A 111881-nucleotide genomic window follows, 5' to 3' on the forward strand; every position below is an offset into this window, starting at 1 on the left:
CGCTTACTGTCTGGTTCTCGAGAGAAAGACCGCAACCTTCGCCGCATCACCCGTTTGGTCCTAGTGGTTGTGGCAGCTTTTATAATTTGTTGGACCCCTATTCATATCTTCATTCTCCTGAAAGCTGTAGTAGCCATTCCTGAGACCACACCACTAATGGCTGCCTATTTTCTGTGTGTTGCTCTTGGGTACACCAACAGCAGCCTCAATCCAATTCTCTACGCGTTTCTAGATGAGAATTTTAAGAGGTGCTTTAAGGACTTCTGTTTGCCAGCAAAGCGAAAGGGAGATAGAGGGGTTGGAGCGAGCAGACTTGGGAGAATTGCATCCAGGCAGTCTCCCCAGGCTGCAGAGAGTGCCCCAAGGACAGCAAAGCCAGCATGACTAGCCGTGGAATTGTCCTTCATCACACAATCTGGAAAAGAGGACTCAAACGCAATGGGACTGACGCAGGTCTCTTCTGCACTCTGATCATTATGCAGCCTACAGATGGTGTGAATGTTGCTGTGACTGTGTCACTGGAAGAGATATAGCACTGTGACAAGACTTGCTATATTACACTCTGAATATAGTGCCATGATGTGAGAGTCTAATGAAGCCTGCTGAGAATTCTACCATCAGCTGCCTAAAATGGTTTTTGCTTTGGTGTAATGATCATATATACTTGTAAATAGGATTTAGTTCTGCTGACCCTTTAAAAATGTGCAGCTGAAAACATTTGGTTTATCTTTGATATCCCTTTCTGGCTGCTCTATTTATGTGGTTAAATTCAGAGACTCTAATCTAAAAAATTATATATCTCTGTTTTGAAAATAGTGCAGTTCATTTATTCATTCATTCATTCATTCTTATATTCCAGAGCAATTTAACAAAGCCAGTCCACCTTATGGCATTTAGGGGAGATGGGAAATGGGGGGTAACTGGAGGACCTGAAGGGAAGCCACAAAGACAGAAGAACCATGAGCAGAAACTCTACTGTAATACAGTTGCCAGAAAATGACAGTACCACGATCTCGTACAATAATTACCCATAAGATTCTGGTTGTTATTTTTTAAATGAATACACTTAAAATAATTACAAACTGCATCTGTCCTCATCAATACTGACTGATAATTATTTAAGCATTCACAGAAATAATTTACAGTGTAGGTTTAAATAAAGCTTTTAAAAAATTATGAGACTCTGGGTTAATAACTTCTCCAAAAGCTGAATGTGCTCCAATTACAGTGATAAGAATGGAGGTACAGTATGAGTTGTAGAGGTTCTCGATTAAGTGGGTGTGAGCTGCAGAGATTGATGATATTCAGTTTTAAATAAGAAACTGTCTACAAATAGGAGAAATTCAATAGTGTTGCTACTCTTCTGAGGAATGGCTCCTTAAATTACAGAAAAAGCTCAGTGTGCCTTGCTGAAGAAGGTGAAAAAAACCTAATAGTATCAACAGAAATCTATTCAACTAAAAATGGGGTAATACAATTTGTTCTACCAAAAATACCTTGCTGCACATCCTACGTTTGTAAAAGTGTTTGTATCCATCAGGATGGTTAATGCCAATGAACTTAACCAACATGAGGCACGTGGAAAACAGATAAGATAAAAAGTCGTTGACATTGGTATTTTTGGCTGGTTTTCTGCCTTGTGCACCAAACAGCCTATGATTCTTTTGGAACAATAAATTTAATCCCTTAGGAATCACATAGGACACGGCTATTCTCAGATGTAATATCATGCTTGAAGAAGAATATTAAAGTAGCAGTCCATTATCTTAAGCTGGAGATATTAAAACCAATAATTGAATAATCTGAAGAACAGAAATGTTTCGGATTGCCCAGGTCAGGTGTTAATCCGTTTGGGATGTAATGGTGTGACCTGAAGAGACTGGCTGTTTATGCAAGAAATCTCTGCGGAGGAATCTAAAGGACTTTGTTTAGTTCTGTTCAGCAGCTACAGAATATATTTGGTGGAGGTTATTGCTAGTGTGTGTCATTAAATGCAGGATCGCACATCATTTCTGTAAAGACAACCAAAAGTAGAATTGTGTAGATTGTTTGGTATAATGACTTGGTTTGAGGTCAGATTGCATTTTATAAATAATTATTGCAAGGATCCTTATAAATCCATGCAGATAAAAAAAGGCAACTAAATAAATGTGCTGGATCATTTATCAGGAACACATGTGCACCTGCACATTCAAGCAATTATCCAGTAATGTGATTAGGAGGCAGCAACTAAAAGCATAAAATAAATGGAAATGGGTCAAGAACTGGTGCCAGATGGGATGGTTAAATTTATTAAAGATTTTAATTTCTAGCAGATTATAGAGTTTACCCAGAATGGTATGAAGACAAACATCCTGTGAGTAGAAATTATACAAGTGAAAAGGTCTTGTATACTGTATGTGAGAGACCAGAGGAGAATGGCAAGTTTGGTTTGAGTTGGTTTGTTTCTGGGCAAGTGCAGTAAATATAAAATAAGGACATGATACGCTTATGGGTTTAAATTTTGACATTGTATGTTTCAGGGATTTGGGCAGTCTGCGTTCAATGTCTATTACCCACAGTTGTTATTGTCAACTTGTTTGTCTATAATATTTATTTCTATCTGTTTTTATTTCTGACATTTTTGCATGTTGGTCCTTAATGTTAATTTGTCTTACACCTACATATATATATATATATATATATATATATATATATATATATATATATATATATATATATATATATATATATATTCTTCTGCTATTCAAACTATACTCTATAGTGCACTTTAAAAGGCCATGTCCGTGACAGTATACTTTTATCTAGCTACAAGCACAACTGATGCATATTTGACATATTTTAGCAGTGTATGGGGAAATACTGTAAAACAGTAGGATGTTTGTAATACATTTTTAGAATCTGTTGTCTATTCATTTGGAATATCATTTCACATTTACTTCAGTTCATTCATATGGACTTTGTTCGCTTTGACATTGATACTCAAATAAAATATTTTTATACATTCTTTCTATCATATTATTCTATTCTTTTTGCATCATTTTTGCTCATTGTGTTACATTACATATCATATAGAGACTAAAGACAAAAAAACAGGAGTACTGTTGCACTGTGTGTGTGGGGGTTGGGGTGGGGGAGGATAGGGGTTAGAGGGTGATATTGCTGGTGTGGTTTGAGTCCAGTGCTTCCCTTTAGGGGGAAAGGTCACTGAAAATCGATATGAAGTTATTCTGACTCATCACTTTTACCCTATGATGGAACATCTGTCTTCCACTGAGCACAGGGGGGGATTAGTGAGTAGATTGATGGATATAAAATGATGTAAATTATATGCTCCGGACTTCACAGTCACCACATATGAAGATGTGTTAGACAGCATCTTGAAACCATCCTTAAAAACACCAAATAAGAGGAATATCATTTAGAAAAAAAATCTTTTCCCCTTTGTACATTCCTGCAGTAGAGCTCCAGAGGCTATTTCTTATCAGTGCCATGACACATCGAAGCTGTTCTAATGGCTTGTGGTGGCTCAACACCTTACTGAGTAATTTTGTTCTTTTTTTCTTTGTGATTTCTCTGTGGTACCTGTAATTTATCACCTTTAGGACCACAGTTGAACATTTAACAGTAATAGACATTTTATTTCCTTCTATGAAATGGAAAATCTTAAAACATGATTTGATGAGCTGAACATAATCTGTACAACAAACTCCTAAAAAATCTGCCTAAAAAACTTCCATCGATTCTTCATTCCTGTGCCATCTTTCCATTCTCTAATCCTGGCCAAATCTATGATTGCAGCATGTGTCTATTCAATACAGCACCATAAAAACTGTATATGTTTATCTGATAATAGCTATTTTATCATGCAGCTCATCACAGAAATTATTTGCTCTTACTGTATGTATGCGAGTTTCTATAGAGTATAATGTTTTCTTGTCAATTTTGATCAGAATTGTTTTAACATTGGACATAGGGCTTAACCTTGACATGCTGGAGGTCTCCAGGTCAAGCAACAAACATTGTATCAGCACTGAAATGTGTGAGAATTTGTACAGATACAATTTTACAATATAATGTGCATATAATGTACATTTCTGTCAAGTATATACTACATATAATTGTATATGTTCCTGTATATGTTCCTGTCATTAACCAATATATCAAATGTATGTAATGGTTTACTGTTAGTATTCATCTCTGCTTCTCCTTATAGAGTGTAGTCAGAAACACTGTCATCAGCATGTTAGATAAATAGGATATGTATTGTAATTTAATTTATTTGAATCGACTAATTTTGTACTGTGTGGCTATCTGGGCTGCTGTAAAGTTGTCACCAGGCTGTAAACAAGGCTAAGCACGTCTATAAAATTCATACGTAAACTCAAAGCTTGTACATACATAGCTCTTTGCCATGTTTGCATACATGTTCCAGTATAAACATGTAAATTTGTAAATGTACCCAAAAAAGAAATAGAGCAAAGAAAACTCTAAACCCTAACATGGTGTCCTGGGACTGTGACTGGTCGCAAAAATGTTTACAGATGTTATCTCTGTGCTCGCATGGTATCATCTATAGCCTTAATAAAAATGACTGCTGTAAACAGATTTTTTCTTTTTGGATTTTACTCATCAGGACTTGTTGCCAATTTGCCAAATTATTGATGATGAAATTATGTTTAACCTTTAATGATGTATTTTAACATGTGTACAATTAATTTCTTTTCAATTTTTTTTTGTGCAAATTTTATAAGAGGGAATTCTACATACAGCATGTGTAGTATTATAACACTTAGAATTTGTAGAATACATATGGGAAAGTAAAATTAAATATATGTTGTACAAAGAAAGGCTGTGCAAAGTATGCAATTTTTAATTACTCAGTTGCATTAACCTGTTTAGTTTGGGTCACTAAATATTATCCTTTTTTCCCCATTCAAAGTGACTTACAATTCAGTTCAGTCCAAGCACACAGCTGGGCAATCGATGGCTAAAGCTAACTGATTGTCTTGCTCAAGGTGCCTAATATCTGAACTTTTTCAACATATTAAAGCATGTTAACATTTGAAGAACATCTAATATGATAATGTCTTTTGCTAACTGTAAAAGGTGGTGGAGTATGTGTGGTCAATTTGTTTAACATTCAGTATTAGTCAAAAGTTTAGACACCTTCTAATTCAATTGTTGCTGCTAGTTTAAATTTCATTCTACATTGTAAAATAATGCTGAAGATGCCAAGATATGCAATAATCCCCTTCGATATTGAGATGTGTCTGCTACTTATGCTCTATAAAGCCTTCCCAACATCTTTAATCTGAGGTACTAATTGGTGATTTCTGAGGCTGGTAACTCTAAATGAACTTCTTTTCTGCAGCAGAGGTGCTTCATGTGTTAGGCCAATGCACTTGACAATACTGGTCTTCTGAAAACTGTTTCAGAACAGCTGATCTTGGTGTTTTGAAATAACTAATGACTGTTATTGTAACCTAATTGCCATATTTATTATTTCATAGTTTTGAAATCAAATTCAAAGTTTGTCACATACAAAACAACACAAAGTATGATATGCAGTGAAAGGCTTATATTATCTTTTTGTAACCTAAAATGGAAAAATAGAATAAAATAGGAAGATAGATTTTTTCCCCTTCAATAAAAGAAAAATTACACTAAGAAAAATTTACATTTTTTTTTAAATGTACCTAATCTGCAAATTACATTTACAAGAAATTAACAAGTTTCAATAAAATATAATTAAAATAATTAAAATTATAAAATGTGTAAATTACACAAGATGTGCAGAATGTGCAATATAAAAGGGTATAAGATGGCAAAGATATGGCATGTGTGTATGACAGCAGCAGTATGAGTGTATGAAGTATGAAATGAGATGATGTGCAAGTTAGCCCTCATTTTTATGAGTTAATAGGAACAAGAAATGTGAAATTTATTAGACGTGTGCAAATGTGTGCAAGTAATATGCTCCAACACAGGTGTAAAGGAAACAAAGCAAGTTACATCAGTTTAGTGCTATGTGCTTTTCTGGTAGAGGGCTTGAATAGCCTGCGGGAAGAAAACACTCTTCAGTCTTTTTGTTGTTGGCCTTCAGGGATCTGAAGCACTTTCATGATGGAAAAAGAGAGAACAGTCAATTGTTGGGGTGGCTGAGGTCCTTAGATTGAGTGCACGTCAGGGAACTTAGTGTGGATAATCGTACCACCTTCTATAGAGCTCTTCTGTCCATCACTGTGGTGCTCCTAAATCACGTTGTGATTTTTTTCTCCAGAATTCTAAATAAATATAAAATAGGGGCAGAGCAAACATACTGTAATATGTATATATCCAGAGACAGTAGATTAATAAGAATATTAATAAAATGTGTGTGTGTGTGTGTGTGTGTGTGTGTGTGTGTGTGTGTGTGTGTGTGTGTGTGTGTGTGTGTGTTTGTGCGTGCGTGTGGCCTGCCTACAAGATTATATATTTTTGTGAACAATAAAACCAAACAATGAACCTGTTCTAAGCATAACTGAACTTTAAAGAAAAAGAAGCACAACTTTGAAGTCCACCAAATAGTAGTGATGGTATTGCTACTGTCTTGTTTGATAAATGCCCTCTGGTTGGGTTGTGTGTTATGTATGGCAGCTCCATTACATACTGCAGGATTTATAGCATAGCCCATTGAACTCTGTCATGACCCATCACTGAGCTATCATTCTGTTAGAGATCTCGCAATTCTTCTTACCATCCTTCACTATTATCAGTCTTATCTCCTCATGTTCTTCTGCCCCAAACTGCTGCCACAAAGTTAAACATACACACACACATATATATAGCTCAAAGGGTTAAGGCACTAAGTTACTGATCAGAAGATTGGTGGTTCAAACCCTGGCTCCACCAGGTTGCCACTGTCGTGCCCTTGAGCAAGGTCCTTAACCCTAACTGCTCCAGGGGCGCTGTATCATATATATGATATATATATATAAATGCCCTTCACTGAATCTAAGGGTGGACATGAAGACATGATTTGCCAAGGCCTCAGTCCACTGGACATCTTTTGAAACCCTGACTTGGATTAAAACTATAGCATAAAAACTCACTGACAACAAAACATGTATTATGACTGCATGGAAAACCTAGGGGAAAACCTATGCCAAATCTGCTGTTTTATTTAAGAGGGTCATGTCTCCCTCTAGAGGTGGATGTGTATTTCTGCAGGGTAAAATATTTCAATAGTACAATTTCACTACACATTATTGTTAGGCCACCTGAACAACAGCTGCAGAAGAGCAAATCCAAAATATTTGTGAAAATAGATATGACAATGATAGTGTTATTGTTATATTTTCCCCAGCAGCATTTATTTCCTAAATAGGGCTGTTTTCAGTTTGGCTTATCTGCTTTTGTGTATACATTATGTTGCTTTATAGCTGTAGTATGTTGTGAAATATAACCAAATTACACATTTCTAACCTACTTTTCTTAAATAGCATAGTGGTCATGATTAAAATTACACTCCTGGACCCGTGCTCACAAAGTTTCATAAGATTATCTGAAATAACTTCTATCTTAGTCTAAGTCCTAAATGGGAGTCTTAGACTAAAAGTGTTTTGGGAAACTTCTCAGAGCAACTCTGAGTAAGGAAAGTAATTTTAGTGAGGAGATGTGGTTGACCTGGTTGTTAGGGTTGACACAGCAATTCAAGGACTGTGATTAGTAAAAAAAATAATAATAATTCTTAAAAGCTCTTAAAATGTGTTCTTTGTGAAATATATGATAATATAATAGACTGTGAAATCATAATTTTTGTATAAAAAGAAATTGTATAATAATGAATGCAGGCCATTTCATGCGAAGTTTCTGTTATAGGCTAAATATCTTAAAGTTAAATAAACAGCCAATGTTGAAAATGTGTCTACTTTTATAGCAACCAATTTCCATGCAGTAGTTACTATATTTAAGTTCTTACATTTATTTACCATATTGATTTTTTTTATTGTAATTCATTTCAGATTTATGGGGCGGGGGGGGGGGGGGGATCACTTTTTACCAATTTACATGATTGCAGGACAGTCTGTTTAAGCTGCATTTTTGGAAGGTATGTAGCCAACAATCCAAGAGAGATGGAAGGACGTAAAAGAACGAGAAAACCAAATTGGACAGAAGAGCAGTGTTTACTTTTAGCTTTACATTCAGTAGTTGGGGTATATTTCTTCTTTCCGCCATGTTGTGCTCTGCTATAGAAACAGAATTTTCTTAGAATTTCATCACGAGGACAATTTTTAGGCTTAAGACGCTTTGTAAATATGGGCTCTAATGTTGATCTAAAGAGTGGGCTGGTAAAAACTGTATGCTTGTGACTGAATATCGACTTTAAATTTTGTAGACTGATGCATGTAAAAATCCCAGGAAATCATCATTTTCTGAAAAACTCAAGCCTCCCCATCCATAGTAGCATTAGTAATAGCATAGTAACATTACTTGCTCTTAACCTGTGTCTGCTATTTTATTTTTGCACCGTATTGCTGCTGCTGTGACACAAGCAGCTGATTAGATAACTACATAAATTTACAGGTGTTCCTTATAGACACTTTTTAGAAGAATGACATGTGCAAGAGTTCTGTGGGTGTAATTTTTTTTTGCTGCCCTCCTTCCCTGGGGACTTGGCTTTGGGGATGGGTTTAACTCACATGACAGAAATATGAAGCCTCATGTGTCGAGGCTTCCCAGCCAATAGTTTCACCAAACAGTTCATTTCATGTAGTTTCATTTATGAGCTTGTTGTACTCACATGTAGTGGACAAATTTTGTGTAGAAAACATGGACATCTATTGCCAAGTATTATTGCATTAATCATTAACACCAGTCAGTTGTATATGCTGTAGTGTAAAAATCTACTGTGCAAACTAAATGTACTCTATATATACACATACACACACACTGTACTGTACTGTACAGTATAAGTCAAAAGTGTGGACACAATAAATAAAATTCCACATTCCAGAACAACACTTTTGTTCTGGCCAAGTTACTTTCGTCGCCAGCCAAATACACTCCCTGTTCAGTAATCGGAGAGTGAATTACAGATGTGAAATCGAAAAAGTAGATCAGATAAAGATTATGTTTACATTTAGGCATTTGGCAGACACTCTGGATAAGATCTTATAAAAAAGTTCTTTGAAGTTTCCGTCAGGGACAGATACTTACGCTGGGTTACTAGGCTAGGGCTGGAGGATTGGAGGAAAAGCGGTGCACTGTATGGTGTGATTAGAGGAGAGAGGTAAGTGCTGGGCCATTTTTAGCTTTGTAGGCGAGCATCAGGGTTTTGAATTTGAAGTGGGCAGCTGTGTGGGAGAACTTGGGAAGGTTGAAAACAAGATGTGTCGCTGCATTCTGGATCAGCTGCAGAGGATGAATGGTGGACAGAGGCAGACCTGCCAGGAGTGAGTTGCAGTAGTCCAGTCCATTAAGTTTATGACTCCAGTGCATTAAAATTCACTTATACTTATTTTGTCCTTCTAAAATATGAAATAATCACAGTAAAATTAGTAAATTTAGCTTTTCTAAGTATAATATTTATTGGTGCTGGTGTTTTTTTGCATTGACCAAGTAGTTTATTAGTAGCTTAATTTAAAATAGATTATAAAATCTGGCACATAACTGTTTATAGCTTCACTTCTCCTCAACATTTTTATTTCATTTTGATGCAGATTTAAATTCCAGTAAATACCGAAGGACTAGCAAAGTTTCATTAAATTCTGATCAGCCAGATTTGCGTGATGCTGTGACAAATGTGCCTGGACAGACATACAGCAATCGAGACATACAGACAAACAGAATTATTTACTGCGACTGGTTTCTGGTCGTTTAATATATGTAACAAACATATAATTGAAAGAACGAGTTCTGACTAAAGTACAGACAAAACCTTTCTTTTATTTACACAGCTGATTAAGTGATAACATCACCCATGTGAACGAGCCTTTACTTAGCCATTCACGTGATTAAGGCAAAGGCGAGACCTCGTTTGTCATTTCTCACATGACACTCAGGGAACCGAGACACGCCTCGAAACGAGCCGAGTCGTACCACGCAGTGGAAAAGCGCCATATGTGCCACTGCCCCTTTTTGTCCATTCAAGCTTCAGCGCTTCATACGTAACAGAGCTTGACGCGGGTATGACGTCACTGAAAGGTTACTTCCGGGATTTTGAGGCGGCTCGTGTTGCTGTTACAAGGAAGCAGAGTTATTGACTATTGTTGTTTTTCTTTTTTTTATTTAAAGAGTTAAAATGAACCGCATTTTCGGCAAAGGAAAACCTAAAGCACCCCCTCCCAACCTTACCGACTGTATAGGAAATGTAAGTCCATGTTTACTCAACTTCTACCAACTGTCTAACGAAATAAACAATGAACCTGGTTAGCTCGGCAGTTTCTTACACAATAGAGTCGCTACAGATACTGACTTTAGCTCTGTATATGCTGGGAGAGGACCCTGATTTTAGCTTGGTGATTCTTGTTAGCTAATAGTGGGTGATAGTCATACCGTTGTAAGTGTGTGTGTTTATTGTTTAACTCTAAGATTAGCTTAGCTTGTCAGGAAACAGGATTGTCCTGTTGGTTAGGTAGCACTAACAGCTTAGCTCTTGACAGCTAGCCTGGCTGCTAACGGGTTTTGTCTCGCGGAGAGATTTTGCTGTGTCATGTGGCGGTGTACTGGAGATCCAGACAGAGAAACGGCGCATTTCGTTATTATTTGGTTTACCCCATGGTTAATAACGTGATATTTACAAGGAAAGAGATGCCTTATAACACGGGTTTGGTTTTTTTCTACTCTAACCTTAACTTGGTTGTCTTGAATACTGGCCGTGCTTGAGTTGTTGACATTCCTTCTTAATAATAATAATAATAATAATAAAAAGATAACGACTCAAGTCCGTCATTGTTAATTTATCTCAAGATAAGAATTAATAGAAATTAAAGGGGGGACACTCCATTACAATTATTATTATTATAATTCTGAGGTTTGGTGGTTTGTTGTTTAAACACCTTTTGACACTTTGTACACCAGTTCCCTGTATTATTGTTTATTACAATGTTGTTCCAATACCATCTATACCAATTCAATTTAATTTTATTTGTATAGCGTTTTTAACAATTGTCATTGTCGCAAAACAGCTTTACACAATTAAAAGATTGTGTACGTTTGTATAAAATGTGAATGTGTAGAAAGATTGCATAGAGAATGAATGAAATGACACACACACACACACACACACACACACACACACACACACACACACACACTAATCTTATTAGCCTAAATGCATATACCAGGGATGGGAATCACCACCCGATACGATATTATCACCATACCTAGTAGCCAATTCGATTTATATTTTATTTTATATATTCAATTTATATATTATTTTTTATAAATATCCTGATGCAATATTTTTTTCCAGATTTTGTTACAATTTTAAGAACTCAAACCTTTAAAAAAAATCTCCAATATTTTATATCTTAGCTTTATTTAACACCTTCACAAGGTGAGCAATACAATGTAGTACAGTCCCTAAAACATTAGTTTTCTTACTTAAAAACCAAGGGCAGCATTTAAATAATACAACTTAATTCAATTTTAGGAATAAAATACTGCTGCTTTGCATACAATTAACACAAGTTTATTGATTTGTGTATGAAATGTGTATCCATCAAAATGATCTGATTGTCCCTTACAGTACAAAGTAACTACAAATACAACTGTTTAACTTTAAATTTAACAAAAGTAAATTTTTTGCTAAGCAGCACTTCTGTCATCCCCTTATCTTTTTCTAAAGAAATTTAGCCAATAATTAATTCCTATGACATGGGATGTGGACGCACCTTTTAATACCAGCGTGCGTGGCTTCTAATGTGCTTGTTTCAAGGCTAAATAGTGCTAATGTGTAATGGGTGGGCTTGAGACTAATTCGATTGCTGAATTTGGAGTAGAAGTCTAATTGAAGGCTTTTTAAGGCTTGCAACTTTTAATGATGTAACACAATAAAAATGCGTTTTTGTTGCAGTACCCGGCAACAAAAAAACAACAACAGAATTGGTTAAGTCTAAGGCTAATCAGTCAGGACTGATCTCGCTGAAACACAGCCAACTACAGTAGAGTCATTGGCTGATTGACCGGTGCATTTCTTTTTTTAAATGTAATAAGTCATTTAAAAAAATCTATTTTGGAGTCAGTATAATAACAATAGAAATACATGCATCGGCACACAAAATAACCATTTTTCACCCAAACTCTAATGTCTACTAAAGAGACTGCTGCAACGCTAGTTTATTCAGTGCTGCAGTCTAATTTACTCCTTGACCTCCTGTACATCTGTATGTTCTGCTCAAACGAATAAAATAACTATTCAACCTTGATGGTGTTAATATTTGAGTCCATGTTATTTGTATGACGTGATCGTGCAGATTACAAACAAGATCACAAAATTGGGCAAAAAACTAACTGTTAGGTAGGTGTCTCTAGTTAAATCACAGGCATCAGGGTTTCATCTATGACATGCGATTGACCTGACACGCTGCTTCATGTTAACGCGTTATCTAGTGTTGTTGTTTTTTTAAACTGAAAGTAGAGGTCTACAGTTTGCCAAGAAATTGTTGTTGAATCCAAAAGTCAGAGATTGAATTCAATAAACATATAACAGCGTTTAATACCTTGCTAAGGTCATGCATTAGGAACCTGTTTCTTTCTACACATCATGTCCATGCACAAGCTTCATTAAGAAGGGATGTCACCAGCAGGGTTCTGTAGTTAATAAAAGTACTTTTGTTCAACTTCCTTGAGGGAGAAAGGGTGTGTGCATGGTGTGTGACCAAACCAGTCTCGCGTGTTTTTGTAGATGATTAAATCACAGTGCCATTGTAATGTGCAAATATAACTATGTGACGTCTTGATATTTCATAATTGTATTAAATGTTATCTTTTAATTTAGAGCATTAACTGTAATAATTTTAATTTCCATTATCCTTTAACCCTAGGTTGACTCCCGGGCCGAGTCCATTGATAAGAAGATATCCAGACTTGATGCTGAATTGATGAAATATAAAGATCAGATAAAGAAGATGAGAGATGGGCCATCAAAGGTAAGAATAGTATACAGTACATAACCATCAGTCACACAAGCCTGATAAGTAGCGATGCCAAAAATATAGCAGAATTATATTCTTTAATTCATTCATTGGATATTATCAAAATGTTCAATCTCAGTTAAGAGGATGTAAAGAGTCAAAATTATTCTCGTGTAAACATTTGTGTCTGTTTAATAGACTAATTTACATATTTAAATTAATATTTTGTTTGTATTTATAATGAACTAATCAACAAAGTAATGGTGTTTAAATTATGTTAAATATTTTTGCTTTTATCTGACCCTTTTCTTTGTTTTATTCAGGACACAATTTTTGTAAAAATATTTTCATGAAAATGCAATTAACAGTACAATTATTATGTTTTAATTAAATTTTAGTTAATTTAATACATTTCACATCTGCTACATACCTGTCTGTAAAGTGTATGTCTAATCCTTTAAAGTGTTAACTATTGTCTTTTTCAGAACATGGTAAAGCAGAAGGCCATGCGGGTTCTTAAACAGAAAAGAATGTAAGAAAAATTTGCTTTATTTAAATAAAAAAAAAAACTTGTTTACCATTGTGTGATTGTTACTAATTGTTCAATGTTTGTGTGTGCTGTTGACAGGTATGAAGGCCAAAGAGATCAACTGATGCAGCAGTCGTTTAACATGGAGCAGGCAAACTACACTATTCAGTCACTTAAAGACACCAAAACAACCGTAAGAACACACTTCTCCTATTCCAAACTAAAGCAGTTATACTTTACACACAGCACTTCTTATGGTACAGCTAAATTACTATTTTTACTATTAGAGTTATAAGTAAAGGCTTTATTATGTAATGTGTTTTTGCTATGAGCTAATTTACAGACAACGTGTCTTTATGTTTAACAGGTGGATGCTATGAAGATTGGAGCCAAAGAAATGAAGAAGGCTTACAAGAATGTAAAAATCGATCATATTGAGGTAAACACAAAGTTGTTTCCATTGTTTTTTCCTAGTACTACGTATTGATGCCTGATTAAGTATATAAGTTGAAAAGATTACAAGTGAAAAATTAATTTAATAATGTAGACCTAAAAAAAATATTTATTTCGTACCCTCACGCATCTTAAAGCTGCTCAGTGCACTTTGTCTTTTGCTGGGCAAAATCATTAAATAAAAATTTTGAAGGTTGGCTTTTACTACGAGGTTGAGTCAAAAACGTTCCACCCTCTATTATATTAAAACTTCCATTGCTGTCTTATCAGCGCTTTCCTTTCAAGGCTATTGTCTTCCCAGTCACCACTCTGCAGGTGTGAACGTGTTAGATCAGTACATTTGTAACTCCAGTGCAAGCAAAAATTTTTGATTTGCATGAAAGAAGTGCAGTGTGTTTAATTTTTTTTTGTGGTGTGATGGTGTACCTGGTGCTGAAACAACTGATGGAAGAGCATAAACAGAGATGTTTGAATATTTGCAAAATTTTGACCACTCTAAGGAAAGTTTCTTAAAGAGGATCCTTACTGGTGAGAATACATGGATTCATCACAATGAAAGCCTGAAAGTAAAAAGCAGAGTATAGAATGGAAACATCCTTAAGAAAAGTTCAAAAGTCAACCATCAGCTGGAAAATTAATAAAATAATGCTTACAGTTTTCTGGAATTCTTAAGAGCCAGTATTGGAACATTATCAGAAAAAAGGTTCAACAATCAACAGTGCTCGTTATAATGAAATGCTTACTGAAGAGCTAAAGCCTAAACTTTATATTATTATAACACAGAGGACTGCCATGCAAGTGTGCTGTGATCTTGCTTGACAATGCACATCTGCACACATCTGCCCAAGCTTTCGTTTTTGAGGTGTTAAAGCATCCTCCCTACAGTCCCTATCTTGCTCCATCAGACATTTACCTGTTTTGTCCGCTGAAACCAGCCCCACAAGAATAAAGGTTCATTTCTGAAGCAGTGATAGACAGCAGTGCATTTATGGCTCATGTCAGCTTAAAACCTTTTTTTTTTTTTAAATAAGGGAATACTGAAGCTTGTTGACAGATAGACAAAGTATATTGAAAAGCAATAAGATTATGAATGTATTTGTCTGTTCTTAAAGAGTGTGAATGATTTTTTGACTCACCCTCGTACATTTGTATCACCTTTGCACCATTGTGAAGTCGATCTGCAAATTAAATTTGCCAGTGATGTGATACAATCATGTGTTGTGCGAAATGTGGATGAAGTTTGGTGTGCGTTGTAGGATCTTCAAGACCAGTTGGAGGACATGATGGAGGATGCAAACGAAGTACAGGAGGCTCTGAGCCGTAGCTATGGAACGCCAGATATTGATGAAGATGATCTGGAAGCCGGTTAGTATGTGACGAAGTGTCAAAGAAGTGTCTTAAATGTTTTTTTAAGGTTGTACAACTGTTAGATCTCCCTTTTCTCGTCATCTCAACAACAAGAGGTTAAATGTTTGTTTTTATAGAGAATTTCTATTGTAACCAGCAAATCTATCTAAACAGAGTCAAGATAACAGCAAGGTCAGATGTATGAAATTGTTGTTGCTCAATATCTTAGAGAACAGTTGCTGTCCACTTTAAGAGGAACACTTGCAAACCTGCTGTTCAGTCGATCATGAACATACAGGTCAAGAGCATGAGCTAATATTCACATTAAACATCAGAATGGGTAAAAAGTGTGATCTGTGACTTTAACCATGGCAGGGTTGTTGGGTCCAGATGGACAGGTTAGACTATTTCAGGAACTGCTAGACTGGCTTTCTAGACACAGAATGGATGAGAGGGAGAGGAAAAAACTTTATTAGTTATTACTTTATAGTAGTATGTATATATTTAAAGGTATTTCTGGCATAAAAGTCACTAAGAGGTGGTGGAATTCTCCTGTCACTATTGAGTCACTTTTCGATTTGGCCTTCTTTTAGTTTAAAACAAGTCTACTATCTATTGATGGTTGTGTGGTGTGTTCTATAGAGCTGGATGCACTTGGTGACGAGTTGCTTTTGGATGATGACAGCTCTTACCTTGACGAAGCTTCCACAGCTCCAGCTATACCAGAAGGCACTCCGGGAGACAGGAGCACAAACCGGGTAATGACAAACACCCGAGTTAAATAAATGGCCAAATTCTTGCTCCAGAGGCAGACGTATTTGGTGTATACTTTTAATTTAGCTTGCCAAGTTTAATCAATTTATGATTTTTTTTCTTCCTTTGATACAGGATGGAGTTCTGGTCGATGAATTCGGACTTCCTCAGATTCCAGCATCATAAAAACACTAACTTGTTATATCTCACTTACACTTGCGCATCATGCATCACACTTATGCATCTGACATATAAAAGGCTGCGATCCTTGCATTTACAGTTTTATATGAAGCAGCTTCTTATAAGATGAAGTACCCTGGGGTTAAAGATTTAAAAAAGTATTGACGATAGTAAACACAGCCAGTCTTTATCTCTCTCTCCCTGCTTATTTTCTTGTTTCCTAAGGAATGTGATCACTTTAACTAATTGGCAGGAATAATCATAAAGGTCTGTAGTCTAATAATAATTAGTTAGATTTACTTTTTATCATCGTATACCATTCTTTGTATTATCTTTCTATAGAAAGTACCTCTGACTTGTACAGCAACAATGGGTTTTCAAATACCAATAAATAAATTATTCTATATTTGGCAATGTGAATTCAGGCTTTGATTACCTTACAAACATTCTGCATTTTTTTTTTAAATTATTAACAATAGTGTAGTACTCTTTACGGAGGATCTAGCGATGCTTTTTTTAAAATAAAATTCTCCTGAGAGTTATTTACAGATTCTTTTAATTTTATTTAACGTCATGCCATAGAAGCAAATTATTCCACATATTTAAATGTAAATGGGGTAAAACCAGAACTGAATTTATATTATGTGTTATCTGATAAATGACAAAAAACATTTTAAAAGCACCATGGTCCTTTTCCTTTATTTAAACATAAATTAATAAAGCACAAGGCACACTTCACTTTAAAAAAATTACATTAACTATAAACCAGGTAGGAAAAAGTATTCTGCAGATGTTTGAGGAAGTGAGGCTGGCATGAAACCTGCTGCATGTGGAAAAGTTGTGATCACCAGCTGAGTCGGTACGTGTGAGGGAAAATCTTCTTGTGCAGGTACTCGACTATGTTTGCTTTGTCCTTTAGTTTTTCAAACTCGAAATAGGGAATCTAAAAAGAAATAATTTTAGACATTAGGCACAGATACTTTCTGTTATTTAAAAACTACTATTGTCCCTATATTTTCTGTCCATTATCATCCTAGCCAAAATTATATAAAACAATGCATTGTTGGATTTTAATGAAACTTAAAGAATTTTTTATTTTTTTTAAAATAACTAAACAAACCAACAATGGCTATATAATATGAATAGAATCTGCAATAAATGTAACATGCTAGCCAATACAACTGACCCCATTCTAACACTATATGCTTAATACAGCGAAAGGGGAAATATATACCTGAACAATTTCATATCCCAGAATCTTTAGGTGTCGCTGCTTGATAGCCTCCTTTCCCAGAAGGTGTCTGGCATTAGCAGCAAAGCGCTTTGGTCCATCAATGCATAAAGCAATTCTGAGTTTGTAAACAGAAATATGCTTGTTAATACAGTCCCAAACACCTGCATACCCATAAATATTATATTTTAAACTGTACAACCTTTTATATATTTCCTCAACATGTGTGGCAGGTAAGACGTAGCCATTTTCATCCAGTTTTATCTCCACATCTGAAGAAAAAAAGTTTAGACAATCATCATGTAAACCAGGCTATTTTTTTGATCAAGAAAAACACTAAAACATTAGAAATTTTCTTAAAAGTTCTTTTGAACACACACACACAGACATTTTGCACTTTAACATCAGCCTTTATTTTATGGCAGATCAATCTATTGTGCTGTGGAGTGCACTAATAATTCAAAAATGATCGTTCTTGCTGTACCTGCTGTATACACCAAGCAGCCATAACAATAAAGAAATATTATCCCTAGTGTTGTGTAGGTTTCCTTGTGCCATTAGAGCAGCTCTGGCCCTTTGGCACATTTGCAGAGATCATGACTCCACAAGATCTTTGGGGGCATGCTGTTGTGACTGGCACCGGGAAATTTGCAGCAGATTCTTTGGGTGCTGTGGGTTGAAGAATGGAGACTTCATGGATTGACTATGGATGCTCGATTGGATTGAGATTTATGGAATTTGGAGGCTGGGTCAACCTTGAATTCCTGCTAAGCCCCATACACAGCACCCTATGATGCACTGAGGGTTCTGATACCTTTCTATTAGTAATGTTACTGACACAGAAGCTTTAAAGCTTATATCAAGCAGAAGAAGGGCGTGTCCAAATGAAGCCTCGCTTCAAAGCATGTCACGGTTCCCTGAGAGTCAACGACAAATGAAGCCTTGCGTTTGCCGGAATCACGTGACTGAATCATTATATTGGAGATTATTGCTTTTACATTTACTTCTTATATAAAATATAAAAAGGAAAAAAACAACCTTTTGGCTTGCAATGTTACAATTTAGTTGCTACACAAAACTTCTCCCCTAGATTGCAGTACAGTGAGCCCTTGAATGAAGCTTCACAAAATTAACCTTTTGGTAAAACTATTGGCTGTAAAGCCTCGACACCTAAATGAGTTGGTATCCTTTGCTCCATACAAAGCCTTGGGTGTCCATGATCCTGTCACCAGTTTACTGGTATACAGCAGCTAGTCAATGTGCTCCTGGCTGATCGTTGTATTGGCTGATATTTACTCTTTGTCTCTGGATAAGAGCGTCTGCCAAATGCCTAAATGTAAATGTACTCTTTCAGATAACACAGGGAAAAGTACAATCAACTGCATAAACAAATGCATGTGGTGCAATTAGTTATTTTTGTGGAGGTCTTGATACATTACCAAGTGTGTAACAGTATGGTGTAAGGACTTTGGAGGCAAAGTAAGTTCGACCCCCCAGCAAATCCACCAAGCCGCTCTTCACCCCATTGTAAAGCTGAGGGTCCACCAGGCTCTCCAAAGAAGATCCAGGAGCCAGAAATGACTTCACACGCAGCTTAGGTAAAAATTGTGGACCCTATAAATATATACATAATCATACAAAAAAAGACTAAGAATTTTATCCTGGCATTTTGGTTTAAAAATGTGCAGGATGCATGAATGCACATACCCGATAGAATGGACATTCCAGTTTCATTGTCATGTAGAGCTGTGTAAGCTGAGCCAGCACCGCCTGATCCATCACACTGCCATCTGAGAGAATACAATACAATTGCGGGAAATAAAAAAAATAATCTATTGTACAGGCACACATACTCTACAGTCACACTACAAGCCAGAAACCACATTGTTCAGTTACAATGTTTTTGGTCGGATTGAATTTCCACATCATGAAGGTTCACGTTTATAATTATGGAATCTTAAAATCCCATGAATTCTGATCTGCCTGTTCTTATTCAATTCATGTTGTTGTTGGTCTTTCGGCTGCTCCCATTTAACTCTCCCATTTTATCCAGACTTGGGATCGACACTGCACCCAGTGGCTGGGGTTTGGGCACTGGCTGAGAATCGAACCCGGCCTTCTCACTTACATTAGGGTAAAAAAATCCAAATTAAGTCACTTCAGGCTGGTAGCATAACTGTAGTCATATACTTATCTGCCATTTTATCAAGTACACACATGATGTATATTGTGCTGTGTAGGTAAACACGTAACTGTTCGACATTCTATAAAGTAACTAGTGCTGCGCAATATTAAATCACATAAAAAATTAAATTGCAATATCGACCTGTGCAATTATTTAAAAGTTGTGATTTATTACTGGTAATATACGCGTAGTAGGGACTTCATGCAGACTTTTACAATTATTTTTAAATTTTCCTTTTTAAAACATCCTCTTAATATGATAATTTGTTCCGTCATCTGACATTAGCCTAGTTGACTATAAAATGATGCATTTAATAGATACGCATCACAAAAGTTTAAATCGCTATCAAAATGTGCATTAAAATAATCCCAGACTGCACTAAAACAACTATAAAAGCATGACTGTGTGTGGTGGAGCAAATGAACATGTGTTTTTTGTGATGCTGAATGGAATTGAACAGAGATGTGGTAACTGAATATAATATGGTATGTTTTAATTTAAAGTAGCTCCTTAAGTCTTGTTTGTTGTGTGTGTACAAAGGCACAGTGGTTGTGTCGTGGATTCCTAAATCAAGTGTACTGCACACCTGCTATCCACTTCATTATACTCCTGTAGTTTGTTACAAGTTGTATGTCATCATCAGTGCCTATTCACTGACTAAAGGGCAGCTTTTAGATGGATAATTTTGATCGATTTTACATGTGCACTCATGGGGTTGTTTCACTTGATGAAAATTGTCAAACTGTGGTGTAGGAATAACATAGACCATCTTACCCTGAAGCTCCTGTAGGAAAAATGGGCTGAAGACCTTTGAGACAAAGTTGAGCGGAAATCTCTGTAAAAGCGTACAAGCGTGCAACAGCGCAAGAAGTGTTCGCGGATGAAATTGCGAAAAACGTGCATTCAAGACAGACTCCACCTTCCGGAAAAGCCGTCCAGCCTCCTGAGGTATGTATCCCACTGCTCCCAGCGCCACTATCTGCCTTGACATCTGTTCCGTTGTGTACTCATCAGCCCTGTACACAAAGCTTTCGGCCACTGCATCAAAAACCGGTGGAGAAAAAATGCGCCGTCGCCCAAAATATTGCATTACCCTGGTTACTGTCTCAGGGTGAGCAGTAAAGGCTATTTTTGGTACGTGGCGCTCCAGAGCCTCGACGAGAAAGTGATCGCTATGTCCATAGTGCATGAGTGCAGACAATACAACCGACAGTTCGGTATCCGCAAAGTTCGGCACGTGACGCACAGCCTGTTTGCATAAAGCGATCACCAGCGGGAGTGCCTGCTTTTGGCCCAGCATGACAAGTGCTCCTAATGTTTCGCTGACTGTTACACGGTCCATTTTTGAGGCAAGTCGGAGCGCTCGAGCATTAATTTCGTTCAGCAGTTCCTGGTAACGTCCTCCTAAACCCAAACCTGAAGCTAGCATTTTATAGACAGAGGTGAGTTCACTTGGATTCCATTGAGCTGGATCTTTGTTCTGGATCTGGCACACAGCTTGCTCAAGAATGCAACAGTTCGGCCCATTTAGTGCGAAAAGTGCTTGCACTAAATTACTCAGAGTCTCGATGCTCAAGTGACCCGTGTTTAGCCGTACCTGGGTCTCGGACATCAATCTCGTCACCAAGTGACTGTGTGGGTCTAGATAAAGACGTGTACAGCCCAGCAGAGCTCTAACCACCACCTCATCTTCTAGCTCACCGGCTTCTTGCTGTAACCTTAGACAAATCCTGTTCAAACCCGGATCAGACAGCAGCACCTCTGGCTCTTTAAGTCCTCTACCTCCATTCTGCTCCAGATCAGCCAGTCTGTGCAGAACAGCAACAGCACCTGCATTCGTGAGATGTGGGGTGAGGTGCACAAGGTGCAGCACTTGTTGAGAAGTCATGCAGGAGAAAAGGAGCCCTTTAAACGCACGTTTCTCATCAGCACTCAGGCCATGCAACAGAGAGGTGAGAGCTCCTCCTCTTGAAGCATCACGGGGAAGCCGGATGGATCCGGCCACAAGAAAGAGAGGCTCACGGGTTGTGGTGCTTAGCCGCCTTGTTCTCCGATGATTTCCTTCTTTTGCAGAGAGAGAAGGACGGAAGTCCTGAGATAAGGTAACGGCCGGAGCGCAAACATGTTGTTTAAGACACGCATTCAGAGTGGTTGGACAGACAAGGTGAGGAACAGCCACTTGCTTTAGCACACGCAGCCTGCGTACCACTTTCAGAGCCATGAAAGGGCGTTATGACATTCTGCACCTGCAAAAAAGAAACCAAAGTGGAGAAGCTTAGTTAACACTAGACACTGCCTTCATTTTTGTCCCAATTTGATATTTTGACAATTCTAAATAAACTTAGCAAATAATTTGTGCGGGGGACACAGGATGCTGCGCTGCCTGCTAATATGTAAATAGTTCAAAAGAACTGCAACATTTTACCACCACAAATGCAACCATATATCAATTAAAAATAAAAAATTCTGTGTTAGTGTGCGATTTGTACACTGGCACACAAAGAATCACGATACATAACTGAGTCGATTACGACCCCCCCCCCCCCTTCTCTGGAAAATACTGTGCCTATATGCACTGCATCCTAGTGCTTTAGTGAATAAAAAAAAAAAAAACCTCCATTCTCCATTATTTTTGTATCTGTTTTCTTAAGTGACTAAGTTTAATGTGTTAATGATGTTTATAAGAGATGGCGAGAAAAATCGATTCAGTGGCACAGCAGAAATGCATTTTTATAGTGTTACACTATCAAAAGTTGCATGTGTTAAAATCCACTGATCTGCCTCTTAATCCAAATTAGTCGAAAATCACATGTATTAGAAGCCCTATCTGCCTGCGTAAAAAAAACGCAAATTGCTAAGATTATAATCAATGCATAATTATTATTTATGTGTTTAGAAGTAATTAATGTTTAAAAATAATAATTATGACATAACAGATATGTGTTGCTCAGTTAAATGTTAAACTCTTGTATTTGAAGTCTGAAGTTTATATTGTTGGAATGCGGCACTTTGTTTTTAAGTGAGGAAACGAATGTTATATGGAACAGTCTACATTTAATTAATCATTGAACTTTTTTTAAAGGATCCAAATTGTATCAAAATCGGGGGGAAATGTAATATTGAATTGGAATATTTATAAAATCACGCAATTTATAGAATCTTTATTTCAATCGAATCGCACCAAGGTATCGTGACAATATTGTATCGGGAGATGACTTTACAGTATATTTACAGTACAGTATACCTACAGTTATATGGCCAGGAAACTGACCTGATTTTAAATATTAGAGTAAACGCTGGTAAATAAAGTATACATAATCGGCCAAAACACAGTACCGGTGCTGATTTAATTTTTTATTTATGTTATACATAAAGTACCTCTTAAATTTATGCAACATTTTACATTTACATTTGGGCATTTGGCAGACGCTCTTATCCAGAGCGACTTACAAAAAGTTAATGCTTTAATGTTTACATCATTGGATACATGGACATGACCAATCTTTCCTCCCTATAAAAGTTGCAAACTTCAGTGTTTTTTTTTTTTTGGCTAGTTTTCAGCATTATACAATATTAATTTAAGATGCACATTACTCATAGTATCGATATTTAAATTAGTGTAAGCTTCTAGACACATGTGACCTGTTAAAAGTTGCTTAAATTAAAGCATTCCATGCGAAATTAAGTATCCCCCCACCAAAAAAAAAAATAATACTGTCTGTAACCATGTCAAATTCATGTTCCAATAGCTTAACAATTTTGTATTTTAGAATAATTCACTTTATGAATCTTTTCATCTGAATGACAGTTAAGAGCACTAAAAGATTTAAACTGAAAAGGGTTACAGACACTACACCTACATGAGACTTTTAGCACCAAAATACCAAATACTAGCTGAAGTGATGGAGTGTTTTAATATTGTTGGATAAATGGAATGAAGTCCCTTATAGTGTCTTCTCAACACAAGAGAGGAGATAAAACTGATATTCCTCAAACTGTGAAGCACCAAAAACAAGTTGTTACATGATTATAGTCTAAGCCAGTAAGTGTGTGAAGTGAAAGCAGTCCTGCTGTCTCATTGTAACATTTTTGTCATTTGTCCTTGTACAGTCAGTGCACGCGGAAGTTAATGTGTCTATGGAGCTAAATGCTATCCAATTAGCAGTTACAAACGGAACTGACATCTTATCTGAAACGAGCAGACACATTACATTGCTCTCGAGTTACACGGTAATGACTTCGACATTTTACAGACTTACTTTACCAGAATGATTAGCAGCCGCTGTTGCTGTGTGACCCACACTGTTATCTTGCCATGTTCTGGACGCGCTGTGCAATGTGCGCATGCGCGGACTTTCTATTGGTTCAACTGTACTGTGGTGGGCGGAGCTTACCTCCTAAAAATGAGAAATGGGCCACTCCACTGTAAAAGAGTTGAACCCCTACACAAGTCATGATACACACCTAATTAAAGTGATGTGCAATTGGAACTTTGTATATTTTAAGCAAAATCAACCAAAGAACCCTAATCTCTCAAGAGTTATTGTGCTGTTTTTATTCATTCATTCATTTATTCATCCTTTTATTCTGGGGTCGCAAAGAGCCTATCCCAGGACTCTTCGGGCATGAGGCAGTTTACACCCTGGACATGGTGTCAATCCATTGCAGGGCACATGCATACAATGCCCATGTGGGCAATTTGGGGACACCAGTTAATCTAATCTTTGGATTGTGGAAGGAAACTTATTAATTAATTCAATCACTCATTAATTTTCTATAGTACTTATACTGTACAGGATCCCAGGGGAACCTGCAGCCTAACCCAGTAGTCTCTGGCCACAAGGATGGGTACACTCTGGACAAATTATGCGGATTTTATTGGAAAAGTAAAAATTAATAACTCGTCAGTAAAATAAGTCACAGTATGGGAAGTTTTCTTGTGTAGTTTAGCTATTTTTTTCTTTTTATTTATTATAAGTCAGATATTTGATTACATAGACAGCTATGCAAAAATTAAATAGACACTGCTAGTTTTATGATATTGAATGCATGCACCAAAATGTGCATTATTGTGACTACTATTTGTTTACTTCTTTTTTATTCGAATAAACCTATTTTTAAATATCTATTTTTTATATCTTGAAGTGACAATTTTTCTTCTTAAAATTTCTATTTACAAAAAAGCTGGATTATTGGTCACCCTGAAAGTGGACTGTCAAAGAGACAAAGCTATGAATTTTGAGCAACCTGAAAACAGTAGCACCAAGATTTTACTTAATTTGGAAATTTGCCATAAGGGGTGAAAATATGGTAGACTTAGAGTATTTTATACCAGCATCTAGAACTTAAACAGAGCCCTTTTACCTCCGCACCCGATATATTCGCTTCAAGACAGAGCAAAGGACTATTTTGGACTGGCCAGGAACCACTTTAGCCTTACAGGACTATTTTGGCTGCTTAGACTGGAAAACGGTTAGGGACGTAGCCACCTGTGACCAGCATACCTGCCTGGATGATTATGCAGGCTCTGTGGTATGGTACATAGCGAAGTGTATTTAGAATGTCACCACTGTATGGGTCTTAACAGGAAATAAGGGTATAATGTAAGGACTATAAAGTGAAAACAATAGTGATATCCACCTTCCAGATAAGTTGAATGAATTCCTCACTTGATTTAAAGCTTTAAACAACAAGTCCTCACCCACCCCTAAAGAGGTGTTGCACCTGACCCCTTAAAACCATGCATAGAATTCTGGATGACGTGAGAAGGACTCTATCCAGACTCAACCCATGCAAGGCTACAAGGCTAGACAGCATACCAGGAAGAGTGCTTAGGGATTGTGCCAATCAACTGGCAGATGTCCTCATAGACATCTTTAATATCTGCCTGAGCCAGGCTTCAAAAGACCACCATCATTCCAGTCCCAAAAAGGTCAACAGTAATATGTATGTCTCAGTTGCTACCACCTTGTATCTCTGGCTCTAACTGACTGATCTCAGGGCCCTATCTCACTAGACCCTCTGCAGTTTGTCCCAGATCTACTGATGATGCCATCTCTTACACCATGCACTCCATTCTATTACATTTGGACATAATATTAATTGATTTCAGCTCCTCATTTATACAATAATTTCCACTAGCTGGTTAGGAAACTCTCTCTAAAGGGCCTCAGTACCCTAATTTGTATCCAGATAATTGACATCCTGTTATATAATAATTGCACTGATTGCATAATCAGTGCAAATTGGAAGTGGAACTGCTTATACCATCCTTCTGAGCACAGGTTCCCCCATAGCTGTATTCAGCTCATTGATGTTTACGCTGCTTACCCATGACAGCATTACCAAGTCTGAATCCAACCTCACCATTAAGTTCGCTGATGACACAATAGTGGCCTAATCTGTGGTACCAATTAAAAGCCATACAGAGAGAAGGTGGAACAACTAGTTAACTGGTGTCACAGCAACAGGGTCAAAAGGGTTCTTTTGCCCACCCTTCCCTGTGCATTAGTGGACTTAAATTAGAAAGATTCAAAAGCACTAAAGTTTCTTAGTGTGTACATTTCTGATGACTTCACCTGGTCAATCAAAACCAGTTATTCAGTAAAGAAAGAAATCAATAAATAAAGCATTGTCTTGAGAGTATTTTGTCCTGCTGAATCACTGTGAATACAGGAATGCAGGTCCCTGCATGTAGTGAAGATGCCAGAAAAGATAACAGGTCTCCCTTCCTCTCATTCAGGACATTTTTCAGACACAAGCCATTTTGAAAGACCTCATATAATCCGGTCATCCCTCTGCCATCTGGTAGAATGTTCCATAGCATTAGGACTCTTACACTTTGTAATTTTGTAATATATTATTTTCCCAGACTGTCAAAGCACGAAATGTTCTGGAACCAAATCAATAGGTAGTTTTTGATTCATTTGTCTTTTGCATAGTGTGCACCTTGGTCAGTATGAAATATTTCATTCATCCGTAATACTTAAATGGCAGAAATGGCTTTTTGAAACTTGTTTTTTGAAAATATTCACTCTCCACCCTGTTTAATGTTTCAGTTAATTCCTTACTCATTCCTATACCCATACTTTTGATTACTGCTTAAAGATAACTATCTGTGCTTTATTAATAAGATTTAAGGTATAATCTTCACTCCTGATGTTAGATCCGGCGTTTAAGGTTTAAAGGGGAGCTATTTCAGGTATAGTTGTAGTTTTTGACTGGACATTGAGCACTATTGCCCCACAGACCTGGTGACCATTTAAATACATTTGTGGGTGCTAGACTGTTTTAATTTTAAACACCGATCAACTGTGTCAGTCATAGTTACTTTATTTTGAAAGAATATACATGCTTCATGTCATTAATGCATTTGTAGCTCAAAGTAGATTACACAAAGTTATTTATTTGTAACCCAATATTTAAAAACCTAAAACTTTAGATGCACCGTCCTGTCTTTAGATGCGCTCAAGCAAGCCAAGACATGTTGACTGGTATAAGGGGAAACAGCTTTGGTATGCAGCAAAAAAAAAAAAAAAAAAAAAAAAAAGGCACCCATATCTTTGTATAATCTTTCTGTACACGGAGAACTTCCAGAATACATAACCAGTCTCAAATTGAAATACTACTGCATAAAACTACATAGTTTTAGACTAGTTTGGTTTAGGTATGGCTTCAGACGTTTCACATATCTGTATTCATGCATCTATATCAACAAAATAAATCTTGCTGAATAAATAGAGAGACATTCTACAATTTAGGTCATTTATTGAAAAAGTTCATATTTATTACAAAATGTTAAAATTCAGCTAGATCGGGACAACAGCAAACGTGCATGTAGACCCCACCACCACTTCACATTTCACCACATTTAAAGCACTGAGAAATGGGACCGCCAGGAGATCCTAAACTGTTATGTGCAGTTCTGCTGCATCTAAATTAAGTGTTTGTTGAGTTTACTTGAAGGTATGCTTTAGTGGAATAGATAGATAGGAATCGGCCTAAAATACACAAAATCATATTAATAATGCACAACAAAACCCAATTATGACCTGTATGGTTTCAAAAGAGCCTGAAGTAACCCACTGTTAAACCAACGACAACAAATGACTCGCCGCTAAACAACCGTGCTGTGTACTATACCAAACATACAGTACAAAACATCTTCAGCAAAAGTGATTTAAAAAAAATAATAAACTTATTCCAACAACCTTCAGTGATGTGTCTAGGTTAAGACAATCTTTTCCCCTTAAAGTTTACCTTTAAATAAATCACACAAACAGAGCAGCGTGGCATTTTTTTGTAAGGTTGGCATTTATCTTAGAATTTTTTCCAGAAACATTAGATAAAGCTCCTTTAGCTGAGAATGAAGATTAAAAAGGAAGGATTGATGATGCATGAAGGGTTCTGTATTTAATCATCCTTGTCTTTGGCTCCATGTTTGAGGATACGTGTGAATTCCACATAGTTAAAGTTGTTCTTCTTGTCAATCGGGGCCTCCCTGAAAAGCTCATCGACCTCCTCATCTGTGAAGCGGTCACCCATCGTAGTCAGAAGTTCCCGCAGATAGTCTTCTTGGATAAAGCCTAAATGGAGGAGAGAAGTGACTAGTGTTTAATCAGTCATTCGTTTACAAGATGAGCTAAATCCCAATTCCCCAAATCCCCAGTCAATTAAATCAGTATTAAAGTTACTCCACTAAAACATTTTTAGCCCTTCAGGACATTCTTTTAGCATACAATACATTGTAATCTTGCTTGCCTTTTATTTGTTATAATTAGGCTAAATTAGTGGTTTGTAAGCTTTTGCAGTCTGAAGGTGCTTACCAGTTCCTTCCTCGTCAAAGCAGGCAAAGGCATTGCGGATGACGTCTTCTGGGTCAGTGCCATTCAGCTTCTCTCCAAACATGGTGAGGAACATTGTAAAGTTAATGGGCCCAGGAGCTTCGTTCATCATTGCCTCCAAATATGCATCAGTTGGGTTCTTACCTGAGATTAGATTAGTAAAGCAAAGTGAGAAACAGCATCTACTTTTATAAAGTATAATGAAAGTACAACCCATTACTCCACCAGCTTAAACGGATATACAAATTCTAATGTGTTAACTGTTTAGAGGATTATTTAAATGTTATAATCTACTTTTTAACAGTGCTGCCCATCCATGAGGACAAAAGTGAAAATCTCACTGACATGAAATTCAGTATGCAATGGTGACAGAAATTTGCTTGATGGTTGTTTGCAGAAAAATAATGCTTCACATGAGACATGTCTGGTGTGAATTCAATCGTTTCAGAGTGATAAGGGCTTGGTATCCGTGGCATGCGTTATTGCTTGATTACTCTAGGCTAAAGTCCACTAATAAAAATAATGTAGATACTATTCTGATTTGGCTTTATAAATACCACTGTCAAAAAATCTTTAAGGCAACACTGCACCTATTTAATTTTTTTATATAAAATTTTGATACTGATGTGGTGATATTTTGTTGTTAACTATTCCAGATATGCTGTTATACCAAAACACCCAACCCTAGTCATCAGGTAATCGGCTAGTCAAAGTGACTAAGCACAAACAGTTACACCCTTTTAAAGGATGCCCATAACTTCAGTCCTACCCCACCTACTGCTGTTGAAGTAGGCTTAAAGGCACAAAGAGTTACCAAGAGCCTAATTCCATCATGTGGTGTGAAATAAACAAACCCTTAACAGCTACTTGTTGCCACCTAAAATTTTTGGTCATCAATCAGACAAATGTAAAGCCTAAACTTGCATGCAACAGTGCTAATAAATTTGACAATATCAAAATGCCCCAATTAAAATTATTCACACCACCACCTTGTTCTTTTGTTACATACATATAAATAAACAGTTTGCATGTTAATGGCACCAGGTGAAGAGTTAAAGTTACCCAGAGATGCCAGCATGTCATGCAGATCTTCCTTGTCGACAAATCCGTCACGATTCTGATCAATCATGTTAAAGGCTTCCTTGAACTCCTGGATCTGTGACTGATCGAACATAGCAAAGACATTGGAGGTAGCACGCTGGGGGCGCTTCCTGGCGCCGGTCTTTGCCTTCACACGACTTTTGCTAGACATGTTGCCTCTGGTGTGGTTTTACCTAACAAATTAAGAATATGGAAAAAATATATATTAAAAAAAAAAAAGATTCGATAACAGTTGCGTATCCACTTTTCTTTGGTTGTAAAGTAGCAGCAACTTTTTTTCTTTTTTAAACTACTTAGTCAGTACTTGTCCTGTTTACAATCGTGCAAATCATCATTATGAGAGGGGGAATGGGATTTGTCCAGTCCTGTCTTGAAAAGCAAGTCTAGGAGAAATCCAAGATAACACCCACGCAGCTATTCAGAAAGAAATATACAAAATGCCTAATTACTAGAACTAAATGTCTTCTCACACAGAATTTAACCACAAGAACATAGTTTTAGGAAACCCCCCCCCCCCAAAAAAAAAAAAAAAAAAAAAAAAAAAAACCAGCTAGGTACAATGGCCACAACAGGAAAGCCTACTTCCCTCTTGCATGTACAGTACGTATATGAAATTTAGCCTTACATTAATTAACCCTAGAAAAGCCATACAGCCATACATGTCAATGGCATTGTAAGGATGTGATGATTAATACAGACTGTTTGCCCAGACCAGCTGCCACACTGGTACGAGGGGGGGATAAATTCCTGTTGTCCCAGACGACTCTATTGACTCAGCACGCTGGAATTTAGTCTTTGCTTATAATATGAAACATTCATGGGACAGCAGGAGTCAATTAAACAAAATTGGAAAAAGCAAAAAATATAAGCATTGGGAAAAATAGAAAAGATTTAAATTTAGGCATTTGTCAGACCATACATGATAGATTTAAAGTTGGATAGCTTAACATTTCGTTGAAACAGGACTAAAAATTCTTTAACCTGCTATGCATAGATGCTCACCGCACAAGTCACACTCAAATACTTTTGAGTTTCTTTCACACTTACTCATTTGTTAAGATTGCTAAAAAAAATCTGATATGCTTTAATTAACTAATTATTAATTAAGACTAATAATTTGTCAAGAGACCCATTATACCAAGCAAGTGTAAGTATTCTTTATGATCCATAAATGTAAAAAAAAAAAGAAAACGCCCCCATCATGTTTCAAGAGTCATCCAAAACATTTAAGATGATTTAACTTAATAGAAATTCACAGTTTAAAAAAAAAAAAAAAAAAAAAAAAGTGTTCAATTATCTAGGATCCTTTATTTCGAATCCCAACTACGATTTAAGGCAAATGAGGATTAAAAACATATATTTTACTACATCCCTGTATAAACTCAAAATGATGTCATGGGCCAGGAAGTGACATAACATTTCTCTGCAACGAACAGAAGATATGGGTGCTAACTGCCTAAAGCACTGCGTGTTAAAAGTAATTAATATTGTATTTTGTGGAATGATCGCGTCAAAAAATTAATGACCAAATTATACAGAACTCTTGACACGTATTTTGCTGCTTAGCGACATTTCTATATGGACACGGCAATGTTGTTTACCAAACGTCAGCGATTAAGTAGCGATAAGAAGCTAAAACCAGTACAATAACCTATTTACTAATGCATCTAACTTAAATTAGTAAACCGCTGCGAGTTTGTTTTTCGCGTTACCTGCCCGGTTCGAAGCTAACGCAGCTAGCAAACTTTGCTAGTCATCGCTACTGCTAGGTAGCTAATTTCTTCGATAATATTTGACGAATATAGCAGAAATAAGTACCTAGGTTTGAGATGTACAATGACAAAACCTGCAACGAAAAGGCAATTAAGACAACTAACAAAACATATATAAGAATATATCAAAACTCATCATACCTGAAACCCAACAAACTGACGGCCTGCTCAACCACCGCCCAAACTTCCTGATGATCCGAGCGGTTACTTCCGGACAGGAAGCTAGATCAGCCCACCGGCAGTTATAGTGGTGTGCGAGTGTACAGTACAAAACGGTGTTTAAGAATAAAATAATAATTTGAAAAATATACTTCAACCGTTACCTTAAATAAAGTATATGTAAGCTTTTTATACATATTTGTGAATGCTGTCACAAAGGTTTTTGCTACTACTAAGATTAGTCTCAATACGCACACACTGCAAACACCCCTGTGTCCCGTGACTTGGTTCATTCCAATATGCTCAGAGTCTGGGCTACGTAGACTCTTCAACATGTCCATATATGGTACTGTGACTCAAAAGTCAGAAAAGAACACAATGAGCGTTTGGAAAAACAGCTGGTACATGTGTTTGATAAACTCTCAATCATCTCTTTTCTATTATTCACATTTATATGCCTTCACCGAAATATTGATCTTGGTTAAAAAAAAAAAAAAGCTAAAATGTTAGCTACATTTTACATTCCATGTTTTTTGTTAGGTTTTTTTTTTGTAAAACATATAATACAATATTAAAATTAAAAATGTCCCTAGTACTGCCTTAAAATATGTGAAAAAATGTATTTGTTAAGAAAATAGCTGGAGAAAGAGCAAACCTAAGTAAAGTAATATTTATTAGCAATTTATTTTCTGCCAAGGGCTGCCCAGGAGACCTTGGGTACTAGACGTTTTACACCCTGGACTGGGTGCCACTCCATCGCAGGGCACACACAGTATAATTTGAAAACGCCAATTAACCTAACCTGCACTCCAGCCCCCAGCCCCCCACCAATTGCTTATAAAAATATTAAGAAGTCTGGATTTTGGTTTAAATCAGGTTCACTTTCATTCATTAAAAAGTAAATGGCAGTATAAAATCTATCTCTGTAAAATGCTCTTACTGTACAACAGATACAAATGGAATACATGTGCTCTTTAAACTTTATATGTTATTAGATCATTATAAAAATGGGAGAAGAACAGTCCAAAACATGTGCTTATTAAAAATACTTAGCAAAATGACATACTGTACAAGCAACATCATTGGTCAAAATGCTAGAGACCAGTAACAAAATGTTTTTAGTTATTCAACAAATGTGAGTATTTGGAGCACAAACTACCTTGTTAGATTTACTTTATACCTGCTAGGTGATGGAAAGTGCATGGTTCATCTATATTGTGACAAAATCAATAGCTTAATTTTTTTTTTATTATGAAATTCAAGATTGATAGATCTTTCTACCCTAGCTGCCTATCTGACCTTACAGCACTGCATCATAGGTACTTTTGTTCATCTTCAGTAACCACTTAGGAGAATTCGCAGCCTATCCCCAAAACACTGTGTGACAAAGAAATGCACCCCTGGATAGGACACCAGGTCTTTGCAGACAATGTGCGTGCATACTTGTTCCCACCAAGAAGCTATTTGCCATGGCTAATCCACTTACTTACACATTTTTGTAAGGCGGGAGAAAACAGGAGAACCCAAAGGAAACCTGCACAGACATACATACAAGCTCTACGCAGACAATAAACCAAGTTCATGACTGAGCTGTAAGGTGCTAAGGTTTTTAGAGTAAACACAAAGACACACTGAAGCATTTTGATTACATTCAAATATCTTAGTAAAATTGCAGAAGTTACTGAGAAATTATGTAGTCAGGTAAAAAAGTTAATACTCTACATGGATAAACCTGATTGGATGCTGAACTAAACCCATCTCATTGATGTCTATTGCCTTGTTAAGAGACAAAAATAACCCTGGAAGCTTTCTCTAAAAATTTAATAATATAAGTGTACAAATGTTCAAGTTTGGTAAGGAAGTAAAATTAGTCAAGCATTAAACAGCCCCGTACCGTACTGGTCTGAGGAACTTCAGAATACACTACATGGCAATAGACTCCACTTCCGAATAGGTGGAAGTGGGAACTGCCAGTAAATGAGTGGTCTTTCCTGCCATTGTCATTGTTTCCCTTTCAGAAATACAAAATCATTGTGTTTTCTAGGATTGCTAGTGTTCTTTATGATAATAAGCATAACTCATTTATTTATTCATTATTTTCCTATATCACTTAACTTGTACTGGGCCGTGAAAAGCCTTAAACTTTTCACTAACTTAAACTTAGACTTCAGGCACAAGGTAGGGTACTTCAGAACAGGGTGCCAATTCATCGCAGGGCACACACACATTCAGGCAGTATTGACTAGCAGGTAGCCTAATCTGTATATCTTTGAACTGTGGATTAAGCATTAGGAGAACATGCAAACTATGCACACAGACCCATGACTTGAACCCATAACCCTAAAGGTGCGAGGCCACAGTGAAAACCACTATGCCACTGTGCCATCCTTAATGAACAAATCTGAAGATTTAAAATATCTTGAATTGCGTGTGTATATACAGTATATTACATCTATTATATGACTTGTGAAGGTCACACCCACCTTAAAAACAAAAAGCAAACAAATATATTGTGAGATCGCATCTCTAGCCCTGTTAATCTCTTCTGGCCAGCTTTCTATAAATACCTTGTCTGTGCACCTACTATTTACCTTATGTCTTAGGCATTTCCAAAAAAGCTGGACATGAACAAAAGCTACAACAGGGCATGCAGCCTGAGAACAATTTAAGGAAAATTGTGGAAATACAATTGTCCTGGTATAAATGATTTGTCAATTCTCCATCACTCCTGCTTAGTAAATCTTTTTAAATTTAGAAGCATTAGACCTTGCCAAACGAATTATGTGTATTTGGCCAAACTAACTTTCAGACTCACCAGTATTTGCTGGTGTTTATACAGTACATTTAGATATCTAACAGTTAAACTATGATTTAGACATGTGTTAGAGAATAGTAAAAGTGTTGAAGGATTTTAGATTTTGTTGTTTATATCTATGCATAAAGCTTATAAACAGGACAATTTATGTGATATTCCACATAAAACAATTGATGTTCAAAGAGTAAGAAAAGCCTCATAGAACTCGTAATGTTGTCTCATTATTTTTAAAGGGAAATACGGAACTGGTGCCAAAATACAATCAAATAGATTTGACAGCAAACTCAACCCCAACCCCCAACCCCCACGTGCCCCCAAACACCCACTTTTACATGGCATCTTTGGTACGTAACAGAGGTAACAATAGCACGTCTATTGTTAGTGCGGAACAAGGCTTTGCTCTCCAGTATGGCCTGCTAGATCCATCAGATGGTTGATAAATTTATAGTTAAGGTCTTAGAAGGCAAAAAAGTTACTCCAGGACTAAAGTAAAGAACCTTTCGGAGAAAATAATTGTGTATCACAGGTACTGAATGAGAGAGAGGTGGTGGGAAACTTGATGTTGATGTGCAGGACATAATGACTCTTTCCATCAGATTTCCATTTAGCATCTGACAAATTGTCAGATTATTCCCATAGATCAGTTAATAAATGATCATAAATGATCTTAACAGATTTTGCTAAGTGCTTCCACATGATCACCTTATCAACCTATACCTTGATAATTAGTAGCCTATCTATGTGACTGGGATAACTGAGCTAGGGCTATATTTAACGCCTCTCTGGCCATAAAAGGTCTCGCGTGGGGCTGAGGCATGTCAGCCCGCCTCAGTATTATTTTGGTTGTTGAAGATTGCCTCTCCACTGCACACTACCTTGGGTGAATTTTGGGCTTTGTTGATTCTCACTCAGACCTGGAAGTCTTGTTTGTACCTCTGTGCTACCTGATTTGATTTTCAGCCCGCAGAGCTTTGGATAAGGTGAGAATGATTGACTGTGTGATGTTACCTGTGGGGTAGAGAGTGTTATTGCTGTGTTTTATATATGTATATAAAGATTAAATGTTTGTTAAGTCAGATGCTCAGGGAAGTATAGTACAATCATTATGATGCATGATTTTGCAAAAAATGTCCTTCAGAGTTTGTTGGTGCATCATGGTCCTTTTGCATGTGCTTCCTGAACTTGTATACCAAAGGTTTGGATTCACAGGCTCTCTGAATGATGAAATGAGTAACTGGACAAATTTTGATACAAATCGCTGATAAGTTAAGCAATACCACATCTCCCAGACACAACTACTTATAAGGGTAAATTCACCTTTTACCCTGGAGAATGTCAGAAATCCATTTGCCATGTTGATAGCTGTATAAATCCAATATTGATTACAGCTAAATTTAATATGACATTTGTAAACAATTTATGAGGGGGATATATTGATATACTGATTAAGTAAAATAATACTCTCCTTATTCAGATATAATCAAACTCACTTAACTTGTGTGTAGAAACTGTTTAGCCCTCAGTGTAAGAGAGCTTCAGAGCAGAACCTAGGCACTGAGCTATAAGGAGAAGGCGATGTCTGGATCGATCCCATTCTACCAGAAGCACCACCGTCACTATGACCGTGCCTACCGTAGCCGGGAGGCGGAGTCTACAGTCAGCCAATACCAGAAGAGCTCCAGCTCTTACTCCGCCCAAAGAACCAGCACGAAAGGGTAAGAGACCAAGGAGACAAATCCACCAACTTAATCACGTGCCATCCTTAAACTCTTGTTTAACATCTCCTTGGTCCAGTTTATCACTGACCCAGCAATTAATTTTAGGTGATCATTCTTTTGCTTTCCTGCATTTCCCTGCATTCTCCATCCCCCTAATATTCATCAAAATTAATGGATATCAAGCAACTTGTCTGTGAATCCTGCATGCCTTACAGAACAGTTTTCTCTTTTGCCTTTGGTGGTGTCTGCTGAGACTGCAGGAATGTTTGTGCACAGATTTCTTTCGGAGCCATGCTCAGGTCTGGCTTGAAATGGGTTCGTGAATGATAGCAGTGATAAATGTTGTGTTTGTGATGTCACGGGTTAGGCTTAAGCTTAATTTTATAGTGTGGTCCATTTATATCTACCTATATGTGGTCACTTTCTTTTATGGTATTTCCTAAAGCCTACCTATTTTAGGTTATTGTTGAAACGTTTTTTGGTAAAACGTTTTTTTATGACTTTGGGTGTATTCATATTTAGGTAGTTCTGACTGACATACAGCATGTATTGTTTATTTTGTACCTATTTATTCTCCATAGTTATGATCGTGAGATTCATAAATGGCTTGGGCTACTAGGGGACTGTATACTTTAGGAAAATACACATAAAACCTTGTTATTCACATAAAAGGTATTCATCTGGAAAGAGGTTTTGGTTTGACAACTTAATTGGTTACAGTTTGATTGTAATTGTCTTGCTGTCTTTTGAATACGTTTTGTATTCGGGGCCTTTATTTTTGTTTAAGTAAAATTAAGAACATGTTTAGCAATCTCTAGACATGGTTAGGCACATGACTTCTTTTCATTAGTTTCCATGTAAGACGCGATTAAGAGCATACTGATGATGCTGGTCTTGATTGTGGCTTTTTTGGTTTTGAGTGTTTTAAATGCAAAGTGACTTAGAGACTGAACCATCCATCATTTCTTTATCCAAAGAGTCAGTTTGTTTTTATGTCATTTTCATTCAAGTCTAAAGAAATAGTTCTCCAATCTTCCTGAAGGTCTTAATTGCCTCTCATTTTCAGTTCCTGTAGCTTACCAGCTTAAGAGGAACGTTTTTTGTTTGTTAAGCTTCTGAATCATTCAAGCATAAAAAGCATCTTACTTAAGGCAGGAACGAGTTAGAAACAGGTGCGGATGATGACAGATGATCAGGCCTGTGATTAGTGTACTTTTGATGCAGAATGCTGAGTGGTTGGAACAGATGAGAGGGGAAATGAGGTTGCTGCTGCGGTTGTTACATAATTAACAAATTGCAGTCCATCGAAGTTTATTCCACAACTTTATACCAATTTCTTTCATCTACATCATTTAATTTAATTATGAAAAAATAAGGGTGGCCCAAGACTTTTGAACAGTACTGTGATTAATAATTTTCTGTTCTCAAAACTATTAAAATAAATAAACCTAAAGCTCAGTTAGACTGCTTATCTGTTCATCGTTTGTAAAAACAAGTTAAAAATATTAATGCCTATGATGCATCCCCATTTACTGATTTATAAAAGAAGTTTCATATGCATTGCTGAATAAGAAAAAAAATTCTTAGAATATTACATCTATTTGCGACATCAAAGATATCTGTAGATGCAGTTTAGTCTTTTATTTGGTCACATTTCTGGAAGCAAGGAAATTAATGTACTTATTCTCTTAACTGATTCATTATTCCGCTATTAATTGTAAAACACATACACTACATGCACTTCCTTAAACTATTTAGTAACTACAGTAAGGCTATTAGGTAAAATATATGAGAATAAGTAATGTAAATCCGGCTCTGTTAACAGATCCTGGAAATTTAAGGGTCTGACTGCATACCCATTATATAGAGAGTCATAGTTTGGTGGCTGAGGTTCTGTGCTTAGTGACTAAAGCCAACTAGAGCTGCCTGAGTGGCAAAGTGGTGTTCTTGTGGAAAAGTACTCAAATGTACAGTGTGCAATGAAAAGCTTTTAACCATAAATTCAATAAATATCTCTTCAAGGTAAACTTCAAAGTGCAACGCAACCACATGATTAACTAAAACAAAATTCTAATGGCAGAAATTGGGACTAAACAAGTTACCACTTCCCACATTCTGTACAAATCTTTCAGGAAGTTAAAAAAAACCTGTAGTGTGTGTCCTTCAGGGTCATAACAATTTTAAAACGCATTTGTACTCTCATGCTTTCTACTCATTTTAAAACTGTTTTAGGGAGACATAGACAAGCCTATGGTAGTAAATAATATGACTCTGTAACTTTTTCATAACTTTAAAATAGTTTTGAAGTATTTTATAAGTATAGTTATCAAAAAAGTATGTGTGGTCATGTGGACCATTCTAGGATACTTTTTCATTGATATTATGACAGACTTGATGGAACAATGAAACAGATTAAAAATACGGTATATCTCACTTTGTAAAGAGTATGTATCGTAGTTAGAGATCAGATGGCATAAGAAGCTTTATTATGAAATCCAGACAGGAATACTCTGTTAAGATCTGAGCGGATAATCTTACTCTCGCTTGTTCTCTTAGCGTCCCCCTTTTACATTCTGTAAATACACCTGCCCCTTGGAGAACTACGCTAGCACTCGATCTGTATGTCAATGTCACAGTGTGCTCTGAGCCAGACACAGAGTGTGCTTGTGTAGAGTTTCTGTAGTACACATCTCTCTAATGTGCTGACTTGTTTGTATTTTCATATATACTGTATACTGTGTGATCACTATAAAACTGTAGTTAGAATTTTTTCTTTCTAATAGAGAATTTTAGACAACAGTACTAAATCAAATTGACTTACTTCCCCTTTCCCATCCATCTAATCCTTAATTTTTGCATTTATTCCTACAAACTTACTTCAAATTATGGTTTCACCTGCTAGACATTTGTTTATATGTCATATTTTTGCTGTGGGCATTTTAGCATTAGAGATGCCACCTTTACCTCTCTGGATGAGACGGGGGTGAGTCCTCAGCTAAAGAGAATCAAACCCAGCTACCTGGCTATGGACAAACAGAACCAGATTATAGGCTATGTGGTGCCCATCTTCAGGGGAAGGTATGAGTCAGGACTTATGAGACAGTGTATAATTTATTAAAATGGAGGAATGGTCATTTTATTGGGCTTCAGGAATCCATGGTATCTGTTGATTGTGGTTTTCCAGGAACAGTTTCAACAATAATTACAGTGCATTTGGTCATGTTCTTTTTACTTGAAAATGATCTTGGAAAACCAGCATCACAAGTCTAATAAGGATTTTTCCAATTTACATGTGTTAAATATAAAAGTATATATGCTTCTGTCGTGATGCTGACATCCCAATCCACATCCAAATCCTTCACCCCCCCACCTTCTACACCCAAGTCAGGAGTTTGCAAGTGGCCTGTCAGACACTGAAGAAGCTCGGGCTAAAGAGGCTGCTGGTTACCTGGCACGTAGGGACCTCTTCACCAGTGGGGTGGAGATGGAGCGCGTGGAACACAAGTCTCGCAGAACCGTCATGAGGGAGTCTGCAGAACGCATTTCCCTCAACAAGAGGGTCAGTGGAGATCAGGATTGTGTTCATGATCGCAATTATTATTTTTTTATCTGTAATACATTAATTGATAACAAAGTGTGATGTAGATAGAAGGACTCTAAAAACTAAAAACAGAAAGGTCTGTATTGTGACTAAAACAATACCATAGCAATAAATGATAGCATATTTGGATAGTCGGGTTGATGCCTAACAACGGAAGTCGTGTTGACTAAGGTCATACCATTTCATTTGATTTAAAACAAGTGTCATATACATGTAAATACAGACGATTTATATATATATTATTATTATTATTTTTTTTTTTTTTACACAAATCACTACTCATTGTGATGTCATGGATCAGTTCCATGAACCAGGTTCAGTGGTACAACTTTTGTCATAAGTTAAAATTTTTGCATTTGTTTCTACTTAAATTTAAAATTATAATGCATGCTATGAGAGACAGACAGACAGAGAGAGACCATACCAGTACACCACAACTCATTCAGATTACCAGGGTCAATAGTCCATGCCACCCTTGTGCCAGATGCCTGAGGTTTCTTGAGACACAGCAGCAGTGATATTTGATGTCTCTAAAGTCTGTGCTAATGATATAAATTATTTAATAAGCTAATGAAAGCTCAAATAAGAATTAGGTTTCACATCATGATGAAAACATTTGTGTCTACAAATCTACTGTAGATAGACAGGCAGTAAGCAAGCATGATGATTGCCAAAGCTTTTGCGCTGTTTACTGTGCCATGTTTGTAAAACATGTGAATATGGGTGGTGCATGCTGAGGAGCACTGGCAGTGAGAGTTTAAAAAGCATGGTATATACGTTAACATTTTGATTTGTTATAAAACACAGTTTTATCAATATATGAAGGCTGTGTGTGACCACATGCTTATAGATCCATGACAACGAAGAGTACCATAAGCGCCTGAACGAGGATAACCTGATGCATTCACCAGAGTTTGTGATCAAGCCCCGCTCACACACTGTGTGGGAAAAACAGTGTGTGCGGCTGCACTGCACAGTCACAGGATGGCCAGAGCCCCGGATTGTGTGGTGAGCACACATACACAGGCACATACATACAGAGGCACACACACAAACCAAAACTAATATGTTTTCACAACTTTTGTTCAAGAATTTGATTTTATGGCACCTTGAAAGCACAAAACATAATGTGCTGTTTGTTTAGGTATGTTCAGTCATAACCTCTGGTGCCTACCAGGAACAGATGGATTTATTTTGAGATCATTTAACTGCAAACAGGTGGACTCCATTCAACTAATTATGTGCCGTCTGGGCATTACACCATAATACTTATGCAATTATACCCGGCATGCAAGGTTATTTGTAAATGCTAAAGAAAAACTCTATTTATCCCTCACACACATGTTAAGTTCATGTGTTATTGTATGCACATTCTATGATATTGTATGCATGTTCTATGATTGAATCTATGAAGCGGCAGGTGTCAAACCAGCACCCCCACCAAGACGAAGTTTAACCCACATGCACATGTCCATTATGGCGCAAGGGCAGGTGGCTCAAATGGCTAGGGCTCTGGGTTACTGCTCAGAAGGTCAGGGCCCGTATTTACAAAGCTTTTTAGAGTTCTCTCAGAGAGCTCCTATATTAGCTTAAAAAGTCCTAGCTGGGAGTCCTGGACTAAAAGTGATTTAGGAAACTTCTCAGAGCAACTCTGAGGAAGGAAAGTACAAAAACCTTTATCTTAATGAAGAGGCGTGGTTGACCCCCATTACTAGGGATGATGCAGCAATTCAAGGACTGTGACTGGTAAATAAAAAATAACCTCTGGCATCTGAAAAGGTGTTGAAATGCGCTCTTTGTAAAAATAGAATATACAGTGGGATCATAATGTTTGTATATAAAGAAATTATATAATCATGACTACAGGCTACTTTATGCAAAGTAATAAATATGCATAGATACTTATAGGCTAAATATCTTAAAGTTATTCAAGACAGCCAAAATGTTACTATGTACTTTTGAAGCAACCAATTTCCATGCAGTAGTTACTATATTTAAGTTCCTACATTAATATACCATACTGATTTTATTATTTGTAATCCATTTTAGATTGATGGAAACAAAATATCTCACCTTACAAATTTACATGATTGCAGGACAGTCTAATTTTAGTTCTACTTTTGGATGGTATGTAGCCAACAATACATGACAGATAAAAGGCAGTAAAACAACAAGAAAACCAAATTGGACAGAAGATCAGTGTTATTACTTTTAGCTTTACTTTTTGTGTTTCGAGAGTATTTTCTTTTTTTTTTTTTACGTCATTTTGTCCTCTGCTGAGCTGTTTTTACAGCTAAGATCTTTTGTGAATCATTTGTATCTTTACTAAGATTTAACAATAAATTTAAGGGGAAATTCTAAGAAAATTTTATCGTTCTAAAATATTTCTTAGAATTTCGTCACCAAGAGCAACTTTTAGGCTTAAGAAGCTTTGTGAATACGGGCCCAGGGGTTCAACCCCTGGACCCTCTAAGCTGCCACATTTGAGCCCTTAATCAAACCCTACCTGCTCCAGGGGAGCTGTATCCTGACTGACCCTGCAAACTGACCTCACCTTCCTAACTAGGATATGTGAGCAAAATCATTTAGCTGTGCTGTAAGGTAGATGTGACAAATAATTAAATCTTAATGTTAACATCGGACAAATCAGGATCGACCTACTCCGGTTTCCCCCCACAGTCCAAAGACAGGCACATTAGGGTAATTGGCATTCCCAAATTGCTCATAGTGTGCTGAGCGTGTATATGTGAGTGTGCCCTGCGATAGATAGGCACCATGTACCATGCCTCGTGCCCTAAGTCTCCTGGGATAGGCTCCTGGACCCCTGCAACCCTGAATGCAGGATAAAAGCGGTATAGACAACAATGCTGATTTATGACCTACTGTATGACCATAATGAGGAAAAAAAGCTTGTAATATTAATCTGTTTAATTACTTTGAGTTCTTAGCTCCCCTGCATTTCAGGGTTTACTTGATCTGCCTATTGATTTCCTTTTTATCACTTTTGTCTATTTAGATTTTTCTTTCTTATCATCCTTGTTAACCAGGTACAAGAACAATGTCAGTATTGACCCTATGTCTCATCCAGGGAAGTACAAAATAGTGAGCAGCTACAATGTCCACTCTTTGGAGATCAACAGGTAATCACACCCATAAACCCATACACACATGTACTAGATTTTCTACACTCGTACTTCTTCATGCTATGTCAAAACTAAAAAACATCTAAAATATTTACAGATCTCATTGGATTATGGTGTCCAGTACATAGCAAACACAAAAGACAGCATGCAACCGGAGCTCACTCTGACAAAAAACAAATCAGCTGAGCTATAGTGGTAAATTGCTGTTGTCCAAACTGTAGCCACAGTCCTGCATAGTTCATAGTTCATGCAAATGCTGATACATGAGCTAAAGCTTCTTCTGCCAGTTGGCCATAACCTAAGGGACACCTAAAAAAAGCCATGCATCATTGGCATTCCTTCCCTCTTACCATTCTTATCTGTCTCTGTCTCACGTCTACACACAGTCTAAAAATACACAAGGAATAATGAGGAGATACATTTACTTACACTATGGTTAAATATTCAGCTTTCACAAGCTCACATTCTAGATAAATTGGGTTCATTGTTCATGAGCTACATGATAAATTACAGTGCTGGTAAAACTATCCAGCCCTGGTGTGGTGATATCACTGCTTGTGATCTATTTTTGTCCTTGAAGTTTCTGGACCTTGTGGAGAAGCATGGCAGACATACAGAGCTCTCATTGATTTACACTGTATTAATTCATGCATACGTGTGTGTATGTGAGACAGTGTAACAGCACTGTGTTCATGTGAATGTCACATGTCATTCTGTCATTTTAGGTGTGACTTTGATGACACTGCGCAGTATCGTGTATCTGCCATGAACAGCAAGGGAGAGCTTTCAGCTTTTGCGTCTGTCGTGGTTAAAAGTATGTCAAACATTATACCTTTGCTATTAAGTTTGTTAGTTGCTGTCATTAATGCACGTAAATAGCTGTAAAATGTCAAACAATCAAATTTAATATACAAATGTATAACAAAGAATGTATATAAAATGTATTACATTTAATACAAAAACACTGGAAATATTTACTTTTGTTTTTATGTACAGCAATTTAATAATCATTATAAAATATTCTATGTAATAAAAAAAATAAAAATAATAATAATAATAATAATAATTTCTTGTAACTGGTTTGATGTTTAGGATTCAAAGGTGATGTTGACGAGTCTCTCCCGGCTCCCAGACTCTGTAAGTTTCCAACGGCTGATTGTCTTTTTTCCTCAAAATTGATTTGGATTATTTTTTAAAGATTTTGTTTATGTGAAGGAGCAGTACAGCGGTCAGTCAAAGTCTAATGCCACTAATGCTAACAGTTGTTTTGTTTCCCATGCATTGGGCGCAGATAAGAAATGGTCCGGCTCTCAAGGTAACCAGGTTTAAGGGGTTTTGTGTTCACTTCTTTAAGCATTGCACGTCCTCACCGGTCACAACTGCATGTTCAACTCTCTCTCAATCCAAGTTTTGTTTTACACTTGGTGTTGTCTGAAACTCCAGGCACTACAGCTGCGGATAGTTTGGGTTCTGTGTCTTTAGAGATCTTCATTTATTTAGACTCCTTTCATTTATTTTATTTATTTATTTTCTTTGGTAGAAAAATGTTATTACAAGGTCCTTGCCTAATCAAATTCTATAATGGTGGTTGTGTGTGTGTCTTGCGGGTGTCCTGGATTTGATCTCAAGGCTGGATGGAGTCGGATCAGTTCCATATTGCACATTATGTAGTAAATGTTGCACGATTCACAAATGTGTTTAATATTTTATATTTGTTCAGCACACAGAATAATATTTCTTAACTTTACATTTATTTATTGACTAATGAACCTGCATTCAAAACCCACTTAACTTCCATGAACCTACCTGCATTTCATGGGGATTTTTGAGACTTCCCTGTCATGCATTCTCTGCAACCTTTCAAATGTCTCCAACAATTTTAACCACTCGTATGGTAATATAGTCAAGGGTATGATTGAAGATAACCACAATGCGTTATATCTGTGCCTTGTGATACCCTTGAATTTACATTTATGTAATTAGATTAGATTAGATTAGACTTTATTGTCATTGTGACGTGGCCAGTGAAATGAATTTAGCCAGAAGTGCATAAGTGGCTTATTTACAATAAATAACAATGTGGTAAGGTGGCAGCGTGGCCTAGTGGTTAGCATTGTGGCCTCGTGGGTTTGATTCCCATCTGTGGAGATTGCATGTTCTCCCTGTGCTTGGTGGGTTTCCTCAGCTTCTCCAGTTTTCTCCCACAATCCAAAGACATGCAGATTAGAATAATTGGTGTTCCCAAAATGTGTGTGTGTAATGGATTGGCACCCTGTCCAGTGTGTAGCCTGCCTTGTGCTCAAAGTTTTCTTCGATAGGCTTCAGGTCACCCATGAGGGTATAAGTTTATATGCACAGGGGTGAGGCTGATTAATGTGCAGAAGGTGCAGAAGGTAATATTTTTTTTTCTAAGGGAATGCTCCTTTGAAGAACAATAGATTTGTGAATCTAACCACTTCAGGGATGCCTGAAGTAAGCATTTTTTGTGAACACAAAAAATATATTTGTGGATAATCATTTACTGTAAATATAGATTACTATATACATTGTAAATAGTGTGACATTTATTTATGAAATATGAAACTGATCTGACTCCATATGGAAGTGCACACACAGATGGAATTTATCCATCATGAATTCTATCCGATAGATATGATCTGTTGCAATGTAATATTAAGATTGACAGCTAAGGAATGCTGATGCTTGAATCTACTCGAGTTCTGGTGTATGCATGCACATTTTCATAGCACTGACTGTGAAATATTACCAAACAGTCAGTGGATTTAAAAAAAAATCATTTTCTAACATATTTTTCTCTCCCTGATAATCATGTTTATTCAATTTTGAACAAATAAAAAAAAAATCATATGCACTGTGCTTTAATGTTATGTCCACTATACAGTATCACTAGAAATGTCCCCACGACAGCTGTCCCTGCATTATTGGATTGTTTTCAATTCTGTTTTCTTGATATCACAAATTCTAATTGTCAGGGGGATTCTTATTGTCAGGGTACATAAGAGCACTCATATCTCCAGGAATCCTTTACTTGCACACCATGTGGCAGTTTTACATATTGTTTGCGATGTGTCCGGAGATCAGTTATTGTTGTGTACATTGGAAGAGCCTTGTGGCTCACGCTGTTAGTCTGCCTGTTGCTCCCTTTTATTCTTTCATGCAGCTTTGGTCAATGCTTTATCCTGGTCAGGGATGGAATGAATCCGTGGCAATGCCAGGAACACTGACTGTAAGGCAGAAACACAGGTCTTCACTCTACTGTGGTATATAAACAGAAGCATTTGTCACACACTCTCTAGGGGAAGCTTAGTGTAGGATATGTTCTTCCCTAGTTGTTTTTGGGAGGTTAAAGGAAACCAGAGAACGAGGAGAAAACCGTTGGCGGGAGGTTTTTCCCCAGATTATTAGTTTTCTATTTTTCTGTATGGAATTTTATCAAACAATTGGAGGATAAATATTTCAATTTGTTTAAATAAACGTTGTATATCCTTAAATTACACTGAATAAATTAAGTGATTTCACTGCAAAGAAATATATTATTTTGTAAAATTTATATAATACAATACAATACAATAAATACTTCAGTGAAACAGTACATAAATCATTGTTATTGGTGGCCAATCTAATGCACTAAAGTCACTTTTCTACATTTTTACAGAATTCATGTAAATATCTTCACATTCATCTTCACTTCCTGGTATTATTACTGTGTACCCTAACCACCACTGTACTATGTCTAACATATTTTTGAAAAGTAATTTTTTTTTTGCCCAGGTAACAATCACCAAGGTTTGATGTGGAACACCTTCTCTCACCTCTTGTTCTAATAATTATGTATCTCAGTCTATTATTTATCCATAGATCTACGTGCACTAATTATTTATTTATTTATGTGTTTAGTGCCATGCCTGGAGTATGGAGTGACCTTCGAAACACATATTGTTGATAAGTTTGGAGTGTCTTTTGGACGTGAGGGTGAGACGATGAGTCTGGGCTGCTCTGTTATCATCTACCCCTCACTGCAACGCTTCCAGCCTGAGATTGAGTGGTACAGAGATGGTAGGTGATGGTACACACTATCACACCAAACTATTATAGCTGTATTAAGTATTTATTTCAAGTGTTTACTTTCAAAAGGTTGTAACTTTTTTGTCTGATTTTATTAGATAAGTTGCTGGTGCCATCTAAGTGGGTTCAGACGCACTGGAGTGGAGACAGGGCTACTCTTACACTCACACACCTCAATAAAGAAGACGAGGGGCTTTACACACTCCGTGTTATCACAAAGTCTGGATATGAGACACACTCAGCCTACATTTTTGTCCAAGGTACGTTTTTGTCCATATGCAATTAGGCAGCCAAGACATCGCTGGTGTCTGAAGTTTTTATTTTTAATTGTACATTAGAGCAGTGAATAGTGTGTGTGTGTGTGTGTGTGTGTGTGTGTGTGTGTGTGTGTGTGTGTGTGTCTCAGTTCCACAGTTAAAGCTTGAATGCTTCAGTACCTTTTGCAGAGAAAACAATCTGATTGTTTGCTAATTGTTGTAGAGTCTTACTCCCTCACCACAATGTGATACAGCTGCTGAGGACAATCTCGATGGTTTCAGTGTAGAAATTACTGACAAGTGTTTCCTTTGAAATTGAGATATTGTTTTGATTTTTGGTCTGGGAAGGCAGTATTGGAGTTCAGCTATGATCAAAATGCAATAGAACAGCTGTGATTATGCAATTATGCTACAATCTGCAGAACCCCATCTGTCATCACCCCCTAAGTCATCAACAATGTAGTGACGTGATCTAAACTGTGCATGCAGGTGTGAAGTGTGAACAGTAGTGGCCTAAATACATAGCCCTGAGGGACTCCTGTGTTTAGTGTGGTGGTATTATAGTCAATGCTGCTAATCCTGATTGACTGAAATCTGAGGTCACGAGGGGTAGATGGGATACCTTGGCATCTACAGTATGCGTATTTGGAGTCTGGTTCGGGGCCATGGATTTTCTATGCATAGGTGTACTTAGCCCTTGTAATAGTTTGGGACAGGTGGTCTTTTCCAGTTCAGGGGGCTGCCAAGATAGCTTAATGGGTTTTCATCATTGTTGAATTAGCTTGTTTCTGTACTTTGGGCGAATAACCAACATGTTGTCCCTTTTTGTGTGTGCATTTTATAATACTTTAGGTGTGTATGTGGAGCATAATGTGATCAATGCTAATGACACTGTATATATGACCATATGATTGTGTCTAAAAGTTGTTAGTTATAACACACCTGCTCTCAATGGACACTTCAAACCCATGCGCGCGCGCACACACACAAACACACACACACACACAATGGCTCACACAGCTGTGGAAAACATGACCTCATATTATTCCAAAATCCAAGGTTAAATGCAGTGTGGTATTTGTACCATATTGCTGTAGGTGTCAAAGTTTTGGTTAAACTCTTAAGTATATCCCAATAAAAATAAAGGTTAACATGAACACATGATTCATGGAAAGGTTCTTCGAATCTGAGCTTCTAAAACCTCATAAAGCTACGAATTAAATAACATGTAGAGTGTTGGACCCAGTGTTTATGAGTGTGGGCTTGAGGCTTGTCTCTCTCTTACTGTAGGTCTCAGGTTTTATTCTAATTTTATACTTATCTGCTGAAAGCATGCTACAGCTCAAGTAGCAATCAGAACCTCAGAGACGAATGTTCTTTTTATTACCTTGTTAATCCTACAGTACAAGGATTTCAGAAGCACATTATTTTGTATAGGGTAATATTATACTGTCTCTCCAACAATAGTATTTAGGTTTATCATGTTGCTTCACAGGACAATGATCAATGTTAACATCTACAGTACAGGGATTATTTACTGTATTCTACTTCTACTTTTCTAGAAAATAGTAGTTTATTATTTTGGCATGAATTTTTATAATCATAAGAATTTCAAAAAAAAAATGTTCAAATTACTAACTCACCTGTGTGTGACTTTTTGTGTTATAGATAGTGATGCAGAGATTGCAGGAGCTCCTGGTGCCCCACTGGATGTGTTTTGTCAAGAAGCAAATAAAGATTATGTCATTGTCACATGGAAACAACCTGCTGTGGATGGAGGTAGCTCCATTCTGGGCTACTTTGTAGACAGGTGAATAAGAAAAATTAACAATAAATAAATGTTTTACCTCTTATGAATTTCCTCAACAGAGGTATATTTTTATTAAATAAATAAAATTTTAAATATTAAATATTGGATAAATAATATAAATATATATTGGCCTTGGCCAGAAGAACGAGATTTTATACAAGGTTCTTTAGATGCACTTTGGCTAACTTTGCACAAGTTTTTTTTCCGGTTTCATCTTGCAGAATAAGTTCTTTAAAGTTTGTTCTGGTAGAAATTGTTTCCTTATGGCATTAAAACTTGGGCAGGTCAAAAGTATATGCTTTATAGTCAGTGCTACAGTGCTGACACTTTGGAGCTTCCTCGCCCTTCGATAAATATGGACGGGTCAAACTCGTATGGCCTTTACGGCATCTTGTATATACAACTTGGTTGGGTCTGGATCTGAAGGGGTGAAAGCATCTTTTTTTCCCCAACTCTGGGCTTATTTTAAATAATTTGTTGTTTTGGCATTCTTCCCATTCTGCTTGCCATTTATTTAATATATACTGATTAATCAATGGTTTGAGGTCCGAGGGTGGGATTTGACATTGTCCAATTGTTTCTGTAAGGGATTGTTTTGCTGCCATGTCAGCTCGTTCATTTCCCATGATTCCACTATGTCCTGGGATCCAGTAGAAGACAATATTATGATTTGCTTTGATTAATATATTAACATCTGATAAAGCAAAGCAGGTTTCCTTCTCAACTGTCTCTCTCTCACCTTTTCCCTTGCTCTGCCTTACAAGGTGTGAAGTCGGCACGTCTCACTGGATTCAGTGCAATGATACTCCTGTCAAGTTTGCCCGTTTTCCGGTTACCGGCCTCGTTGAAGGCCGCAGCTATATTTTCCGTGTGCGTGCTGTGAATAAGTGTGGCATGAGTCATCCTTCTCGAGTGTCTGAACCAGTGGCGGCCATGGACCCTGCTGACCGTGCTCGCAAAGGTGTGGATATACTTGCATGAATAACCCAGAGCTGAGCTTCTTTACAAATAAATATTACTTTAATGGAACTATATAGTGATGACCAAAAGTACTGAGGAAAAACATGAAAAATTGTGAAATGGTTTGATGATGGTCTCAATTTTTTTTTATAATGGCAATCAAAATAATAAGGATATTCTTTTATTTGATGGAATTAAATTATGTTTAGTATGAAGTCATTTATTCTTTAGAACCTGCTGGATCCAGCTGGACATAGAGCCAAAAAGACATCTGCAGTACTCTGGTGTCACTCCATGCCTTCAGAAGTTCCTTAACTGCTACTGCCTTCTTCACCATTGTCCGACAGTTTTCTATTGGGTTTAGGTCTGGAGATGGCCCAGGCCATGGGTCCAGAAGCTCAATACTATTATCAGATAGCCAATTTTTCACTCTCAGTTAATAAGCGCAACTATTCAGCCAAATAGGCTAGAACTAATTAGTTTTGTGCACAGGGAGAACTACAGTATAATACATGCCATATGTCGTCTTAATACTTTTGGCCAAACTTGTATAGTAGTATTTGTTTTAAAATGATGTGTATTTCTATAAAATATACTGTACATTTGATTCTCAAATATATTAATTTTGCTGGAGACATGAACTACAAAGAATCATCAAAAATCGGAAATCATAATTTTCATATTAAACAATATTCAATTGCATATTTTATCTAGTCATGCATAAATCGAAACCCTTGTTTTGTATGTTCATATTAAAATTACAAGAAAAAGTAATAACAACTCTCTCTCTCTCTCTCTCTCTCTCTCATTTTCTGATGAAAGGAGCCTCTGCACCTTGGACTGGTCAAATCATTGTTACTGAGGAGGAGCCTGTAGGTAAGCAGAGCCTTGCTATTCATTTGCATTTTGGAGAGATGCTTCTAAGGACACAGTGTTTAGTGGAATATGGTAGTGCCACTATTACACTTATGTCTTAGCGTGTCATAGCAATATTCTTTCTAAATACGCTATAATTCCATCATACAGCTTGCTGGTGTTGTTTGTTCAAAGTAAACACCTTAGTAAGAGTGAGTGACATTTTCTGACCTTTCTGGCTCTTCTAGAGGGAGTGGTTCCTGGCAAACCTCGTGACCTTGCAGTTATTGAAGCCACCAAGAACTATGTGGTGTTGAGCTGGAAGGCTCCAGGCGACAAGGGATACGAGGGTGTCATGTACTATGTTGAGAAGGTCCAAAAAGCCCTATATAACTATAAAATCACATTTAAGATGTACTATAGTATATGAGTATGCATATGAGTGTTGCAAAAAAAAAAAAAATCTCTATGGAGATCTCTAATGTTTACCCATATACAGTACTCACATTATGAACTATTGTTTGTAAACCCAGTACAATTCTTTTTTACTTTGGCCTTCTTGTCAGCAGGATTAGTTACCTAAAGTAACTAAATGTGTAAATGTGTGTATATTCTAGTGTGTGTCTGGCACAGACAGCTGGCAGCGTGTGAACACAGAGCTTCCAGTAAAGTCTCCACGCTTTGCTCTGTTTGACCTGTCTGAGGGAAAATCTTACAGTTTCCGTGTCCGCTGCTGCAACTCTGCTGGCGTCGGTGAACCTTCAGACCCCACAGAGGCCACTCAAGTGGGAGATAAACTGGGTGAATTAAAAAAAATAAAGCTGTCACATTTCATGCTAACATCCACTGTAACATTGTTCTTAAATTTACAACATGAATACATGAAGATGAATGAGTCCATACTATGGATGAATAGATGGATGGATGGATGGATGGATGGATGGATGGATGGATGGATGGATGGGTAGCTCGTTGGTTGAATGGATTGATGGCTGGTTGGATGAGTGGCTGGTTGGATTGACGGCTGGTTGGCAGTATGGATATTATTAAGGATGGGTGGCTGGATGGATGGATGGATGGATGGATATCAAGCAAATCACTGATCCTAAATTGATTTTAATTGTTTGTATTGTAAAAGTAATTGTAACCTTGATAAATGGGTTTTATTATATATTTTTTATTTTTTTTATTTTAGAAGTTCTGCTACTATTATTATAATCATCATCATCTTCAGTTTAACAATTCCACTTACCCGTTCTCCAGATATTCCATCTTCTCCGGGCCGTGTAGTACCCACCCGAAACACAGACACATCAGTCGTTGTGTCATGGGAGGCATCAAGGGATGCTAAAGAGCTAGTGGGCTACTATATTGAGACTAGTGTTGCTGGAAGCAATGCTTGGGAGCCCTGCAACAATAAGCCTGTCAAAGCCACCAGGTAGTTTTTCCAGACACAGAAAAACGAATATACAGACCGACAGAGAGAGAGAGAGAGAGAGAGAGAGAGAGAGAGACACACACACACACACACACACACACTCCTGCCTTTACAATAGCATGATTCTAGCAACATGTATTTTACCCACAGATTAATAAGGTAAAACATCCTCTGTTTATAGGTTTGTCTGCCATGGCTTGACAACAGGTGGAAAGTATGTTTTCCGTGTGAGAGCGGTTAATGCAGCTGGTATCAGTGAGTTCTCACAGGAGTCTGAGGCCATTGAAGTTAAAGCTGCAATTGGTAAGTTAGCAGTATGTTGTATTATCTAATAAAGAAAATCTTTGTGTTTTTTTAAGAGCAGTATGACATCACAAGTTTCCAACGAGTTTGCTTGTGACCATCTTTTCATAAACATGTTTTCAGCCCTGTACACGCAAGCAATCTATTCTATTTGTGCTCCACACCATTTGCTCCACTCTTTAACTTCTCACGTTTTCAACTGCACTCCGAGGCCACACCCACATTCTCCACGGCTCCACCCATGATTCTGCCAGAAGGTGGGGTTAGGACTTGTAGCTTTCCTCTAGATTGGGTCCTACGGGATTCAAAGTAGCGGTGACTACAAAACCAGTTCACCCGCACTCACACCCTCTATTCAACTATTGCACTCCTACTCTTCAGCATTCTCATCCTTTTGCTTCATTGTAGCACATCCCTTCCTCACTTCCTTAACGCATAATGCTCCTCCGAGCTAAGCCACTCAACAACTTAGCAAGTGTGTTTGTGCTGAGCTGCATGATCAGTGTACCCTTGTGAAACACACATGGCAACATGATTTTTTTGATTGGTTTTGTGTTGTTTTATTTAATAATTAATAACTTCAACCTTTGAATGATCTTTAAATGCAGTCAATAGGTATATGTCTAAAAATGAACGTGCAAATAAAGATTATAAGCAAGTATCAGCTAGGTCACAAAACAGTGCTGTACATTTTCAAAATCTTAATTTTATTATTACTGATCAACATTCTATTTGTTTTATTAAAGTAAACATTGTTTAGTCAAATTAGGGATATTAAAGCAAATCATTCAATTTTGTTGCCAACAACTATGTGCTTTTTTATCAAGGGTTGGCAAAAAGCATTGTATTTACAGTTTCTGCATGAACTCGTTTCACTCCACTTTTCTCTGTCAATACCTCCCCTCTCAGTCTATCATAACTCAAACTTCGCTCATTCTCTGATCATTTAATTCCCTCTGCTTTCTGCTGTTCTCTTCTGGCATGCTGACTTTCAGATGTCACCTCAGCCATCTTGCCTTCATTTTCTTCTGAGAAATGAAGACTTCTTGTTGTTCTGGCTTTGTTTAAATTAACTCTTTGTCTTCTACGTTGTATTTGATTATGTTACATGAGTTGCATTAAACAGTAATATTTACAAAAAATTGCCATGCATGCATGTTGAAAAATGAAAGAATAGTAAAAATAAGACTACATGAAAAGCAAACACACTATGAATGTGTGTGCAGAATTACAGTTTGTGTAAAGCAGCTTGAATTAATAGTGTTGATTTGTGTGACGTCTACTGAGCTCACCTTTTGTTTTTTCTCTTGCTGTTCCTGGCTAACTACTTTAGGGGGCGGTATTCCTCATGGTGTGTTTCTGGAGTCAGGGGGTAACACAATTGGACTAACCCAGCACAGGACAGGCGAGGAGGGCAGGCATGTGCCCCCTTGCTCCCCTGCTACCACGCTGCTAACTACCCTAGCTAGTGTTAGCAAGAGGGCTAATAGTGCAGGCCCTCAAAATCCTACAAGTGCACTAAGTAAAGGCAAAGGAGGGAAGAGAGGCAGTGTAACCTGGGCTCCTGAACCCAGCTGTGAGTTTGATCCTCAATCTGGTGCCAATCCAGACCCTAAAATGGCGACTGAACCTGCCACCAATTTCAACATCAAATTGGCCAACAAATCTTGCAGTAATTTAAACAATAAAACAGACTCTAAACCTGAAACCAATTCAAAAACCAATTTAGGGCTTGAACTTGGCACCAATTTAGACCCTACAGTGGGTACTGCACTTGGAACCAATTTGGAGACCAAATCAAATGCTGAACCTGGTACCAATTCAAATGCTAACACAAACACTTCAAGGCCCCAGGCTGAGCAGATTCCCCATCCCTCCACTGAAAGAGTGATTGAACCTAAAACCAAACCGGCAACTGAAATGCTGGAAAAATGTAAGTCCTCAATAGACTCTTCCTTGGAGCAATTGGAAGAACAAGAAAATGGAAATGGGCCCAGAGTTTCAGGTGAGGAGATGGAGTAAGAGTCAGTTTCTTCCATTCAGTAATGACTGTCTGGATGGCCACATGTCTTTCTTCAAGTTTCCTCAGAGCTGACATATATTTTTTTCTTGTTGTATTTCACGGTTTATCTTTTAAATACAGAAAGTCTTCCCCAGAAAGTCTAGAATGTCTCATGAATTTGAATACTGTTTTTGCTGGTTTAGTTCTGAACACCTTCCGTGTGGGTCATAGGTATAAACGATACATAATCATTTATTTGTCATAAATAAATAAAATAATCATTTGTCATAACCAAAACATTTTCATAAGCTAAATTCAAAGGCTTATTCTAACATAAAAACAGCTATTATTAAACCTGCGTTTGTTCACTTACTATATATCTAGGGCAAGTGATTTTTGTTGACATAAAATGATGCTATAATATATTTCAGGATAGTCACGTTAAAATGCTATTTGCTCACCATTTTTCAAATTTTCCAGTTATTATTGCTTGGAAAGATGTCAAATCATAGCAAAAATATGCTCAGCTACAAAATCTATGGTCATGAAGTTCTAATATATCGCTTCCCAAAATGTCATGAACCAATGTTTGACAATTGCTGAATTTTTTTTTTACAGTATTACCCTTTTATTTTTTTTATTTTTTTGATGGCTTTCAAATCTTTATTTCACCATTTTTTATATTTACTAAAAAAAAAATCAAACACTTTACACTTTATAAGTATTGATGTTTATGAAGGTATTACATGCATTGGTGCATTTTTCCTGACATCATTTAGTCAACAATTTAGGCATGTTGAAAAGGAGTGGAGATTTTATTATTTTTCAAAGGTAAGTTTGATTATGTTTTTTGTAGTTAGAATTTATTGCCAACCCTTTGATTATAACAACAACATTCGTGCACACTTAGAGAGGCTTTTTTGCCGCTTCACCACTGGCCAACCTTACTACTTTCTAAATTGCGCTGTATTTAGTATGGGACACTTACCCTTTTTAGAAATAATACTGTAACAATTTTGTTTGTTGCTTAGGAGTAAAGTCTTTATTATAACACAAGAAGTACAATGAGAAACACAAGTAACAAAACCTCCACACTGTCTATACTGTTTTCTTAAAAGAACTTTACTTCTATCTGCCCAGACTAAGGCTTCAGTCTTTTTCAAGAATAAATCTTGACCATTCTCTCAAATCCTAACTGCAGTCCTTCATTAACACAGCTACCCCTGCTCCGCCCCATGGCATTTCCGTGTTGGAGAGCGTTAGGGATTCTATGGTGCTAGCCTGGAAACAGCCAACATTTATTGGTGGTGCTGACATCACCGGGTACTTTGTGGATTATCGTGAGGTCGTCAGTGGAGTACCTGGAAAATGGCATGAGGCAAACATCAAGTCTGTCACTGAAAGAGCCTACAGGGTAAATCTAAAGATGTTCCTGGGCATTTAACACCCAAGACTTGAATTCTTCCCATTTATGATTCCTTTCTTTTTTCCCCCACAGGTCTCTGATCTGAAGGAGAACAAGTTGTATCAGTTCCAGGTTCGTGCTGCAAACATAGCCGGTGTTGGCATCCCATCTCTGCCCAGTCAGACCTTTAAATGTGAAGAATGGACCATTGCTGTGCCAGGTGAGTGAGTGTGTTTGTATGTGGAAGAATTTAATGACGTTTATGGTTTAATAATCATTCATTATCCTGTATTGGAATGTATTTATTTATCTAAAATGTACTTATACACAGGCCCCCCACATGATCTCCAAGTGCTGGAAGTACGCAAGGACTCTTTAGTGTTGCTTTGGAAACCACCAGTGTACCAGGGTCGTAGTGAGGTCAATGGCTATTACGTTGACATCAAGGAGGCCGATGCAGATTTTGAGAAATGGAGAGGAGTCAATGAGAAAGCTACAAGCAAGACATACATGAAGGTCTGTCTGAGTGTGATAGATGTTAGAGAAATCAGTGTTAACTGAAGTATTATTAGGCTTAAATACATTATATATGGTTAATGGGTAAAAGCCAGGGTGTCCCAAAATTATTTTGGTAAATAACAAATTACAACTACAGCAATGGCAATCTACAAATCTCTGAAACCTTAGCCTTTTTAAATTTCCTATTTTTTTTATTTCTTATATTTACCATTTGAAATAGGATACTGTTGTAATATTTATGTAAACATTTTATTATGTCAGTAACAACAAAAGTCATAAAAAATTTGTTTAAAAAAAAAGTTGAATTATTCCTTAAATTTACATTTCAGTCTAATGGGAAGTGTTTTATTGATATAGGTACATAATCCAAGATAAGTTGGTGGAGTATGGTACAACATTAAGCAAAGGTTTATGCTTGGCACAAGCATTTGCAGAGTAAGGGGCATTGCTCTGCCTAACCTTAGTACACCCAGAAGTGTATTAAAAATAATAATAATAAAAAAGGCATTTAATAGACACCATGACAGTCAAAAAATGTTTTACGTGATTTATTTTATTCAACAATGTTAAACAGACCAGCAACTCTAACTTTCTTTTATTTCACCATTATCATGATTGTTGTAATGAGTTTCTCTTAAATAACAATGAGAGGTTTTTAAAATAAAAGGAAAACCATTCATTGTTGACACTAAGTACCTACTGTATGTACTGTACCTAGAAGACGATATTTCTTCATCTTTAAAGTTAAATTAGGCTTCTCATCTTTTCTAACAAATCCAGCCTATTACCTTATGATTGGTTACAAGAATTCAGTCTATTAAAGCAGTGGTAAACTATGGGCCGACGTCTTTTTGACTCTATGACCAGCTGGATCAAGCAGGTTTTAAAAAATAAAGAAGTTCATACTAAATATTGATTCTTGTATAGCAATTTCAGTGAATAAAATAGCTAATTATATTCATCATGTTTATTGTCATTGTTTTAGAAATGTAAGAATATTGTTAAAAAGTTTGAATTTCAACTTTGTCTCAATACTTTTGGCCGCCACTGCCAAAATATTAGTGGAATATTAGGGTCCATGAAAAACATATGGTATAGAAGAGTACATAACTGTGCAATTTAAAAGACAATCATTGTTTGTTTACTAAAATAAAATAATTAGGAATTATACCAATTTTAATTTTTGTTAGCTGCTGTACTGTGTATTATAGTAAAAATGCTAAAAAAAAAAAAAAAAAAAAATGTCCTGTGATTTATCTCTATGTGATACCTGGTAATATTTCCAAATATGAGTGAAAATCCATTTTTGTGTTTTTAAAATTAATTTGTGCTATAAATGAACAAAACAAGAGAAGAAACACTGAATTAAACAGTGTGTATAAGAACGAATTGATTGATGGTTTCACTTCCTGTGTCCAGATTAAAGATCTGAAAGAGGGAGTGGCATATGTTTTCCGTGTACGGGCTCAGAACAAAGCCGGTGTGGGCAAAGCATCTGAAGACACAGAGCCAGTGCTGGCTGAGACCAAACCAGGTACAAGAACTGTTTTAATACTTACAGTAAATGGTAAACCAAGTATGATTATTAGTACAATATAACAACAAAGCCCAAGCAACAGAACAAAAACATCTAATTAAATCGGTCCTTTTCTCTGTTTGTGCTGTACTAGTAAGGAATCCCTGCCAAATTTTAAACATCCAAAATGTTTAGTAGGAGGAAAACTACAAATATAAATCAGACAGAAAGATCAAAATCACATGAAATAAAATGCAAAATCAAACACAAAGCAAAACGGGTTGCTTTCTCCTTTTTAGGCACTATGGAATTGGTGGTGAACGTTGATGATGAAGGTGTGATTTCACTGAACTTTGAATGTCCTAACCTCAATCCTGAATCCAAGTTCATCTGGTCCAAGAACTATGAGGAGATAGGAGACTCGAACCGCTTGACCATGGAGACCAAGGGCAATAAGTAAGTCTGTATGCAGGGATTTAAAACTGATATCAAAACTGTGCTGTGCTTTTTTATTTACACATAAAGAGGCCAAAATTGCATATGACACAAAAAACATGTTATGTTAATATATTCATACAGTAGCAAAAATGTAAATAACTCAGGTTCAACAAAAAAAAAAATCTGATAAAACCTTATAAATCCAAGGAATCGATTTAAATACTATAGTACAGGACCTTATAATCTTATATTTACCAAGTTAATTAATCTGACCTCTGCAGGTCCAAAGCCATCTTTAAGTGTCCTTCTGAGGATGACCTTGGTATCTACTCCTGTGCTGTTACACACACTGATGGAGCCTCTGCCAGCTACACCTTAACTGAGGAAGGTATGTATAACCTTTCCAACAACATTTAAACCTAATGATAATTAAACTATTTGTATTTGTTTGGAACAACTAAAAAAAAATTTTTTAAATAACTAATTTGAACAATTTAAACCTATATCACTTATTCTGCAACTAGCAAGGTTTTGTAACTGTTGTTTTTTTTGCTGTTTTTTTTAAGGCAAATGATGATTTCCGCATGTCTTACCTCGTTAATTGCAACTATTCTTTAAACCTGGTGTAATGCTATTTGTTTTATTATTATGAGAGTTGAGCTGAAACTGAGATTGTGCTCATATGTTATGACAGGTCTGAAGGAGCTGCTGAAGATCAGTCATGACCACAAATTCCCCAGTAAGTACTGGACTTGATTCTGTAGCCTCCTCTTACAGCAGAACTCCCTAACTGCGCATTTGTCGTTAACTCTTTTTGCTGGCAAATCTGAATTCGATCTTTAGTCTCAAAATTTGGTCTTTTATTTCAAACTGGTTTCTAGTTTTCATCTGTGTTCTTATCTGTAAACCTTATCTTTCCCCTTTTTGTTTATAGTTATTCCCCTGAAATCAGAGTTAGCTGTGCAGTTGTTGGAGAAGGGTAGGGTTCGCTTCTGGCTGCAGGCTGAAAAGATTTCTGCTAATGGCAAAGTTGAATATGTTTTCAATGACAACAACATCGCTCAGGGAGAGGTATGAATGCACTCATGGTTAATTCAATGTACAAGATGTAAGTTTTTCATATTAAGGAAATCAGATTGATTTATTGGGTTGAGACAACCAGGTGGATTTTCTCATTAGTACTGTGGAGGCACACTAAATTTAATGTGTCTAATTGTTTGTTTCAGAAATATAAGATGAACTTTGATAAGAATACTGGAATCATTGAGATGTTTATTGAGTCATTGGAGAAAGAGGATGAAGGAACATATACCTTCCAACTCCAGGATGGAAAAGCCACCAACCAGTCCAGTCTGGTGCTAATAGGAGATGGTATACACTCTCTATACCTATATTACCCCCCTCCACAAACACATGCTCTTAAGCTTGTACAGCAAATAAACAGGATTCACATTGGTGTATCTATCTGTTTATCCAGTTTTCAAACAGCTGCAAAAAGAATCTGAATTCCAGAAGAAAGAATGGCACAGGAAACAAGGTAAGCATTTCATAGAGGAACATGGGGAACAATAACTTCATGGATCAGCATAGGATAAGATTTTTTTTCATTCAAGCCAACAGTACTATCCATGAAATAGGAGTTAGTGAGAGTGCTTATGAGACATGCACTAAACCTTCCCGCGTGGTATAATTAAAAAATAAAAATAAAAATAAACAGAGCTCCGCCCCCCTAAGCGGGGTTCTGAAAACAAAAAATAAAACCTACATCCTCTTGGGTCATTCGCCCTTAAGGATTTATATGAGTGTCTTGTGTTGCAACACAAATTGAGAGTGCTCGCTGGACTGAGGCGTGCCGCGCGCGCGCTCTCTCCCTCTCTTTCTCTCTCTCTCGCGTCTTCGGAAGACTGACGCTGGGTCTTTTACCTTTGTCTTACCTACTTTGTCTTGTCCCTTAGCCCTAATACCTTACCGGTGCTACCTAAATGATCGCACAAAGTGCCGCGGTATCAGGACCCTTAAATAGACACGCCGCCAGGTGCGCTGTGTCCAGGCTGATTGCCTTGCGGCGGCGTTGCCTAGCAACGTCTGAGTAACCGCGCCTCCGCCTGTTTAGAACTTCGCGGGATAGCAGCTAGTGATGGGAAGTTCGTATCATTTTAGTGACTCGGTTGTTTAAATCCCGTTCAACAAAATGAACAAATATTTTTTTAATATATATATATATATATAAATTTAGTTAATTTCGTTCTTTTAATCAGAAATAAAATGTTACATTTTGAATAAACAGACGCCCACACACATTTTGGCTATAGTTCCAGTAATAAAAATACTACAATACAGCTAAGAACATATATATGATAAACTGAATGAACCGTTCATCTCTCATATCTTCTGGTCTGAATTGTCGTTCTTTTGCTATTAGCATCTATGAGAGAAACGTGACATAAGAACGAACGATTCGGACCAGAAGACTCATGGAAAGAACCGCTTAATTCTGCTCCAGTTTAATGCGCTGCATAGCATCTGTGGGAGTTATGTAATAAAAGAACAAACAATTCGGACCTGAAGACTTGGGAGGTAACTACTCATTTCTGTTTTCTGTACATAACCTATGGAGGTTTTGCGATGTTTTGCGCATACACACCCAGTAGAATGACTCACTCTCTGAGACTACTCGTTCTCCTGAGTCACGTTAAAGACTTGTTTAAAAAGAATCACTAATAGCTGCCTCTGGGACTGCTCTTTCTGACCAGTGCATAAATATCTTGCCTGGTTCTGCCCCCCATGAGACCCGCATTGTTACAAAAACAGGAAAATATCAGGTATTGATGGCACTGTACAAGATTTTTTTGCATTTACAGTAAAGCCTTGGATTGTGATCTTGGATTCGCTACGGAAGAATGTTGTATATCAAAACACTCATAAATCAAAATAAATTTTCCCATTAGAAATAATGAAAATTCAGATTATGCGTTCCGCAACACAAAAAAATTAATACATAAAAATAAGTAATACAAAATACAAAGTAGAAATAAAACAAATTAACCTGCACTCTACCTTAAAAAGTTTCTGCGTGTATGCGCTGTGTGTGTGTGCATGTGTGTGAAGCTAAAGTAAGAAGAGAAGAGACATGACACCCTCTCCCTCCTCTTGTCTTACACAGTAACCCTTTTTTCCCTCTTATTTAAGAGGGGGGAGGACTTCTGTGCGGGACATTTTGTCACTTAAAAATAAAACAAATTAACCTGCACTTTACCTTTGAAGAGAATCACGACAGAGTGGTGTTTCCGTTAGAGTGTGTGTGTGTAGAGAGGGAGGAGGAGGGGTGTGTGTGAAGATGAGAGGAGAAGAAAAGAGGCACAGTGTCCAATGACTCGCGTGCACACACACACACTAAATCAGTCCAGGCTGACACAGAGGGGGAGAAAAGTCTTAACTTCTCTAATAAAACTTGTAATAAGGCTTGTTTTTCAAGTTAAAAAATATTTAAAAAATTTTGCTCAAACCTTATAAAAGTGCTTTAAAGTTCCCGGTATTGGATAGAACCTTACACTGGTTACTACGTTACTATATTAGTACCATCAGGCAAACCCTGTTGGGAAGGGTTTTTTTGTGTGTGTGTGTTGGGGATGATTAACCCAGATATTTTTGGAAATAGAGTTTCTAGCTACAGTAGATCACAAGTAGCAGTGGAGAACAGAAGTGGGATGTTCTGAAAACCAATGCGATAATACCAAAAAAATTGCAAATTAATGCTTGACCACTTCCATGTTTAAAGCCTTACAAAGTAAAAAAAAATGAGCACCCATGGGATGTGGTAAGCAAATTATTCCAGAGGTCTTTTAAAGTTATACTTCACGGGGCCAGAGCTGCTCCAGCCTTAAAAGGGCACACAACATTGGACTTGCTATAATATTGTTATGGCTAAATTGTGTATATTTGTTTAATCGCTTGTGCATTTTACTTGCAGGTCCTCACTTTGTGGAGTATCTAAGTTATGAGGTCACACCTGAATGCATTGTAAAACTTAAGTGCAAGGTGAGTGTTTAATTCTGTAATGTCCAGTTCAGTGCATTTCCATGAATTCAATTCAATTAATTATTTGTGTGTGTTTCAAGGTGGGCAACATGAAGAAGGAATCTGTCACATTGTGGTATAAGGATGGAAGAGAGATAAAGGGCAGTGAGAAACTTGACGTCAATGAGGGAGTGCTGTCACTGGAGATTACTAAGGTGAGAAACCTTTAAAAGTCCTGTTTTGATCTATTGCATGTTTTTAACATGTAAATATAATAAATCAAATAAATGTATATTATATATGATTAATAAACATAAAAAACATCAAATATTTATTTCATGACTACATCCTTTAGGTGGGAGAATCTAGAAATTAATTAGATTTTAAATTTTTTTTACTTAAAAACATAAAAAAGTATAATAGAGCATTCATGAATAACTTAATATTTTGATTAATTACTTGGTTGTCTATTTTGTTAGATTATAAATGTGTGTTTATTATAATATAATGCACAGCACTAAACATGATTTGGTTGACACTTGCTTTATTATTATAATTTTTTATCTGTTCCAATGTTTATGTTCCAGTTTTTTTTTTACTGTCATATTACTTTTTTTTTAACTATCTTACATGTTTATTAATATCTTAATCTGTTCTGTAAGTCCCTGTCTCTATATCTAGATCTCAATCCTTTTTGAAGTGATCTCATATAACAGTCTAAATAGTGTATACGTGTGTGTTTGTGTGTGTGCATGTTTATAGATCTCTAAAAAGGATGCAGGTGTGTATGAGGTGATTGTAAAGGATGACAGAGGCCAAGACAAATCTACACTTAACCTGACTGACCAAGGTGATTTTTTTTTTTTTTAAACATATGCTCTTTCTCTCATTTTTTTTTGTCAACATTATATGAAGGATGTAATCAAAGAATTCCTCTACTTTTATTTCTAGGATTTAAGGACTTGATGAACCAAGTTTTCAGTGTTATTGGTGAGATCTTCCTAGAGTTTTTTTCATGAATGGAACTAACGATATTAAGTGTTGTTTAATGTACTTGTATTGAAGGTTAGACTTGAAAACAACCAATCAATTATATTTTCATTAGATGCATGTCTAAAATCAGATAAGTTTTAATTTTAATGTAAATGGGATGAACATAAAAATGTTATATTATACTGTCAGAATTACTGCCTATAATTATAGTAGTGTATAATGGTACATAATATATACAGTGAGGTCAATATATATTTGATCACCCTGTAATTTGGCAAGTTTTTTCAATCATGGAGGGGTAGAATTGTAGAAAATGAAGTAACACAAGTAAGTGAACTTGCAAAATCACAGGGTGATCAAATACTTATTGACCTCACTGTATGTCTAATAGTGTATCATGGTACTATAAAACTAAAACCAGCTTGTTTTTTTACACAACCACACATTAAGTCTTACAATATAATAAAAAAGAAAACTTTGTATGATTTCCTCATAACTTTTTAAGTTCACGCCAACCATATGGTTTGTGTTTGTACAGCAAACTCTTCCACTCCTCTAAAGATCCAGAGCACAGAGGAGGGCATTCGTCTGTACACATTTGTCAACTATTACAATGATGAACTGCTTGTCACCTGGCAACACAAGTATGTGTGTGTGATGTTTTAGACAGGTTACTGTGTGTGGTTATAAACACCAGAAAAAGACAGTAGAAGTTATGGCTTCTGTGTGTGTTTGCTGTCATAATGTAGTCAGTACAGTGAACAAATTCCTAATGTGTGTATTTACATATTTTCTCATCTAGGGATTCTGCTATTGCTTTTACTGATCGAATTAAGAGTGGTGTAGTGGGTGAGCAGTTGTGGCTGCAAATCAGTGAACCAACAGAGAAAGACAAGGGCAAGTATGCCATCGAGTTCTTTGATGGGAAAGGAGGACTGAAGAGGACAATAGAGCTGGCTGGACAAGGTATTCACGCACACACACACGTACAAACTCACACTATAATATTATACTTTAGGCTTTTTTATGTATTACAGTACTCTTGTTTTACAATGCTATTTTTTTTGTTCATAATTACAGCATATGATGATGCTTATGCAGAATTCCAGAGACTAAAGTAAGTCAATTAATATGTCTTGTACTTACAATATGTGTTCAATTTACTTTAAAATGGAACTATATTTGATTAACCTAATTTATTTTTTCATTTCTCCCCTGCTTGTCTGGCATGGTTACAGAGCTGCTGCCATTGCAGAACGAAGTAAGTACATGTACTGTACTGTATATGTGCAAAAGAAAGAGAGAGAGAGAGAGAGGGAGAGAAAGCGCTCTCCTGAAGTATGAATGCATGTCTAATACATTTCTTGTCTCCTTCAGATCGGGCTCGTGTAGCAGGAGGTCTGCCTGATGTGGTGACCATCCAAGAGGGCAAGGTACACAATAATTGCAATCACATGATACATTCAAGTTTTCCTAAAGTCAGCCTTTATTCTAACAAGGATCATTACTGTTATACTGGTTCTAATTCTAAAATTAGGTTAGTGTTTTGATTTTGTGATTATTCTAAAATAAACATTATCTTATATATATACACACTACCGTTCAAAAGTTTAGGGTCACTTGCAAATTTCTTTGTTTTTGTTTAGTGATTTATTTTCTACATTCTACAATACTGGGGATTTCAAAACTATGGAATTGGATAATTACGTAACAACAAGAAAAACAACAGTTAGTTGTTATTTTAAGACATAGAGGTCAGCCTTTCTGTAATAGTTCTTGCAAGAACAGTATTGTCAAGTGCATATCCGTCAAGCACCATAATGAAACTGGCTCTCATGAAGGTCATCCCAGGAGGGCGAGACCAAAACCTACCTCTGCCGCAGACGAGAAGTTCATTTAGAGTTTATTTAATTTAGATTGAGGCGTTATGAAGTCTTTACAGAGCATAAGTAGCAGATACATCTCACAATTAACTGTGCAAAGAAGATTAATGCATTTTTGGATGCCTTCAGTATTCCTTTACAATGTAGAAAGAAATAAAAATCAGGAACCATCATGGAGTTAGAAAGTGACCCCAAACCTTTGAATGGTTGTGTGTGTGTGTGTGTGTGTGTGTGTGTGTGTGTGTCTTCAAATTTATTAATTCTAAAAGCAATGGTTAATTTAAAGTCAGTTGTTATTGAAATTCATATTTAAATTGATTCACACAATTTAGAAATTATTATTAAATGTGTGATTATGTTAAAATAAATTAATATAGATATAGTAATTATTATAAAATGCAGCTCTAAAAAATATTTTAAAATAAGTGATCATTCTAAAATTAATAATCAGTGTAAAATCCATGATTATTGTAAAACCAGAAACTAATAGAGTCATTCATTATTAAAAAATCAGACATTCTAAAATACATTATAAATATTCTACAATTGTGATTATTTTAAAATCAGCTTTAAATAAAATTAATATTGACTATGGGTCAGTGACCCAGTCACTGGAGTTATAAGACACCCCTAGTCCTGCTCCTTAGCTTGTATAAAAATAGTGGAGTTGCAACTGGAATGGTATCCTGCTACAATATGTGCTAAAAACTGAATTTGACATTTTTTTGCTGTATTGATTGGATCAGACCAGACAGGCTGGCCTTTGGTTCCAGCAGGCATGGGTGAGCCTTGGTGATCCATGTTGCTCAGTTCACCTGGTGGTGGTGTTTGATTAGTGCATGTTCCAGGACTTTGTATGATATTTGATATAATAATGTCATCTTGACCTTTCTCCCCCCAGGCCCTGAATCTGACGTGTAATATTTCGGGAGACCCCGTACCTGAGGTGACCTGGCTGAAGAATGAGAGAGAGATGGTATCTGATGATCACTATGTCCTCAAGTTTGAGTCTGGCAAGTTTGCCAGCTTCACCATTACCACCGTGAACACAAATGACTCGGGAAAATACAGCATCTTGGTAAAGAATAAGTATGGCACGGAGAGCGGCGATTTCACTGTAAGTGTCTTCATCCCTGATGAGTTGCCTGTCAAGAGAAAGTAGACAAAAAACGAAAAACACAATGGGGATTGCAATATAAAGCGAGTTAATGTGTAAAATGGTTACGACTAACAGAACCAGTCAATAAAAGCCTTATTTAAAGTTAATTGGAATATTTAAACATTGTACTACCAAGCATACTGTAGGAAAATCCCTTCATTACAGCTATTCGGTCAAATGTCTAGGGGTTTCACTTTGGAGAGTGTTAAAGAATGGTGCTAAAATATGTTCTAGGTTTAAAATGAAAAAAAAAATGTACAACCTCTTGGTCCAATTCTTTCTCCAAACCCCAGTTTGTCACACTAGAATGGCACATAGAAAAACTATAACCACTGCTTTATAATGCTGTCTTATATGTATAGGGTTACAGTAGTAATGCTTAGTCATGCTGTATGGCTGAGGTTCCGTTAATCAGTATGCAGTATTCAGAGGTTTCCATATTCTGTGGTTTACTGTGTCCTATGAGCTTTTACTGCTTATTGACTGATTTTGGAACCCTTCCTAGAAGCATCACTAAACACCTGTCTCAAATTGTTATCTATTGTGTGATATAACTCAGGACTAGAGCAGCACTTTAGTTTTAGTCGATTATTATGTTGTGTGTGAATTGCTTTATTGTAAAAGTATTTCTGTCATATGCCACTGATGTGTCTTGTCATTAATAAATCACTGCATGTTAATTATGGATATAACAGCATTTTCCATGTTTGCATCCCAAACCCCACCTCTTTCTGGACACTGCACTGAAATGATGATATCACATATCACTGTGTTAATGTTTTGGCACCACTTCTTGTGTCACTCCGAGAAACTGACGTTGCTGTCCTGTTTCCAATAAACAGAGTACATATTCCCTCACTTCCCTCTTTGTGTCTGTTATTCACTTTGGCTCTCCTTCACTTTTCTACTCCATTACCTCACTCGTATCCTTCACTGCAACTATAGAGTATAAAGTTTCACCTTACTTATACCTGAGCAGAGCTTTAGCAAGTCCATACAGTCACTCTTTCACACACCCAGAACATTCTAACACTTCTCAACATTATACAAAATACACTACAGGGGTGAAAAAATATTGTTAGTACATTTAAATAATGCCCAACCATCTTATTTAAAACTTGCCATGACTTGGCATCAGGTGCAGAAAAGTACAAAGAAGTAAGTAATTATGGGTACTGTACTATTTACTAGGAGAACCATTGAAACAAGTATCTCCTTGAGTGGAAATGAAACATTTAAACATGTTTTAGTTTTCATTTAGTTTCAACACAGCAATGAAATGCAACCTGTATCATTAACTAGCATTAATAAATGCAATGATCATGACTTGAATGGTATTTGAACACATACAAAAAGAGGAAAGGAAGTAAAAAAATAAGTACATTTTCTAGAAGGTGGCCTTTTTCACAAGATCATTCATTGCATTGTATTCAGTTAATGATGGTGGATCTTTAACACACCAGATTTAAGGTAAGTAAAGTATCTCAGTTTTCGTGGATTTAACATGTTGGTAAATGTTGTAACATGTTGTAGCTGTTACATTTAACATGTTACAACATTTAAGAAGACTGCATTTAATGTCTTGGTTGATTTGCACCTGTATTTTAAAAGCTCTGTCTAAACTCAGGAAAAAAGGCTAGAAGTGAGCTTAGAAAGAGTGCAGTTTTAGACCAAAATGGAGTTGAATTCCATCTGAGGATTTTAAATCCCCTTTTGTGGCTATTGCATCCTACAGCATAGTGCATTAATGTATGATGAAAAATCCTCTTAAACCCCAATCAACACATCAGCTTGCTGACTTATAACTTTCAAATTACTTATGGAAACAGAGATTTTAATTTGTAATGTTTTGCAGATTATATTTTTATAGTATATTTCAAATGTAATTAATCATGGCGGCATGGTGGCTTAGTGGTTAGCAGCGCCGCCTTGCTCCTCCAGGGTCCGGCTTCAATTCCCAGCCAAGTTTGATTCCCGCCTCTGTGTGCATGGAGTTTGCATGTTTTCCCTATATGCTTGGTTGGTTTCGCCCCACAGTCCAAAGACATGCAGGTTAGGCTAATTGGCATTCAAGCTTGTAGTGTGTGTGCCCTGCGATGGATTGGCACCCTGTCTAAGTGTTCTCTGCCTCGTGCCTTAAGTCTCCTGGGATAGTCTCCAGCTCCCCCGCGGCCCTGTATACAGGATAAAGTGGTATAGGAATATATAATATAATATAATATATACGAATATAAAGAAATATTGATTGGTGGACACATTCTAGTTGGGTTTAATGTATGCGAACATTTACACAGGTTTAAATAAGGCCTGATAAACAAGGCCTATTGTGAGAATGTTGCTAATACCACTTGTGTCCTCACATCACCAGTTGGAAGTCACAGAGAACATGGGTGATCTGGGTGTGGTTTCGTATTTGACTGATGAACATTCTAACACTTCTCAACATTATACAAAATACACTACAGGGGTGAAAAAATATTGTTAGTACATTTAAATAATGCCCAACCATCTTATTTAAAACTTGCCATGACTTGGCATCAGGTGCAGAAAAGTACAAAGAAGTAAGTAATTATGGGTACTGTACTATTTACTAGGAGAACCATTGAAACAAGTATCTCCTTGAGTGGAAATGAAACATTTAAACATGTTTTAGTTTTCATTTAGTTTCAACACAGCAATGAAATGCAACCTGTATCATTAACTAGCATTAATAAATGCAATGATCATGACTTGAATAGTATTTGAACACATACAAAAAGAGGAAAGGAAGTAAAAAAATAAGTACATTTTCTAGAAGGTGGCCTTTTTCACAAGATCATTCATTGCATTGTATTCAGTTAATGATGGTGGATCTTTAACACACCAGATTTAAGGTAAGTAAAGTATCTCAGTTTTCGTGGATTTAACATGTTGGTAAATGTTGTAACATGTTGTAGCTGTTACATTTAACATGTTACAACATTTAAGAAGACTGCATTTAATGTCTTGGTTGATTTGCACCTGTATTTTAAAAGCTCTGTCTAAACTCAGGAAAAAAGGCTAGAAGGGAGCTTAGACAGAGTGCAGTTTTAGACTAAAATGGAGTTGAATTCCATCTGAGGATTTTAAATCCCCTTTTGTGGCTATTGCATCCTACAGCATAGTGCATTAATGTATGATGAAAAATCCTCTTAAACCCCAATCAACACATCAGCTTGCTGACTTATAACTTTCAAATTACTTATGGAAACAGAGATTTTAATTTGTAATGTTTTGCAGATTATATTTTTATAGTATATTTCCTTTTCTGAATGGGATATTCTTCAAAAATCTTACCACCAACTTTTAGACTTTGCATTAATTGTCCTTTTTTTTTTTCAGTTTTTTGTCTTGTTGTTTTATAAATTCACACTTGTAAGTTCATAGATCAATTTTATTTCACCTGGAAAACAAACATGCCATTTGAATAAAAGAGCAAATAGTTTTTTTTTATTAAATCACTTACAATCCCTTTAGATTGCTAAAATAATCAGTTGTGTGATACACAATTATTAGTCATCAGGAAACATCACCAACAATGCATTTAAATTTGAATTGGAATGCAGCATATTTTATGCTAAGAGGAGCCGAATATTAATTAGTGTATGTGCGTTACACAACAAAATGGGTATTTCTGTATGCACAGAGATCAAGAATATCTATAGAATATCTGTTTTTTATTTAAACACACATGGCATTTATGTGGCACCAATCTAAGAGGTTTAATACAGTATATGTTTAGGAGTCAAGAAACTAATATTACACCAAACATTGGGTCTTATTGTCCATTATAGATTTATTCATAAATTTTTCATGTGTATTTTAAACAAGACTTTTTCAATAGTCATTAGACCAATTAATATAGACCTTAAAATAATCAACTTAAAATTCTAAAAAAAAATGTCAAGTAACATTACATTATTATAGTACATACAATATTTGGTAAAATCGAGTCTATAAATTTTGGAGTAAAGACACATTTTTGGCACTTGGCCTCTGTACTGTACACCACAATAAAGATCCAAGCAAAGACTAGACTTTCAGCTTTCATTTAACGGGTTTACCAAAAGTGTGGTCTGGAACACATGGACATGACCAAATGTTGACTTCCCTCCCATGAGACGCTTTGCCAGGCTTTACTAAACGCTGCTGCTTGCTAGTTTTTCTGCCTTCTGTCTTTCCTTCAGTAAATGAAGAGTATGCTCTATTGGGTTGAGGTCTGGGATTAAATCTCTTTGCCTTAGTAAACTCTTAAATAACTTTCACTGATGCTCTCACTATTTTGTTTAATTGGCATTAATGAAAAGATATGAAAAATAAAGGAAGTGAGCCTACACAAACCTGTAAATTAAACTCAAATGTAATTAATCATGGCGGCATGGTGGCTTAGTGGTTAGCACCGCCGCCTTGCTCCTCCAGGGTCCGGCTTCAATTCCCAGCCAAGTTTGATTCCCGCCTCTGTGTGCATGGAGTTTGCATGTTTTCCCTATATGCTTGGTTGGTTTCGCCCCACAGTCCAAAGACATGCAGGTTAGGCTAATTGGCATTCAAGCTTGTAGTGTGTGTGCCCTGCGATGGATTGGCACCCTGTCTAAGTGTTCTCTGCCTCGTGCCTTAAGTCTCCTGGGATAGTCTCCAGCTCCCCCGCGGCCCTGTATACAGGATAAAGTGGTATAGGAATATATAATATAATATAATATATACGAATATAAAGAAATATTGATTGGTGGACACATTCTAGTTGGGTTTAATGTATGCGAACATTTACACAGGTTTAAATAAGGCCTGATAAACAAGGCCTATTGTGAGAATGTTGCTAATACCACTTGTGTCCTCACATCACCAGTTGGAAGTCACAGAGAACATGGGTGATCTGGGTGTGGTTTCGTATTTGACTGATGAACATGGCAATGTGGTGATTGGACCCACAGCTTGTTTATCTAAGCCTCCAACACCAAATACATTCAAATCAACCACACTGCCTACAACACCTCTCTCTCCGACCTTAAGTACCCCATCAGAGGAGAAACCCAAGAAGAGGGCAACAGATGAGAAAAAGAGGGAGAAAAAGAAAGTGACAAAGAGGAGAGGTAAGATGTCAAAGTTTATAAATATGCGCACAGCTTATTAGTACAGCATTTTCTATACACTTTCAGCCATAACTTTAAAACAATTAACAATAAATATCACCAAATTTCAAAACATTAAACACAATATTGGGTAGGTTTCCATTTTGCCATGGAGCAGCTTTGGACCCTGAGGGGTGTGGCTCCATGGGACCTGTGGGGGGGGTGCTGTGGTGTCTGGCACCAGAATAATATCAGCACATCCTTTGGGAGCTGTGGGTTGTGGGATGAGTCCTCCATGGGTTGGGTTTGTTTGTCTGGCTCATTCCTTGAGTATTCCATCAGATTGGGATTTGGGCAGTTTGAAGGCCAGGTTGATCGCCTTGGGCTCTTTGCCTGCTGGGCCCCATACAGTACGTGGCAGGTTTTGTTACATTGGGTGTTTTGGTGTCTTTCTGCTAGCATTGGCTTTTCTCTAGGATCAATCATGAATGCTGTACAATTCACTTGTTGGTGGTGTTAATGTTAATGGCTGAACAGTAAATATAGGTGATGTAAATAACCAATTAACATATATAAATCTGTCAAAGTGCTGCATTCTAACCAATTGTTTTCAATCCAGATTCTGTTATTCTGAAACTGCCTATTGGAGAGGCAGAGTCACATGAGCCCCCCCTCCCAACAACACCAGTTACACCTGGAACAGAGGCCATGCCTCTCCCTGATCCAAGACCTGAAGCATCAACAGATGGATGTGACATAGTGGGTGAATTAGAGTAAAAGATAGCCTCAGTATTTAGATATCACTGGCTGGAAGTTTGTCTCACACACTATCAATGATAACCAACAAGTTTGATCAGACTGGAAAAGAAAATAGCTTTGATATTTAGCTGGAGACAGATTTTCTTTCTGCTTGTGCATGTGTTTGAATGGTGTGTGGTGTTAAAGGGCACCATCCTGAATATCTGTTAAGCACTTTTTACTACAGCAGAGGTGAATCCCTGTTTGTTGTAGGTATGTAAATGCATGAGGGAAATTATTTACTTTGTGTTAATTGATTGAGACATTGTGATTCATGGAGAGGAGACTTTATATTTGTTGAATTTGACAGATTTCCTTACATTTCTAAACAAAATAATTAAAGTAGGTTCTTTATATCATGTTACTATATGTGTTTAAATTACTTTCATAAACAGTTACGGTATCTTTATAAGGATGGACTAGCGGCAGATAGGTGGTAAGGAAGACAGTATGTATATACAGTATTTGCTAGAATACATATGTGCTGATAGGAACAAAGAGGGAGAGACATCAAAGAGAAAGAGAGCTACAGGAACTGTAACAGAAAGTTAAATAAATAGGATTTATCATGCATGTGAACACAGCAGGATAATGACATATTACTGACAAGCATGTTTTTTTTTTAAAGTAAATCCAAGAAAGACTGACATAGAAGAACAAGATAAATATTGCAAAATAAATATATAAATAAAAGCAATGTGTTAAATGGTCTGATGTATAAATGGTTGCCTGTGTGCTCAACCCACTGTTGGCATTCAGTTTTTGCTAATGCTAACCATCCTAATAAACCACATAGTACTTTTTAACTTTAAGTATAAAACAGAATTGTACAAGAGTGATTAGTTATATTCCCAATATTTAGGATTATCCAGAATGGGGTGGGTTCCTCTTTGCCTCTGGCACCTCTGGTTTGCACACTAGCTAGAGTGGAAAGCCTTTAAATAACATTATATTTTCTGTCCTCTATAACCAAAAGTTTTAGTTTCTAATGTAGATGGTGTGTGTTCATGAGTTTATTATTAATTCATTTCTGTACAAATAAAAATGCTGAATTGGATCAAACAGCAGCAGTGCTTTGTAATTCTAAATTTTAAACAATATTCTTTTAATATGTTTGCCTGTTTTTTGCCAGCTACCTGGAATAGGTTTATTGCCCAGTGTGAAGCAAACGTGTGAAGTCTCGTATTATTCAGAAGCATATGTGATTTTTATTACCAGGAAATCACACTGATTATAACATTTATCACAGGCATGCCTATCAAAATGAAATTAAAGTGTGGATGATATTATGGTTTAATTTGGTTTAACCTTTTTTATTATGGGCTACTTGTATTTATGCAGATTTATGCAGCCACAATAGAAAAAAAAAACTTTTAGAGGGGCACACACACACACACACACACACACACACACACACACACACACACACACACACACACACATAAATTAAATAATTGAGAATTTTTTTTTTTTTGAAAATAAAATTATTTCATTGAAGAGTGGGTGCACAATAAAAAACATGAATCATAATAATTAAAATCTTTATTTTCATAGTTAAATGTGATAAGTTTTTTTTTTAAATATATAGTTGTTTATTTATTTATTTTATTTGCATGAATCAATGAGCAAAAATGCATGATAAGTTCAGCGACATGTAACAAATTGTTTTTCAATGATAAGACTTTCCAGGAAATTTAAATCAATGTAAAACCCATAGAAAGAGATCTTAGAAGGTGTTTTATCTGCTGGTTTTAACAGATATAATCATTTGGTGGACATCATTTGTTTTAAACCTCTGTCCCACATAACCTGTATGGGTTTGGCACCCAGCATTATATGCTGTGGACAAGAGTCAGACAAGTAACATGAATCTGTCTGAAAGTGGTTTGGAATTGGAGATGGAATTAAACTTTTTATTGTACTTAAGTACATATTTCACGTCTCTGTACATTACTTGACCATATTAATCAGGAAATACATTGTATTTTTATTTAACTACATAGTACAAAAAATATCTTCACTTTTTACTTTTTAACCTCAATACATTTCACGATGGTGTGTATTATTCAAAGAGGGAATGTGCTGCCACCTGCTGACTATTATGCGGCATTGCGTGATTACTCTTCACTCCATCGAAAGCAGGTGCAATCAGATGCTGGAATGGTTGCACAGGTTAATAAAATACAAGCTAACACAAGCTCAGTACTTTTGATAATTAAGTAAATTTGACTGTCAGTGCTTTTTTTTATTTTTACTTAAATAGAAATGTAAACAGATGATTCCTACTTAATATTTGAGTAATAATTACTTATATTTATATTATCTCCCTGCTTTTGGCGGTACAGTGGCCTAGTAGTTAACACTGTCACCTTGCACCTCTAGGATCCGAGTTTGATTCTTACCCCTGGGTCTGTGTGCATAGAGTTTGCATATTCCTCCATCCATGTACTCCAGGTTTTCTCCCACAGTAAAAAAAAAAAACATGCGGATTAGGTTAACTGTATTCCCAAATTATTCGTAGTGTGTGAATATTGACCGGAGGTCCCACCACGGTCATAAGGTACAATGGATAGATGGATCTCTACTTTTACTCATGTACTGGATACTTTGACCTCCACTGGTTTGGACCAAGTTAGCCTTATTTGCAAATGTAACTAATAATCTCACAATAGGAGGTAATTAGACAACTATAAAATGAAGGCTAACAATTTTTGAATTTTTAAATGAAGGCTAAAACTGTTTATTCCAGAAAATGTTGCCAAATGAGTTCAGACAAAAAAGAAAGCTAACTCTAAAAAGTGAGGAAGGAAAGATGCACAAGAAAAAGAGGAATGAAGCATGATTTAGAGAATGAGGAAAAAATGAATGAGAAATACAGCTTTGGACAGGTACCAAAACTTGTGCCTAAACCCACACTGCACAGATGGGTCAAAGGTCTGGTATAAGGATTCTTTTATGCCTCTGAAAGAAAGACTAATTTGCTAGCTGAGCCCGAAAAAGATTTGGCCAACATGCTGTCAGAGAGTGGTTTCACACGTGGCCTTGCAATATAAAGTCACTTGTGCTTGACAGTGCCAAGGCGAATAGCATTAAAGTTTTCAGAGTTTCCAGAAGAAACACACCAAGTTCTCTTCAAGATGATGTATAATGTAGAACTTTTGGATGTTTTTAATTGATTAAGAGATGAACTTAATGGATGGATGGATGGATGGATGGATGACTAATACCCCAACTTTAATGTATTATGTAAGCTTTGTATTAGCTTAGTTAGGGAAGATGAGCACACAATTTAGAATCCGGGGTTCAAACTCAGAGAGAAGGCTCTGTGTGCTCTACTTCCATCCCTCTCTTCTAAAGTCTAAGGCCTATTGGTAGGCAGGGAACAAATTGGAAAATGCACATTTTCTCTCAATGTTGGCACTACAGGAAAGCAAAAAGGTTTTTTTTTTGTTTGTTTTTATTTAACCTTCTTAACTAATATTAATGAAAGAGGTACAATCTTTTTATTGATTATGTAATTATGTATATATTATAGTATATTAAAAGGCGGCATGGTGTCTTATTGGTTAGCACTGTCACCTTGCATCTTCAGGGTCTGGGTTTGATTCCCACCTTGGGTCTGTGTGCATTGAGTTTGCTTGTTCTCCCGGTGCTTGGTGGGTTTCCTCTGGGTACTCCGGTTAACTCCCTTATTCCAAACATATACAGGTCAGGGTGATTGGCGTTCCCAAATTGTCCATAGTGTGTGAATGAGTGAGTGTATGTGTGTGGGCCCTGCGATGAATGGCACCCTGTCCAGGGTGTACCCCGCCTGGGACAGACTCCAGGCTCTACGAAACAGGATAAAGCGGCATATGAGTGAGATAGTGAATGAGTCGATGTAAACTGCTGTTTTGTGGTGGCAACATTAACCTCATAGTGTACACATAACATTGAAGAAGATTTTTCCTTTTTTTGTATTTCACACTTTACTTTCTAAAGGTTTTAGAATTTGCTTAATAGGATCATCTCTGTGTCAAACATGTTTGAACTGCATGTCAATAACAAAATGTTAAATTCGTATTTAAATTATAAGGTTAACCTCTAAGCCAGCCACTGGATGTAAATTCTATCTGAATTATTATGAAATTTTTTTTTTTTGCAATTTTCTTTGATAAGTTTTAAATAAGAAAAAAACATATACATATTTATGCAAACATAATCTCTGCCACTGAATATGATCACGTGATTGGTTGTTTTGAAATATGAATAAAAATAGATATCACAAAACAGGATTAGTAAATGTTCTTGTACTTTTAAATGTTACATCTACAATGAAACCAAAGACAATTTTGAAAATAGAAAATTGACAATAAACCTTGGTTAGTCATGAATGCAAAATGCAAAAAAACAAAAAAAAAAAAAAAAAACAAAGAAAAAGAAATCTTGCTGTAAACACATTTCTGGCAAAAATTCTTGTTATGAAAAATTAACTATGTTGTTTTTGTTTGTTTTATCTGTCCAACATTACCTGGGCATTTACCAAAATAGTGTCCAATACAGAATGTAAGCAATTCACTGGCAGAAAAAAATAATTTATTATTATTATTATTATTATTAATATTAATACTAATAATAATAATAATAATAATAATAATAATAATAATAATAATAAAAGATTATTACCTTGTTCACCTGTCTCTCTGTCACGTGACAGGATTACTAATAATAATCCAAAGCCCCACACACACACACACACACACACACACTACAATGGTAAACAGGCTTGTGCAGCTTGCACTAATACTTGCAGGCTACAGTAGTGTGTGGTTTGGTGCTTACACTCAGAGACAAGTCACATGGTTTACAGTCAGTCCGCGGTGTCTGAGAGTAGTGTGAGAGCTCTGACACAGCTGGTAGGAGATGAACAAGTTCTCAGTAAAATGTAAGCAGTGACAGGCTGTCTGTCACTGTGGTGTGTTCAACTGTTATCCTTAAAGAAGAGGAGAATGTAACGGAAAGAAGAGTCCTGATCCTGGGGTTACGGGAGAAGGGAGAGCAGATCAGCTGGAGGTGAGACTCAAGAGACAGCCTCTTGGGTAGTCTGTGATTTCAGTAGCTTCTAAATTAACAAACTGTTTATTATAAATACATTTATACAGTACAATTTAAATTTTGAATGAATACGTGTGTAGCCTATTCATTATAAGATTCTGTAAAGCATTCATTATTACAGAGGTTTACATTTTGGGACCTAAGATGAAACTTAGGCTACTTATACAGTATATGAACTGTACTGTAACTTTCTATATCAATTTACTGTTAAATGATTGGAATTTTTTCTCTAAAAACTTGGTTGAAATATTATTTATAACTCATAAACAAGTATTTCATAATAAACAATGTCATATAATTGTCTCCTTTAAAAACAACAACATCAGCCAGAAAGAAAGAAAGAGAGAGAGAGAGAGAGAGAGAGAGAGAGAGAGAGAGAGAGAGTTTACTGGTTAATCTGGATCAAATGCTTAATGATTATAAGAATAACATGAAGATTAATGGAAAGTCTTCACTCGCTCACCTGATACTGAATAGCCTATATACCTGAGGTCACCTGTTTAAGGATCTGTATCGCTAATTACACAATTGACACCTCTATCAGTTTTGACTGATCTAATTATTGTGATTAATATTGTGTTTTTTTATTGTTAGATCTAAAATGGCATTTTTATTCAAATCACTTCATCTAGATGAAAGATCTCAATGCATCCAGTTTAGTTTGCTACTGAAAAGAGACATCCACTACAAATTCACAGAACAATACAGGCAGAGACAGGATGTGGTTTTCTCTGTCAGTGAGAACAACCCCTGCTTAGAATGCCATACATACTTTTCACTAGCAGAAGAGTGTGATTTAAGGTGGGGTCAACGTCGTGTGAACCATCAACATCCAACTAGTGAGGCCCACGAGAGTTCGTTCATGATGTCTGGCTTTTGCATGATTATGTATTATAAAGGGAGTGATCCCTGCCAAAATTAGAGTTGAAAACATTTATTAAAGATGCATCAAATAAAAAGCCACTTCACAGAAGAGGGTAAGGATATGGCGTGTAAAATATACAATTAGTTTTCGTCAATGGTAAATGACATACATACACTCGTACTTGAGTAAAAGTAGATACTGTATACCTAGGTAAAATGTAGACATCTAACAGTTTAAAGTCTTCTACTTAAATTACCACTTGAGAAAAAGTACAAAAGTGTAACAACAAATGTTACAGAATGTCATTGACTAAGAAGTACAATATTTAACTTTAAAATGGTTTAAGGACTAAAATACAGTAATGGATTCCATTTTTATTTTACTGCCCACCCCTGACTTTGATAGTCTGTACTTCTACTTCTCGATGCTTTATCTAGGAGAACTTTTACCTGTGAAATAACAAACTTTGGTTTTGTGAGCTGATAGAAACTAAACGATGGTACAATAATCTTTTCATTTTACATTTTAAAACATAATAGTTTTTGTAGTAATTTTTTCCCTTGTTAGCAGTGCTGGCACCATCGCCATCATAATGTTTGTCTGCAATAAACATTTTCTGTTTGTAAGACTGTAAGAAAGAGTCATGAATAGAACTTTTGTAGATGTCTGATACTGGTCAGAGATTAGAGATTAGAGAAGTATGACAAATTTATAACAATTGCTGACATAGACAATACCACAGCACATAAATAACAGTCCATAGTTTATCTTTAATATGAACAGTAGTATCCTAGTAACAGTTTATTAGAATTACTGACATTTTACCAATTAAATTTTTTTCTCGCATATTTCACATTTGTCTACATTTTACTGGACCTTTAGCTACAGTCCACCAGTTTTGAAAATCACTGGAAGCTGCTCACTCACTCACTCACTCGTCATGTATACTGCTTAATGCTGTATACAGGGTCATGGAGGGACTATCCCAGGAAACTAAGGGCACGAGAAGCTGTAAACCCTGGACAGGGTGCTTATCTATCGCCCCATACATTCACACACACTATGGTCAATTTGGGAATGGCAATTAGCCTAATCTACATGTCTTTGTACTGTGGGAGGAAACTGTAGTATCTGGAGGAAACCACGAAGCACTGGGAGAATAAAAAAAACTCCATGCGCATAGAGGAATCGAACCTAGCCGGAAATCGAACCCGGACCCTGGAGTACTAACCACTAAGCCACCGTGCCACCTAGAAGCTGCTTAAAATGTACAAATAGTGCAAATATTGTAATATATATACTGCTTTGTTCCATCTTTATAGGTAATTAGCTAACAGTCCATGTGCAGCAGTTTAAGAAGCTTGTGTCTTGTAGGAAGCACATGACCCTGCATGTTATATTTTATTTGTAAGCTCTGCCCAGTAACCTAGAGAAAGTCTTGTGCAGTTTATGAGAAAATGTGAAAGCTATTTAACAATTGAAGACAATTGAAATCAGTGCATCTCTGTAAAAATGCTTAATCTAAAGATGACATTGACTCCTTGGACCAATTTTATTATTAGAATATTCCTATATAAAGAACATATAACAAATGCAGAATATTTGAGACTCAGGCAAGCTGATATTTTTTAAGATTTTATTGCAGCACAAAAACATGTGGCTGTATTTGTTTATTTTTTATTCATATTGATTGTAAAAGTGAAAAGAACAACCAAAACACTGGTTTGTTTATGGGAGATAATGTATGTGTTTTAGTTAATTTGCACATTAAAAATGATAGTTTATGTTTTTTTTATGGATGAAATGTGTGTGCTGATGGATCTGTCATGACTTTTAGGGAAAACATTTTACTAACAAATATCTGCTAGCAGAGATTTGCATTAAGTCCCTTCTGCTCAACCAGTTTCCATGTTTAAACGTCTTTCTGGCTGTTCCTGTCTCTGTTTCTCAGCTGGTCAGGATGAACTACGTGGGACAGTTGCTAGGGACAGTCAGAGATCTGTATAATGGCTTAAATCAGGCTACTCTTTCTGGCTGTATTGATGTGGTGGTGGTGAAGCAGCCCGATGGATCTTTCCAATGCTCACCATTCCATGTCCGCTTTGGCATGCTGGGAGTGCTCCGCTCCAGAGAGAAAGTGGTGAGTGGATCATGTAACACAACATCAATAGATGTATTAGACCATGTCCATAATGTATGTCTATGGATTAGCCAGTTTATTTAATAACAAATATTGAGGCATTTTTACACTAAAAATTTTTATTTTTATTAATCAAAAAACTTGATTAAAAAACTGGGCTTAAAAACTGGGCTTAAGTTGGTTAAAGCAATCCATAGTTTGCTTATAGATCTTTATTTCCATAACAATTTTTCTTGCTTCCTTCTACAGATTTGGTTCTTATTTAGATCATTTTATAAGATACAGTCCAATAGATTTGAGATTTCAGTTCAACAGTAAACTATCTGCTTATCTTGTACTCATGGTAAATCATTTCTCTATTGATACACAACTTTAAGAACATGCTTAATTAAAATGGTCAAACGAAAGTGCTAACACACAGCGGGGTCACCACTAAAGTGGGTTTCCTCATTTTAATAGCTAACATCTACACAAAAATGTCCCCTATAACACAAAATATGCATGACAAGACAATTATGGATTGAATTGGTTTCTCAATGCAGTCGAACTACACTACAGATAGATTGAAACTGTTGTGCGCTCAGCTTGGATCAGATTTTCACTCCTGATTGCTGTTTTTTTTATTTTTATAAAAGCCTAAAGAGCAGCATTTCCAAAGTTTCCAACCAGAAGACATCTAAAATATCAGACCTCATGATTGTCTGACATAATGTTTTTGACAAGCCCGAAAAAAGCAATCAGTTTCCTCATTCTTTATCAACTTTAGACATTGTACATGGGTGATTCGGGTCTATGTCCGTGGAGTTTGAATGTTCTCTCTGTGCTTGGTGGGTTTCTTCCCACAGTCCATAGACACCCCATCCAGGATGTACATCAACTCTTTCCCTAAGTCTCCAGGCTTATTACTTATTACTAATTACTTATTATTTAAATTAGTTAATTTCCTCTTGCAGGTTGACATTGAGGTTAATGGATCACCAGTGGAGTTGCAGATGAAGCTGGGGGATAACGGGGAGGCTTTCTTTGTCCAGGAGACCCAGCATGCTGATGTGAGTCATCTTGTGTCTATGCACTGCAGGTGCTTTCTATGTGTATGAATAAATAGTAATTGAGTGGAAATTATGATTTTTAGGGCATTTAGAGAAATAAGTGTAGTATTACTTTTAAGTTTAGTTTATTTAGTGCAATATAAAATTGTTAACTGTGTGCGTTTTATAACTGCCTTAAAACTTGTTTTAATGTCTTTAGCAAATTCAAACAGTTTTTGTTCTGCTTACGTTATTACAGAAATTGGTCCCTGCCCGACTTGTTACTTCACCGATCCCAACTGAGGAGCCAGCGTTCTGGGGCAGTGACTCTCATGTGTGTGAATCATGTCATGAGAACGGAGTGACAGAGGATGGAGGGAATACAATCATGAAAAAAAAGAAAAGAAGAAAGAGAAAACATAAAGCAAATGAACAGAGAAAAGAAGAGTCAGAGTTGAGTTATGATAATGATATAATTATAATAATAATTATTATTATCATTAGTAGTAGTAGTAGTAGTACTGTAGTAGTAGTAATCGGTATTGTTATAACTCAGACAGCCACAAATACAGTAACTTGTCTTTGCTTTTTGTACATACAGGGAGACATCAGTTTGTACACAAAGGAATTTAGGAGAACTCAGACAGCATCTTTCTTCTTGCTACTTAGATAACTACCCACTGTCTGATGGAGACTGGACTCCAGATAGGTGCTTGCATTCACACAAACACACACCAACAGACACACACACAATTATAGTAAAGTATCTCATTTACCAGTCTTTTCAGTAGATAGTTTTATTTACAGATGGATGGATGGATGGGCGGGCAGACAGACAGACAGACAGACAGACAGATAAATAGATAGATAGGATTTTGTGACACATGCTAATGTGAGAGCTAACCAAAAGTTGCTAGCGCAATGCTAAGAACAAAAACAACAAGAAGCTAACTAACTATTTAACTAATTAGCTTTGTTACACATTCCCCTTCTCATAATACTATCTTTCCCTCTCCCTTCCTCTTTACTTCACTCTATGCCGTACTTTTACTCTTTTATTACTGCTTTACCCACTAAACCACATGTAGCAGATAGAAGAGTCTCCACAAGGGGGTGCTCTAACCTAACCCGCTTTTATGGATACCACAGATTGCATGCAGAGCCCTAAACAAATACTGGAACTGCAATGCAAATCTTGCTGTTTTTTGCCATACACTGAAGACACTTGAGCTTAATGTGAATAGATCAGATTTTTAGCTTTAATCACCTGCACACATGGCTGCTCCTGGAACGAGCTCATTAATGTAGCAGCAGAATGAATTCAGAAGTCTACAGAAACACTCTGTCTGCCACTTTACATAGAAATGTGTTTAATCTAATTGGGAGGAACTTTCTCGAGGAGCAGGACAATGATCCAAAAAACATTGTCAACACAACAAAGAACTTCCTCAGCGGAAAAGTGGAAGGTTTTAGACTGCTCAAGTCACTTACCAAATGAGGATGCATTTTAACGGCTTTTAAAGAGAAGACTGAAGGGGAAAACTCCCCCAAAACAAACAACAACTGAAATAAGCTGTGGGTCAAGCCTGTAAAAACATCACAAAAGAGGAATGTTACAGTTTGTTAATCTGCACCAAGAGCTTAATGCAAGAGACTAAATGTTCAGGGTTATTCATTTTAAAACTACCTATTTTAGTAGTGTTACTCATCTAAAGATTGTGGGGTCTGCCACCCAACGACACCATGTTTTTAACACATGTGGATGCTTGTTTGGAGAAATAAAGGCTGAAATTTGGACCTACCAGACTCAAAGGTCTTCGGTGTACAGCAAAAGCAAAACATGTGAAATTACTTAACGTTACATTCCATTTGAATTCCACTGCAGTACAGCAGTATAGCGGTAACCATTTTAATTATATGATCAATGGCCAGTCACCTGTAAACATTTACATGTACTTGCCAACTTGTTAATGTATTTGTGCACTACTGGTCAAAAGTCTTGACACACCTTCTAATTCAGTGGTCTTTCCTAATTTTTATTTCTTTCTACATTGGAAAACAATGCTAAAGGCAACCATAATATGCAATAATCTTCCCTCAACAGTTTTTTAGGCACTGTAAAGCCTTTATAACGGCTCCAACCTGAGGTGCTTTTAATTAGTGATTTCTGAAGCTGGTAACTCTAAATTAACTTAAGTTTTGGTCTTAATTACCCAATATCATATGGATTATTTCGTAGGTTTAAAATCTCTAGTATTGTTTTATAATGTAGAAAATAAATCACAAAACAAGATCGTTTAATTAGAAAACGTGTCCTGTACTTTTTGTACTTTATGGTCTTAATGGGATGGTAACACTTCCTGAAACCCATGTCCAGACAAATACACATACAAATATCTCATGTCCACTGTAACCCTTTTGTCTAACTGAAAAATGCTAACGTGTTTCTTATTATTTGTCTATCTCAGGATATGATTTATTCAGTTATTCATTTGAAAGCAGTTTTAAACATATTATTTTAAAGCAATCATAACGCGGTGTCTATTTAAAAACAATACTTAATAAGTACAACGAAAGTGACAGAAATTGCTTTGTAGGTTATAAGAGTGTAAATCTGACAATGTAAATCTGTTACATTGTCCTGATTGTAATCCAGTACTTTCGGAAACACACAAATTCAAAATACCTACAATTATACATCTTTTACTAGGAGGGTGTCAGAGCCCGCCTCGCCTAAGAGTGACTCAGAACTGGTAATAAGGCCATCCGAAAATGTCATCCATCATCATCCCAACAATATGCAGTGGACATGGGGGGAACTTCCAGAAGCCACAAAGGTATAGACTCATTGAATCCCATCAGGTTGCATGTTCTTTTTATAGATATCTTAATTTAGAAATAGTTTTGTCTATTGTGTGTAATGTTATGTATTTCTATCGGCGCCAAGCTACGGTTATTAAGTCAAAGCCTTTTTTTTTTATATATATATATATATATATGCATTTGGGTGTAACTATGATTATGAATGAGCTCACTGGGTGTAGCATGGCATGCTGTCTGTTTTGGAACTTGTTGAAATGATCTGACTTTAAATGAGGAGAACAATTAGTGAATAAATTGCAGAAAAGCTTCTGCCTACACCTATCATGAGAAATAGAACATGGTGTAAAATTGCACAAAACTTGTCTTCATTTGTAGCTAATTTGTATTTTCTATTTTTTTTTACTTTCCTCATTTTTCATAATTTTTTTCTAAAAATATTTATCTTTATTTAATTTACCTTGTGCTGGCACGGTGTTGTAGTGGTTAGCACTGTCCCCTTGCACCTTGAGGGTCCGGGTTCAATTCCCGGCCAGACTCGATTTCGGTCTCTGTGTGCATAGAGTTTGCATGTTCTCCCTGTGCTTGGTGGGTTTCCTCCGGGTACTCCGGTTTCCTCCCATAGTCCAAAGATATGCAGGTTAGGCTAATTAGCGTTTCCAAATTGCCCGTAGTGAGTGTATGTGTGTATGTGTGTGTGCCCTGCGATGGATTGGTACCCTGTCCAGGGTGTACCCTGCCTCGTGCCCTAAGCCTCCTGGAAAAGGTAAGATAGGCCCCAGGTTCCCGCGACCCAGAATACAGGATAAAGCGGTACAGAAGATGAGTGAGTGAGTGAGTAATTTACCTTGTAACCCTTAATCAACCTGCTGCAATCAGCTCCTTAAGCAGGTGTGGGAATAACATGTAGAATTGTGTGTGTGTGTGTGTGTGTGTGTGTGTGTGTGTGTGTGTGTGTGTGTGTGTGTGTGTGTATCCATTTAAACTCAAATAACAATCTGTGTTATTATACTAGTGCGTTTTTAGTTTTTACTGTGAGCTAATTCCGTGTATTCGTACTTGTACTTGACCATTAAACCTAATTCTAATTCTGATTAATATAATGCTTTAGCATAATACACACATTTTAGACAAATGATTACTTTCTGCTTATATATTTTAAAATATAGATTTTTTTAAGGAAGTGAGTGTAGTAATCATTTTCAACTCTTTTATTCCTTTAAAACTACTGTTAGTCAAGTTGTAAAGAATGGGTGGAGCCTTTGAAGACGATCGGCATTACACCAACAGACAGTACTCACTTCCGGGTGATTGACAGCGTTAAAGTCATGGCGACAGAAATGGAGCAGAGAACACAATCTGTCCAAGCACTGATCAAACCTCAACCTCATCCTCCAACCTCCAAACAAAAACTTCAGCTACAAGCACACTCCACAATGAGCCAAGTACATGGTAAAATACCTGAACTAACACCTTTTCTGCATGGATCAAAACCTCATTATACTGAACCTGACTCTGATCCACAAACACATGGCAATCAATCAGAGTCTTGTTCCTACACATCAAAAACTGTGCCCCACATAGATGGTCAGACATCCAGACTGGACCAACCCACACACAAAACTGGAGAATACACCTCTAAGACAGATCCTTCAGGGACAAACAGTGATTTTATTGGTTCAACTGAGGGTGAGGGGTTTTATGTGGGAGTGCCTCAGACTGCTGCCTCTCATCTGCTGAGAAATAAACCAGAAACAACCTGCAAAAAGAAAGGTAAAATTGATTTTAAGTTCTATAGGAAAAAAGAAAAATGCTTTCCAATACTGGGTACAACAGACAACAATCACCACTACAGTTAACTTTTGACTGCTGCTCCATTTCAACTGTATAGATGTTTATTCAACAAAAGTATAATATTCTATACTTTTTCTACACTACTCGGCCAAAAAGTTATAGAAATCTGACTTTTGCGCACATAAAGTGTTTGTATAACATCCCAGTCCAGATAAAGCCTAGTTTGGTATTATAGTAATCTCCACTGTTCTGAAGCCTTCCCATAAGATTTAAGAACAAGGCTGTGGGGATTTGCTCATTCAGTCATAAGTGCATTAATGAGGTCATCACTGATGTTGGGTGAGGAGGGCTGGGCTGCAGACAACATCACAGTTGGGTTGAGGTTATGCTATGTGCAGCCCATTCGAGTTCTTCCACTCCACCCTTGGCACAACATATCTTCATGGATCTTGCAGTAAGCTTTGTGTACTTACTGCATTAGTGCTTAATTAGTGTTTACGTAATGCTATAGCAAACAAATACATTACATACATCTGTGCACTTTCAATTTGATGGCCCCAGTTTACAGAAAACCCAGATATGAGTATGATGGTCAGGTGTCCACAATCTTTCGGCCACATTGTGTAGAGGCATTAGTTTTATTTGTTTGTATGTCATATACCAAATGTGCCTGTGTTTAATAAAGGAATGAGGAAAAGGAGTCAGCATCAGGGTCCAGACGACATCTATCTAGATGACCTCACTGCTTTAGAGCCACATATTGCAGCTCGTTACTTCCCCAAAAGGTACTGATCTCCAGCACTGCCATGGAAATACTGTATATGCTCTCCATTCATTTACATGAGTAATTTGATGATTTTATGAAAACGCTGTTTGTTTGCTATATTTAAAAAAAAAATGACAGCAAAATAAGATATTATTTGCAGTCTCAAGTAAAACATTTATTTACATTTATTTTACGAGACTGCAAATTCGATGAAGGAAATAGTGTTGAGTTTTGTTGCACAGAAAGGATTGTTGATCATGAAAGACATTTAAATCGTTTTTTTTCCCAAAAATTTCAGTATTCTCCTCTACCATTTTCACTCCAGTAGTTAATAATAACACCTTATTATGCACCATATAATGTGTGTTTGTGCATTATTGGTTTCTACATTATGGACTGCATATACATTATAGGTCAGATGTCTGAAAAAGCTGTAGCAAACACAACAGTGTCCCCCCACACAATGCACTTATATTATGGTTATGGTTATATTATAAGTCCACTGCAAGTTTGCATGTCTTTGAAGTGTTGTGATTTTGTGATCTCTTTGCTTTGTTTTATTTTGAAAATATTGTAATTAGTGCTTAATGACTTTTAATTGTAGCAAAGTTAGTGCTAGAGGTATAAAGAGACAAATAGGGAAAATAAAACATATCTTTTTGGAAGTGAAACAAAAGATTGCACTACAACAAAATTTACCATACTAGTTATACTACAGTATCCCAACTTAGATTTGTTGGGTATATACAGTAACAGCATGGTCACATAACATTCAAATTACATAATATCTTGTTTAAGAAAACGTATTGAGGATGTTAAGCACTGCATACCTGTAATTCATTACTGCTGATGTAACTGCAATAACAGTGACAGAGTGTAAATGTCCTTTTTCTTGGCTTCTCCAAAAATCTACTGAATACATTTACTTCATGTATAGCAACCACTGTTTTGCACAGCATATAGTTTGATTTCACTGATCATGTGACAGAAATAAACGGTCAAAGATTTTTTTTTATGATATGTTTACTTTTGCTCTAAAATGCGTCCACTTCGACTTTTGACAAAAATATAGGCCTTTTTAAAGTCCAAAACGTGCCAACAAAAAGCAAATATACTGGTTTTCAAATCAAACATGTTGTTACAGACAACCCTGTCTTTTAGAAGAAAATTATTAGTAAATGGAAGTCGTTTATCATGTTTTGCTGTCAAACTCTTTATCATAGGTGTGTTTAAATGTGTATGTGTGTGTAGTGAGTCAGTGGAGCAGTGGGAGGACGGGTGTGTTCGTTCTGGCTCACCTCAGTCAGTGGGCAGTGCAGCTGCAGACAGTGGGACAGAATGTCTGTCTGATTCGACACTGGACCTGCCAACCGTCTCACTGTCACTCTGTGGAGGTCTTGGAGACAATGCTCATGTTAATAAGGGTACAAAGACATGTACACACTTATACACTCATATACACTCACTAGCATACCTTAAATACCTAACTGCAAAGAAAATCCAAATAACAAATTGCATAAAAGGAGCAAGCTTATTCAAATTTGATTAAATGCGATTAATGTGCTGCATTTAGGGAAAATGTCAAATGTTTAATATCGATATGGCCGAAGTCTAGAAAACAGCCAGAGATGACCATAAAAGGGCATTAGATTGAAGTTTTTTTTGGACAAGAAGCTTATAAACCCAGCTTTGGCTGTATGTATGCAAAGATCATGCTGGGTAAAGAGCCAGTTTGACGAAGAACAAAGAAAAAACACACTGTTTAAAACTTGTGTTTGATATGTGTGAATTTCTTACTCAGTCCTTTGCATGGTTTTGTTTTATTTGTTGGATACTTTTTTGGATAACTATTTGTTGCCATAGCAAAATGTACATAGGCATTATCAGTCTGTGATCAGATACAGTACCTGCTAAAAAAAATCTCTGCAATAGCCATGTGCCTTCAAAATAATGTCATAAATGTAGAGATTTAAGGGGTGTCTTTAACTGAAGCTGGAATTGAAATTTATAAAAAATGCTGTTTTCTCCAATTTTTAGATTTTGGGAACAACCAGATTTTAAACTGATATAAAATAAAAGTAAGGAAAACATAAAGGTTTTGGAACCATAATAGAAAATGACATAATGTAATAATAATGCCACCAAATAAGGAAAAGCAATTCAGTATACCTTTCCACAGAACCATCAGAACATCTGTATTACATTAGAAATTAAAAAAATATTGCTTTTTTTTATTCCCAAATGAAGTTACACCCATGCATGCATTTTCTATTTTAATACATTAGCTGTATCGATGTAAAGTAGTCACTTTCTGTATTATTTCAATAGGTTGCACACTGGTGGGTGTTTGCAGCTATGAGGTTGCTTTATGTTTCTTGTCCAAGCAGAACACAAAACTTAGTTTCCCACATTGCAGGGTGACCTAAGTAGGGTGTATGTGACTAGATCTGTGTGTGATGTATTCAGCAAGCATGCCAGTTGAAACAGAACCATATAACCCAAATGTACAGTATAGCTATTCTGCGTCTCTGTCAGCTGTATTCCAGTTCTCACAAATTAGATGATTATCCTATGTTAATAAATACTTGAATAATATGACTTAACTCTTGTTGAAAAGTAAAAGTAAAACTATTTTAATACTGTATCTGTATATTCTCTATTTTACAGAGAAGTTTTTGGAACATATTGTGACCTACCAGCAGTTTGCTGACAACCCAGGCATCATTGACAACCCAAACCTGGTAGTAAGAATTGACAACAGGTCAGATAACACTATAATAGTTATGATTAAACTTTACCAATTAACATATAATTTTACCACTGATCTCATTCACTTAAACTTTCTGGTTATTTCCACAGATATTATAATTGGACTCTGGCTGCTCCACTCATTCTCAGTATGCAAGCCTTTCACAAAACTCTGCCCAAGGTTTGACTTCAGTGCTCATGATGTAAAAGATTATATAGCACTAGAAACTCAGTAGGAGTTTTTCATTACATATCAAATATAATTGATGTGTTCATGTGTAATGCAGGCAGCTGAGGATACCTGGGTGAAACATAAAATGCCCAAAAAGACAAACCGTTGGTGGTTCTGGAGGAAGAAGAGTGTACAACAGGTATTAGCATACTTATTAAATGTGCCAAATTTACAAAAGTACTTATTTAATTTCTGTGCTTTTTATTTAATATCTGCCTTAATTTCTGCAGTCAGAAACCCAACAGCCAGAACGCAATACACTCAGCGGAAACCTGCACCATTATGACAGCCCTGATCCCCAGTAAGCACAGTTTTATAGGCATAAGCAATAAAATGCATCTGTGTCATTTCCTGTGTAGTTGTAGTACTTCTTTACTGTGCGTTATTTTTGATACATAGCACACATACTGTAGTAGCATGTCAAAAAAGGTTGAAATGTTGGAACATGATAAAACTCACGTATACACTTATAATCAAATCGCCTCCAATATGAGGATGAGATATGCAATGCAGTTGCAAAGAAAAATTATATATTTTTATAACTATATAGGTATACTGTATACAGTACAAATTCCAGTGTATTCCAAACAGCTACGCTATTCAAGATTCAAGATTCAAAGAACTTTATTAATCCCAGAGGGAAGTTGATGTGTACAATGACCTATATTCCAACACCATACTGCATGACTAACTTCGTTTGATGTTTTTCCAGGCAGATGACAGCAGCAGACACATCCACTGATGAAGACTCTAAGGAGCTAAACACAGCTGTGTGTGCCAAGTGCATACAAACAGCAGGCCATACACACACACACTCCTATAAGAAGTCATTACGGCTCTCATCAGAACAGATTGTAAGAGACAAATATGTTATTTTCTTTCCCAGATATGTCAAGTAATTAATGACATATTAACATATTTTGATGTCTGTAAAAGGCGAGTTTAGGCCTTAAAGAGGGACCGAATGATGTGGTGTTTAGTATCACGACGCAGTACCAGGGCACATCTCGCTGTGAGGGCACCATCTATCTGTGGCATTGGAATGACAAGATTGTCATCTCTGACATCGATGGCACCATCACTAAGTATGTTATCTCATTTTTGGACACACTGATTTCAAGGAATATGTCTAGTATAATTGTTTGCATGGCCTTTCATAGACAGGAAACATGTAAAAAACAGCTAAACTGAAGTGTACTGAACGCATAAATATTGTTCTTCCGAAAGATTTTCTTTCAAGCAGTATTTCGATGATGGAGGTACTGTAGAGAGCACTGTCTAAGAAACGAGTCTAAAATCTCTCATACAGTAGGTGTTTTATTATTGGATATCATTTACATCACTTTTACAAAGGCTGATCTGTTCATAATTCATCAGTTCATCAATGGGAGAAGAATCAGGATGGAAATGTTTTATCATAGGATAAGAGTGACCAGTCAGTGTAACTTTGGAATAATTAAAGGTGACTCCTACCTCTAAGAGGACAATGGACAAAACCTGAAATGTCCCAATGCATTTTTCCCCTTCAATTAATCGCCAATGTATGGTATATAGAACATCCTAGTTATAGAACTAGCATAATGGGGTGTTTCTGAATGTGTTCTTTAATAACCAGAGTAGACTTTGTGAGCAAACTGGCAATTCATTGACCTGGAAGTCGCTCTGGATAAGAGCGTCTGCCAAATGCCTAAATGTAAATGTAAATGTAAATGGAATACTGATAAATCTCTCAAAACCCCATGCTGGAGAAAATTCTCAGTATCTTAAGAGAGTTTATCAATTTAGCACCAAAGGGGGAAAAAAGATTAAGTTAATGTGTAATTTGAAAAGTTAAAATGTTATTTATATGTCTGTCTATAGCTACAATAAGTATACTGTCTTAAAGATAATTTAAAATAGCATAAAATAGACCAGAAAATAAATGTGGTGCTGTGGTACCGTGACTGAATTTGACCAATTTTTTTATTTCATGCATTTTTATAGGGTTTAGGTCATGTAGCTCCACTAAAGCCAAGCTGCCTGTTTCCTTAAAAGGCAACTTGAGTTGAAGATTGTGTGTGTTCTGTACAAATTCAGATTAAAAGCTGAAAAGTACTTTTTTTTATTAAACATGAAATGTACCACTATGCCGTCAGAAACGCTGGAACACTGGGAAAAAAATCACAGCTTCAATCATCTCAAGTCTTAACTTCAGATGTGCACAGGACTGTGGGATTTTAATCATTTACCTTAAAAATGTTGATTCAATGCATCACATAAAATGCATTACATATCCAAATGTTGACACCTGACCAGTCACATATTTTTGTTAAACTCATTCCAGTTTTATTCCCTCTTTGCTCTTAGAATAACCTTCACTTTTCTGGAAAGTCTAACCAGATGATTTTTGAAAAGTGCATTAGTGTGAGGATTTGTGCTTACTTGGCCACAAGTCATGCACCGAGTCCTTTCCATCGTATCCCAAATGATCAATTGACCGAATTATTTGGCCATCACAGGCATGGTTGGGTTTACCTCAATCTGTTGTCATGAGTTTAGAAACACACAGATCATTCTAGGATGACTTTATATGCTGTAGCATTACATATTCCCTTACAGGAACTAAGATAACCTGAACCAGTTCCAGCATTCTGGTAATGCCTCTGTGTATAAAATGAGCTCGATAAAGTCACAATATGCCAAGGTTGGAGTTGAAGATGCTAAGGGTCCTGCACAAAGCCCTGACTTCAACCCCACTGAATATCAATGGGTTGAACTGGAAAACAGCCTGTGTTTCTGACCTCACTCATTTAATTAAATCCAGATAGCCATGTTATACAAACTATTGCAAAGCCTTTTTAGAAGAATCTCATTATGACAGCATAGCAGTCTGCAATAGGACGTTGATCAAGCATACAGTAGAGTGAAACCTAGGATTACGAGCATAATTTGTTCCGGAAGCAGGCTCGTATTCCAAAACGCTCAAGAACCAAATAGAATTTTCCCATAAGAAATAATAGAAACTCAAATTATTCGTTCCACAGCCCCCAAAAAAACATATATAAAAATAGTTAATACACAATATGAAGTAAAAATAAAACAAATTAACCTGCACTTTACCTTAAAAAAAAAAGTTAAAATAAATCCCGATAAAAAAGTGTTTTCGTTTATGCGCGCAGGCACTGTGTGTGTTTGGGTCTGTTGTTATGTGTGTGTGTGCGCGTAATTTGACACTGTGCCAGTTCACAAACACACACACAAACACACACACACACACACGCTAAAGGGGAGAGAGAGAGAGAGAGTGTGAACCTACATGGTGTCAATTTACGCGCGCGCACAGACTGAGGGAGAAAATGGATTTTTAACCTTCTAATGAGACTTTCTTTTGCTTTAAACGCGCACACACATGTAAAATATGTTTTACACACATGTGGTCACAGTTTTATAGTAAACAGTATACGCGTGCATGGATGTTGATTAAACCAGTAAGAGACAAAGCATGCAACCCGAGGTTTCACTGTATATAGCTGTGATGGTCAGGTGTCCACATACAGTAAAGTGAAAACGTATTTGATCCCTTCCTGATTTTTGATTTTTTGCATATTTGTCACAATTAAATTATTCAGATCATCGAACACATTTTAATATTACACAAAGATAACCCGAGTAAATGCAAAATGCAGTTTTTAAATGCATTTTGAGATCTTCTAGCATTACTTTTAGCATGCTTTACTTTGTCAGATTTTATTTAAGTGATTTCTTCAATACATCTGGGAGTAATCAGGCATGGGTGTGATTTCTGATTGCTTTTTCACATAAGGCCAGGCATGTTTGGACCTTTTTTCCCATTAATAAAATAAATTTTAAAAACGCATTTTGTATTTACTTGGGTTATGTTTGTGTAATATTAAACTTTGATGATCTGAATTATTTAAGTGTGACTAATGTGCAAAAAACAAACAAACAAACAAACAAAAAATTCTGGAAGGGGGCAAATACTTTTTTCACAGCAGTGTAGGTAACAGTCAGTATGGTTATGTGAATACTGTCTTCTCTTTGTCTGTAAATGCCTTTCTTAGGTCTGACGTTTTAGGACATTTCCTTCCACAGTTTGGAAAAGATTGGACACATCAGGGCATTGCTAAGCTCTACCATACTATACATGAGTAAGATATGACACCAATCATGATATACAAAATATTTAACACATGAACATTCTAATGTTTTTTCGAGTCAAAATATTATATTATAATTAATGTATATTTGACATTTTACTACATGTATTCAGGATAGCAGCCAATAGAAAGCAAACTTTCCTATAGAATTGTGTGTGTGCATGTGTGTGTGTGTGTGTGTGTGTTATTTTACAGAAATGGCTATAAGTTCTTATACTGCTCAGCACGTGCCATTGGGATGGCTGGGATTACTAGAGGATATTTACAAGGAGTTAATGATAGTGGCATCATTTTACCACAAGGGCCTCTCATGCTCTCACCAAGCAGCCTACTTTCAGCTTTTCACAGGTACTCTCTCTCACACACACACACGCACACACACACAACTGCTGATACAAACACATATGATTGTGTGCTCTGTTTTCAGGGAGTTGATCGAGAAGAAACCAGAGAAGTTTAAGATTGAGTGCTTAACTGACATTAGAAATTTGTTCCCATCAAACTCTGAGCCTTTCTATGCAGCCTTTGGCAACCGCAGCAATGTGAGTGCAATTTGCCCGGTTTATTTTTGTAAACTTTTTGATTTGCCTGGTTATTAACAAACCACATAAATCCTGTTAGGCAAGTGATTTTAAGGTCTTGCTTCTTGCTTTGCTGTGTTAATACTACACCCCAGTCAACATAATATACATTATCAGATTTGTAGGCATTAGCCTACTGTACTGTATATATCCTTTTGTGCATTATTTAAATCTACACATTACTGTTTCTTTTTTCTTGCATGTCATGATCATATCATGTCTGTCATATTTGCCAACATGACATAATGTTAAGAGCATATTCTAATCTTTATTGGTCCTCTCTGTATCAAGTAGTCAGTTGCACTTTAATTTAAGTGGATATTTATTTTCTGAAGCGTACATAATAAAGGTCAGATTTATACATGTGCTTTCAGGATGTGTTTGCCTACATGCACGTGCAAGTTCCAACATGCCATATATTCACAGTAAACCCTAAAGGAGAGGTAATTCAGGAGCAGACCAAAGGCAACAAGACATCGTAAGTTTCTGACTTCACATAAAGTGCTTCATCTGGATTTCATCTAGAGCCAGAGCCGATGCAGAGTGAATGAATAAATCATTTAAATTGTAAAGCACTGCTTCTGAGCAAGTCCAAGCATGTAGTACACTCTCCTAAAACAAATTTTATATAAAGTTGTGAAGTTGTTCGAAATCTTCTTGTCCAATTCTGGACGTCTTTACTGTGTAGGTTGGTAATTCTACATTGTAAAGCTGTTTCTGTAAAGTCCTTTAAATTCATCATCGTCTTGATGACACAAAACCAGAGTTTACCACCCTGTGTCATTTTATAGCATGACGATGTCTACCAGTCAGTTTTGTGACCCTGGTGAAGATCTGTTTTCTTTCTATGTTTTTTTTTTTTCAGGTATAGTCGCCTTAATGAGCTGGTGGATCATGTTTTCCCTTTGGTTGGCAAAGAGCAGAGTGCTGCATTGAATTACCCAGAATTTAGTTCCTTCTGCTATTGGAGGCAGCCTGTCGCTGAGATTAGTCAGGAAGACATCCTGCTACTCTGATTGGCAGGGAATAGAACTGATTGAAGCTGAAACACTGGTGCCATTTGTAATGATTGAAACTTTTTTTTTTTATTATAAAACTGCTGCACTGGAAGAAGATTGAGTAGAATTATTTTATATATAGTCAAATGTATTGAATATCCTGTTTATATTGTCACTTTTTTTTGTTATCACTTCAAGTAAGCTACCATTTAAATCTCTGTAAATATCCCTAGAAATAATTTTAATAATCCTGTATTTGTAGGATTAGTTTTGTATTCTCACTTGTACATGATCATAATAAATATTTATTTAGCTTCTTTTTAATCAGCCTTTCTGTGCAGCAGAGAGTAGATTGCTAGTCTAATCTACTCTATAGTATGAACTTAAACTTGAACTCAGTATAAATAAATAAATGGATAAGTAAATAAATTTTCAGACTATAAAAGGCTTTATTTGTAACTCGAAGCTGTTTGCACAATGGTTTTTGCTTGATAAATAAGTACAGTCTATTGTTAGATAGTAGAAAAAAATACTCCGGTTTAAAGAACTCAAGCTTTATTAAAAAAAATTAAAAAAAAGAATTACATTTTTAAACAGTTAAATGACTGTACTGTTTGTATTTGTGTTTCATACTGAAATTGCAATAAAAATAAATAAATGCACCTTTTCAGTAAGATTTTCTATTAAATATACTGTGTGTAAACTTAGTTCATTTTAAAAGTATTCCATCCCATATTGCAAATTCATTGTAATTACAGTAAGGATGAATAGAGATGGTTACATTTTACTTAAAGTCTCATACACAGATTAAGCAAGTTCCACATATGCGCACACAACTATTATCTATAAATGAAATGTACTGAATTTTTATAATCTATTGTTGAGTTTGACAACAACAACAAAAAATCAGGAATGATTTATAGAACAATTGTTTCTCCACACATAAACATTGCATGGGTTATTATCTATAAATATAAACCAGATGTTATCATTGCAAAAAAACAAAAAAAATTTTTAACTACTTTCATTTAAGCTTCTTTCAACCATGTTCAAACATTGCTCCTTCATGGAACAAAGATATATTTTAAGAATTTAGTGGTATTTATTTAAACAACAACAACAAATTTAACATCAATACACTTGGTGAAGAAACAAATTACTTGGAATCCCAAAAACAAAACCCCATAGGAGGACAAAATATTCCAATTCTGTAAAGTCTTGCTTTGTGCTTATTACACCACTTTCATTTTCCCCCTAAAATCTCATGACTACATTCATGCAGTGTTGTTGGCAGCACTACTTGGCATTGTTCCCTGGTACAGTACTCCAAGAATGAAGTCTGACTCATATGATGCATGCTCTTTGCTTTGTGTTATCTTTTAGCCGACAGGGGATAAAGCAGGACGCCACTAAATGTTGAAAGAACCTCAGTGGACGCTGAAATTGCCAGAGTTCCTGATGTCTTAACAACCCCTACCCTCTGACCTTTTGTAAGATCAAGGATGAGGCTGGCAGAGGCAGAGCCTCCACAGAGACACCCTGTAGAAGCCGAACCCTCGGCTCCAGCAGTGTCGAGCTTCTGGATGCTCCGATTTGCCACTGACAAGACTGCCTCCACTCGTGCTGCTTTTTGGGCCATTATTACAACAGTTAACAAGTACCGGCCGTCAATGGGAACAGTGAACACACCTAGAGAACATTAACAGACGTTTATACACTACTGTATTGGATTTATCTGTTAATATTCACAATATTAACATGTACAGAAAGTTCTTTGAAACTGTATGCACCTGTATTTTGGTCATAATGGCCTCCATCGTTCAGCAGCACTCTGTTGAAGCGGATGATGCCGATTTCTTCAGAAAATGGGAACAGGGTCAGACCAGCCGAAAAGGACACAGGAAGACTTAGGCTCGTAGGACCTGTAAAATGAACAAAAAAATGCACTGTTAAACATATGGTATGATCAATATCAGTTAGTGAAAAATGAAATCTGTAAATAAAGTGCCTTCATACACTGCTACTCAAATGCAGTAGGACAGGTATCATGTACAGTGGGTATAGAAAAAAAATCACCCTCTTTAAAATAATCACAGAAAAAAATTGAAAAAAATTCAAAACAGAATCATTGATTTGGAAAAGGATCACCCCCAGCACCCCCAGCCCCCTCCAATTAAAAAGCTAATCACCTTCTGAATGGCACACAAAGCTTCGCACATGTAGATTTTGCAATATTTGCCCACTCTTCTTTGCAGAACTGCTTAAGTGAACTTGTGTGGACTTTTTTGTCTTCAAGTCATTCCACAGATCTTAATGACAACTTTCTGGCAACAGGATATTGTCAAGAAACAGGATATTGCCACCTCCATGCTTTACTGTAGGAATGGTGTTATTTGGATTGTATGCTGTATTGGACTTTTGCCAGACATTTCGTTCATTGTTGTGGTCAAATAATTTGATTCCCCTGATCACCTGCGTTTTTGCAAAGGTCAGTCGTGACTGCATGTGACCATTCTTGAGTTTTCGTTTTTTTTTCCTTTCAACTTTCCAACACTCAAGTTTTCCAACTCTCCAAAAGCCACATTTGAGGAGAATTTGTGATATTGTTGTCACATGCACACAATGACAACTCCTTGTCATAAATTACTGCAACTGCTTCAGAGTTACTGTTGGCCTCTTGGTAGTCTCTCTGACGTGTTTTCTCCTGGCTCTTTTATCCAGTTTTGTAGCGACGTCCTGATCCGGGGAGGGTCAGTGTTGTGCCAAATACCTTCCATTTCTTAATAAAAGACTTCACTGTGCTTTTAGACAGTAACAAAGCCTATCCGATTTATATTTTGCCAGTGCCTTGCCACCCATAGTTGATTGTTGATGTAATTATTTTATACTAGGGTGATTTTTTTTTCTGTACCCACTGTAGGTACAGATGCACATATAAAAAATTCTAATTTGATTCTAGCAACTACTATATCATCATTACCAAACAGTAAAAAAAAAAAAAAAGATCCAGTTTCACATGTAACTATGTCGCAATATGGTATATTTGCATTCATATGCTCATACACAAATCAGCCATAATGTTTACACTACCACCAGGTGAATTAAATAAGATTGATTATCAATTAGGAATTATATTCGTGTCAACTGGTAACAAGACCTCGGGCGCCCACGGCTCATTTATTCATTTAAGGAGCAAATGCTAGTCTGTCTGGCCCAATGCCACAGAAAAACACAATCTTATAAATTTAAATTGTATGATATATTTATTAAATAGGGTTGTAATTATTATTCCTATTATTCTATTGTTTTATATTATTATGAATAGTACTACTTTGTTTTTGTCAGTTAACACTATGATACCATGTACATTTTTAGACTAGGTTATGATTTAAGACATAACATGCCTATTATTTATTTCAGCTTATAATGTCTAAATTAACTTCATTGCTCTGAACACTGCTACTGTACTTCTCCATGGTAATCTTGTAAAAGCGATAAACAAAAGAGTACCTGAAAGAATATGAGCTGTAACAGAGATTGGGGGTGATGGAGGAAGGCCTGAAGCACACAAAAGGAAAACTATAATTATCACTGTTAAGGCAATCTTAAAAGGTACATTACTATGAAGACAAACTGCAGTTAGACATTACGATGAAAACCACAGTAATGAAATGCAAAAGCTACTTACCTGAAGCTGAATCATAGCCCTTAACAGGTGTCTTACTGCCAGCACTGCCCTGAGGGAGACCTGTTGAAGGCTTGGTTCCAGGTGGCCCTGCTTCTCCAGACTCTAAAACTGGAACAGCTTTCTTTGTGAGAATATTAGAGTTCTCCATACCAGAAAGAGCACCTGGACCAAGAGTGGAGAAAGGCAGAAGGAGCAATAAAATTAGGAGAAAACAAGCAGTGAACTGTAATGGAAGTAATAATGGAGTTAACAGAAGTGACCGGGACAAGAGTCTGTTTATTTATAATGGCTCATAAATTATGTGTAAGAAAATGTGTGAGAATTTTATTTTTTTATTGGAAAAGTTTCTCTATATCACGAATGTACAAAATGTATGTTTTCTGACCATGTTTATATAAAAAAAATAAAATTCACATATTAACAGTCTCATTCTCTTAATCCTGTGTTCAGAGTCGCAGGGAGCCTGGACCCTATCCCAGGAGACTAAGGGCACGAGGGTGGGGTACACATCTTGGACATGGTACCAATCCATCAAGCAGGGGGTAAACCCACCAAGCACAGGAAACATGCAAACTCTATGCATACAGAGATAAAAATCAAACCTGGCCAGGAATCGAACCCGGACCCTGGAGGTGCAAGGCGGCAGTGCTACAGTAACTACTACACCACCATGCCACCTCATACTAATAGAATTTTTTTTTTTTTTTTTAATGAAACAAATGTTACTATGCACAAAATTCTTGAAGGCGATTGGACATTTCCTGGGTCCTATTATAAATTCAATCTATTTCAAATCTATTATTTCTATTGATATTAAAAAAATATATTTTAATGCAATTACTGTATAATGTGTCAAAATTTCTACAATATGTAACTGATTTTGTGATCTTTATTGTTCTTTTTAGAAAAATAGTGTGCACTGGCTTACCTAGGATCGATCAATCGATAAATACGTACAGTAGATGCACACAAAATATATCTTTTATGGTCTACTGCTCCGATTATGTTTTAAAACAAACCATGGCGAAACATTCAGTATTGGGAAACCAACAGATTGTAACTCCCTTGTTACAAGCCACAAAAACCCCTAAACCCAACCCTGTTTTTTTTTCTGAATACAAGAAACCTAAAACACATGTTCTGTTTTCCTTGCTGCCATACGTTAACAATACAGCTAAAAACGCCATGCATACACATAAAACTTAAACATATAAACCTTAACCTTAACAACCACAAGAACATTTTGGTCGTTTTTTTTGTTGCTGTAATAATTACAACTTAAAATATATATTTATTTTTTAGTTATTATTGGTTGGGACCTGCCAAAAGTCTCCAAAAGGTCGAAACTCTCAGATATTCCATGGGTTTTGTAGGGACTGTACTGTATATTTGGTTCCCACAATATATAAAAGCATGCCCTTCAACACAAAAGCCTGGGTGTTTTCTAACCGCAGTATTGAACACTTTGTGGTGTGGTGATGATGATGTACACTGCTGCTTGATTTTTGGGCAACACTTACTATGATATAAGACCAATTCAAACAAATGACCACATTTCTGCTTTTTTTTTATGGGTAGTGTCTATATTACCTCTCTAGGGGCTATGACCATACATTTGGCATGGCTATAATGTGAGAGAAGGAGAGGCTCAGAAAAATTAAGTAAAGTAGTTTGAAAAGTAACTTTGTATTTTTGTGTCTGGACTGAATTATCTCCAGACACTTAAACACAAATAAAACATAAAAAAAGTCTCTTCCTTCTTTGCCCCCCTATTGTCTAAAGCAATATACTGTAAGTAAAGATGTTTCTTACAGTATGTTACTACTAAGCAGATGTGGTTTAAGGGCCGTGCCTGTCTCTCTCTCTCTGTCTCATTTGTCCCGTCTCAATCTCTGTCTCCTTTTCTTGTCACCAGGGTTGTAAAACTAGAATGATTTACTATATCCTTCCTGCCAGCTTGAACCATTTTCCCCTGACCTTTCTTATCAACAATGCATTTCCACCCACAGAACTGTCATCCGATTTTTGGTTTGTTTTCTTTTCACGCAAGGTTCATTCTGTGTAAACTCTAGAGACTGTTCCCAGGAGGTCAGCAGTTTCTGAAATACTCCAGCTAAAATCCTCAGGATGCTTGTCCACTGGCTCAGAGTATCTCAACACAGGCCTTATGGGGTGTTACCGTTAAGCAATGGTTAGTACCCACCAAAAGTAGCTTGACTGACTTATTACTGCACCTTGTGGTAAAAAATAGGAAATGCAACATACAGTACACTATATGAATTCAGGTGTTTCAATCAGGCCCCTTATCCCCAGTGATGCTGACCATCTCAATGCTTTAGTATACCAAGACATCTTGAACAATACTATGCTTCCAGCTTTATGGCAACAGTTTGGGGAAGACCCTTTTCTATTCCAACATGACCCGCACGAAGCAAGGACCATAAAAACATAGTGTGATGAGTTTTGTGTGAAAGAATTTGACTAGCCCTGACCTCAACCCTATCGAGCACCTTTGGGATGAACTGGAATGGAGATTGCAAGCCAGGCCTTCTCGTCCAGCACCAGTGCCTGTCCTTACCATTGCTCTACAGAATGAATGGGCACGAATTCCCACAGAAACACTCCAAAATCGTGTGGACAGTCTTGAACTTGTGCAATTCAGCAACACATTCATTAGCTGTCTGTTTGCTGCTCTTCCTCTTTCTTTTTACAGACTGAGCATTGTGGTCCATAGCAAATAATAATAATAATAAAACAAATTGGGTCTATTTTCCAATACCATAATTTTGTGTGGGTTGTGAGATTTGAACATCCCAAAACACACCTTAATATTTTATAAAGAAAAGTATTAATAGAGAATATACCCTTAACAATAAGGCTATTTGGCACTTCAAATGCCATTGTACATATTGTACATAGCTACCATAAATATGCAATGTTTATGAACGCACAAAATGAAATGTCTTACACGCTTTGTCTTTCTCACAAGCTTATATCAGGGCAACACTGATAAGTTAACTATCATTACCTTAAAAATGGAATCCAGTAATCTGGTGACTGCAGTACTTTAGATAAAAACGTCTATAAATATGCAGGTGAGAGAAGATGAAGCAGACAGGACAGAAGAAACACTGCAGTCAGGAATTACAGGTCACTTAGGATCCTGGAAAGACCACAGTCATTATACAACTTCCAGGACTAAGCTTATGCAAAAGAGAATCTGACCGATTCATTTGTTACAACTCTGTAAATAGATTGTTTACACTTGTTAGTGATTACGAACTGTGGCGTTATACAAATTAGATGGGGTACAATGTGCTAGTAAATTTGTTTGGATAAAATCTGGGATAGGGTAACTAAGAGTGAAGTAATTATCTGTAAATGGAAAGGAAACCACAAACAATCTCTAATGCTTCACCATGCTGGAGTGTTTCCGAGATATCGTTAGCTTTTATGTTTTGAAATGGCCACTGGCTAATCCTTACTGTTTTTATAATACAGGTTAAATGAGTAGCAGATTTTTCTCTCACACACACTCTTAAGCTCTCCTTCACAAAACAAGGGCCGTTTTTGCTTCAGCTCTGGGCCTCATCTTATTAAAGTGGGCAACATGTGCGTTTAATCAGGGTGCACAGTAAATGAACTACCTACGTTATAAGTCCACATGTACTCCTGTCTTTCCCATCTTTCTTTATTTCACCCATTTCCAAGATACTTCAAATGAATGCTTAATACGCTAAATAGTACCAGAAGAAAATCCTTTGTTAAGAATGTCCTCACGAATCAGTATGAGAACATTTAGTTCTCACAAAGGGTAAAATACCTTCTCACAAGCATACAGAATGATGCACACGGAAACCCAAGGAAAATCATTCTTCAAACAGTAACTTATAGGGGGAGATTCATAAACAGCATCTATGCATTATTTCCAGGTGGTGCACAGCTGCGCTGCTGTTTAGGGTCTTACGTGTATAGTGAGAGGTGCAGAGCTCAATTATTAGGACTTAAATCATTTAACAATGATTTAGGGCTAATAATCTGAGATTTATTTTACTATACAGGTAGAGAGTATCGGTAGTCAGTGCTTTGTAACAGTCAATCAGTTTGCCGTCACAGGAAAGTCGTCAGTATATGGGAATTTCATTGTTTTCGTCTCTAAAACAATAAGCTGCATTTATTGTCATTAATTAGTTTAATAAAATTTTCATTTAATTTAAGACCTAACATTTTCTACCTTTTAAGTATGTTCCACAATGAAACTTCCATACCAATAATCGTAACTATTAATTATTCTCAAAAAGCATAATATGTCATTAATTAATACAGGAAACATTTGGAATTAATGACAAATTGCTGTGGTATAACAGACGTAATTTACCTATTGGTATACTATAATAAGGATTTTATCAACTTTGTAGCCGATTGAGCAACATCACAATTATGTATTTTCTATAACAGCACAGTCTGGGTTCCCCATACACCAATTGTTTCATGCATACCTGTATATTGGGGCGTCTTGGCGGCTCCCTGCTGCTTGCCCACTGTGGCCTGTGAATTTTCTCTCAATATGATGATGTCTGCAGAGTGAGTTAGGACAGTGCTGTTGAGCTTTTTTACACAGTTCCAGAGGCCGCTGACATGTTTGTTGAGTCCATCTTTAATTCTCGTAAGACTGTCTGACATTGGCTCCAGTCTGCCACAAACCCTTTCCACATTAGCCACTCGTTCGTCCATTCCAGACAACATCTCTTCTACTTTGTTGGCCGATTCTTGGTTCCTTCCACAAGCTTCCTCCAGTTCATCTAGTTTGTTGTTAAGACCATTCATATGACTTTGACGGCTTATGGACTCATTGAGAATTCGTATTAAACTCTCCAACTGTGTAACCTGATGCACGAGGGTATGCACCTCACCCTTCAGGCTCTGCGTCTGTTTTCCCATTTCTAATATATTTTGGCTATCTGTTGGTATGGTGTGCAACTGCATGTCTGCAAAGACCTGCAGAGCTGAACTGATCTTGCTCTCCAGAGTTTTATTCTGTGCCTCCTGTTCCTTTGCCCAATCACGTCTTAGCTTTTCCTCAAGTTCAAGGCACTGCTTTTCTGCAATCTGTTCTGCTAGGCTAAAGCTTGTGCTCAGCACCTCCTCTAAAGCCTTCTGTTCCTTATTTGTTGCATTTACAGCACTTGCCAAGCTTTGATGCACTTTTTTTAGGCTCTGGAGCTCAACTTGAAACTCTGCAACCTCCAGTTGTTTATATGTGCTGTTTGAAACAAGGTGCCTCAGGTCCTGGATTTCCTGACGCAAGTCAGCTTCTTTGGATTCCAGGAGTTCAGTTAGACTTAGGTAGGAGGCCTCTTGTTCCTCACACTGCACTTTGACTGACTCCACTTTGTAGTCACAAGAATTCTTCAAATCAGCCATCTTAATGTCCATTCCTTCCAGAAGCTCCTCACGGAGAGCTTGAAGTTTTTCATCAATGTATGCCTGGCATGGGCACTCAGTGGCCAATGTAGAGGAAGGGAGTGGAACTGCGGCACCACTGGAGACCTCATTTAGCCGGTTCACCTGGATTTCAATCTCGTGGAGCTTAGACTCCATGCCTTGGATGGTGTTGCTGTTGCTATTGATTGTGTTGGAAAGATGGGTAACCTGATTCTGAAGTTCAACAGTACCCGGAGAAATTGTCAGTTCTGGTGGCAGAACAAAGCTCTCAGTTCCTCCACTCAGTGCATGCTGTGGTTGTTGAACATGGCCAAGTAGATTCAGGATTATCTTGCTTGCGTCTTCTTGCAGATCTAGCCGCAATTTAGCATTGGCAGTAGTAATTGCAGCCTGCATGTCAAGAACTGTTTGAGAAAGATTCTGTACTTGCTGTTCTAACTCTCGAACTCGACGACTATCATGTTGACCACTGGTTTGTCCTCCTTCCCAAGGTTTCATCAAGAATGGACACCAGAAGAAAGGGAGAAAATAGAAAGCACATTAACACCATTAAACATCTTACTGTCTCCATCCCACAGTAAGTATATTATAAAAGATTAAAATAAATGAAACTAAAACACTTTAACTGCTCATACAGATCGGATCAAAATTAAACACATCTTGCCCACATTCCCCGACTTTTCCTGAACAGTTACGATAGTGAGATTGAAGTAAAACCCCACTTTCAGCAGGTGAGCTGACATGTCATGAATGAAAAACTCTGAAATCGGAACCATGAAAAAAAAAAAACTCTGTGAGCAAACCGGAGCACAAGGAGGAAACCCACCAAGCACAGGGAGAACATGCAAACTCCATGCACACAGACCCCGAGACGGGAATCAAACACAGTGGAGTCAAAAATACATTGTAAGCTGATTTGTGAGTACATTGTAACATTGTATGGCTAACGAATCACAGGCTTCTCTAGTTCAGGACAAGTCCTACCGATGACCTTCTCTTGTGTCGGGTGGACAGGTGGCAGACTTGGTTGTGGGTTCGGGAGAACCCTTAAAGGTGATTGAGGATCCATGCAGTCATAACCACGGTAGCCTGGACAACACCTCCACTCCAGCTCAGTCACCTGCTTGTAGCCCACCTTGTATGTTGGTCTTCTGTGAACGCGGTATCTAAATACACAAATATGAGTTAAGTCACCAACCAGTCACACTATGATATGCACAAGACACTACATATTACCTAGTACATGGCAATTTAGAGATATTCATGTGACTCAGATGTAGATATAAAAGTATGCCTGTTTACTGTAAATCCTAACATTCCAAAACTCCATAGAGGATAATTATCCGTTTTTAGCCATTGGAGGATTATGAACTGCACCTGATCTGCTGTGCATGATCGCCCTGTCTGTATAGACATTCATGAGCCCTTATGCTTAACATACACAAATAAAAATCCTCAAGAAGGAACAGCGCATGACAGCCAACATGACACATAATTTATTCTGATTTAATTCAAGTCTGACACACATCTGGAGAGCGGCCTCCAAGGCAGGGGGCAGTTATTTGTGTGTGTGTGTGTGTGTGTGTGTGTGTGTGTGTGTGTGTGTGTGTGTGTGTGTGTGTGTGTGTGTGAGAGAGAGAGAGAGAGAGAGAGAATGAGCTCACACACAGCACTTGCGAAACGAATGCCAGAAGTGAACTGTAAAACTCACAGAGGACAAGAAATTTGTGGATGCCTTACATAAGTGCTTCCTATACTTTTCCATCTCGAGGACCATTTAACCAATCAGTTTTGACTTAGATCTCCACCCAGATTTTTTTACTGTTCTATAGAAAAATGTCTATAGACTTATTGATTGTTTTATGTCTATAGACAATTTTTTTTTTATTCCGGCATCACTGCACTAATACCTGGCAGGGTTCTTGACTTCAGCATACATCGGGCTGCTATATTCTTTAGACCTTCTGTACCGTATCCTTTTTATATTGTCATGAACACGCTGACCTCTTAAAGACATCAGAAACCCACCATGTAAAGAGTAATCAATATGAAAGATCTTGCTATGCTGTGTTGTCTATGCCTAATGGAATGCCAATGTGACCTGCCCCGACCTCATCTTAGGTCATTTCCTGCACTGGAAATGAGGAGATCTGTGTTATGTAGGCAAAGACATTTGCTAGGTAAAAAGTCTGTTTCTGTCTTTTGTTATCCGGTTTGTGTTAGCAAGTGTGTCTTTGGAGGAAATATGGGGATGAAACAGTAAGGAATCATTTTTTGTTACTCAAATTTGGACAATTTTCCTCCTTACCTGAAATTAGTAGATAGAATGTTGTCTTATCCTTTAGATTTGTGTACAAGACAGATTTACAAACCTCAATAACACATAACACATTTGTATTCCTGTAACAAATTATTAAATTCTAAATACAAGCATAAGACTCCACTGTCTTTATATAATACCATTACATTTCCTCCCAACTACATTGGGTGTATATTCTTTTAACATCCACACACTTTTGTTTACCTGTTTGAAGACATTGGTTAAGCCATAACATTAAAAACATTAACATTATTACCACCTAGGTTTTGGGTTGCCCTTGATGGCTCTGGCCCCGAGCCTCAGTTTGGAGGGTGGTTTGATGGCATTGGGATCTTTCCCTGATGCCCCATATACAGTAAGTGATGTGCTGTGGTGCACTAGGTGTTCTGTTGCTTTTCTATTGTAGACACTATCAACTTTTCAGTGGGATCATACTGGACAGGCTGGTCTTTGGTCCCTGTGAGCATGGGTGAGCCTTGTGTGTACAACATGTGGCAGATGCCTTTATTTAGAGTGACTAACATAAGTGCTTTGAAGTCTTCATCAATAAATGTATTCTTACACTGGCTACACTAGGTTACTGACCATTTTTTTTTTTGGTGTTAATACAAATACGTAAGAAACAGATCCATAAACTTCAATAAAAGATTACCAGTCACTCAGCTGTACAGCTATCTAGGGGACAGTCATTCTACCACCTACGTGCTTTAACAGGAAACAGTCTAGAAGTATGTTTTCCTCAATCTCAGAGAGATGGTGAGACCAGTCGAGCAGTGCTGGAGAAGAGGAGGGAATATGGTGCGGCGCGGGGTGTGATAAGTGCTTTAAGGCAAGTGGGTGCTGGGCTGTATTTGTCTTTGTAGGCAAGCATCAGGGTTTTGAATCTGATGTGGGCAGCTCCAGGAAACCAGAGGAGGGAGTAGAGTAGTGGGGTGCTAGTTATTATTGATAATCAATGGTCTGTTATGTGATGTTTATGTTACAGTATATATACTGTAGCTGATCGGTGTACACAGAAACTGTGTAACTCACTAAACATTGGAGTTTGGGTCAGAGGAAGTTTATAGAAGATTCTGTGAGTAACATGAATAGTCAAAATATTATACAACAGTTAAAACGGTCCCAGTCTGCCAAGCATTACAGTTCCCACTTTTAGGTATTGGGTATTGAATGCGTATTTGCTGAGAAAAAGTTATACCAAAATTGTTGTGGTTCATTCATTCTCTGTTCGCAATAAAAGTTAAAACCATAGTAAAAAAAATACATACCTTATAAAGAATTTTTGATGTACAATTGAATAAATTATAATCATATCATGTACATGTAGGCTAAAATCTATTTGAAAGCTTTAGCATGCACACAGCAGCTTAACAAAAGAAAATTCAATATACTGTTATCAACTTTAAATAGCTAAGAACGTACCTGGAATATTATTATATGAATAACAATTTCGCCATGCAGGTCAAATTTGATTTCATATTCGAGTCCCATTATTCCCTTGAATTATCCAAATCATTTAATCAGATTTACCCTACAAAGTAGACAGAGATATGACTTACAATTCAGAACCAATAAGAACAGATGACTTCTGCTAAAGCTGCCTGAATTCAGAGTAAAGTATCAGCCAGCACAAACCTCTGGCCTTTTCATTACTTGGGAACCCAGATGGCCAATAAAACTGTGTGTGTACCTACGCATATGTTGTAGGAGAACTTACATTCCAGTTTGAGCACAATGGGGCTGATGTTCAGGACAGGGTGCATTGTCGGATTCCACAGTTTCAGTCACTGCCAGCACAGCGCACGTCACGTTCTTGTGCACTACAAAGGCACACCAGTTTCTGTGCGACAACATGCATAAAAAAAAACAGGTGAGAAATAATTCAATAATGGCATCATGTTCTCATCTGAGCATTAAGGTTGTACAATAAGACAGTAAGAAAAAAAAGCTTACATCAATCTGACTAAAATAAATCAAGCTGAACTAAGTGATGTGTGATCCAATAGTAATAACTATCCAGCAAAATTTAAAAAAAGTACAAGGGGCGTTCAAGTCAAACCAGGACCTGTGATGAAATTTCTCGTGAATAAAAAAGCGATTGACTTTTACAAAAAACATCAAGCACAGTACGGTGATGAGAGTTCTTTAAAAATGGTGCAAATATTTTAAAGAATTCCTGTGAACATACAGCGGGTGGAATGCTTGATCTTTGAAAATTGAGGAATAACTTGTCAGCAAGTTGCAGACAAAGCAGATAAGACGCACCCGTCTGCGGGAACTTTACACAAAATCATTCACAAACACCACTTGCATGTTACTGTCGTATCCCAAGTACAGTCCTGATAACACTCCAAGATATTTCCACATGTTTGGGCCGTTAAAGGAGTTCCTGGGAGGCCAGCTTTTTAGACACAAAGCAAGCAATCTACTCACGGCTTTTGCGTACTGAGAAAACTGCCTACCTTGATGGTATCCAAGCACTATCGAACCCGGACCCTAAAGAGCCAAGATGACAGTGCTAACCACTAAGCCACCATGTCGCCACTTTAGTCATCTTTAAGGTCTTTTTAAGTTGTAAATGTATAAAAGTATGTATTAAAAGGTAGAAATGATACACCCTTGGTGAACATCTTTTAACACTTCTTTCTAGGTAAATTTAAAAGCTTCATGCAGTATGGAAAAAGAGACACTCACTTGCTACGTTGTTTCTGGATCGAGCTGGAGTACGGGGCACCTTGGAATAAACTGTACATCGGCGGAGTCCCAGAGCTTAATGAAAAAGTCAGGATGAAAACAGCTGCAAAAGGCAGCATGTTGTACATACATGCACACTTCATCTTAACTCTGTTATGCTGATATGAGAGGAAACTATCTGAGTAGTGCTCTCTCTCTCTCTCTCTCGTCTCTCCCCGCGTGTGTGCAAGTGTGTGTGTGAGTGACTGGTACAGATGTTCCCCGCCCCTGTGGGTTTTACTATAGCTTTAGGAACACACACAAACACACACACTCAGCTACTCTCCAGCTCCTATAACCTTCAATTCTCCCCTACAACGCCCCCCAAAAAGCTCAGACTTGGTTAATTAGTTTAATCACTCTGTAGCCACTATGAAGTAATTTCTTTCATTCGTATACATGCGAATTACCACATCTTAAAACCCAGCATCGGATAGCAAACCCACAAAAACATCCTGTTTATTCCAAAGTGACAACCAGGAGCCCCACTGATGAAAAACACAAGAGTGACCAGAACTCATTAACACATGGGGGTGAAATCGTTACGTCATGGGAACGTGATAATTAAGTCGAGACCACACACTAGAGAGATACTGGGAATATTATAGTCTACACAAATTAAGAATATACTGTATAATACATTAACTGTTGTTGATGGGGAAAATAGTTTGTAGAAATAGTTGAAAAGTTAAAGCTAAAATAAGCTGATCAGCTTTAATATAACGATATTATTAATATTTTAGTTTGAAGCCCTCATACATGTCTGCCTGTTTTCAGTACAGTAGAACTCTCTATTTATTAACTCTCGATTAATTAACTCTCTATTAAACTCTTTGTTAATACAAGTAAACCTTGTTTTACGCTCAGTTGTACTTCTTTGGTGGTCAGCTAAATACACTCCCTGTACGGTAATCGGAGAGTAAATCACAGATAACTGCTCATAACTGTTCATAACATCCCATTTATTTACCATTTTGATTTTACTATGCTTCATTTGCTCATTAAATTCTGTCCAGCTGTTGATTTAAGACGTGCCCACAGTTGTGTGATGCACGCACAGTACGCTGTCAAAACTTGCGGTTTACACTGTGGCACATAACTGCTCATAACTTCACTTCTACTCAACATCTTGATTTCATTCATGGCACAGGTTTAACTTCAGGCAAATAGCTAAGGACTGGAAACATTTCATTCAATTCTGTCCGGCCAGTTTTGCATGATGCTGTGACCAAATCTGAAAAATGTGGCAGATAGACAGACAAAAATGTTTCTAATTAGAGATGTGGGAGAATATTGATTCTGTTATATATCCTAGTTTTTTTGTATGGAAATGCATACATTACCACACTGACAACAAAAAGGATTTTTTTTTATTTTTTATAGATGTTTCATTGTGATATGTTTCCATTTAAAGTGGTGAATTGTTGCAGTTCCTCTATTATCCTGCAGATGGTGAACTTTGCAGGAATTGGTCATTGGCAGGAAGCACAGGAGCAAATTATTTAGCAAGTTTGTTTATAATTGTAACAAAATACATTTTTTTATTATTATATTGTTTTATTTATAAAATCACAATACAAATCGAATCAGCAGCTAGGTATCGTGATAATATCATATCGGGTGTTTCCTGGTAATTCCCATACTATATTGGATAAGTATATTATAATATTCCCATATTGTATAATATAGCCATATATGGCTGTATATATGTGAATTTATTTATTTTACATTAAACATACATATATTATATATTGTGTATTTGGCCAAGCTTACATGTAGGCTTTGTTTCATCGCAATCAGATGTTTTTGGAATGCAATTAAATTCCACGTGAACAAAGTTGCGGGCCCATCTAATGTGTGTGTGTGTGTGTGTGTATATATATATATGCATATGCGCTGTGGTACTGGTGCTACATGACCACATCATGTCTGCTATTTTATCACTGAAAAATGACAAGAAATCAAGAAGATCTTCAATGAGCTCCAAAAATGTTT

The 111881-nt window shown here is 36.7% G+C and overlaps 8 protein-coding genes across 9 annotated transcripts in view; 5 read left to right on the plus strand and 3 right to left on the minus strand.

Annotated features, from left to right (window-relative positions):
* LOC128524867 (delta-type opioid receptor-like) overlaps positions 1-1196 on the plus strand; it is an 8963-nt gene extending 7767 nt beyond the window's left edge. The window contains exon 4 of the mRNA XM_053497470.1: positions 1-1196. This exon is cut by the window's left edge and continues 149 nt beyond it. Within this exon, the coding sequence (XP_053353445.1) occupies positions 1-384 (384 nt within the window). The 3' untranslated portion in view covers positions 385-1196.
* Positions 1197-10177: 8981 nt separating this feature from the next.
* On the plus strand, positions 10178-16797 carry chmp5b (charged multivesicular body protein 5b). Its single transcript, XM_053497115.1, has 8 exons — positions 10178-10354; positions 13032-13136; positions 13607-13653; positions 13750-13843; positions 14018-14089; positions 15360-15468; positions 16093-16208; positions 16339-16797. Exons 1-8 carry the CDS (start codon positions 10286-10288, stop codon positions 16387-16389), a joined length of 663 nt encoding a protein of 220 aa, XP_053353090.1. The 5' UTR covers positions 10178-10285; the 3' UTR covers positions 16390-16797.
* A 111-nt stretch (positions 16798-16908) lies between these two features.
* On the minus strand, positions 16909-24641 carry fastkd3 (FAST kinase domains 3). 2 transcript variants are annotated; one of them, XM_053497105.1, is made up of 7 exons: positions 24064-24641; positions 20574-22045; positions 19322-19404; positions 19054-19228; positions 17817-17886; positions 17618-17732; positions 16909-17326 (listed from the first exon to the last, which is right to left on the minus strand). In XM_053497105.1, the coding sequence occupies exons 2-7, from the start codon at positions 22018-22020 to the stop codon at positions 17228-17230; spliced, it is 1989 nt and encodes a 662-aa protein (XP_053353080.1). In that variant the 5' UTR covers positions 22021-22045; positions 24064-24641; the 3' UTR covers positions 16909-17227. The 2 variants fall into 2 exon arrangements, with proteins under 2 accessions (XP_053353080.1, XP_053353070.1); XM_053497095.1 differs by having other exon boundaries at positions 24059-24641.
* Positions 24642-27546: 2905 nt separating this feature from the next.
* Positions 27547-31772, minus strand: myl12.1 (myosin, light chain 12, genome duplicate 1). The gene is made up of 4 exons (XM_053495634.1): positions 31657-31772; positions 29705-29916; positions 28625-28786; positions 27547-28384 (listed from the first exon to the last, which is right to left on the minus strand). Exons 2-4 carry the CDS (start codon positions 29892-29894, stop codon positions 28212-28214), a joined length of 525 nt encoding a protein of 174 aa, XP_053351609.1. The 5' UTR covers positions 29895-29916; positions 31657-31772; the 3' UTR covers positions 27547-28211.
* A 3561-nt stretch (positions 31773-35333) lies between these two features.
* myom1b (myomesin 1b) lies at positions 35334-66603 on the plus strand. The gene is made up of 38 exons (XM_053501219.1): positions 35334-35469; positions 35995-36204; positions 39151-39285; positions 39592-39766; positions 40659-40816; positions 42856-42948; positions 43677-43765; positions 44044-44088; positions 44243-44266; positions 46870-47028; positions 47136-47297; positions 48963-49104; positions 49869-50065; positions 50887-50940; positions 51168-51292; positions 51537-51720; positions 52183-52357; positions 52539-52660; positions 55880-56076; positions 56161-56287; positions 56399-56583; positions 58006-58120; positions 58402-58558; positions 58822-58928; positions 59235-59279; positions 59475-59611; positions 59767-59911; positions 60018-60077; positions 62511-62578; positions 62659-62772; positions 63320-63407; positions 63509-63547; positions 64089-64194; positions 64353-64516; positions 64631-64667; positions 64789-64811; positions 64928-64983; positions 66335-66603. The coding sequence occupies exons 2-38, from the start codon at positions 36065-36067 to the stop codon at positions 66593-66595; spliced, it is 4410 nt and encodes a 1469-aa protein (XP_053357194.1). The 5' UTR covers positions 35334-35469; positions 35995-36064; the 3' UTR covers positions 66596-66603.
* Positions 66604-71359: 4756 nt separating this feature from the next.
* On the plus strand, positions 71360-73435 carry LOC128528371 (fibronectin-binding protein A-like). Its single transcript, XM_053501206.1, has 2 exons — positions 71360-71700; positions 72299-73435. Exons 1-2 carry the CDS (start codon positions 71421-71423, stop codon positions 72454-72456), a joined length of 438 nt encoding a protein of 145 aa, XP_053357181.1. The 5' UTR covers positions 71360-71420; the 3' UTR covers positions 72457-73435.
* Positions 73436-80384: 6949 nt separating this feature from the next.
* Positions 80385-96362, plus strand: LOC128524328 (phosphatidate phosphatase LPIN2-like). Its single transcript, XM_053496856.1, has 19 exons — positions 80385-80576; positions 81530-81625; positions 81864-82057; positions 82206-82313; positions 84315-84441; positions 85660-86197; positions 86904-87003; positions 88236-88408; positions 89652-89745; positions 89844-89913; positions 90020-90103; positions 90195-90265; positions 90677-90818; positions 90901-91049; positions 94026-94112; positions 94317-94469; positions 94549-94663; positions 95077-95180; positions 95568-96362. Exons 1-19 carry the CDS (start codon positions 80397-80399, stop codon positions 95716-95718), a joined length of 2736 nt encoding a protein of 911 aa, XP_053352831.1. The 5' UTR covers positions 80385-80396; the 3' UTR covers positions 95719-96362.
* A 325-nt stretch (positions 96363-96687) lies between these two features.
* emilin2b (elastin microfibril interfacer 2b) lies at positions 96688-110075 on the minus strand. Its single transcript, XM_053496843.1, has 8 exons — positions 109848-110075; positions 108871-108993; positions 105818-105999; positions 103888-105315; positions 99389-99550; positions 99211-99258; positions 97491-97622; positions 96688-97389 (listed from the first exon to the last, which is right to left on the minus strand). The coding sequence occupies exons 1-8, from the start codon at positions 109988-109990 to the stop codon at positions 97073-97075; spliced, it is 2535 nt and encodes an 844-aa protein (XP_053352818.1). The 5' UTR covers positions 109991-110075; the 3' UTR covers positions 96688-97072.
* Between the last annotated feature and the right edge of the window lie 1806 nt (positions 110076-111881).

This window comes from Clarias gariepinus, chromosome 1 (genome assembly GCF_024256425.1).
Source record: "Clarias gariepinus isolate MV-2021 ecotype Netherlands chromosome 1, CGAR_prim_01v2, whole genome shotgun sequence".
Taxonomy (NCBI): domain Eukaryota; kingdom Metazoa; phylum Chordata; class Actinopteri; order Siluriformes; family Clariidae; genus Clarias; species Clarias gariepinus.

Coding starts and splice junctions, on each gene's coding strand:
- chmp5b (XM_053497115.1), top strand. CDS start 10,286: ATGAACCGCATTTTCGGCAAAGGAAAACCTAAAGCACCCCCTCCCAAC. Junction 10,355..13,031: donor TTACCGACTGTATAGGAAAT/GTAAGTCCATGT, acceptor CTTTAACCCTAG/GTTGACTCCCGGGCCGAGTC. Junction 13,844..14,017: donor TTAAAGACACCAAAACAACC/GTAAGAACACAC, acceptor TATGTTTAACAG/GTGGATGCTATGAAGATTGG.
- fastkd3 (XM_053497105.1), bottom strand. CDS start 22,020: ATGGCTCTGAAAGTGGTACGCAGGCTGCGTGTGCTAAAGCAAGTGGCT. Junction 19,405..20,573: donor TTTCCTACAGGAGCTTCAGG/GTAAGATGGTCT, acceptor GTATTCTCTCAG/ATGGCAGTGTGATGGATCAG. Junction 19,229..19,321: donor TGGAATGTCCATTCTATCGG/GTATGTGCATTC, acceptor ATATATTTATAG/GGTCCACAATTTTTACCTAA.
- myl12.1 (XM_053495634.1), bottom strand. CDS start 29,894: ATGTCTAGCAAAAGTCGTGTGAAGGCAAAGACCGGCGCCAGGAAGCGC. Junction 28,787..29,704: donor TGACATGCTGGCATCTCTGG/GTAACTTTAACT, acceptor ATCTAATCTCAG/GTAAGAACCCAACTGATGCA. Junction 28,385..28,624: donor CTTTGACGAGGAAGGAACTG/GTAAGCACCTTC, acceptor TCCTCCATTTAG/GCTTTATCCAAGAAGACTAT.
- myom1b (XM_053501219.1), top strand. CDS start 36,065: ATGTCTGGATCGATCCCATTCTACCAGAAGCACCACCGTCACTATGAC. Junction 40,817..42,855: donor CCAGAGCCCCGGATTGTGTG/GTGAGCACACAT, acceptor CTTGTTAACCAG/GTACAAGAACAATGTCAGTA. Junction 47,029..47,135: donor GATTGAGTGGTACAGAGATG/GTAGGTGATGGT, acceptor TGATTTTATTAG/ATAAGTTGCTGGTGCCATCT.
- LOC128528371 (XM_053501206.1), top strand. CDS start 71,421: ATGTTGCTAATACCACTTGTGTCCTCACATCACCAGTTGGAAGTCACA. Junction 71,701..72,298: donor GAAAGTGACAAAGAGGAGAG/GTAAGATGTCAA, acceptor TTTTCAATCCAG/ATTCTGTTATTCTGAAACTG.
- LOC128524328 (XM_053496856.1), top strand. CDS start 80,397: ATGAACTACGTGGGACAGTTGCTAGGGACAGTCAGAGATCTGTATAAT. Junction 88,409..89,651: donor CAATGCTCATGTTAATAAGG/GTACAAAGACAT, acceptor TCTATTTTACAG/AGAAGTTTTTGGAACATATT. Junction 90,266..90,676: donor TATGACAGCCCTGATCCCCA/GTAAGCACAGTT, acceptor ATGTTTTTCCAG/GCAGATGACAGCAGCAGACA.
- emilin2b (XM_053496843.1), bottom strand. CDS start 109,990: ATGAAGTGTGCATGTATGTACAACATGCTGCCTTTTGCAGCTGTTTTC. Junction 105,316..105,817: donor GACACAAGAGAAGGTCATCG/GTAGGACTTGTC, acceptor AACCTTGGGAAG/GAGGACAAACCAGTGGTCAA. Junction 97,623..99,210: donor TACAGCTCATATTCTTTCAG/GTACTCTTTTGT, acceptor TTCATTTTACAG/GTCCTACGAGCCTAAGTCTT.